Here is a 118,583-nt window from a genome sequence, read left to right on the forward strand (position 1 = left end):
GTGAAGGAGGAGGAGCTCGTTCATCAATACCGCCCTCTGCAGGAGACGAACATGCATTTCATTCTGATAAACTAAGCTTTAATCAATAATTCAACTGGAACAACCAGGGACGTGCAGAGAGTTCTTCTTCTTCTGGTGTTTTATGGCGGATTGGCAAGCCAACGTAAAATGTGCATTGCCATTATGTGGAGTGCACATAGTTTTGGAAGAATTGAAAGAAATTAACGAGGGACAAAAAATAATATAAAAATAAATACATTAGGCTATAAAATAAAAACACACACACAACAGCTAGATTCTATTCATTGTTCCCGTTTTCTTTTTCTTTTCTTTTTTTTTGACATTTAAATAATTTTGTCTTGCCTCGTTTCCTAACTATAGCCTACTTTTATGGAATTCCCATCCATCCTAATTCTTGAATTAACTGTCGTCTCTCCCTTACATATGCAGCACACTCAAAAGTAATATGCTGCACTGTTTCTCTGGATCTCCGCATTTGTCACAATTTCCTGTTTCCCTATTTTATAAATTTAATGCAGTGTGACCAATTCTTAACCTTGAAATAATGATATATTTTTTTCCTATTTCCATTTCTTTTCCTCTCATTTCCAACACACTCCTGAATCTGATAAAGATGTCTTGCTTTAGATTCATTATTCCATATCATTTGCCATTTCTTACTAATTTCGATTGATGTCAATCTCTTGATTTTCTGATTTACTTAAAGATACATTAATTTCCATTTGTGGATGATTTAATGCTTTCTTTGCCAGCTGGTCTACTTCCTCATTTACATCCACACACCCACACGTGCTGGCACCAGTATGCCAATACCACTAACTGCCTTGTTCTAAATAGACATTGTAAAACTAGAAAATAAAAACAAAAAAATATTAAATCTTGCCGAGTTTCAGATTTTCGTGCAGAGAGTTCCTCAGGGGTAAGGGCTCAATTGCTCAAATGTAAAAAAAGGCCATATATATATATATATGTTTTTTTTTTGATGAGCATTATATATATATATATATATATGCTCATCAAGGTTGCATTTATTTGATCAAAAATACAGAAAAAAAACCAGTAATAATATGAAATATTACTTCAATTTAAAATAATGTTTTTTACATATATACAGAGCCGGACAGTAACGGAGTACATTTACTTGAGTAAGTACAATTTTGAGGGATCTGTACTTTACTCGAGTATCATTTTTGGGGAGTACTCATGACTTTACTCAAGTACATTTGAGAGGCAAATATTGTACTCTTTACTCCGCTACATTTCTATCCATAACCGTGAGTGCCCGTTACTTCTTCTAAAAAAAATTAAAAAAGGAAAAAATAAAATTCGTTTTGTTGGTTCCTCAATTTGTTGGTTCCCTCTCAAACGTGATTGGATTGTGCAGGCGCCACTGATTGGGACAGCCTATCAGCAATCACCTTCAGCTTTCCGCCAAAGTCAACTCCATGTTCAGATTTGTGCTGCGTTCCAGTCCACTTTTAGACACGCACTTGCGAACTTCCCTAAGCACTTCCCCTTGGGGGAATCCCTGCCGCCATTTTGAAGTGCGTTCCACTTCGTGAAGTGGACGAGGGAAGTTTATATGGACAGACCCTCGTTCCCTCGATTTTGACCGAGGGAGCGAGTCTGCTTCAAATGTACACTTCAGGCACCTATAGCTGTGTCCCAATGTGAAGGCTGCATCCTTCGAAGGACTGAAGACTTCAAGGATGCAGCCTATGCGTCCTCGAAGGACGCACCATGTAGCCTTCATAGGATTTCCTAATTGCGCAACCAGGTGTTTCTGATCACCGCTCCTCAACGGTGCGAGAGGACAGCTGCCATCCTGATCATTCATTTGATATAGCCTAATTGAGTAAACAGCTATGGAGCCAGAATTGGCTACTGTCATTTTTATGTTTTATATTTTACTGGAGGACATGGTGAGGATGTTTCAGCCCTGGCGCTGCCAGGTCATGTATTTTCGGTTTAGCCCTGTTTGAAAATAAAACCCAATTGAATATAAAAAAAAGTCCAGTATTTCTCGCGCTCGTGATCGGCAGCTGTCACGGTTGCCAAGCGACAAGAACAATCCTCCGTAGGCTAGACCGGTCCGAGCGCTTCAGATGAGCCCTTTGATATGGGACATATCAAACTTATATGAAACTTTAATTTTCAAACTGATATGGGACTTTAATTTTCGGAACTGCATATTTCATTAAATATTCACGTACAAATGTGAAGTAACCTACTGAAGTACCTTTTTTCCCCTCACATATGATTTTACATTAAACTACACAAAAGTATATAATGTAACAACCTTGAAAATATTCAGAAGTAAAATGCATGTCATAATATAAATACAAACTATAATAAAAACCCTGACAAGGAGTTTTTTCCCCTGCAGAATACATACCTCTAGTTTTACTCTTGATACTAAAAACTTGTTATTAAAAGTACTTTTTTCAGAAATTACTCTTTTTGAAAGTCTAATTATTATTCTAATAAATTCTAATAAAAGTCTACATCATTTTTTTCTTATTTTATGTACTGTAAATGTTTGTTGATTTTGATATGTTTAACGTATGTTGTTAATAGTTGGAAAAAGTACTTTAATGTAGCCCATGGAACAAATGATTTTCATTTACCAATTTTATTTGAAAAAAAAAAAAGGTATAGAATTTGTTTCAAGTAGAAATTATGTCCAGAACAATTCATTCTCTTTTATTTACACATTTAAAGTTGCATAAATTTTTTTTACAGATTTTCTTTCCTTTTAAAAAATAATGAAAAAAGTTAAAGAATATGTAGAAAAAAAAAAATTCAATCATTTTCTCAAGAAGAGAAAACAGCCTGTCCATCCTCTCCCTGCTCTCTTCGCCTCTGCCTTGGTGCTGGTGCTGGTGCTGGCTCCTCCTCACCGTGGGCACCCACTGCTGAACTGGGCCATGAGGACAAACCAGGGCCGAGTTTCAGCAGTGGGTTTCCCACTCACACCCTCACCTGTCCCAGGACACTTGCAATCCTAAAGGCAGAGCAAATTAACCATGGCTTGTTAACAACAACAGCACAATACATTTCAGCAAAGACGTGTTTTTTTTTTCTCCTGAATTGCTCTAAAAAAGCTTAACACAGGGGTGCAATCTTAAGTGCATTGTTAACACTGCAAAATATGACACATCAAGACATGCATACAAAATACTTAAGAAATCATATTTCTATATACTCAAATTTGGTTAAAACCACATAGCTTGCATGACAGCACTACAAAAACACATAAAAGTGAAACCCCATTGCCTTATCAACGGCTTTTATTATTGTTGTGGTCTTACTTCTTTAACATATTTCTTTTAGCCTAATACACAAGTGAGATAGACTAGTGCAAATATTACAAATAGGTCGTTAAACTAATATTAGCACAAGTTTTGCCTCAAACTACCTGACAAATGAAGCCACGCAATAGTGACGAAGGAGTTAAGATGAAGTTTATAATAAACTTTAACTCGGTTTCGCTAGCCATTTAAATAAATGAAAACATATAATACTTACATTTAAATGTGAATTTGCTGCCCACCACCGATCTCTAGTCTCGACCGCCTTTAAAAATAAATAAATAAATGCTGTCGTCAACGGCGCGCAATGACTTATGGGGTAGAATAGGGTAAGATAGGCCGCTAAGTGTTCATTTATGTATCCTTCCTTTCACGGGGAAACGAAGGACGCATTTGGCGTCGCTTTTGAATCAGGGTAGCCTTCGTCGCGTCGCAATGACGCAACCGGCCTTCAAATACGGACTTCGGAGGATGCAGAACTGAATTGGGACAGCCTTCATCGAGCCGCGTGACGCAATCGGCCTTCAAATGCGACCTTCCAAGGATGCAGCCTTTGAATTGGGACGTCCTTCGTCGCGCCGCTGTGACGCAATCGGCCTTCAAATGCGGCCAATCGTCCTTCATAATATTGCCTTCGGAGGATGCAGCCTTCACTTTGGGACACAGCTTATATGTCCCAAAATGCAGTACGATTGTGACGTCACCACACATCTCATCTAATCACCACCACAACAGACAACTCTATGATATATTAATTATATATATTTTTTGTTTAAAACAACCCAAACACACATAAACATTTGGATGCTGCATTAAACAAATTCTTAAAGAAAAAAAAAATGTAAATAATAAATCAACTCCACAGCTGATTCCAAGTGATCAAGGGCTTAGGACGTTCCAGTTCAGCCCATTGCAGTTTCCGCCAGTAGTGGGCACTCGCAATGACGTACATCCGAGTGAACGAGACGGAGGGAAGTTTGCGAGTGAAGGGCATGACAGTTTTGGACTGGAACGCAGCATTGGATAAGAGACGAAACCATGGACGAAACAATGGATGAAGACGCAGCAGGTCCATCCCGGGAATGTGCCAACCCGTGGCCCCACCTCACCAGACTATTTCAATTTTCTGAACAAGTTAATGATAGTTTTCGCTTCACGTGTTTGCTGTGTTTACCAATGTAAGCACTGTGGCAGTAGTTATATTAGAAAATATTTAGAAAATATACTCTTGTACTCTTGATACTCAAGTACTTTTAAAAACAAGTACTTCAGTACTTTTACTTAAGTAGACATCTGACTGTAGTACTTTTACTTGTACTTGAGTAAAATTTAGCAAGGGGTATCTGTACTTTTACTCAAGTAATGAAGCTGTGTACTCTGTCCGCCTCTGTATCTCTGTATATATATAGGCTACCTTTGATACTTTTTCAGGATTCTGAGTTTAAAAAGTTAAAAAAGAACTGAATTTATTTAAAATAGAAATCTTTTGTATACAATATACACTACCGTTCAAAAGTTTGGGGTCAGTCATTTTCTTTCTTTCTTTCTTTTTAAAATAAATGAATACTTTTATTCAGCAGCAACAATATTATGTGAGAGCATGAAAATATACTTTTTAAAGATTACTTTATTAATGGGATTCATAAGTTAACTCAAATGTATTAAGTGCTTGAAAAGCTAAGCTATATTTTTGCAATGTATTTAAATAGGGCGATATCAGGCAAATTGGGCCACTTTTTGGTTAATCGCTTAAGTTGGGACATTAACAAAAAACCTGTGTTCATATGATTAATAAGGACTGGTTTTTTTTTATTATATATAAAATATAATTGTTCAGGCTCTACAGGGTTTGAAACATAGCTTTCCCACATTTTTTGAGCAGTGTTCAGGTAAAATGGGCCAGTTAAAATGCAAAGAGAAACTGAGACATTTCTGATAAAACACATTTAACCCTCTGATGGTCTTTATTTATGTCTACACTTGAGGTTTTTGGGGTCTCTAGAGACCCCAGACAATAACATTTAATTTTGTAACAAGATAATATTTGTTTTTTTTACAAATGTAATTTTATTCTGTTTGTTAATGTTTTTACTCAACATTTGTGCAGTTTTTGGAGTTCTAAAGAATGGCGTTCGGAACACAAGGATCAAAGTGTGCTTGATGGTCATGTACAGTCCTCCTCGATGCATAATTAGCACAGCTGGGCGAGGACACTGCCCCCAAAAAACGTTCATCCTTTTTTCCATAGCGTCCTGTGTAGCGTTCAGTTCAAGATGACATGACTTGTAAAAAGAAAAATTATTATATTATAAAAAAATATTCATTTCATTTAGCACAGATCTGTTTTTGACAGAAAAAAGGCAGCAATGCCCAGAATCTTTTTCTGCTAGTTTCCCCTATGTGTCAGGATACACCCCCCAACTCGGCCCCGTTTGGTCTCAGGGGCCAAAAAACACCCTTTTGAGTGAAAGGGTAACTTTATTTATTTATTTATTTATTTATTTAACATATTTCCTATGCAAAGTTTTATAAATGATGCCCCTGGACACTATTATTAAACAGCATTGCGACATCCAGTGAGAAGTGGTTCAATTCGACATACCTCTGTTACAAACCACAAATCACTCTATGATTTAACTAGTTTTAAATCAGATGAAACAGCCTCAACATTCCCAACACACTTGATGAGGTAAACAGCAGAAACATTGTGCCATGAACGAAGTTAGAAGACTTTAAATCCCCTAATCACCACCTTTACATTTACCATGAATTGTAGTGTAGTAATTTACTATGGTTTGGCCAGAAATGTGGAATATTTATACTGAATACTAACTTATAGTCATTTAGGCCTATATTGCAGTAGATTAATTAGGTTGGTAGAGGAATATACAATTCATTTTGTGTATAGTTTTTACCTGTGTTTAGGCATTTTGTTATACAGTGGTAGTGAGTGAGTAACCATCTATGGTTTTACCTGTGGTTATCAAGTCTCACTGTTAGAATATTTTCATTTAAGCCTATAATAATTATAAATAAAATAATTCTTACCAATAGCTATGATCTTGTATAATTCATATTTTTGTACATATAGCTGTAAATAAGTTATTTATTAAATACTCATAAATCTGCATACTGTTGGGTACCACATTTCCAAGCAAATACAATACTTTTTTTAGGTTTACTTTAGCTTATTTATTGATACTGTTATGTTTCAATAAGTAATAAATAATGTTTCAATAAATAAGCTAAACCCACCGGCCCTCCTCAACATTTCGATTTAATAATCCGGCCCTCGAATGAAGCTAATTGAATAGCCCTGACCTAGGGGCATAACATTGCTCACTTTTCATGCAATTCATTTCATATAGTATAGCTCATAAGTCAAGTCTCAACTCTTGTTTAAGACATTGTTCATATGTAAAAAAAATATGCTTAATCCAATATCTGGTAATGCTTGAAATTTCTGTTTTCTCCGATTTGAGGTACAGTGGAGAACTTTGGTTATACCAGCTATAATCCTCTAGATAGAAAGGTCATCTTGGACTTAAATTGAAGCTTATAAACTTGGGAAGTTTTTCATGTACATTTGAGGCAGTGATATATATAATAAAATGCTTGAAAATTATCACTTTTGATGACAATTTGTCAGGCGGACAGCCATTTTTTAGTCTTTTGGGGTATGTTGAGGGTGATATTTGACAGAAAAAAGGCAGCAATGCCCAGAATCTTTTTCTGCTAGTTTCCCCTATGTGTCAGGATACACCATGCAAAATTTTAGGGTTATATGGCCATTTATGTAGCTGCAGTACCTTTATATTCACAATTACATCATTCCGCCAAAAGCTTTTCCCAAAAAGGGTGTTTTTTGGCCCCTGAGACCAAACGGGGCCGAGTTGGGGGTGGTCATTATCAACTTGTGATGGCCCAAGGTATAAGATAATAGGAAATAATAGTGAAAAAAAGGTAGCAAAAACATCCTGAGGAGTGGACCTGGCTCCCGGCCTATATGGTCAGTGGTCACCACAAGAAGTCCATGTAGATTAGATTTGTTGTAATAATGCCTATTAATATTTTGTGTCTACAAAAAATACAATATAGCCAACACAGGGTTCTTAATTTATTTGTAAATGAATAATTGCCGGAACAAAAACAGCAATCAAAATGCGCCGTGACCGAAATTTACCAACTTAAGTTTTCCCGAAACATCCACAACTCAGCACACTGAATAAATCCTGCTTTGCATGTGTGTGTGGTTTTCTATGAAATAAAGATAGGCCTATAAGAAAAATATATCTATAAATTACAGAAACGTCTGTATGTCTGTTATTCGCATATCTCTCGAAGTGTTAGTCTGATGGATTTCAATCTTGACAGGTGTCTCGCTACGGGCACGAGTAAGTGGTTTGGATTAGAAATGCTAAAGATATCGTTAAATATATCGATAAAAGAAGCACTTAGAAGCTTGTGGTTTAAAAATAAACATTCTGACATTATGGGTTGTATCAGTCAAAAAAGCCCCAAGAAGGTTGTAAACATTCTGACATAAACACTCTGTCAGCTACACTGTTTACTTCGGAATATTATAGTTTGGTTCCAAAACCAAACTATAATAACTCATTTGAGTAAAAATGTAAAAATGTGTTTTCTTTACCAAGAAAGTGGCAAGATGAAAACCACTATTTTCTGTTTCAAACTTTCACATACGCATCATAAATTCAAATTGTATTTATGTTATTATACGTTGTATTCAAAAATTCAAATCCAGATTTTGATTTTCAAAGATTTATTATAAAAACGGATTATCCCCCCCCCCCCCCCCCCCAAAATGCAATAAATTCATGACACTTTTTTTTTTTTTTTTCAAAATGCAATTAATCCATTGAATTTCATATTGAAACTGTTGAAAATACACAACAAAGTAAGTTGATCCACATATGACAGCCTCTGAACTCGGATAGGCTATACAGGCATTGGACTAAAATACAGTCGGCGATCAGCTGTAAAATGGCTTGGTCTTGCTCGGTTTTCGTTGACTTTGAGTACAAGAACTGAAAGTTTTTTTAAAGATCCCCTGGGGTCAACGTGTCAGCGTTCGACAGAAGTTTGATGCTGTCGTGTGAGAACAAGCAACAGCCGGCATTTTCCCTCCTCCCGTGTGCCTCATCTTCTTAATCTCCTCACGTAAATGATTAGATTTCGATGGCGTACGTTTCTTTTTTTTTATTTCTTTTTTATATATATATATATATATATATATATATATATATATATATATATATATATATATATATTTTTAATATTTTTTGTACTTTTTTAATTAACATTTTGCCAGTAACATTTGAAACCATAGTATTATATTCCAACGAAAGTTAGCAATGAATAAGAACAAACAATCTGTTACGAGGTATTTAGAATAACAGAATACAATTATGACGTACGTTTCTTCCCTATGGCAGAAACCATCACAGCTTCATCAATGCCGTCAAATGTATTCATTTTTTTTTTTTTGTTTGTTGATCAGACACACAACATTTTTTATAAAGCAAAACAAATGTTTGAAACAGATTAAAGTGCAAAAGAACTATAAAGAACAATATGTAACACTTTACAATTAGTTAACGTAAGTTAACTATAAGCTAAGCTATTTTTTTTTTTTTTTTTTTAATGCGTTAAGTATGCTAACGTTAACTAACAATGAGCGATAGCTACATCTGATACAGCTAGGCTATTATTGTTAGCTGTATCGCTGTTTATCTTCTATTCAACGACTTCTGTGAATCTCTGAAACCGAATCTCAGCGGCTATAACGACGGAACATTTGCTTCCCAAAAAACCATAGACTGTAAAAAATAGCAAAAAACACGGAAGTCAAAACTTGCTGCACGTGATTTAAACTTTTTTTTTTTTTTTAAATGGCAAAACAATATCGGTTACTTGATTCAAATACAATATGATACAATATAGGCTGCATTTCTTTATTATTGCTGTCTTTATCATCAATGCAAAAAAAAAAAAAAAAAAAAAGAAGAAGAAAAAAAAGTTTGCTTAATATTTTTGAGGAAACTGTGATATTTTTACTGTATTTTTGATCAATTAAATGCATCATGTTGAGACTTCTTTATATAGGCTATATAAAAAAACATTAAAGGAATAGTTTACTTAAAAATATAAATTGTTACCCTCAAGTTGTTGCAAACCTGTATGAATTTATTTCTTCTGCTGAACACAAAAGATATGTTGGAGGATGTCGGTAGCAGGACCACATTGACTTCCATAGTAGGAAAAATAAAATAACGTGGAACAAGTCAATGGGGTCCATCAACTGTTTGGTTACTGACATTCTTCAAAACATCTTCTTTTGTGTTCAGCAGAAGAAATAAATCCATACAGTTTAATTGAAACAACTTGAGGGTGAGTAAATAATGACTGAATTTTTCAAATTTTGACCACCAGTGTGTATTTGAAAAGCAAAATAATGATTGTTTTACTTCTTAATGTAATGTTAGGTAAGGCTTCGAAAGAAAAGCAAAGTTTGTATTTCGCTCCAGTTCGGTTGATGGCGGTAATGCGCCAAACAGCCACTGTGGCAGATCTCAGGTCAGCCGCTGAGCCACACTTATCCCTGTGTGCACGTCATCAGTTCACGTACGCGTGTGTGTGCGGTGCGTTTAAAGAAAACGGTATGAATGTTCTCGAAACGCTGTCAAATATACGTGTGATGCTGTGCGATTATTGTATACACACAATGTTGGATTTTATTGTTCGCTTGTGTTTTGTGAAAAGTAATTATTGTGTACCTGGCATTCGGAGATTTATCCCAACTATCCACGTGTGCAGGGAAATATAATTGTATGAAATTACCTGTATTTATTTGACATTTTTATTTATTTGTTTTCTTAGGTGGGGATGGAAAGTCATTTTCACGTGGTTATTTTCTGTGCATTGATCTCTTTGCACCTAATGTTGGTCCAAGGAGCCAGACAAGACATCAAATGTGGAGGTACTTCCACCTTTTTCAACCTTTGCATGAGCACATGAATATGTTCTTATACATAGACAGTCATTGTGGGTTGATTGAAATAAAACTTGCTCTGTTACATACCTTCATAATTGCATCTTTGAAATGTTTTAAGGATTATTTCTGAAACGCATCATGCTTATCATTCCCCCCCCCAGCATGCAGGGCATTAGTTGATGAAATGGACTGGGCTATATCACAAGTAGATCCCAAGAAAATGATCCAGACTGGATCATTTAGGATTAATCCTGATGGCAGTCAGTCAGTAAGAGAGGTGACATATTTTTGTTTCATAATGACCCTGGCTCTGAGTTGTTGTTTTTTTTACACCAACTTTGAGATTTTCATCTTCATATATTTGTTTTAATGTCCTCAGGTTCCCTTATCTCGCTCTGAGGGTCATCTTCTTGAACTGATGGAAGAGGTTTGTGAGAAGATGAATGATTACGGCGAACATGTTGACCCTGTCACCAATCGAAAGACATATGCGAGACACGCGTCCCGTGACGGCACTGCCATGGACCTTTCAGATGTGGCCTTTGACTCCAGAGTCACCTCCAGTTTAAAGTTTGCTGTAAGCTCCATTCTTTCATTTATTCACGCATTCATTTTTAGGTTAAGACAAGACAAACCTTAAAGGGATAGTTCACCCAAAAATTTAAATTATACCATAATGAACTCACCCTAAAGCCATCCTAGGTGTTTATGACTTTCTTCTTTTAGCCAAACACAATATCTTGGCTCTTCCAAGCTTTAGAATGGCAGTGGTTGGTACCTTAGCCCAAACAAGTGTATCCATCCATCATAAAAGTAATCCATACGACTCTAGGGGGTTATTAAAGGCCTTCTGAAGCTAAGTGTTGCGTTTGTGTAAGAAAAATATCCATATTAATAACTTTATAAACTATAATCACTGGCTTCCAGCAACGGCCGTACACGAGTCGGGTCAGAGGTCACTCTTCCGCCGGAACTAGACTTGCGTACGTTACCGGAAGCCAGTGATTATAGTTTATTAAGTTATTAATATGGATATTTTTATTACAAAAACGCATTGCTTCATTTCAGAAGGCCTTTAATAACCGCTGGAGCCGTATGGATTACTTTTATGATGGATGAATGCGCTTTTTTGGGCTTCAAAATCTTCAAAAACTCTCATTATAAAGCTTAGAAGAGCCAGGATATTTTTTAATAGGCTATAACTCTGATTGTGTTTGGCTGAAAGAAGAAACTCATGTACTGTACATCTGGGGTGGCTTGAGGTTGAGTAAATTATGGGATAGTTCTCATTCTTGGGTGACCTATCCCTTTAAACTACAGGTGAAAACACAAATTATTTTGATATTTAGTGCGAATAGGATGCACTTTTCTGTTGACTGATGCATTTCCTTATCAGTTTTTGAAACATCTCTCATGTGTCTTCACAGTGTGAAACGATCGTTGAGCAGCATGAGGATGAACTTATTGAATTCTTTTCTCACGAGACGGACAATGTTAAAGACAAGCTCTGCAGTAAGAGGACAGGTAAGGCTGTAAATATGGAGACGTGATTCAGTATTCTTTTATTTCAAACCATTATATAAAATTCACATATCTGTCTTAAGCTATTTTATTGCAACATGGTCACATAACTTATCCCCACCCCCCACATGCATCTCTTTTACCTGTTACATCTATTTTCAAGCAAATTTAAAGGGATAGTTCACCCAAAAAATGAAAATTCTGCCAGGAATTTTTACCCTCATGTCGTTCCAAACCCACAAGACTATTGGTCATCTTTTTAATGAAATGTAAGCTATTTCTGACCGTTCACCTAAAACTATAACGTTTCAAAACGTTCATAAAGAGATCATAAAATAAATCCATATGAATCAAGTGGTTTAATCCAAGTCTTCAGAAGAGACTTGATCACTTTATGTGAAGAACAGATTTGGGGTACATTTAGATGATAACGATGTACTATAAATGGAAAGGTTTTTCCTTTTGTGTTTTTGAAAAGTTTCGCGTACAGACGACATCGTTGTCAAAACGATTCCCGTACACACGGATTCGCGAAAACCACTAAAAACGCTGTATTCTGCTGCCAGGCCAGTAGTTGGCGATGTGACTTTGAAACTATTCGTCTTTATAGTTTACACGGAGAAAAACTTGGACTTTGAAACCCGTTTTTTTAATACCTGAACTTAGATATCCTTGATGACATACAGTACATACGCTGCCGACAAATGTGACCTCCAGAGGATACAGAGATTGATCAGCGAACATCAACAAAAGCTCAACCGCACTTGCTTGATGCCTGAGGGTCATTCTCATGTTACGCAGCACGTTTGAGCTTCTGTTCATGTTCGCTGATCAATGTTAATATGTGAATAAGAGCCTAAATTAAATCTGTTCATCATATTGAGTCTCTTCAGAAGACTTGCATTAAAACTGCTCGATTCATAGGGATTTATTATATGATCTTAATGAACGTTTTGGGTGAATAGACTTTCAATGGAGGTGCAGATTTCATTCAAAATATCTTTATTTGGGTTCCAAAGACGAATGGGTTTGGAGTGAAATGAGGGTTAGTAAATAATGACAGAATTTCCATGTTTAGTTAAATTTAATAAAATGTGTACAATATTGTGTAACATATTGAAAAGGACATCTTGATCATCCCGTATCATCAATACATTTTGCATATTGCACTTATGTGATAGTTTTTTGTAACTCTTCCCACAGATCTTTGTGACCACGCTCTGAAGATACCACATGACGAGTTATGAGACGGGCAGCTTTACCAATGTGTTCACCCGATAACCTTCAGTAAACAGACTGATTCTCTTACTTGTTGAGGACACTGAACATGCTGAGATCTACATTATGTGATGTACTTGACCCTATGGGTTAACTGTTGACCTGTTCAACTGTATTAATGGCGTTACCATCAAAACTGTTCATTGTCATTTATTAAATCTGACTTTCTACAGCTAAAATGAGATCTCTTTATGAGTCTCTCCAATGGTATACTTTTATATATTTAACACTATTTGAATGCACTTAGTTTTTAGTTTAGAAGATAATTTGCAGTATATTTATTATAAGCACAGATTGAGGGCTGCTGGAGTGGTGTTTCTTTCTTCAGGTCACGAATCTGAGCAGATTACTAGTTATTAAGTCTTAAACTATTAGGCTGCCATCACTTTATATGGAGAAATATATGCAGTTTACCATCTTTTGTGTTTTTATTTGTTTTCTACCCAAATATAATTTGATTGGTAGTTTCTTCTGTATTTATCAACATTTGTTGTGTTTGTATCCAGTATCCATTCTGCTATATGGATACCACCATGTTATATTTTTTTTTATTTTTTTTATAATTCAGAAATCCATATGGTCACACGTGAATAATTAGAACAATCTTGTTTTTTTAAGCTCACAATTTATTGTTACTCTAGTATGGAGCCATGGTGTTTTAATATTTAGCAGCACAAAGCGGTCTTAATTGTCCTAAACACATTTTCCTAAAGCTTCTGGAGGTTTTAATCACAATGTGTTTTGCAACTCTGGAACTTGAGCTGAATTTTGCTACGTATTTAGGGGTGAAACTTCCAGCATTAAGATGTACGACACAAGAACGACAAAGAAATATACAACTGTACTTACTACTAAATGTGGTCCTACCTCAGGAGGGTGAAAAATTCAAAATGTGTTTTACAATATCTTTTATAGTCATTTATTGGTGAGTGTCAAAATACTAATATCAATAAATCAGATCATTGCAGGAAAAATTGTGCTTGTAAATCAAGGTTTTTTTTTTTTTTTTTTTTTAAGGACAGTGCACATTGATTAACATTTCTGTAAATGTGCCGATATCGGCAAATAGCCTTATTTCCAACTGTAGTCCTTAATCCAGATGTTAAAAGGACCATAAAACATTAACATTTACGAACATAAATACAGAAAAAACTTTACAGACAAAAAGTAAAAAAAGAAAAGATGGGAAAGACCATCTGGCAGCAGGCATCATACATCAAATATATATATATATATATATATATATATATATATATAAAATTTCTGCAGTAAAGTTAAAAAAAATTCTCTTTTTTTCTCACATTTCTGACCGTTCAAAAGCCTAGCCTTTAAACGGCGAGTAAAGATTTGTCTTTAAATTGGCATGAATTGAGGTTCTTTACAGAAAAAAGTTATAATAATTGCCATTTAGTTTAGCCATGTATCTTTTTTTAATCTTTTTCTGAAATTCAACAAAACAGAAATGGTCAAAGTATAGCCTGCAAGTTCTACAATAATCTAAAAGAAAAGTATACAGCCAGAGGTATGCGAATCATAATGTACAGTTATCCATCCACGGTAATGTTGACAAAGTAAGAATAGGCTTTCTTTGTTTAGAAATTCATTAGGTTTTATCTTGTATCTTGAAAATGTGACATCAAGCGAACACACACGAGCCTCCTGGCGTGTAATACCCCTGTTCTACCGTAGATGGCGCTGTAAACCAGCAGCTTCAGGTTACAGCGCAGTTGTTTAACTAGACGAGTGGATCCGCTCACTGGTCGCCGTTCAAAACAAACTTTATTTCATTTATACACGTATTATCAGATTCCTAATGAATAAACTCCGACCTGACTAATCTGAGGAGATGGGAATATTAAACATAGAAGAGCAGGTAAGTGTTTTTCGCTTTAGTTTTCTTCAGAAGCATGGTCAGGACAAGTTTAGTTTGTTCTGTGGCATTGTTTCAGTTGGACTTTTTAATATACTTAACTTACTCTGGTGATATAGACAGCTAGATAAAAACTGACTGTCTCTGTTAAACTAGTTATATCAATCTGTTCTCTTAATAGTGGTCTTTTACGCTGTCGAGTGAAAACCATAGACTGTAAAAAAATAGGTGAAAACCCACATGTCGTCAACAGTATGAAGCCTCTTCTCTGTATTCATAGTTATTCATAGTTCATATTCATACCTTTTTTTTTTTATAATACACAATTTTCTTAAAAATAAGTTGGATTTAAACCAATAATGATGTGCACAGATAAATCATTTATATAAATACTCCAGTATTTCATAAATTATAGGAATTGTCAAATTCATGTTGACTTTAAAAATGACAATAAACCTTACTTTGAATATGAAAAAGATGACGCTAAACCATTTGGACACTAACCCTGTATTCATAATAATTTCCTCTCCAAACTTCACTGATCCTTCTAATCCGTCTCTCTCTCTCTTTCTCTAGTCGCTCCTGGTTCAGGCAGTTTTCAGCCAGAATGCTGAAATGGTGGAATTTTTGTTGGAACAAATGGAAGAAGTGGATGAATTGGTATATGGTTTTGTCTTATGATATTTGAAGAAACATCCTGATTCTGACAAATTACGTTACTCCTTTTACATGTTTGTAAGAATGCATAATTGCACATATCTGATGACTAGAACGCTGAAATATTGAAAGTGAGTGAGCACATTTTTCTTGGTAATAAAACTATTTGTTGTTTCAGGACCAAGAGTGCCGCAGCGCCCTTCATGCTGCAGCGTATGTGGGTGGAGTTCACATCATGGAGATCCTCATCAGTTCAGGTGCTATCAGTCTGCAAATCAGCATATTAAAATGATTTCTGAAGGATCACGTGACACTGAAGACTGGAATAATAATGCTAAAAAATTCAGCTTTGATCACAGGAATAAATTAAACATTACAATATATTCACATAGAAAACTGTTCCCCTGTAAAGTCCCCCTGTAGTAAATAATTGTATCCCTTAAAACTAATCTTTGATCACCAAAATGACATATTTAAATGTTTTTTCTTAAAAAAAAAAAAAAATCTTCATGCCTTAAAATATCTTGAATGTAACTCGACACCCCCGCCTCAGTTAGTATACGCAGTTCTATGAATATGCAAATGAGCCCCGCCTCCACTCACTCACTCAGCTCAGAGATCCAGTCGTTGACGATCACACGTTGATCTGATTGGTTACAAGGTAGTTTGTGACGTCAGAAACACCAGCGGTTTCAAAGCGTGTCTTTGGTTGGTTCACTGCAGTTTTAAGGAGAAAATACTCAGCAATGGTGTTGACTTATGAATTTACACATGGTTTGTCTTAAAGCATATTAAAAACACCACACAGACATATAAACAACATTAAAAGCTGGATTTCTACCTTTGGATTTCTACCTGGACTTTAACATTGTAATAATATTTAAAAATATTACTGTAATTTGAAGGCTTGGTGAGGATAAGATACTTTTTGCCCTTTTACTATTAACTATTAAGTTAATCTTAAACTAAATAGAACATGTTGTCTTTCTGTTTTTGTCTTTGATGGCCTGTGATCTTGTGTTTTAGGTGCTAATGTTAATGCTAAAGACCAGGAGTGGTTGACTCCTCTGCATCGGGCCGCTGCCTCACAGAACGAAGTATGAGAGGACTTTAAAACATAATTTTGCTGTTCATTGTGTTTTCTTTTCTCATGTTGTGCTGTTGTGATGCAGGGCTCTGTTGTGCTTCTGCTGAGGAAGGGAGCAGAAGTGAACACACAGGACAGGTTCTGTCAGACGCCACTACATGTAGCTGCAGCCAACAGAGCCGCGAAGTGTGTGGAGGTTCTGCTTCCCCACATGAGCTGTATGAATGTAGCCGATCGGTTTGGGAGAACGGCTTTACATCACGCCGTCCACAGTGGACATGCAGAGGTATGGCAAGAGCTGACACTGAATCTCGAGGACGATTCACTGAGGATTTTTTATGAAACTCTATGGCTATGTCTACATTAATCAGGATAAGTTTAAAAGTGGTATTTTCATTTCAAAACGCTCTCCGTCCACACTTGCATTTTCCAAAAGTTTCTCGTTCACACTGAAAGTCACCATGAAATCAATTCTTTTTTTTAAATGCAGTATCGCAGTGTTTATTCTAAATTATTTATCTGTGCACATCATTATTTTTTTTTAATTCATGTGCCTCGTAATCTTGAATTAGAATAACTTCCCCTTCCTCTTGAAGCATCTCTTCTTCTCTGATGATGAGGGCGGGGCAACCTGTCACTCACGTGAGATCCACCAATAGCAAACCACAACCATCCAATCAATTCCACACGGACAAAATCAAGCCCCGCCCTACATTTGATGTTGTTACAGAAGCCTTGGATATACAATAGGGAAGAAAAGACTATTGCAACTTCCGTTTCATACCGACTTTAAACATCGAAAAACACTTAAACTAAGGAACATTTTTTACCTTAAAGGAGTCATAATGTAGAAATTTCACTTTTCCACGAGAATCAATGTATGTTATGATTGCATAATGATTGTACACTGGCCGGGAAGCCGATATTTAAAAGTGAAGCGTTTGTTTACCTCAGGGTTTGTAAAATAGGCCACGTGCACGCGCACGAAAAAACGAGATTTTGATTTCTTCCCCCTCTTGACGTCAAGACGGGGGAGGATATACCAAATATGGACACCGCAAACCTATGCCGCGGGAAGCCCGCCCCTCTCCCCCTCAGATTCAGTTTAGTCGACTCGAGAAAGATGGAGAAACCGAGTGTAGCCTACACTTGAGATGCTCTGTGGGTGACTGCCACAAACAACATGCAAATGTGTTTTATCTACCAAAAACGGACGAAACTATCAGGGAACAGTGGAGGAAATTCATTTTTAATGACGCTGTCCCAACAACTCTTTCAAGTGGCGTATCGTTAGGTGTGTGTGCTAAACATTTTACACCGGAATCATTTACAAATTTGGGGCAATATCAGGCGAACTTGGCCTCGAAGCTCCGTTTGGGAAAAGGTGCCATCCCAACCATCAGGGACTTGCCAGAAATTGAAAAGGTAAGACTGTGTTTTTATTGCTCTACTGTGGTTAACAAATAGCAGCTAACGTTAACTGCTAATGCGGCTATTGTATGTAACGTTACCTTCGAGGTAAACACGGGGAATGGACTCTACAAATGCTAGCCACATCTTTCCACTTTGTTTTACACTAGCAGCTACAGTAGTGACTGTACAGGAGTCCATGCTCAGTAGCTAAAACTGTTTAAATGCAAGTATAACATCACGTTGCATGTCTAAAGAAGAAACATATTGAATGTCTAAATAACCACAACGTGAAACAAGGCAAAAACACCACATGATAGTAAAAATCTCAAAACCACTGTAAGCTGATAAAAAAAAAAAAAAAAACTACATCTCCGTTAATGTAATCTACATTAAATAAAAGGTAAATTTATGTGGGAGAAAATAGCAACACACGTTTTTGCTCGAACTGATGTTAATGTATGTCTCAGTCAAAATGATTGTCTTTACCATTCAGAGACATCTTGATGTAGACGTGCATCCAACAACTCTACATCTTCCCTTTCCAGCTCTGGTTCAGAGTCCGGCTCAAACATGTACGGTTGAATCCCATATGTCGCGGCCGGGTCGGGTTCTGACAACTTGCGCCATGTCAGTTTGTAATGATGCTGAAGTTACCTGCGGTGTCAACCCCCCTCCTTCCTGCAACCAATCAACGCGCCCCTCATTTGCATTATTATAATGACCGTCCACGACAGCCAAAACATCGCATCAGATCTCGCGAGACAATAATGCCTTTAGAAATAAGGGTCTGAGGGGCTCTGTGTTGATTTTTTTTTCCACTTTTCTTTTTTAGAAGTGCCTGAAAGACTATAATAGAGCATTGGGTACCAAAGTTAAAACAACATTATGACTCCTTTAAAATAATGTTTCCAAAATCGTATCAGTGGTTCATCAAGTCGTAACAGGGTGAAACGCACTTCTGCATTCGCTTTGCGGCCCTATATCAGCTATAACCACACTATGCAAGTTTGCCAACCCGGGTCGCGTTAATTACAAATTTGACTTGCATAAAGCAAGCGCTACAATAGTCATTATTTAGTTTTTCTTCGTTTCTGATGTTGCAATAAATCATACTTTCATTAAATCATGCAACATACTCTACCCTGTGTGTGGACATCGTTCATTCCAAAGCCGGTGCTAGATAAACAGTGAGCGTGCGTGCAACAGTAGGCTGCGGGCGGTGAAATTATTTACGACAGCAGTAATGGACAATTCCACTTTCAACCTGTAGGGGGGGCCGCAGAGGAAAAGTTCCTTAGTGTTGCTTCAAACGTAATCGGATGATACCGGGAGACCAGACATAATACATTTCTCACTAAAGTTATTCTTTTAGTACGATCACTTTATCAGCAAAATATCTCACCACTTACTGGTGGCCAAAACTGATGTCCAGAGAGGACATTTGTGTTTAATGACCCTACGAGTTTGAGTAAAACATCAAAATATGAGGACATTTTTTTTTTTTTGTTACATATTTTAAATTTGAGGGAAGAACATAGTAGTAGCCTTTATTGTCACTTAGTCACAAGTACCAGCGAAATTAGCCATCAACCTGTCCATAGGTTGGATAACACTAAACTTGGTTGAAGTATTTATCTGACAAAATTGTTTGGCAAAAACTACAGTTACCAAAAACTGCATAGAAAAAAAACAAAAAGCTCTCAAGAAAAAACATACAGTACATTGACTATAATTGACATAATCAGTTATTACTATTTTGTTGCTTCTCTTTTGTTTTTTGCATTATTCATAATTTCTTCGTATGACAGCCTGGCCAGAAATGATTTGACGTTTCATTGCATTATTATCACAAATAAAACAACTGACACAAGCACAACTACGCAATATGCTTACAAAATCTTTAGCAAATTTTTAATAATATTTGAATAAAGGGTGACGATATCAATTTTCCTAGGCCGGACATTACTTTTGGCCACCACTGTACTGTAAAAAACACAGTACTGTGAGAAACATTTCTGTAATCTTTGCAGGAATGTATCAAAAAGATTGTAGAAAGTAACATTTAGCAACACTGAATGTTAATAAGCAGGCTCAACAATGCCAAAATAGCACAATTTGCATTATCATTTTCGAATACCACCATCCACACTACAATGCAAATCCACTTTAGAGAGCGTCTTCATAAAAAGATCAGCACAAAAACAGCGTCTCACTGTGGACAGAAGGCGTATTTCACATATATCCATATTCATGCAGATGTAGCCGTCTATATCTCTTAAAGTCCCCCTGTGGTGGAAATCAAGCTTTTAATGTTGTTTATATGTCTGTGTGGTGTTTTTAATATGCTTTAAAGGGCACCTATTATGACTCTTTTCACAAGATGTAAAATAAGTCTCTGATGTCCTCAGAGTATGTATGTGAAGTTTTAGCTCAAAATACCCAACAGATAATTTTTCACAGCATGTTTAAATTGTCATTTTTTGGGGCTCAGAAAAACACGCTGTTTTAGTGTGTATCCCTTTAAATGCGAATGAACTGCTGCTGCTGACACAGGGGGCGGAGCCTCATGAGCTCGCGCTCAGAGCCAGGACAATCTCATCTGAAAATATCAGAACAGAAACTCTCAGTTGCGGTGTTCATTTCGACTCGGAGTCGGCCAATAATGCCCACAGAGCCAGAGAATATATATGCTGTATGGAGATAGAACAGGTATAGTTTAGTTTAATTATGGTTATAACTTATTTGTCATCTGCTTTTATCCACTATTAATACAAGCCTGCTGTAGCAGACCCTGTCCGAATGATGACCTAAATATACTGATGTACTGAAATATACTGAGTTCAGTGAAGTTTATTGTACATCACACAAAAGATGAAGCGTTAGTTTTACTCCAGAGAATCACAGTAAGAGCTGAATAAACAGTATAAGAAGTGCGCATTAAAGTCTTATCCATAAACTCTCTCTCTCTCCCTTTCATTATCAACAACATACACAGCGAAGTACACACAACACTCGTTACAACTAACAGTAAACAAATATATACACACCTTTTCATTGGGTGCTTAATAAACTGGTAAACCTTATATCCATAAAATGACTCTGAGCTGTCATAAAGTGCGCACTCTCACTTTCATTTCTGCTGTGGTCAGTAACGTTAGGCCTGTCGCTCCGGAGACCGTAAGCTGGATCACGAACAGTTGTACTGATCCATCCTCGAGTAACAACGAGAGTAAATGAAGACTGCTATGTTCATTCTTACATCCAACAACAAAACACCTCGATCGCTTAGGAGAACATTCTTGTCTACAGCTGTTCAAGCGTCGAAACGATGGCAGACTCTTTGTCCAGCTCACTCACGGTGGGTCTATGCTCAAACTGTAGTGTCAATCAATAGTCGTGGGAGGGGCCTGTGCAAAGTGACGTCACATTGCCCCGAATCTGAGAACAGCTCGTTCTGAGACGGTGCTTATGATTTATGGGGATTTAAAAAAAAGCACTGGGTGGATTTTTATCATTATAGGGTGGTTGTGTACACACACTGCCAACACACATTTATGTTCAAACACCATGTAAAAGTGAATTTTGCATAATAGGTGCCCTTTAAAGGAACACGCCGACTTTTTGGGACTTGAGCTTATTCACCGTATCCCCCAGAGTTAGATAAGTCCATACATACCCTTCTCATCTCTGTGCGTGCCGTAACTCTGTCTGACGCACCCACCGCTAGCCTAGCTTAGCACAATGACTGGAGGTAAACGGCTCCAGCTAGCATACTGCTCCCTATAAATGACAAAATAATGCCAACATTTTCCTATTTACATGTTGTGATTTGTATTGTCACAGCGTGTACAAATAACAAGGTCACATGAGACACAGCCATCTTCTAACCGTATACATACTGGGAACTATATTCTCAGAAGGCGAAGCACTGCTACTTCTGCGGAGTGATTTACTCCAACTCTGAGTGAACTCTCTGCTCCTCACCACGGGGTAAGTCCAAGGAGGCTTCGATGTCGTTCCGGCATTTTGAAAAACTATAATAGCAGAGAGGGACAGAAAGCACTAGCCTACATCAACGCGTTACCACAACGCGTTTTCGTTCAGAGCCAGCGTCACGTGACTGAAACCAGCTGAAGCGGACAAGGAGATCAGTGAGAGGCACTTGTCACTGTCCCGTTAAATCTGAAAGGCAGGCCCTGCACGGTACTTCATAATGCAGGATCATACTTATGCCGAGCCACAGGAGAAGGAATCCTCGTCGCCAAAAAAGCGAAACGTGACCGGCGAAACCTCATCACCCGAAAGAAAACTTGATGAAGTGCTATTGAAAGACATGTTGTCATAGCTTCATGGTACATAACGGCTACCGTAGTTGCAACACGCATTTGAAAAAGCGAGGCGCTAGAGAGCACTATTCGTTTGAATGCAAAATACAATTTCACCGCTAGATGGGAGAAATCAAAAACATGGTTTGAAATCGGTGGTGTTTCTGACGTCACAAACTAGTACCTCGTAACCAATCAGATCAACGTGTGATCGTCAACGAGTGGATCTCTGAGCTGAGTGAGTGAGTGGAGGCGGGGCTCATTTGTATATTCATAGGAGGCAAGGGTGTACAGTTACATTCAAGCTATTTTAAGGCATGACGAATTTTTTCAAGGAAAAAACTTTTAAATATGGATTTTTGGTGATCAAAGATGAGTTTTAAGGGATACAATTATTGACTACAGGGGAACTTTAAACATTACTGATGAGGTTTGGATGTTATGTAACACTTTTCTTAAAAACTAATCAATAATGTCCTTAGACAGTGGCCATGCTTCTAAACAAAGGGGCCAACCTGAGTGCCAGAGACATAAAGGACAGGCAGCCCATCCATCTGGCAGCTCATCAAGGTATCTGGTCCTCTGAAGAAGCATGTGTATTAATATAGTGCTCAGAATAGTGTGTTATCTTACAGAGACTGATTGTATCTGCCGATCAGGGCATCTGGATGTGGTGGAGCTCTTAGTAGCGCGCAGTGCTGATGTGTCCTGCAGGGATAAGCAGGGATTTACACCTCTACATGCAGCGGCTCTTAGTGGACACACTGAAGTGGTCAAACACCTCCTGAAACATGGAGCACAGGTGAGGAATCATATCTAGACATTAGTGGGCATTTCTACATGTGACACCTACTAGTTTTGTCTGAAGGCATTTTGAACTTCTACTCGTACTTTAGAACAATTGCTATATTTTCTCTTTAAAATTACATTCATATTTTCAATGCTTTTAACTTCCATACAGTGTAGTATTTCAGATTGATTTGAAGGGAGTGGAACATGTTAGGTTATGATATTATTGGTTAATAATGTTTTCTGCCCATGTAGTTTTAAAGGGCCCCTATCATGCTTTTTGTGATGTTACCTTTCATGAGGTGTTTAATATACTGTAGCTGTTTATGGCCTGCAAAGTTTCAAATATCAAAGTGCAGATATATTGAGTTTTTATCTCCTAAAAGAAAGAAGTGAAGTCGTCAGTATTTCCAGTCTCACTTCCTGCTGAATCTGCGTAGGTTTGTAACAGATTTGCATAATGTCATTGGCTGCCATGAACAACATCTACTTTGAGCCTCAAACACTGTAGTTGTATGTGAGACTGGAAGAGTTTGGTTCGTGTTGTTCATGTGGAGAAGACGCTGTTTTCTGCTGACAAAGCAAATCCACTTTGATGAGATTGATACGGTAAAACCGACGCCATCGTTACTGTTCGTATCACTGAGTATCAAGAGCTGAGGAAGATCCGGAGCTGAAATTCAGATATGCTAATAAGTGTTTGTTTTCTGACACGGTCGACCAATCACAACAGACTGGGTCATCTGACCAATCAGAGCAGAGCAGCTCTCAGAAAGGCGGGGTTTAGAGAGACTGAATCCTTGATCGAACCGTTTGATGCTGCAGTGAATATTATGAGAAAATTAAATAGTTTTTGATCTTGGATGCATGTAAACCTGTTGTAGGAGACGCCAAAACAAAACCAGGAATCTTTAAAGAAGCATAATAGAGGCATTTTAATTGCATCACTGGAGGAAGTTGTTTCAAAATGGCAGAGAAGGTTATTCTGTTGGGGTTAAATATTATTCAAGGTGTCATATCATGAGAAATCAAAATTTAATTACAGGAATAGTTAACCAATTAAAAATAAATATTGTGTCGTTATTTACTTACTCTAATCTTGTTCCAAACCCGTAAGTCTTTTTTTCCCACTAAACTGCAAAAGAAGATATTTTAAAGAATTAAAAAACAAAAACTTACTAAAGAAGAAAGAAATCCATACAGGTTTGTAATTACATGACTGCGTGTGAGTAAGTGATTTCATTATTATCATTCTTTTTTACAGTAAGCTGCAAAAATGGTTCTGACAACATAATGTGCACTTATGAATTGTGCGCTAGATAAACTAATTAGAATAAAATTTGATTTTAGTTTTCTCTCTCATTTGGTGTGTTAGATTGATGAAGCAGATGGTTCTGGTAACAGTGCTCTCCACATGGTGTGTTATGCTGGGGAAGAGGTTATAGCAAGTCAGCTGGTTAACTGTGGTGCCAATGTTAACCATTCGAACACCCGAGGCTGCACGGCGCTTCATCTGTCTGCCGTCTCCAGCGACGGAGCCCTGTGTCTGGAGCTGCTGGTCAATAACGGGGCGGACGTTAACATCACGGTCAGGACACATGAACCCAAAAACGGCAGATGGATGTTACAGTTTTTTTTTTCTTTTTTTTCTGATCTTTCTTGTTTTGATTTCAGAATAAAGATGGGAAGAGTCCTTTGCATATGGCCGCCGCTCAGGGACACTTCACTCGTTCCCAGATACTCATTCAGAATGGTAAAGCCAAGCTCAAACCATAAACTTTAAGACTGTAAAGTCAGCATGAAGTTGCGAATCAGTCTTTTCTTCCCTAATGTGACGTACTGTATATTCGAGTGAAACGCTTCTGTAACAAGAACAAATGTAGGGCGGGGCTTGATTTTTGTCTGTGAGGAATTGATTGGATGGGTGTGGTTTGCTATTGGCTGATCTCATGTGAGTGACAGGTTGCCCCGCCCTCGTCATCAGAGAAGAAGAGATGCTGCAAGAGGGAGGGGAAGTTATTCTGATTCAAGATTACGAGGCACATTAATAAAAAAAAAAATGATGTTCACAGATAAATCATTTATCATAAATACTGCAATATTCCATAAAAAATAGGAATTTTGATTGGTGAATTTTAAGGTAAATATTGTTACATTTAAATCGTTCTGATACAGTGTTGGCTTTTTGTATATATTTTCTTCTGTCTGGAAACTCAAAACAAAGCAAATGCTGAGGAACTAATTGCACCAAAAAACACAGCATATGCTGGCTAACAAGGTTATAGTTATGTACATAATAATAGTCACAAAGAAAGCAAATTTTGTCAACACATACTCTGGTGCTTTTTGGTCCATGTCTGTTTGCTTTTAGACCATTTATATGCTAGGACAGATCAGCAGAGATGCATTTACAATTCACAGTCATTCTCTTCTTGGAAAACAGACCAGACATGTTGATCATGTGTCTTGCTTTCAGGGGAATATCAAAAAATGTGTCCAAAATGGGAATGTCCCTTGCCCTTATACCACCTGCCTGCCAAAGTTTGCGCTGCTGAAAAGCAACAGAAAAACGACCATCATGCTTTCTGGCCTGTGGTTTATTTGTGACAAACTTAACAATGGTCTTTGTAGGATGTAGAATGATCAATCTTGTAATATAATTCTTGTTTTTCTGTTGTAGGTGCTGAGGTGGAGTGTGTTGATAAATGTGGTAATACTCCTCTTCACGCTGCTGCTAAACATGGTCACGAGTTGCTCATCGGTTTACTCTTGAATAACGGTGCAGATGTGGCCAGGTGTGTCTTCACACACCATTATAAACACACAGACTACTCGAGTAGAACAGACACTTTAGAGTTCGTATCTCCCCGCCTGGGAATAACCAAACGCAGCTGGTGCGGTTGACAACTCAAAGACAGACCAAAATTTGATACATCACGGCTGGAGTATATTTAAAACGTACCATTTTACAACATTCATTATCCGAGTGTTTTTCATAAAGGGGGTGGAGGGATTACGGTACAAGTCAATATATTAAAATTGCTGGTATTTCTAATGCCTAATTGCCAACAACAGTATACGCCAACACCAGTGACTAAAATATGTCCCATGATTTCTTTAAATCAATGTCAAATCAACGTGAATTCCATTTAGCTGGCATGTATGTGTTGTGGATTCAAAAAGTTAACGGTTAGGTCAGTATTTTATTCAGTACTGTAAAATGTAAACGTTTCTATAGAATTACTTGGAATGAATTTAAAGGGGGTCATATAATGGCATTTTTGTACAAGTTATTATGATTCTTTAGGGTCTAAATGAAAAGTTTGTAATATACTTTAATTAAAAATTCTCATTAGTATTGTAAGAAAACACTAATTTTACCTGGTCAAAAACAGCTCTGTTTTCAGCACGCCGTTTAAGTGCATGTTTCTTTAAATGATAATGAGCTTTGCTCACCCCGCCCCTCTCTTCTGTGCGTACACCGTTTGTAATAATAACACAATAACCATAACGCGTTGTTCATTATAAACTTGGGATTATTAATTATATTGAGAACGTTGTACATAGAAAACATGCCGTAATGTACCCTGAGTGTAAACAGCCGCATTCATCGTGAAGCGTGCAGCAAGCGATTTGCAAAGATTAATATTAAGGTTAATAAAACGTTACACTCACTTCTTCTTGAGGTGCAGCAGGAACACGAATAGTTGGTACCGATCCTTTTTTCAGGAGCAGCTTCTTAGCAAAACCAGCTTTATACTGACTCTCCTTTATAAAGCAGTCTGGTGAGAAATGATTCGCGCAAACATGAAAGCATTGCTGTTGATCGTGGGGAATATTCCCTTCGAAAACCAAACTCAGCCACTGCGTCTTCAGCGGTTCGGATTTAGGAACATCAAAATGACTGTGTTCCTTATTACACCCAAGAACAGAACACCACAATCACTTAGCCGCCATTCTGCTCCAGCGTATCAACAATGACCACGCGGACTATGATGACAGCTCGCTCAGGGCGGGTCTGTGTTGAAACGCTGCTGTCAATCAACAATCGTGGGAGGGGCGTCCGACAGTGTGACGTCACACAGTCAGACGGCTAGATTTGAGACGGGGAAAAACATATAAGGAGATAAAAAAAAAAAAACACTGGATGGATTTTTATCATTATATGATGGTTGTGTACAGGCACTGCCAACACACATTTCAGTACAATCAACTTGTAAAAGTGCATGGACCATTTTATGACCCCTTTAAAGTAATTATTGGCTACTGTAAAGTCAAGTCACCTTTATTTCGATAGCGCTTTGCACAGTACAGATTGTTTTAAAGCAGCTTCACCGTGATCAACAATGAGAGTAAAGCAGTCATTGTACACGTCAGTGTTGATTCAGTTCCTTTGTAAAGATCATCAATGATTAAATTAGTTAAATTCGGCTATAAAGCAGCACTGCAGACAACAGTGATGTCATCGTCCAGCTCAGTTCAGTTCTCATCCAATAGTGTCAGTGCAGTCAAATCAATAATATTGTTGACTATTAAGTGTCCCCAACTAAGCTAGAGCACAAATGTGATGGTTGGAATCATGTCTTATCTTCAGGTTATCGTGAGAATATGTTTAAAAAGTATTTAAATGCTCGTCTAATAACATTTACAATAACTGTACAGGCGAGGCATTGATGGGATGACTCCATTGCACTTGGCGGTGTTTTACGGATTTTCAGACTGTTGTCGAAAGTTACTCTCCTCAGGTAAAAGTCATACGCAAACACAGTGTCTAGTAGGGGACATTTACATTATTAATTTAGCAGATGCTTGAATCCAAAATTATGTAAATGCATAATCATTATCCCATTGCTTTCATATTAAACCAGATGTATGTCAACTGTCTAGTATTGAATGTTTGTCTAACAAACAGGGTTTGACATAAACACACTGGACAGCCTGGGAAGGACATGTTTGCATATTGCTGCTTCAGGCGGGTACGCTATACGGTTACCATTTATGTGTTTTTCATAGTGTGTATGTCGTAATTTTTAATATAGTATTTTGGTATTCACCCCTTTTTCAATTTGTTCACTGACAGAAATGTTGAATGTCTTAAATTGCTGTTGAACAGTGGTGCTGATTTGAGTAAAAAGGACAACTTAGGAAGGTAAAATCTTTATTTGTAAATAATAATAATAATTCTATTATACATTCACATTGTGAATCTTGTGTACATATTAGGCGACCTTGAGTGTCCAGAAAGGCGCCAAATAAATAAAATGTAGTATTATTATTATATTCACAAGTATGCAACCACTAGTGAAAATGCTTCTGTTAATTATACCATTACAAATTATATTTTTGTAATGGCTACATGCACTAAAATTGGCATGTTCAAAACCTGTTGATTGGCATTATCCCAGCATGGTTTAAGTATATTTTAGAGTGATTATGTACTTGAATACAAACCAGGGAATATGATCTTTTTAAAATGGTCAATGTCATAAATTAGAAAGATTGCAGATTTTCTCATTTAATTATTTGCAGGTCTCCATTGCACTACACATCAGTGAATGGCTCGTATCTGTGCACAGTGGCTCTGGTGAAAGCTGGAGCTGATGTTAATGAACTGGATGTGAATGGATGCAGTCCTCTGCACTACGCAGCTGCTGCCCAAACCTTACACAGGTTTAACTCTTATAACACCCCTGACCCTTGCATTTTTTCACTTTTTGTTATGTTGCCTTGCAGTCTTATGCTAAAATGCTTAAATTTTTGTCACATTAATCTACACTCCATACTGTCACCATTATGTTTAGTTATCACTTTACAGGGTAACTCTCGCCAAAATGCAACCTAGGCTCTTTTTGTTAATCTACCCGAGGCAAACTTTCGTTTAAAAGCATAATTAAAATGGAAACGCCACTTTTAAGTTTGACCGTATTTTCGTTTTCGGTCAAATTGCCTTTTGAATGGGAGTGAATGGGGCACTTCTATGATAGCATCAAAAACTAAATTTTTAAAACACTAAGAAGGCTCGACACAACATGAAACTTTGCTGGAAGTATCACCAGGGGCTCTACTGATCAAGGTCAATATTGATTTTCACTAACGAGAAAACAACAAATTATCCATGAATTTATATGGAACTAATAAGCTCTGATCTAATTACTCTCCTCCCTGTTACGTTGCATTCGGAGATCGACTATTTTTGACTGTCAAAATGCCGGCGGACGGAAACACAGTGAGTTTTTTCAAAATCTTTCTTTTTAGTAAACTCTGTGTACACAAACAATGTTGTCAATGCTGGAGTTCATGTGTAGAGCTCCTGGTGATACTTCCAGCACAGTTTCATGTTGTGTCGAGCCGCATTAGTGTTTTAAAAATAGTCATTTCTGATGCTATCATAGTCGTGCCCCAAGCACTCCCATTCAAAAGGCACTTTAACCTAAAACGAAAATACGGTCAAACTTAAAAGTGGCGTTTCCATTCTAATTATGCTTTTAAACGAAAGTTTGCCTCGGGTAGATTAACAAAAAGAGCCTAGGTTGCATTTTGGCGAGAGTTACCCTTTAAGTTTGCATTCACCAGTTTCTATCTCCCTTTGTTCATTTTCCCGCCTCTCCTTGGTTGTCATGGTTTCTGTCATTATGAGTTCTTTTGTATCAGATGTGTATCATTAATTACCTTGTTCGAGGTCCTATTTAAGGGTATAGGACCTCGCGTAGGCGACACCATTGTCAAAACGATCCCCATTCACACGGATCCGCGAAAAGGACTACAAACGCCGTATTCTGCTGCCAAGGCCATTAGATGGTGATGAAACACTATAGATTGAACAAGTAATACACATGTGCAGGATGTCATCATTTTCAGAGATTTGTGTTTTTGTTGTTTACACGGAGACTGTTTTCAAAAGTTTGCGTTTTCAGCCACCCAAAACGCTGTTGTTGTATAAATGAACGTGTGTGAGTTTTATATATACCTATACCAATAGCAATTGATATTTATTTATTCGACTAATTTCAGAAATGACTTACCTTTGTTTTCTCCCAGTAGATTTGAGCAGAACTGTCCTGACAAAGAACCCAGCAGTGATAGTGATGAGGAGGCTCTGTGGTAAAGCACCCATTTGGATTTGAAACTAAAATGACTGACTGTAAATAAGCTTAATACTACCTGACCCTTTATGTGTTGTGTGTTTGTACAGGTGTTTGGAGTTTCTTTTGCATAGCGGCGCTGATCCAACGCTGCGTGACAGTAAAGGCTTCAGTCCAGTCCACTACGCAGCGGCCCGTGGCGACAAACACAACCTAAAATTGGTAAATCACAAATGTTAAAGGAGAACTCCGGTCAATTTTAACATTGAGCTAATTTTTTTGTAAATTTGGAGTGCTGTCAGTACAGAGAACAACGACAAAAATCGGTGTGGCCTACACCGTGTTATCCTCTTCTTAAAATTTGCACCCTGTTGACTTAAATTTTCGGTCGAAGTCCACAGTAGTCGATTGTCGAGTTCACGCGCGTGCGTGATCATAGGTAACTAAACGTTTGCGTGAACTTGGCAGTCGACTACTGTGGACTTCGACCGAAAACAGGATGCAAATACAGGTATGTGCGCTGGCTGAATTAACATCACTTTTATTCATATCTTTCACATCTACTGCAGTCAGATTCACCGTGTTCACTCTGAAGGAATCATCTAACATGGCTGGGCACTTGTAATGACACATCAAGGATGTTAAGAGGCTAAATGCAGGTTTAAAACTTGCCCCATTGAAGTCAACAGGGTGTAAATTTTTAAAAGAGGATAACAAGGTGTAGGCAACACCGATTTTTGTCGTTGTTCTCTGTACTGACAGCACTCCAAATTTACAAAAAAATGAGCTCAATGTTAAAATTGACCAGAGTTCTCCTTTAAGAAAACCAAAAGATTTGCCAACACTCATATCATGTCATATATTATGGGACATGTGAGTAGAATCTGTATTTCAGTTGGATTTAGTTTGATGTTTTTACTCCTGCTAATTCTGTCTAGTGGAAAACAACTGAATTATATTACTCGTATCAAAATATATATACTAACAACTGAATATAAACAACTGAGTTATATTCATAGTAATATAATTCAGTTGTTTATATTTGTACACATAAGCCATTGAATGGCATTGCATAAATATAACAAATAAACTAAACATGCATTTAGATAATAGATTTAAATATTCAGCGGCATTTATTTTAAATAAATATGGCGCAAACACTTTTTCAGGCTAACCGTTTCACAAAAAAATTTGCTAGGTTTGAAATGATAAAATTAGATATGGTGTTGAAATGTTGAAAGTCAACATTGTTTCTTTAAATACCAAAAATATTGAGATGCGTTGTTGTCAAACTTGAGGAGAACTGACTGGCTTGACTTGTTTGGCATTTTAAAGTTCGTTCTGAGAAAATCTCTAGCATTATTTGTTTGCTGATGTCACTTTCAGTATTTTGTTATATAATGCATTAACATTCACAAATAGTCAATTAAGCACCCAAAATACTTTTTGAGGAAATGTTGTGGTACCTTATACAGTATGTAGAATAGCGTTAAGTTAAACTTTATTTGAAGGTGTCTTTGTTACAGTATAATTATTTAAGTACTGAGTAATATTAATTAGAAAAACATATAGGGTTAGGGTTTGTTTGAGGGTTAGTTGCATGTAATTATGCATAATTTACTGTTATTATTGCATAAAGTACGTGTAGACCATTCTTTACTTTTATCTCGTATGGCACTTTGAGTGAACTAGCTTTGTATATATTTTTTTTTATTAGCTAATAGAAATGTCTTTCAAATGTGTGGAAGATCTGGAGAGTTGCATTCCTGTGAGCCCTTTACACTTGGCGGTGAGTATTCAGTCTCTAGTCTTGTCTCTTTCCTTCTCTCTCTCTCTCTCTCTCTCTCTCTCTCTCTCTCTCTCTCTCTCTCTCTCTCTCTCTCTCTCTCTCTCTCTCTCTCTCTCTCTCTCTCTCTCTCTCTCTCTCTCTCTCTCTCTCTAATGAAGTCAGTATTACAATTTGAATGTGAAATTCATATAACTGCTACAAGTGTATTTGTTTTTTAACTAGAAAAGGTAAGTTTGGCAAAACCTCATTTGAAAGTTGCCATTATTTGCAAAAATGATCCCCATTGCCTGTTAAGTTATGAATGTTGCCCTGGTCAATTTCTGTCAGGCGTATAACGGTCACACTGAAGCTCTTCAGGTGCTCTCTGAAACTCTGGTGAATGTGGACTTGCAAGATTCGAGGGGTCATACGGCTGTGTATTTGGCGGCTCTGAGAGGTCACGACCCCTGTGTGGAGCTGCTGCTGCTTCAGGGCGCCTCATACGCCATCAGGGAGAACATCCACAGGTGGACACCCCTACATGCTTCAGGTGTGTACGCATATTAACGTGAAGAATTCGTTCAATGCTTGGTTTAAGTTGATTTAGGCCTAAATAATTGCTGTGGTGGGATAGGTTCAAACGATACATTTGTACAAAAAAACATTAAGTAAGGAATAATTGATGACGGGCCGTTAAATTATTACAAAAATAATGCACACCTGAGGTGGTAATGCGGCAACGATAGAGAAACGGAGTTACACCTCGGGTGTGCATTATTTTTCTAAATAATTCAACAGGCTGGAGTCAATTATTCCGCTTATACTTTGGTTACCTCACCTCAAGACATTGTTCAGATGATGTATTTCAAGACATTTGTCAGGTTTTTGTCCTTAAAACGACCTAGTGTGTGGGACTAATTTCTTACGCATTGATAGCAGACTAATGTAGTTATTAATGCAGTGATAAGAGAGAAAGAGAAAGCGTGCGTGAATTACCTGAGTCTGTGTGTCTCTCAACTGTGTTCGGCACCAGCGTCATGTAGCTTTAAAGTTTCTCTTTAAGAAATAAAAAGATTTTATTTTCCCTCATAAAATCAACAAATATGTTGCGTTTCCCTTAACATATTTGCACACCTTAGAGCGTTCGTCAACCAATCAGATTCAAGCATTCAACAGCCCTGAAGTATAACTATATTTAATCTATTGATTTATTTTCATAGCTTCCAATGGCCAAACTGACTGCCTGCTCATGCTGTTGAAAAGAGCTGAAAAAACAGACATGATTGACGTCATGGACATACATGGACAGTAAGTGCCATTTCAACATTCATGTCAATGATATAATATGATTATACAATGCATTTACATGTTTTAAAATTCAGCAGAGAGTCTGTCAAGGCTGTTCACAAGTTCAATAGAAAATTGCCTAAATAGTTCTGTATATCAGCGGCCTCTTTCTCACTATACCCCATTTAATGCAGCCATGTTTCGGCGCAAACAAAAAGCACAGCAGTCACTAAATTCAAGCTGTGTTTCCATGCGAAGTCTGAGAAAGTCCACAACATCCAACTTGGACTGTGGCACCACCAGAAGGTCAACATTTTTACCTCAGCAGTTCATTTGCCACATATTTCTGCTGAAACAGCTCAGAGTGTTAGTGGGTTGATTCATCTTCCTCAGCCATTGCTCCTCTTCCTCTTCAAGACCACAGTTCAGTGTTATTTTCATAGACTCAGTCTTTGTATGCACTTGAAAGGCTTTTGCTGGTCTGTCTTGGGGAACTTGTCACCCACAGTGTCAAACTCTGGCGTGTTCCTCTCAATAAGAATGGGTTAGAGTTAGGTTTTGGGGTTAGGGTTGGGTTACAGTGACTGGTACAGTTAACAGTGTAACTACAAATGTTAATTAAATGCAAGTACTTTAACCCTTTATGGAACGGAGTTGCCATATGGCAACAATGAATTTCAACTCATTTCCTTGTTATTCAGAAAAAAATACAATATTTTGCACTATGGGAATTAAAAGGGCAGGCCTTAAGGTAGCCAATGATGTGCTGTTTTTAAGTCACATGACATTTGAATGTCCCTCCAAAACTATCTTTCCCACTGTCACTCTCTCACGGAAGAGAGAAAGCACCTGTTGAAGTGCTCCAGAAATGGGCTTTATGCCTAGCTGCACTACTTCCTGAACTTCAGCCAGCTCCTTTGTTTCCTGTCTGCCATTATTGGACAAAGTGATTAATCCAGGTGTGTCTGATTATTGTTGTTGTGACTACTGAGGTCAGACACACCTGGATTAATCAGTTTGTCCAATAATGGCAGACAGGAAACAAAGGAGCTGGCTGAAGTTCAGGAAGTAGTGCAGCTAGGCTTAAAGCCAGTTGCTCTATTAACCTCATTTCTAAACATCTCTTCTTAAGGGGGAGTTTTGCAGCATCTTTGATAAGTAAATTAGATATTTTTCTTCACAAATCAACTTTGTCTAATATAGTTTTACTGTAAATTGAGAAACTATCCATGCTTCCTACTACTATATAGATAGTAACATCAACAATATGATTTGTTTAGTGTTTATTGTAGTGTAGTTGTATTTATGTATAAATAACAAAATGATTTCTTCTTTTCAGGAAATTAATACAGCAATATTTTACAGAAAGGGCAATAGGAAGAGTGCAGAGTTAGCTCTTCCATGTGATGAGAGTAAGGACGAGTTAGGCAAATGATAGGGATCTATTGATTTTTGGTTTGCTTGTGTTCCAAGTATAAAAATCTATCAATTTCTAAAAGAAATATGCATTTAAATAGAAAAGTACCCCTACGTAAAAAGCTTTTTTTTAATTTGTTTAAAGCTATTTCATGTAATAAAATGCATAACATAGAGGGTTACATGTAATTACAATGCACCAGTAAGTATGTACAAAATAAGTAAATTGTGTCATACGGTTAAGTACCCAAATGAAATGAAGTGACCCAAATTACAATTACAGTGCTGTAAATACTGCATTGCACATTCAAGCTCATTCTTCTCTATGATGACAAAGTTTGATAATATGCCTGATCAGAAAGTGGTGGGAATTTAGACACATTAATATTGTCAATATATTAAAATTATATTGTTTCCCCCCATCTTTCTCTTTCTCTCTCTCTCTGTTTCCTTTTTTGCATTGTTTAAAGTATTGCTATTGTAAGCATAGTTTGGTGGTATCTGTAGGACTCCACTGATGTTGGCTACACTGGGCGGTCACGTTGACTGTGTCCACATGCTGCTTGAGAGAGGAAGTAAACCAGACACTCGAGACAGAAGAAGCCGCACTGCTTTACATCGCGCAGTAAGTTTATGTATGCATGCATGTGTTTGGTTTGTGTATCTGAATATTTCACGTTATCGGGCTGGAATTTGGAAATATCATAGTATTGATGTTGTTTTTGGGCTCTACTAGAATGTTCTTCATGCTTGAATGTTCAAAAAACCCTTATTTTTCACAAATTTGACATTGTTGCAGCTCCTCTCTTCCCAGTGTGTGTGTCACTAACGCTCTGGCATGCATTTCCCGTTTAACGACGTAACTCGCTGATTAACTACCGTAGTACATCGTTGAAGAAATCAACTAGCTAGTCATGACTGTTTCCTGAAACCGTACTCTCGCAAATTTGTTGTTCAACCACGCTGGTTAATGATGTCACACACATGGTGGAGTAATAACTTTGTTTAATGAATCTGTTTGAGATCAAATTAATGCCAGATTTATGCTATAAATTATGGACATCTGAGGAATAATTAAAAATTGTCTTGCTTGTTTTAGTTGTTTTGCTTTATTTCCAGATTCAATCATAGGCTCGTTCTTACGCACTAGAGCACGTTCGCACGTGCACTCTTTAAAAACTCTTTAAATCTCTTTGACAAACTAAAAGGCGTAAATTAAATTGTCCGTTAGAACTATGGTTTCAGGAAACACCGACTCGTTGAACTACAGTATGCTGATAACGACAGCACTTGCGACCATAGTTGGCAAACGATTCTTTTGGGAAACGCACCCCTGTTTAGTTCCTGTCTCCTTCTGAAAAGCACACTGTGCCCTGATTGGTCGGCTGGAGCAGTGTGTTGTGATTGGTCAAGCGCTTCGAGTGTGTTTGGGAAATGTCCCGCCCCTTACCGTAACCGTCAGTTTCAACACACTACTAACTAACTCAACCAGGCCACACCCCTTTATTCTGCATATTCATTATTTAAATGAGGAATATATATTGTGACGTGTTTGTTTCCGGAAGAAAACTCAAGACTACAATGAAGTTCAGAAGCTGTGACACGGATATAGAGAATAACTCCCGCTGGAGGGACTTTGGAGCAACATTACATTGTACAAAAGGATAATTGGTCCGGAGTGTTGGCAGAGCACCTGATTCTGCAAAAGGGAATCATATTTCTTGGTCTTTACACAGCCCTGCAAACCAATCATCGCAACTAACTAATCCTACGAGATACCCTTTCATTTTAGTCCTTCTGTTTCACATTTGGCAAACATGCATTACGGGTTGAAATCATCTCCGAAATTAGCTTAGCTGGACACTTGGGCTTAAATGTGGTGAAGATGCCAGCAGATCTAAGCTCTATAGTGAGGACGGTTCAACACATGCGGCCTAATTATAGGAGTCATTGGCCGTGCAAAGGCTCCCTTTACACCTGTGTTTTCTGTGATCGGATTTACTATCGAATCTCACTTGAGATTCACACAGTAGGTGACCGTGAACTGCGAACAGATCACTTATAGCCCATTCACAGGTGTTCTGGGATGGATTTAATGAAGATTCAGATTCAGCTGTGAATGAAATGAGGTTTTATTCTGCTCTCACAATGTGAAGAAGAACAGACACTGTGCTTCTGCAATTTACACAACTGCTTCAATCCACAATTATCTGATTATCAATCAAATTATTTCACTTGGAATCTTGTTTCTCACATTTCTCTTTCCACACAGAGCAACTTTTTAAACTCATGAATATATGAAAAAACACACAATCACTTTGTTCCACTAAAATGTGTTTTGCCTTTTTGCTTTTTGGACAGGATTTTGTAGGGCAGGACAAATGAGGAATTGATTGGATGGCTCTCTAACCCAGAATGCATGTGGCTACTGAGCGGACAGCTGTCACTGAGTGTTGTGTTACGTTTTGGTCCACACTTAGGGGTGAAAAAAAACCAATTCATGTCTTGGGACATATTTTATCTTCTCTATATATATGTGTGTGTGTGTGTGTGTGTGTGTGTGTGTGTGTGTGTGTGTGTGTGTGTGTGTGTGTGTGTGTGTGTGTGTGTGTAAATGTAAATTTTTCGTTATCAAATTACATCAGCATTTTGTTGACCAAATGTTCATAATGGGTGAAATGCTCAATTTAGATGGCAGCTCAGATAACTTTTGCATTCATTATGGGCACAATCTGGAGTTTCTTTTAGTGCTACACTGAAAAAAAAAAATGGTAGAAACAAATTTTACTCAGAAATGTTACAATTATTTAACAATTAAATGCTGTTTTCTTGTAAAACATACTTTTTTTTTTTTTTACTTTTTTATAGTGTAGTACAAAATGAAACTAAGAAAACCAAAAGCTCTTGAAAATGATTATGCAATGCGAGTAAAGCAAACTTAATTTCAGTGTGCTCTGTGTGTTTCAGGCAGTAGTTGGGAATGAAGAGTGTGTGTCAGCATTGCTGGTGCATGGAGCCTTCGCTCTGTGCCGGGACGTTCATGGCAGAAGCCCTTTGCATTTGGCTTCCTCTTGTGGTCATGCAGGACTATTGCGGCCCTTACTGGATGCAGCGTCACTTTCAGACCCCCTTGACTCTCTGCTAGACTACAGTGCCTACACACCCACTCACTGCGCTGCTTACCATGGTAAAATCACATCCTAGAACCTTTAATAAATGCTAGAGCAATGGAGAAACTTAGTTGAGATTTATGTTGATGAATGACAAATCTTTCATTTTCTACCTAAAATTAAAGTTGGCATAAAACGGAAAGTTGTCTTTTCTTTCCTATTGTGACGTATACGCAAGTGAAAACGCTTCTGTAACAAGATCAAATGTAGGGCGGGGCTTGATTTTGTCTGTGAGGAATTGATTGGATGGTTGTGGTTTGCTATTGGCTGATCTCATGTGAGTGACAGGTTGCCCCGCCCTCGTCATCAGAGAAGAGATGCTGCAAGTTATTTTAATCAAACATGAATTTAAAAATAACAATAATGATGTGCACGGATAAATCATTAACAATAATTACTGCAATATTCCATAAAAAACAAGAATTGTCTAATTTGATTTCATGGTGAGTTTAAAGAAACATACTGTATTTACAAGTCATGTAAAAGTTTTTTTTTTTACACACAGGGCACAATGATTGTCTTGAAGTTTTACTTGAATATAGACCATCAAGCTTCCAGGAAGGAAATGCCTTTACACCACTGCACTGTGCACTGTGAGTGAACCTCTCCTGTCTCCATCTTTAAAATGTTTCTGTACAAATACACATTTTTCATGACGAGAAAAATCATTTCCTGTTTCTTCCTCCACAGAATCACTGGTCACGATGGTGCCGCTCAACTGCTTGTTGAAACTATAGGAACAAAGATCATGAACCTCAGAGATGCCAAAGGAAGGTGTGTGTGTGTGTGTCTGTTCCACACTTAAAAATATTTAAGTATGGTTAATATAGTTAGAGAGCGAAACAGAGAAACTTGAATGGTTTACCAACCACTTCGGATGAACAAGAGGGTCTCTTTTTAAAAGCTAATGTCAAAAAGCCACCGTTTTAATTTGTTTCGGATATGACCTTTCATGTAGTGTGTAATATAGCTGTTTGTGACTGTAAGGTCTGCAAAGTTCTGCACAGAACAAAATAAAGTTTTTGTCTCCCGAAAGAAAGAAGTGAATCTGAACTGAAACGAGTCGTCAGTATTTCAAGTCTCACTTCCTGCTGAATCTGCGTAGGTTTGTAACAGATTTGCATAATGCCAGTCTATGTTCTTCATTGGCTGTCGTGAACAACGTCTACTTTGAGCCTCAAACACTGTAGTTGTATGTGAGACTGGAAGAGTTTGGTTCGTGTTGTTCATGTGGAGAAGACGCTGTTTTCTGCTGACAAAGCAAATCCACTTTGATGAGATTGATACGGTAACAGGGTGGCCGCGGGTCCTTAAAAAGTCTTAAAATGTCTTAAATAAAGTTTTCCTAATAAAAGGCCTTAAAAAGTATTAAAATGTCTTAAATTCAGATTCGATAGGTCTTAAATATTTCTGGTCACGTTACCGCTAAAATTTCTCCAGTCTGACGGACCTAATGTCCGTCAAATAACCAGTGAAGCATCGAATCGCGAGAATGATTCAGATTTTATTACATAAACAGCTATTGATAATGATAATGTAGGCTTTTTCTTGTAACGCTGTTTTGTTATTTCAAATGTAGGCGCGTTGCGCGTGGCAAGCGCGCTCATAATGTAGAAGAGTACGCTCATAATGCGCGACCACAACATTGCCCAACATCAAATGGCAAACGTAATGCAAGCGGAACGAAACTGCTCGTTATTGTGTGTTTGAAGGACCGTTTATCAGTTTGGACCAGTGCAGCGCGAGCCGATCGTGATCATGCGACACTGTTACTACACAGCGCTAATAAGAGATGCAGTAAAGAGAGCATTTTAATTCGCCACAGAACAGAACTGACTGAAGTAATAACATCGCTGCGAGATCTAGTGAGACGCATTCATATTTCTCCGTTATTAACGGATCAAACAGCGCTGACGTGGAAACCAGGAAGAAACATTGTGCCATGAATGAACTATCAGTGTCCACAGATCAGTAACATTCACCATGGATTTACTGTAGTAACACTAACTGCAACCATGGACGTTTGGTTAATAGTAGGCTATAATGCCTTCAAGTAACACGTCGGTTTTATTTTGACATTATATGAATACAATTGCTGCCCTCAAATGTTAATCTGAACTAAAATAATCCTTTGTTTATAACTACTACAATATGACATTTTATTTTTTCCAAGGAGCTGTTTTGTTTTATATGCTCCTAAGAAGAGTCAATTGTAGCTCTAGAATTGCTCAAAGTAAAAAAAAAAAAAAAAAAAAAAAAATACTTTATGATGTTAGTTTTAATATAAAAAAGCATAAAAAAATTTAATCAAGGACATTTCTCTGGCATTTATTTCTTTATGCTGTATCAAAAACATACCGAACCGAACCATGACACAAGTGTATCGTATCGAACTGAACCGTGAATTTTGTGAACCGTTACACCCCTAATATATACGCATGTAATATAATGTGTATTTCCATCACAGGTTTGGTCTTAAATTTCATTCAAAGTGGCATTAAAAAGGTCTTAAAAAGTCTTAAATTTAACTTGTTCATATCTGTAGACACCCTGGGTAAAACCGACGCCATCGTTACTGTTCGTATAGAGAGCTGAGGAAGATCCGGAGCTGAAATTCAGATATGATAATGAGCGTTTAGTTTCTGACACGATCGACCAATCACAACAGACTGGGTCATTTGACCAATCAGAGCAGAGCAGCTCTCAGAAAGGCTGGGTTTAGAGAGACTGAATCCTTGATCGAACCGTTTCAGACACTGAGAGAAAAGAGCTGATGCTGCAGTGAATATCATGAGAAAGTGTTTTTTTTTGTTTTTTTTATAATGGGGCACTTTAATATTCTCAGTGTATTTTGTCTACAGGACTCCACTACATGCATCTGCACATGCAGGAAATATGGCAGCACTGCATCTGGCATTGACCTGCGGTTCAGATGTAAACTCAGTCGATAACGCCGGACACTCTGCTTTAATGGTTGCTGCTGAAAATGGGCACACGTCTGCTGTCGGTTTGTATTGTTTTTATTGTCTAGTGCTTTCTATTAACGTGTGTAGAGTGATTGTGTGTTTCATTGATTTTAAAAGATGTTTTCTTTAGTAGTATTATTGATCTGCTCAAAACTTATTTGGTTCTAGACATCTTGCTTCATCAGTCCAGAGCGAACCTCTCACTGCTGGACATCAACAGGAACTCGGCACTTCACCTGGCTTGTAGAAGAGTAATGTACCCTAGCTCTCAAAGTGTCCTATATTACACAACACGTTTACATGCAACCAAATAATCTGTTAGTAATCGGATCGATGCCTTAATCGATCGGCTTGAGCTCGATCCGAATGAAATTTCAATCTGATTGAAAGGGGTGGTATATTCCTTTTCTAATCCGATCGAGAGAACATGTAAACACTTGATCGGATTGAAAGCCAAAACTGAAAGGACTGCGCATGTGCAATGACGTCGCACGTCAAAAAATTCTTCCGATTTGAAGTTTGTGACATATAAACGCGCACATTAACCCGATCACATGTTTAGCGTTCATGTAAACACTACATTCAGATTCATCAATCAAATTGCAAAACAAAAGTTGTGCATGTAAACACAGCCAATGATCATCACGTGTTTAACTCAACAGGGTCATGAAATGTGTGCTCTTCTCATTCTGGCTGAGATTGACGACCCCTCGCTCATCAATGCCGCAAATAGTGCACTTCAAACGTGAGCATTCCCATATTATAAGTGTATGTGTGTATTGATTGTTTGGTAATTTTCACAGTTGAAGTTTTTCTGTCTACATACCACTAGGCCTCTGCATATTGCAGCGAGAAATGGTCTTGCCACCGTGGTTGAGGTTCTGCTTACTCGAGGTGCAGCGCTTCTGGCCCTAGATGAAGATGGTGAGTTTCTCTATTGCTAAGCTAGAGCCAACAGAATTAACTTCACCAATAGTCATTAGTATTGACTTTAGATTTTGTTTGAAGAGACTGTAGTTGCTCACAAATCGCTAGTTTATATATATTTTCTGGTTCACCGTTTCTTTACATGGTGTGCCGTTTTATAGTGACAAGTGCTAAATCTTCTTTTTGTCTCGATCATGACGAGCGACTTGCCATTCTGTCGTTCTGTCAAACTTGGTTTGTATTTCCATTTGAAGTCGGGTTGCCCGTCCAACAGTGGAATCTCATTTAAATCCCAAAATCCAGCTCAACACTGCTGTTTTTTTCATGTCATGCAGCATGTTTGCTTTAAAAAAAAGTTTTCTTGATGCTTAAACTCCTCACATTGCCTGGTTAGGTACGGAAGCCCTGAACCGCAATGTAAAAAAATATATATATATATGTAAAAAAAAAAAAAAAAATGCTATCATTTCGAGATTAAAGTCGAAATGTTTCGAGATTAAAGTCGAAATGTTTCGAGATTAAAGTCGAAATGTTTCGAGATTAAAGTCGAAATGTTTCGAGATTAAAGTCGAAATGTTTCGAGAATAAAGTCGAAATGTTTCGAGAATAAAGTCTTCCGTAGAAGTTGTGTGTGTGCTTGCCGTTATTTCACATTCCCGCACAGGCATTCATGCGTGTGTGTGTGTAAACTGGATCTACACGAAATAATAACTTTTTACTTTTATCTGGGCTTTCAACAAAGGGATATTCTACAGGTCTACCAACATGACATTAGGCTATAGGACGTTATAAAATATAGGCTACTGTCAGACTGGATCAAGATATCCAGCTTTATGAATGAATGAATGAATTAATGCATGAATGAGGCATTTATATAGCGCTTTCATATGTCTACTGTAGGTTAAAAGCGCTTTACAATCATTTCAGGGAATCTTTCCTCAACCACCAGTGGTTATTATATTTGAGGAAATCACGGGATCCGGCCAAATGATTGGATACAGAATGATGCACTTAAAATGTATCCAGAACGATACAGTTCACGTGCAATGCAAGTGACCGCGGCGCGCCTCCATGATTATATTATCTGCTTCTCATTTATTAAATACAGGCAATTGGTTGATGAAAAAAATATTAAAATTAAGATACAATTTATGCAAAACGAAATTCACTTTAAACAAAGGTTTTCTACAAAACAAAACTTAATGAAGACTGGAGCGCATCTCATCATAAATGAACTGAAACTCGGTGTATGCCTCACATACATGAGAAATACATCTGAAGATAGCTTGAAATGTCTTTAAACGAAACAATTCAAAACGAAAAGAAATAGGCTACTCTCTGATTTTGTAATCCATGATGTGGGACCTGATATTAATTTAAAGGAGAACTCCGGTCAATTTTAACATTGAGCTCATTTTTTTGTACATTTGGAGTGCTGTCAGTACAGAGAACAACGACAAAATTGTCGAGTTCACGCGCATAGGTTTAGTACCTATGATCACGCGCGTGAACTCGACAATCGACTACTGTGGACTTCGACCGAAAACAGGATGTAAATACAGGTATGTGCGCTGGCTGAATAAACATCATTTTTATTCATATCTTTCACATCTACTGCAGTCAGATTCACCCTCGTTCACTCCGAAGGAATCACTCACATGACCTGTGCACTTGTAATGACACATCAAGGATGTTAAGAGGCTAAAAGCAGGTTTAAAACTTGCCCCATTGAAGTCAACAGGGTGCAAATTTTAAAAAGAGGATAACTCTGTTATCTAAACTAGGCAACACAGATTTTTGTCGTTGTTCTCTGTACTGACAGCACTCCAAATGTACAAAAAAATGAGCTTAATGTTAAAATTGACCGGAGTTCTCCTTTAAGTGAAATCCATGCTTTTTTTTCTTACAGTAAAGCACAGTCCACAAACAATCTCAAATGCAAACTCCCTATAATAAGACACATCTCTGGAGGCATGCTCCAAGCACACTCTCATCTCATCCCTTTTCCCACATTTGTAGTAATGACACTATAACCAAACCGGAAATTGTAACGCGTGCGCATGCGAAACTTTCTCGTGCGCACGCGAAAGTCCGTATTATTTTTTTTTTTTGCAAAGGTCCCCTCGGGGCTCCGTACCAAACAGTTGATGGCAAAAGTAAAATAATGGCCATTTTGAAATATGTTTTATAACGTTAGCAAAAAACACTTTATGATTCTTACATTAAATAATTTTTGACATGCTAGGATAACTTATCCTTACACAATCCTTGTGCCATCCTTACACATTAATTGTGCCATGTTTTTAGGTCATACTCCAGCATTGGCATGCGCTCCAAATAAAGATGTGGCGGACTGCTTGGCTCTCATCATTTCCACTATGAAGCCTTTTTCTGCTGGCACCAGCTGTGGCGTCAGTCTGATGAAGCACTGTGGCACTGCTGTATCCCATCAGCCCTTGTCCAACATACAACTGATTACAGAGGAACCGTAGGACTGAGTGAACACCAAACTATATACCTTTAACAAACTGCACCGCTCCTTCCTATCCAGACAGAAGGTATTGGAATGTACTGTCTATTATACAACGCTACTGTTTTAGCATCATGCAGTATATACAGTTACATATTCATTTGTAGTGCAATAAATCTTTAACAAATGCCACCATTCCATTAAATGCTGAATTCCTCCTTCATAACCAGCCATAGAAAATCACTTCTATTATTAGAGTACAATATCTGCTACTGTTTTAGCATCATATAGTATACAAGGGCATAAATGTATTCATTTGTGGTTGCATGACATTTTTTTTACAGTGCCGTCACTTTTATCTTAGCCTATTACTAAGATTTCCCAGCTTTCTTTGGACACTTTTTATGCATTTCTGAAGAGGCAACGTGTGAAAAATGAATTAGAAATAACAATAGTTATTTCTACACCCTACCTACTCCTGACATGCCCCACAAAACACCATCACGTCAAAATAAAAGTCTCTCACTCACAGATTATGTATCCTTGTCATCCTATTTTACAGGCATAAATACTTCAATTACCTAAACATTACAAACTTAAATCACACACATAGTATCACTATTGCCATTCATGTTTTAGCTGTAACACAGCAATTTTTTTTGTCAAGGTTGCACTGTGCTTTTATTTATTTATTTATTTATTTATCATCATTTATTGTTAGTAAATCGTTTAAGTTGACTTTATCATTTGATACTGTTAACTACAGTAGATTAGCACAATATGTTTTAAATTAAAACTCTAGAAAAAATAAAGTATTCTTTTTTTATTTTTATTTTTTATTTTTATTTTATTGTCTTTCTCACAATATGAAACTTACAGAATAAACAGGGCAAACACAACCGATACTTTAGGACAGTCACAAGAAGTTTTCCTTGAATGCCCCTATTGATAATACAATTGTTTTTGAACATGAAAAAATAAAAAAATAAAATAAAAGAACTAGAATAAACATTGTAGCTTAGAACCAGGGTATGGTATGTATTACTCTTACTGACAATCACTGTATAATAAAAATACTTTCCTCATCCTTCTGCATGGTACATTAAAAAAGGTGTTCATACACATTCAGCCCTTACCACAAGTCCCTAAACAAAGTCCATTCTATGTTGCCTAATATATTTAAGCCATCCTCTCCAGATATTGTTAAATTTATCGACTTCCAATCTAATGTACGCAGTTAGCTTTTCCATATTATAAATGCTTAGCATTACATCAAACCATTCTTCCACTTTAGGCACCAAATCACTTCGCCATCTTCTGGTTATTGCTTTCCTACTAGCTAACAACATAATTCGAAGCAATTTATAATCGTCCCTTCTTTTTAAATTAAGAGTCTCAACTATCCCAAGATACATAATTTCAAAGCTGGTTGGTATTTTAATTTCTATCACCTCTTCAATTATCACTTTTAATTGTGTCCAATATTTAGTTATAAGGGAGCATCCCCAAAAGATATGAAAGTGATTTGCTTTAGTTTCACCACAAGATCTCCAACATTTGGTATCTCCATATTTTCTCTGCGCAGGGGTTGCAAAAAACCTTAGTGTATTTTTCCATCCGTATTCCCTCCAAACTGAAGAATTTGTAGTTTTCCACTGATATTTATTTATTTCCCCCCAGTTCTCACCTGACACCACTATGTTTGCCTCCCTCTCCCATCTTTCTTTTACATATATTGTGTTGTCTTCCTTCATGTCTTCCAGGATCCTGTACAGCTTGGAAATAACTTTCCGTTCTATCTGTGATCTATATGCTTCCATCATTATTTTTATGACACCTGGCCATGTTGAGCTTAGTTGAACTTTTTTCATTTCTTCTCCCAAATAATGGCGTAGCTGTAAATACCTATGAAAATCTTGCTTCTGGAGGCCATAAATCTCCTTCATTTCCAGGAAACTCATTACAAAAAATAAAGTATTCTGACATACAGAAGTGTCTGATCTGAATTCTGATCGAAAAATAATTATTTGCAATATTTTATTGTTTGCATGTCATGAGAAATGACTTAAATGTCAGTATATCTTTTTTCCTCAACTTTTTCTTATCTACTCTGCTATTTTATGACAGTAGGACTGATCTGATTTGCCACTTTTAATTTAACAGCTCATCTTAGTAGATTTGTCACAAACAACTGAACAAAAGTAAATCTCCTTTTAATACTAAATATAAACTGCAAATGCATTACAATCACGCAACACAGTTGTATGTTCATCATGATGGGATTTGCACTATGTAACCAATAACCATAGGGGTCTTACAGAACAGATCGGAACTGTTTCAGAAAGGAGGTTAAGTGAAAACTCTGAGTATGTTTACCCTGAAATGAGGGAAACCCGAGAAAGCGGAGTAAGTCAAACCCGTTTTTGAAAGAGAGGTAACTTATACTCAGAGTCAGTTACCATGGTAACTTACTCTGTGAACCTAACCTGGTCAGGAGCAGGTTTTCTTATGTAAAACCCAGAGTTTTTCTTTTAGTAAATGCATCTTGAGTTAAGAATCTTTAGACATTTTGACTGGAAACAACAAGACAAAAATGCTAAGTAAGAAAAGCATTTTTCATTATTCATTGCACATTTTTCTATATAACATCGGAGAGGGCACATTAATAAGGCCGCTGTATCAGAGCGGGAAGGAAAGTGTGCCTCGCTCTCACGCTCTTTCTGAGAGTTTTTGTGTTGTTTCCTGGACACAAACGTTTTAAAAAGGTTTAAATGAGGCTAATCTGATGAATGACATTCATTTGATAACATCTTGCTGTGACTTCTGAAAGTAACCTAATAATTAGAATTTCCTTTAGGATTTCCAGCGTGGTGGGATGTATCGATGACACGCATAATCCCATCATCACACCTTCCGAAAATGAAACTGTATGGAAGGATAGTCCGAGATATATGCTGTAACCACCACAGCTGTTAAATAAACAGTAATTATTCACAATTTATCTTTATTTCCTACAAATACAAAAGCAACAGTTATTCTTTTTCCTGTTGAATTTCAATATTCTTCTAATATTCTTTTAATTCTTGTGTATCTCCTCTTCATCTGTCAGTGGTGGTGCAGGTCCTCTGCCTCCTTGCTGTTGGCCCAGTAGAAGTCAAATGTTAATTTCATTATCCTAAAATTAAAAAAAAATTGTAACAGGTTGGATTAGAGAACATTTAATTATGTGAAAAGAGCATTATACTATGTGGAAACGGCTGCTGCACATTGAAATAGACTGAGTTATATTTATTTAATATGTCAAATGTTTGTAAAGTCATGTAGCCTACAGCCATGAGCCTTTTATGGTTAAAGATTTAATTGATTATGAATTTATTGTTCATTTTTAGTTGCCGTCAATTATTATTATTATTATTATTGCCTGTGGGATACAATGAAAATGAGTATTAGTTCAGTAACTTACCTTTCTGTCAGTTTTCACCTGATAATATAACAGTGATTAAGAATTATACTTGTGTATTGACTCAGAAGTATGCAGACGTCTTTTTTGTCAAGTTCTGTTGCCATGGTGAATCATAGTTTCGGAGCTCCATTGATCATGGCTTTTCATAGTCATGGTGCACGTGTTTAACTCAGAGTGATTAAACTAACTCAATTCAGCTCTTCTGAAACCGATCTCAGGGTAAATCAACTCAGAGTTCAAGTTTTAACTCAGAGTTGGTTGAACCTCCTTATTGAAACTGGATTGGTCAAAACTGCATTGTAGCCATGAAAAAAATAAATCACAATATATTAATAGGTATGATGCAAAACACATGTTGACTATATCGCTGAGCAGCCCAGCTGATGTAACCATTTCATATAAGCAAAAAGGCTCTCAATTCTGTGCTGTATTATGAATATAAACATGGTCAATGAAGCACTTTTGACTAAATTGACCTTGTAACTTGTATCGCATAGAGGTTGAAGTTCTTATCTAGTCATCATACGATTTGAGGTTCAAACCAGGGGCATGTGGCAGAAATTATGATGATTTTTTAATTTATTTTTTAATAACATTTTTAAAATGTAAAAGTTTCCAGGTCAAAGACATTGGAAATCTATACAGTGAAATTCCTTATGATTCCCAGTGATTTTAGCCACAAGATTTCGCAGAGCAAAGGTAAATGTGAACATGCCTGTTACACAGTCTCAAAATTGAGAGCATTAATGAGTAAACCAGAACAAATTTTTCTATGTTTATAATAAAACTGTCACAAAAATGTCTCATGTACAATAATACAGTGACATACGGAGCCCCAAAGGAGACATGGTGATAAAAAAAAAAAAAAAAGATGCGAGGAAAAACAGTGTTTGCTTGCAAAACTTTTGTGAGAGATTTTGCATTAGCTTGCAAAACTTTTGTGAGAAACTCTTCATTTAAAAGATCTTAAAAATATAAATTAATACATTTAATTAGTAGGGTCATAAAAATCAAATATCCCCTCCGGACATCACTTTTGGCCAGTACTATTTATTAAATAAATAAATAAAAATCCTCTCATGCACAAGGTAGGCCGCGCCATTCATTAGTCCATCCATTTCTCCATTTTGACCCATTCAGGCTGATTTGCTGAGCGATTGTGAATATGATGGATTATCATTATCACATTAGACCCTATAAAGGCATTGCCTCTCACATTACTTTCCTCCTGTATTTCGCCTTCTCTCCTAACGGTCATGCCATGAACTAGAAACTCAATGTGAATGAAATGGGCTCAAAATAGGCTCTCAATCAGTGTTGGAAAAAGTTTTAATGGTTGCATGTTCATAATGGTTTAGGAGTTTTTACAGCTTCTTTTTATTTGGCTTTTCTGGTACAAAACCCTGTGCGACTGACATTGATTACAGTGGTAAGCTCAATATACTGCACATGAAGTTAAAATGGGTCTCATGGAGTGAAACTTCTGATTTAGGAATCCAAGCAGCTCCCAAATCAAATCGTGATCACATAGTTTTCTGTTTCTGGCTGGAATTTCTTTTTAGCTTGCTAAAAAATGTCATGTGTTTGGGAACACCTACTTTTCTAACTCATCCTAGGACGATCATCTAATTTTCATGAAAATTTTCAGGCTTGTCCAATTTTTTTTTATAATAATAATACGTTTTATTTATATAGCGCCTTTCAAGTATCCAAGGACACTTACAAGAAAATACAGAAGTACAAGCAAAGTATTGTACAGCAGTCAAACATGTAAACATACAGCATGGCAGATAATGACTTAACAAGTATTGAAATATCAGAAAGGGGGAACCAATCAGTTGCAAAACTATGTGAATAAATTAGTTTTTAAGGTCTGTAGTGATGAGACAGATCCGAGATTCTGAATGCCCAAAAGTTGACCGTTTTAACTTCAAAACAAGCAGGTTGTCTGAACTAGATCTAAGAGTATGGGCAGGAGCGTAAGGCTGAATAAAGTCTTGAAGGTGAGGGTAGATATGAAGGTGCTAAACCATGACAGGCCTTATAAAGTAAGACAAGTGGTTTGAACTGAATGCAGTAGGGAGCCAGTGTAGTTGGTGAAGGATTGGAGTGATGTGAGCAGATGTAAGGGCACGAGCAGCAGAGTTTTGTAGCATTTGCTTTAGCTGGAAGGCCACTAAATGACAATTTAATGATCTGGCCAAGAGGAAGCATCTAAATTAAAAATAGTAGTGGACCAAGTACCGAACCTTGAGGTACACCACGGGAGATCGTGAAGGAGCGAGATTTGTGTTTGTTAATGCAAATTAATTGTCTATCCGAGAGATGTGAAGTTAACCACTGAAGGAAAAATGAGTACTGAATGGCAGATCCAGGAGAACCAAGAGGCTGATGTCCAGTGTCAGATGCCAGGAGAAGGTTCATGCAGGTTATGTTTATCCAAGTGAGACTGCAATTGTGTGACAACCACCTTTTAAGTACTTAAGCAAAGAAGTTTTTGAGTAAATGAGTTGGAATTGGGTCACGTTGACAGGAAGAGGAGTTCGATTTAGTAATCAAATGTATTAGTAGTTAAGGTTGAGAGCGGGTGGACAGACTGAGAAGGAGACAAATCTGTAGGAACAGATGGGGGAAAGCTTGGTAGATATTGTCAATGTGATGATGCAGGAAAAAAGTTTCACGAGGCTCAATAGAGCCAATAATTGTAAAAGATGATGGTTTGACAAGTTTGTTCATCTCAGAGAAAAGAGTCCTGGGTTTACACTTTGCTTCATTTATAACACTGAAAGGTAGTTAGAGTGTGTGAATAAGCAATAGCAAGTCGTTCAATACCCCTACCCTTAGCTTTCATTGCTCTAAGTTCAGGGGTGAATCATGGGGAGGAATGATTTGAGGGGACGGTTGTTTTTAATGGGGCAAATTTCTCCAAGGCATTAGATATCATGTTATTTATATATTGAAATAATCTCATCTGGACAAGAGAGATTGAGAGAGAATGGCAGAGAGGAAGCAACAATACAGTAGCAGTAGAGAATTTATAATTTTAATTTATAGACGTGCAATTTTTTTAAAGTTCTGAGAAAACTGGAAAACTGGAGTTCTAGTCTTGGGCACAATAACTTGACAATTGTGCTCACTTTATCCACATTTTCCATCCGCTTGGAACCTACTTATTGGTGCTTGTTTTTGGCTCCGTTTATCAGACATATTTTAGCTAACAAAATTGCCATTTTAAAAATGACTGAATAAGATGAATGTTGAAACTGATAATCAAAAGTTGACTAACATTCAGAAGTTGGGCTAAAAACTATAATAGTTTAGTGTGTCCATTCTGAGACGGCGAAACAAGTTGAGAAACTTGTTCACTAATTGAGAAATACATAATAAAATATGTGACTTTACAAGACTGGACAATCTATAGAGTTAAACCAACATACATGAAAGCATGAAGTTCCAAAGTTTATCAATACATGTCTTCAAGATGAGACATGACAAATAGCTGCTCGCCAAAACCATTTTGCAATGATTATGTTGCTCCATTACTAAACTAAATCATCTTTTGAGTGTTCGCCGCGTCTCCTTGCCGTTGCTTACAGAAGTTCCCCCCACACCAGGACTTGGTGTCGACCGGTTCCCATTTCCACCACTCGCTCGTCCAGCCGGCTGTGGATTGGTGGAGTTTCCAGAGCTTTGAGAATTCACCCCATTTCCATTGGGAGTGTCATTACCTTCGAAGAATAAAAAAAAGTCAAGAATATTGAATGAATATATGAATACATTGCATGAATATTTGGTAACATTTTAGTTTAGGGTCCAATTCTCACTATTAACTTAGTTGCTTATTAGCATGCATATTACTAGGACATTGGCTGTTTATTAGTACTTATATATATATTCTATATCCTTTAATCCACCTAATACTTAAACTTTACAACTACCTTACTAACTGTTAAGCAGTAATTAGGAGTTTATTGAGGCAAAAGTCGTAGTTAATACTGAAAATTGGACCCAACTAGGATCCCAAAATGTGCTTGAATTCTTACAAAGGAAAAAACAAAAACAAGGTAGTGGTTCACTGCAAAAAGCACTTGCCACACTATATAATTATACCTGCATTGGCTCCAGTGCTGCTGTTCAGGTTGCTCTGGTCATTCAGTCCCTGACCGGTAACAAGAAGAAAGTCAATTACTATGACCAGTGGTTAATTATTATTATTATTTTTTTTTTTTTTTAATAGTGAATAGGTTCATTTTTTTAAAAGGCCATATGATGCTTTTTAACGTTTTCCTTTTCCTTGTAAGATGTGGGGCACAACTGACTTTTTCAATGGTGCCCCACAAATGTTTAGTTACAAACGTTCTAGTCACAAAATATGTTCTTTTGTGCGGAACAAAGAAATGTACACAGGTTTGGAACAACTTGAGGGTGAATAAATGATGACAGCATTTTTGGGCGAACTAACATCACTTTAATTCAATCTAACAGAGAACACTGAGGCCTTAAACGTCTCGATCGAAGTCCAGATATTACTTCTGCAAATGTCTGTCACAGTGTGAAATATTAGCATAATGCCCGCCCCAAAGGCATACACGATTTCAGTGAATTGAAGTGTTTGGATGCGAAAGCAAAAGCGCATTCAGAAGTTAATCAAAGGTTTAGATTTACTCATAAAGTTCCAGAGCAATACAACCCAAAGGTCTGCTTGTGCACAGTGCATTTTACACCGGACAGCTTTCTGAACCTCAAAGTTGGTTGCAAGTTCTGACTGATCGTCTTGATCATCCGCATTTTCAGAATCCAACTTGGACTCGAACTGATACGGTAAAACCGACACCATTTTTTAAAACTGTGTGTTCATAATTGCTTTAGAAGCCTTGGAAGCTGAAGCTCGCAATTATGGTATTGCACCAATGCTATGTTTTTCTATATATCCTAACAATTTGTTAACAAACATGTATTCATTACTTCAATGAGCTCATTGTTTCTGCCTTAAATGAATACATTTATTAGATAACTGTGATTTGTATATGTACATTTCTGAAATACATAACTTGGACACAGTCACCTCTGATGACAGATCACTCTAAATTGTAACGTGGACTCATGCATTTTCTGTAGAGCTGCTTGGAAGCTATATATATTGTGAGAAGCGCTATACTCCGACACTCGCTTCAGATGACCAATCACAATGCATTGGGTCAGCTGGCCAATCAGAGCACTTTTCGGAATACAATCAGTAAATTTCAGACCGACTGGGAACAGAATTGCTGCAAACATGTACAGTGTTTTTTTTAACATTAGAAGCATGTTAACCCATTCTAGTACACCCAATAAACAAAATAATGTATTTTAAAACAGCATCATATGGCAAATCCACAGAAATAAATCTAGAAGACGTACCGTTTTATTCATCTGGGACAGATATTCTGGATTTGGCTCACTAAAGTTTGGCACCTCAGAATACACCATGCAGAATCTTACAAGTTGGATACAAACACATGAATTTATTCACAATGATATATATATATATTTTTTTTTATGCAATACAATATGCAAAAATGCACATTTTATGTTAACCTTTTACCATGTCTTGGAGTATTGCAATAATACAATATCGTGAGTTCAGTATCGTGGTGTGGTATGTATCGTATCGTTACACCCCTAAAAAATATGAATGATTAAATAAAATGAAATGGTTGATGATTAAAACTTACTCTCCAATCTTCTGTAGTTCACCTCCTCTTCCAGTGTACAGTGTCAAACAGCCTTTAAAAACTGAGGCGTAACTGCAGCAAAATACAAATATAGACAGTTCTGTAGACTGTAAAACATATACGAAGAGTGATCTTTTACTGTAAAATCAAGTATTTTAAGACTGTAAAACATTTATGCTGGTATATGAAGAGAATCAAGTTCATTTGAGGTAGAACGACTGTCTTTTAAACATAGTCAGCATGTTAAAATGTGCATCACTGATATTAAACGCAGTCTCACCCTTTGGTAAGTCTGATGATGTCACCAGCCTGAATGAGTCCACCGACTTCATCCCAAACCGAGATGCTGATGCTGCCCGTCTTGTCGGCCACTTTACACGTGCGCACCTCGTGACCGTCTTTGGTCTTCGTCACTCGTCCTTGAAGAAGAGAAGATTCAGAGTTCAGATACTTTAGACTATTATTATAGCTGATAAATATGTATTATAGAAGGCCTGAACGGTGTATCGTAATAAACAACCGTTGGGGTTTAAGTGATAGAACACACTCCACCGACCCTGTCTGTTTCATGTTCTTGTTTGTGGAAATTCATGAGCATACAATATCAAAGGTCCAATAAAGAGAATGTTAATGCAACCTCATCATTTTATATGGTAAAGCCCTATTTTAATATATAAGATAAATTACCTTATTTTAATAAGCCCTATTTTATATAACATTGTATCGCAAAATTGGTGCTGCCATAATAATGGCCCATTTCAAAAATCGCCACAACCTTTATTTTCTTCTAAACAGCTCCTAGTCATAGTTATTTTTGTACAATTTCTAGCATTTCAGAAAAAATAAAGTTATTAAATATGTACCATCTGAATAACATTGTTTTTTTTCTGTTTATTACAGTATTGCATAACATACAGTATCAAAGTATCATTACTTTGGTGTCAGTTAACTTACTAAAACAAAAACACATATTTGGATTTTGGAAACAGTCAGTCAAGTGTGTCGAAACTTTTTATATGACCGTATTTTGAATATGACGATAACACAGCACTAAAGCGAGTGTTGTTGGCTCCAGTATGATCAATTGTTTGTGGTTTTCCTGAAATGTGAAAGGTTAACGCAGAGTTAAATGATTATGTTGTTTCACTGTCAGCATGTGATGTGTTGTTTGGACACCTGTTTCCAGCACGATGAAGATGACATTGAGATTCTTGAGTCCAGGTTTAATGTCCTTCACATGAGTCTCTGTGCTCATGATCAGTCTGCTTCTGCGCAAATCCTGCAAAACCTGATGCACAACATGCCAGTCCACATCTGATGCATTTTACACTCACTGTTTCATATATCACATGCAAGACAATTTTAATTAAAGATGCATGCATGCAAACAACTTTTTGGCAAACTAACTGTGATGAAGCATGCACGTGCGACACTGACAGCTGATCAACAATATTAAACAAACCAGGAAACTAATGAAAACACTTACTGGTTAGCATTGAGCTACGGTTGCACGGACTCTTTTAAAGGTAGCCTACTGTTTCTCGTCATCTGCTATGCTTTGTGTGAACAATCCGGAATAGACTCCGGAATAGGCTAGTAATATGAATTAAGACGCTGAATGTTCTGACAGCTGTCAATCATCACAGTTTCTCTGGACAGTCAACTACCGTTTACAGTGGTATTTTTTTTATTAACGTCATGACGCAATGCTTTCCGTACGTTATGACGTAGTTATCCGCACGCATTTATCCGACCTGCACAGAACAGAACATGAAAGTTGAATTATCTGGAATAGTTAAATGAAAATGGGTCAAAATTATGTGGAAATATTCAGCGTAATCCGGGACACAGCTGGTTTGTCCTTCTTGTAAATGATATGTAATGCGCATGCGTGTTAATCCACATTTTGAATTTGACGCGTTGAAGAGTGTGATTTAATCCCATACATTTCTTAACCGAAAGAATTTTCGACTTTTTAAAGGTAAGATTCATTCAAATAAATGTGTTGGATGCCTTTTAAAATAGTTGTTATATGAATTCCCACACTGTCACACAATAAAGAGACCCTTTAAATTGTTGGAAAATTCCTAATTAGAACTGTCATTAGTAACGACCGCCTCGGCGTTTATTTATTTATTTATTTAAAAGATAATTTAAGTCTTTTTTAAATTAGTTTATTAAACGAATTCTTAGTTTTTATGTGGGCTGAATTTGATATTAGATTAGCATTTGTTCAGCACTCAATTCTCACATAACTCGAACAAAATGTGTATGCTAATAAATGCATGTTTATTTGCTTGTTTTGGTCATCTACCACAGGTCAGCTGAACAGGAACTTTCAGTACAGTAGAAATACTATAGCTCATAATCACTCACTTGTGGAAATAATGATAGTTTTTCAGCACTATAATCAAACACCTTTTTGATAGCCTAAATAAACATGCACCTGGTTTCTAATTAGGGGCACATTTATTCAATTATTTCTACAGTATCTTTATAGGTATGTACATCCATAGGCCTATATTCATCATGCATTTTGACCCCTCTCTCCGTCCTCATTTCTCAGGTTAAGAGTGACGTAGTAGGACAAACAAAATGGCCACAGAATCTGATTTAGTAAATGAGATTAACCCTGTTGACTTCATTCAGCTGCTGGAGTGCTTAGAATGTAAGTGTCTTTCATAAACATTATGGGACTCATTCTCCATTTACTTTATTGACTTACAGATGACAGAATAATAATAACCCTTGTGGGGAAAAAGTATACTACAAACCATTAACATATTGATATTGATTATTTTGAGTACTGCTTTATTGCACAATGCACATTTCTTAATATTAAGTATAAAATGTGCTTTAATATCACTATTAGTAAAGATAATAAAGTACATTTAGTACCAAATTAATTGTTCCAATTTAGCAGACTTTTACGTATATCAATTTAGTATACTAAAAGAACAATTGCAGGATATTTATATTATGAATAAATATATAAATCTATTTGTAGTATACTTAGCATAAAATAAATGTTTTTCAAATTAGTTTTGGTGTATTTATTTTTCACTAGGGAAGATAAATCATGGAACAGAATATTATAAATTAAATGTCTGAGAAAAGGTTTTCATTTTTACAATTTACAAATCTTTTTGTTGTTTTGTTTTAAATTTCCTAGATAGCAGGATAAAGGCAAAAGATGCGATGAAGGATTTTCATGCCGGTGGAAAGCTGGTCCGTCACAGGTTTGGAGATGTAAGCTGAACACTTTCTACTGGCTCCTACAGTAGTTTATTTCTACATAAATGATGGAATCATCTCGGTTTCAAAAATGATATGTGAAATGTAAAGGTGACTTTTTGATGTTTTAGTTACATTTATAATAGGGCTGCACAATATTGGGGAAAAATTTGTGTTTCACATTCTTTTTGTGACAAGAAAACATCCCTACAACTTCTGAAAGTGAACAGCAGTGTTTTACTGTAGCATAAGAAGTGTTATTTTAACATCAGTGTGGTTTAGGTTTCAGCTAGGCCTACATTAGGTTTATTTAACAAAAGAAACTGAACAATCAAACGTAAAAATAAACACTGCTTAGTTCTCACTGTATGAATTAAATATATACTGATTCTTATTAAAGCTACAAAAGTTATTCAGCCAAGAGCAGTGAGTGATTTTCTCTTTGTCCTTTGTTCATGACCCCAGATATTGCAAGCTCTTGCGATATGCATATTGCGATATATATGCATTTGCGATATTTCGATATATTGTGCAGCCCTAATTTATAACTTAGAAACTGTCTTCATGGGATAGTTCAGCCAAAAATAATCACAAAAATGTAATACAAATAAAACTATGTCATCATTAAAGGGTTAGTTCACCCAAAAATGTAAATTCTGTCATTAATTACTGTCGTTCCAAACCCGTAAGACTTTCGTTCATCTTCAGAACACAAATGAAGATCTTTTTGATAAAATCGGAGAGATTTCTGTCCTTCCATTGACAGCTACGCAACTACCACTTTGACACTTCAAAAAGTTCATAAAGAGATCGTAAAACTAATCCATTATGAATTGAGCAGTTTAGTCCAAAATTTCTGAAGAGACACAATCACTTTATATGATGAACAGGTATATGATCAAAGTGTTAGGTTATGGCTTATGGGTTAGTAGAACTAACCGTTACTAAACTGAGCGTAAACTTGTGGTGTTATGGACTTAACGTAATCTACTAGAATCAATAATTTCACAGTAAGTCAGAATGAATCCAAATGTAACAATTTATTATTAGTCAGGTAAATGTATCAATTACATAATCAATTCAAAGATAATCAATACAATAACATCAAATATTCAGAGATGAAGAATAAAAGATGTGTCTGAACAACACTTATGGGCGTTATGGGCTGATCTCTGAAGACATTTCTTTATATACTCAGACCAAGACAAAACATTCCCCAATGTGAGGAATGAACTTACAATAGGAATTTGCATTGACTAGAGTTCTAGACACAGGGAGTTGTACCATTGTACCAGTCGCACTGAGACATTTTAAATGAGACCAAACATGACTGTTGATTCACTTATATTGACATAGAACATTATAATTTTTATATAATCTTTCTAAGTGAAGAGAAGAACGTGTAAAGGGAATGAAGTGGGGGGAAGAAGTATGGGGTTAGAATTGTTGCATTATTCCAAATAAATAGATTGAGATTCACAAAAAATGATCAAATTCACAAAAATTTGTATTAAGATCCACAAATAAATGTAAAGAGTCTCACAAAAATGTATAAAACTCACAAATAAATAGAATGAGATTTGCAAAAATATATATATATATTTACAAATGTGTTTTATGTCACAAACACAACTCTGCCTGGCATTTATTTGTGAACCGCTTTCTGTGCATTTGTAAATCGCTGCACACATTTGTGAATCTCTTCTTGTGCATTTGTAAATCCCCCCACGCATCTGTGGATTTTGAAACACTTCTAGCGTCGACGTGCAGAAAAATCCACAAATAAGTGGACTCCGCCCACCGTTTACTCAAGCCAATCAGATAACGGCCTTTTTTTTAATCACATTCTCTCTGCGTTTTCCCCACTGAAGCACATAGATGCAACAGGATTTTCTCTATTCCTCAAGAATTATCTTGAGGTTGATGATTTTCCAGCTGATCTCTGTCAGCGTCTCTACTGGTATTTCCAAAGATCTGAGCGGTCTGGTCCTGACACGAGTCCTCACAGCAAAGATGGTGAGCTGCTGATTCATTGTTCAGGAGTCATTTTACAGAACTTCAGTAAACGTTTCAAAACACACTTGTCTGTTGTCTTTCCAACCTGTTCGCATACAAACCATGTGAGAGATCAAACACATTGTTTGTATTTATGTGTTAAAGGAACACACCGACTTTTTGGGACTTTAGCTTATTCACCGTATCCCCCAGAGTTAGATAAGTCCATACATACCCTTCTCATCTCCGTGCGTGCCGTAACTCTGTCTGACGCACCCACCGCTAGCCTAGCTTAGCACAATGACTGGAGGTAAATGGCTCCAGCTAGCATACTGCTCCCAATAAGTGACAAAGTAACGCCAACATTTTCCTATTTACATGTTGTGATTTGTATAGTCACAGCGTGTACAGATAACAAGGTCACATGAGACACAGCCATCTTCTAACCGTAGACATACTGGGAACTATATTCTCAGAAGGCGAAGCACTGCTACTTGAGCGGAGTGATTTACTCCAACTCTGAGCGAACTCTCTGCTCCTCACCACGGGGCTTCTCAGGCGCTGCGAGCAAATCACTCCGCAGAAGTGAACACCCCGACTTTTTGAGACTTTAGCTTGTTCACCTTATCTCCCAGAGTTAGATAAGTCCATACATACCCTTTTCATCACAGTCACTCCGCCCAAGTAGCAGTGCTTCGCCTTCTGAGAATATAGTTCCCAGTATGTCTACGGTTAGAAGATGGCTGTGTCTCATGTGACCTTTTTATTTGTACACGCTGTACAAAACACAACATGTAAATAGGAAAATGTTGGCGTTATTTTGTCACTTATTGGGAGCAGTATGCTAGCTGGAGCCATTTACCTCCAGTCTTTGTGCTAAGCTAGGCTAGCGGTGGTTGCGTCAGACAGAGTTACAGCACGCACAGAGATGAGAAGGGTATGTATAGACTTATCTAACTCTGGGGGATACGGTGAATAAGCTCAAGTCCCCCAAAAAGTCGCCGTGTTCCTTTAAATGCACAAGATTTAATGAAAGTCTATAGAGGTTTAATGATAGTATTAATCTAAACTACCATATAAAATAAAGAATAGAATGTATAAAGACATTCCGCATTATGCCTGATTTAGGCCTACATTATTGCACATTTTATGAGTGAATGCAATCACTGACAGTGCTATTTTAAATAGTAAAAAGTGCAAAAACAATATTACAACATAGGAAATATTATAATTGTTAAACAATAGTTAAAAACAATAGTATTTTCCATTTAAAATGTACAATATATAATCAGTGCAAGCATCTGTCACAAACACAATTCTGTATTTTCAGCGAAGCAGAATTGCCTTGTGCATTAGAGTCCAGGACTGCGATTAATTTCAGTATTTATGGACAAAAATATTTACAGTTATTGTACTGTTACTGTCACCAACATTAAACTGCACAAGTACATAATGACTTTGTGGGTTTTCACTGCAAAACAACACACAAATGCCACAAATATCAACAGTTTTTTAAAAAGCTGCAGGAATATAGTCATTTTTGAGCTGTTAATAATCAGAAATCCTGTGAAAAATCCTGTAAAATCGTGGTGGGACTGTTAAAGGCTGTATAATAAAATGTAACTAACCACACACTAATGTATTAACTTTAACTGTTAGTATTAAAATGCACTTACTTCAGCATTACATTGATATTCAGTATTATTTGTTCTGCTCTTTCAGGTGGTGTCTCTCTTAAAGCTGTATTGTGTTACTTTTCCATATTGGAGGATGGAAATCCACGAGACAAACTAGAGTGTAAGACATTCATTGAATTTATAGTGATCTCTAGCAGATAATATCACTAATACTATGTACTAATACCATATAAAGTGCGAAATTGGTTTAATAATTGTTTTAATATTTTAAATTATGATTTAAACTTGCCATTTGTTTTTAAGTGTAATTAAAGGCAGTGTATATGCAAAGTACTTATCAATTATATGATACTTATTTGGCAGACACCTTCAAATTGTATGATAAAGATGACAATGGACTTCTTGATAGCAAGGTAACAACGGGAGTACATGAGATTTTGATATTTCCTTCATTTAATGCTACCCTCTTGTCTTGAGTGTGATGTATTTCCTGTTTTAGCGTACTTAGGATAAAATTAGCCTGTTAACATGTCCAGTGATGTCCTCTTAAAATAAATGATAATGTTTATTTAATTCTTGTTTTCTGTGTGTTTTTGTTGAATAGGAAGTTGACAAAATTGTTACACAGATGATGCAAGCTGCCGAATACCTCGGATGGGATGTGACAGAACTAAAGCCAGTGAGTTCATATATACAAATAACTCCTTCAGAAGGTATAATTGGAGAAACCACATTTGCTTTTTCCAAGTTAGTATGGAAGCTTGTTGCTGCCACAGGATAAAAAAAAACATTAAAAAGGTAACAATTCAGACTTTTTTCTTGCAACGGTGAGTTTATATCTCACAAATCTGAGAAATATTGAGATATAAAGAGATATGAACTCGCAATTCTGACTATTTCTCACAATTCCACGTTTATTACTCGCAATTCAGATTTTTTTTCTCCGAATTGTGAGGTATAAACTCACAATTGCAAGAAAAAAGTTAGATTAAAAGTCGGAAACGAGCTTCCATAAGTTAGTGACAGAAGTGGCCTGGCAAATATTTTTTCAACAGGCACAGATTTTCTGCTTTTAAAGGGCCACTGAAGTAGGGGTGTTCGATTCAGTCGACTCCGACTTCCGACTCCATTTACTTACACAAATAATACAAGATGGCAGTCGTTACACACTCAATTCGTTTCTTTTTTCCCCGACACAAAGCCTTAAAATCCCCTTACTAACACAACACACTTTTAGCGTGACTGTCCAATTTAGTGATGACTTGATGCAACGTTGCTACCTAGCTGTTGCTGATACCTAATTTTTACAGCAGGAGAAGTCACGAAAAACAGCAGAGGTCAAATATATTGACAGAATAAAATCTTTAATTCATCTTATTATATTGATCAGGTGATGGCGCTAAACGCACATTGGGGTTGGTCTGTAGTTCCTCTTCTGAGCCGCTGTTTGCACACATTAAATTGAGGATGAAAGAAAGTGAGTTTTTGTAGTACTTCTTCAAAATGAAAGTCCGTACTCGTTCAGGTCAAAGGTGAGGCTGAGTGAGGTTAGTAGCCCTACAGATAAGCCTCATCATTTCCTAGCCAGGCTTATAACCATAGATGGGTAGGTTTGCTTTTTCCAAGCCTAGAACTAATACATGGCAGTATATTTTAGGCTAATGAAAATACAAGTACATTGTTCCTTTTTTCTAGGTACTTCAAGACATGCTGAAAGCCATGGACGTGGACAGCAGTGGCACTGTAACCCTTCGAGAGTGGATACAAGGGGGCTTGAACAACATTCCTCTACTGGTTCTGCTTGGATTAAAGGTAAACAGCCTTTGTCAGAATGTATATGTAATCATTCAATGAGATCAGGAATGTCATATGGTGTGGAATTGATTACATTAGATGCTTTTAACACTATCTACAGGTAGCTGAAAAGGACGGCCAGCATGTCTGGCGACTGAAGAACTTCAACAGGCCCACATATTGCTTTGTCTGTCAGAAGATGATGTTGGGTCTGCGAAAACAGGGCTTGTCTTGCAATTGTGAGTTTATCAATGATAACCTTTTTTAATTCATGGGCAAGCTTTATACCTATTCTTGTCTCTTTAAACACACATTTAGGGCCAGATTTACTAAACAGGGCAAATTAGCGTGAGAGCGCAATCCCATAAAAACTCTGATCTACTGATGACGCACAGATGAAAGAACACAGACGTAGCCGGATCATTTCCATAATGAGCAACCCAATCTACCAAGAGCAGTGCACATTAGTGTCTGGTTTAAAACATGCTTTTTTAGACAGTAAATAATGGTCAATAGTCAATTGACGAGCGCAAACCTTAGTAAATCACCTTACATGATTAATTCAAATACTTTCCTGCTATAAATTTTGCATCTGAAAGTGAAACTCCTATAAATGCATATGCGATAAGGTCAGCCACAACAATAACCCTGTCCTCGCATTTTCAGTGCTAAATTTTCACTGCGTGTCTTTAGTAAATCCTGACAGTAGTTTTTTTAACAGCAAAAGAGGGTTTGTGTTGACGCAAGCTGTTAGTAAATCCGGCCCTTAGTATTCAGTGGATAGATGCTCGAATACCCTTGTGAAAAAGAAGTGTGCTTAACTGTATTGAATGTAGTGTATGTCAGATTTAGTATGTAGTATATTTAAAAAAACTGTACTTGCAGATAATATAATATTAATAAAATAAAAGGCCACTTAAGTGTATTGAAAGAGAATTGAACTTTTATGACACTTTAAAAAGTGCGCTTTGTAATAATGTCCAATTTTTTTAAGTACATTTTAAATCATGTTTTAATATTTTGTCGATTTTTTTAAACACTAGTGTGTTATTCAGTATTACATTTTAAATTTACATATTTTAAATGTACTATACTGCAACTTCATTAAAAATGTGTAAATAAAAAAAAACGTACATAGATGACATTCAAGTTCAATAATGACATTCATGTATATTGTAGTTAACCACAAATGCTTGTCAGTAAATTCAGCAGCACATTTTATTTTCTTAATTTCCATATCTCAAAGACAATAGAAGTCATTACGAAATCACATGTAATTATGTCCTACTTTACTAAGTTGGTCAAAAAACACTAATTTAAAATGTAAGCCAACAATTTAAACTAAACTACGTTTTTACATAATTCCAAATAACATGCAATTAAATGTCCATTACATTCAGTTCACGTTCAAGTATATTATGTCTTTAATAAGGACTCCTAAAGTGTACTTCTTTTTCATAACACTGAATATGTACAGCCTTAAACATTCAGAATTTCTTGCGTCTTTGTAAATGCCCTTTCCTGTGGGTATTTTGTAATATAATGACATTGTCAGTGTTTCCCCTCTTCTTTTATTGATTTCTAGTTTGCAAGTACACCGTCCACAGCAGCTGCGCCAACAAAAACCACACACCATGCGTCAGGACCTTTGTCAGGTCCAAAACAGAGATAGGGGTGAGAGATGATTCATTTACCTTTGATTTACCATTACATTGTGTTCTGCTTTAAGTAACATTAACTTGCTATTAATTATGTGTTAAATTGATTCACAAAAGGCATTAATGCTTGGCCTGCGAATTACTGTTTTCCCCCCTTTGCCAGTGTTCAGTTCATGACTGGATCAGTGCTGACTGTGAGTCCAACAAATGTGAGATTTGCCACAAAAAGATCAAGATACTCACAGGAAAGAGCTGTGCATGGTGTCACCGCATGGTGAGTGCTGATTTCTTTATCCACATACATTTATATTTTACATTTATTCATTTAGCTGACGCTTTTATCCAAAGCGACTTACAATTGCTATATATGTCAGAGGTCGCACGCCTCTGGAGCAACTAGGGGTTAAGTGTCTTGCTCAGGGACACATTGGTGTCTCACAGTGGATTCGAACCCCGGTCTCGCCACACCACCACATACCACATGCTGTGACAAGTCCCAGTTAGTCTAGCACAGTACAATAATTATTATTATTAATAATAATATATACAATAATACGAACATGTCACAATATTCCAATTGATACGCAGAATAAAGGGGCGGGGCCTGGTTGAGTTAGTTAGTATTGTGTTGAAACTGACGGTTATGTTAAGGGGCGGAACATTTCCCAAACACACTTGCTTGACCAATCACAACACACTGCTCCAGCCGACCAATCAGAGCACAGTGTGCTTTTCAGAAGGAGGGGCTTCTAGAGACAGGAACTAAACAGAGCGTTACTGACAGACTGGGAAGAGAGGAGCTGCAACAATGGAGAATATGGGGGAAATAGTCAACATTCAAGCATGAAAACCTGTTCTAGTAGAGCACAAAACAACATCAAGACTTTGAAAAAGGGCATAATATGATATAGTTTAGTAATAATATAATTATATAATATAATATAGTTTTATTTAGACAGATCTGTTCCTGTATATGCTAATGTTTTCTGTCTTTGCTGCTGCTGATGAACGTAGCGCCACAGTGACTGTGTTCCTCTGGGCTCGTCTCACTGTGACTGTGAGCGATTACAGCATCACATCCTTCCACCGTGGGCCATATGTGCTGTAAGCAAGAGCTAGAACTATATAAAACCATTATTTAGTGTTGTTGCTATATAAGGCACTTTGGCTAGATTTATAATAGCATTTTATATACAATAAGTATAACTTTTATTTGTCTCATTATCAATTATAGATGGATCAAGCTGACTCTATTTCGGGGAGCAGTCTGGGAGAAAACTACCTGGTAAACATAAACTCAGATGGACACTTTTTGCAGGCAAGCAGTTCTACATTTAAACCAATCTTGACTCCAAATATTGTAATTAAATGTTTTTGCGATACAGAATGTTTGATTAAATGTATGTATGTGCTTTCTCTATAACTCTACTTATATCTTTATGAAGATATTTCCTGTGAAGGACACACACCCTCTCTTGGTGTTTGTAAACCCAAAGAGTGGCGGAAAACAAGGAAAGAGGTTATATTCTGTTATTAATATTAAATATTATGCTTCTATTATGCTTTATTGGATTTTCAGATTTGCATAATGCCAGTCTATGTTCTTCATTGGCTGCCGTGAACAACGTCCACTTTGACCCTCAAACACTGTAGTTGTATGTGAGACTGGAAGAGTTTGGTTCGTGTTGTTCATGTGGAGAAGACGCTGTTTTCTGCTGACAGAGCAAATCCACTTTGATGAGATTGATACGGTAAAACCGACGCCATCGTTACTGTTCGTATCACTGAGTATCAAGAGCTGAGGAAGATCCGGAGCTGAAATTCAGATATGATAATGAGCTAATAACACGGTCGACCAATCACAGCAGACTGGGTCATCTGACCAATCAGAGCAGAGCAGCTCTCAGAAAGGCGGGGTTTAGAGAGACTGAATGCTTGATCAAACCGTTTCAGACACTGAGAGAAAAGAGCTGATGCTGCAGTGAATATTATGAGGAAATTAAAGAGTTTTTTTACCTGATGCATGTAAACATTGTAGGAGACTCTAGCATAGCATTGTAATATGACATTTTGAAGAAATATTTGTTAAAACAATTAATGCTAGCTAGTCTGGCTATCACCAGACCAAGCTCAATCTTTTAAGACTGAACATTAGTCTGGAGAGTCTGCTCTGTATTTTCTACTGCACAAGAGGCGTGATCAACAGGCATTGTTCAAATGACTCTGTACGCAATTGGATAGTCCTTCAACCAATCAGATCAATGATCCGGGTGACGTACTTTGCAGAGCGACACGAAAACAACGTGTCAACAAACGTGTTGGTTTGTAGCATAGGTGGTTTGCAGTCACGTGATTGTGATGATGCGCGAAATTCAGATGGAGGGCAGGAAGTGAAGAGCGGAATGGACGAGATGGAGGAAAGTCCGAACTGTACTACTTTAGACGCTATTACAAGCGAAAAATATAACAAAAAATGTAAACATATGTTGGACGTGATACTTACGTTATGAAGAGGAGTGATTTTTCAATTGAATTGAAAGATTTGCCTGTAACGTTACATTTGTCTTCAGTTACAGGGGTAACTTACAAACTCAAAGAAAAGAATAAACAATTACTTTAACTTTACAAAGTTCAGAAACTGGTACGTTACACAAACATCCACATAAATTGTATTAATTCACCTTTGACTAAGTGATCACTGCACACACGGGCGTTTTATGATTCGGCTCCTCCCGACCGCAGACGTAGGTTTGCAAGTCATTTTTTTCCGGCGGTTTTCGGTCAATTTCTTGCATTTTTCCCCCTTGTGAACAACAACTTTTGGTACACGATAAAACTCCTCGTGGTTTAATCGATTTGAGCAACCATAAACGACGCAAAACATCGGCATTTTGAGTTTGTTATAGTGCTTCCTAAATGTAATAAATCACTTCCTGCCCTCCATCTGCATTTCGCGCCATGGCAACGCAGTGACGTGACGTCATATGCAAACAAGCTCTTGAGCGATTTTTGCAGATTGTGCAAAAAAAACCCAGTGAAAGTGAGTGCTATTTACACCCACTCGAGCGATTTGTTTGCTAAACTAAAAGAAGCCATTGAGCATCGTCGAGAGGTTAAAAGGAATTGGATTGACGGTCGTGCGAGAGCCAATAGCGCACCAGGTGTATAAGCCAGTTTGTGATTGGTCCCCGCAGATTTGTAACCGAAGCAGGATAGAAAAATGTACAAGTTTCCAGCCTGAGCTGCAGGGCGAAATCAAATCGGTTTACCCAGTCTAACTGCTGGCTGTTTTGTCTCCTAAAATGGTTGAGACCAAAACACTTTTTTTTACACTTACCTAATAAGCACATTTAAAATGACTTGCTTGATGACATTATCTGGTTTGTTGCAGGGTGTTGAGAAAGTTTCAGTACCTCCTGAACCCACGACAGGTTTACAGTCTTGACAATGGAGGACCAAATCCAGGGTACGTTTTTATAAATAGAGCAGACTAACACACCTTTACAAAGCAGCATGAAACAAACTCATGTGTGCGTGTATTCGTTTCAGGCTCCAGCTCTTTCAAAATCTTCATAAATACAGAGTCCTGGTCTGTGGAGGAGACGGCACTGTCGGCTGGATTTTAGATGCTATTGGTGAGAAACATAAACTCATGCACAAATCCAAAGATTTGTCATAGTATGCACACAATTTTAGTTAATCATGTAGTATTTTGTTACCCATTTGTTTACCCAGTTGTTTTTATTGTAATTTATTAAGAATATAATGTCATTCTCCAGCCATTGAATTTAAGAAAACATGTGAAGACATATTGCAATCAAAATTACACTCATAAAATGAATACTCAAAAGTATTGTCATAGACCTGTTTTTTCCCCCTCCTCAGATAAAGCTGATATGGTGATTCGTCCTCCAGTTGCAGTCCTTCCTCTAGGAACTGGGAATGATCTGGCTCGATGTCTGCACTGGGGAGGAGGTGGGTCTCCATGACTACTGCATCATTCAGGGATATTTACACTTACATAGAGGGATATTTACAATTACATTCATTTACACCCACAATGTAATACCAAGGCAGTTTAATGTTACTGTGAGCAAGTTGCTCATTCATCATAGGTGCTGCAACCTTTCATGCAATTGACTTGAGTTCTTACTACTAATGATAACATTTTTACATTAAATAGTTTTAGTAAGTGCGATGTGCATACAAATATATGTAAAAAACAGTCAAACCAAACAACATAACAAGAAACACTCCACTATATACAAACTACAGACAAAGAGAGCCTCAGTCAACAGCATCCCAGCTCACAATCACGTGCTCTACGAATGTTTTGTTAACGTTCCCATTAAGTTATAAAAATGTTGTTTCTGAATGTTCTCGGATTATTTAAAACTCCCATTTATTAAAATGTTTTAAAAACACCTTTTCTTGGTTATCTGAACATTGAGGGAACATTCCATTTTATAATTTTGCAAACATTATGGAAACATTTAAAAGTAACCCATGTTCTCAGAACTTTGACTAACATTCTTGAAAGGTTCTCTCAAAGTAACATTAATAGAATGTTCGTTTAAATGTATGAGGCCGGTTGTATAAACTGCTAACTAAGGCTAGTCTTACAAGTTAGCCATCAAAAAAAACTGGTAACACTTTACTTGAAGGGGTGTGCATAAGACTGACATGACACCTTCATAATCATGACATGGCAGATGTCATAAATATGAAGGAGGTCTTATGCATGTTTATGGCAAATGTCATTAAGTGTCATTCGCTCAATTATGACATTTTTAATGCAAATATGACATTGTTTGAGATGTCTTTGTTATGACAACTTGACATAAACCAATACATCATAACCTGTCAGTGTCTTTGTCATGACAACTTGACATTACCAAGACAACATAAATTGTCATAAATATGTCATAAACATGACATAGCAGATTAATTATCAAACTTAAGAAACCACTTAGCTTTATGGGTTAACATTTCATTAAACTGTCATGTGGTTGGTTTTGACATTGGCTGTCATGAGGCCATTATAACTGTGTCATGAATGTTTTTCTTGACCTCAACTACAGTGGTACAAATTTGATTTGTCATTAAAATGTTATAATGGCTTCATGACAGCCAATGTCAAAACCAACCACATGACAGTTTAATGAAATGTTAACCCATAAAGCTAAGTGGTTTCTTAAGTTTGATAATTAATCTGCTATGTCATGTTTATGACATATTTATGACAGGTTGTGTTGTCTTAGTAATGTCAAGTTGCCATAACAAAGAAATCTCACACAATGTCATATTTGCATTAAAAATGTCATAATTGAGCGAATGACACTTAATGACAGTTGTCATAAACATGCATAAAACCTCCTTCATATTCATGACATGTGTCATGATTATGACAGTGTCATGTCAGTCTTATGCACACCCCTTCAAGTAAAGTGTTACCAAAAAACTTTTTTAAGTCAGTTACATAAAAATGTAGATTGGTTTAATTTGATTGATTGCCCCTAACTAACTGCTGGTTGGTCAGACTAGTTCTTAAGACACAGTCTTTATGTAATGGTGTAATGTTTCTGCACCTGGCTCCTGGTCTTTGAATAACGAGAGGGGGAACCTTATTCATACATTGTTTATGGAACTTTTTTTTCTGAAAAGTTCATTTTTTTACAGGGAAGGTGCTCATTGATAAACAGAAACGTCTTGTTTAGGCAGACCTAGACAACCTAGACTTAAAAGAATACCACAAGATCCAAAATGTATCACTTAAAATACAATACAATCAAGGAGAAACAAAAAACCTCAGAACATTGTTTCAGAACATTCAATAGAAACGTTCCAATAATGTTTGCAGAATGACAAAGTTGAATGTTCCCTTATCGTTCAGGTAACTATGAGAAAACTTTTTAAATAATAAAAAAAACTGATCATTTTGAACATTTAAGGAAATAATGTTTTCATAACTTAATGGGAACATTTGCGAAACGTTCTTGGAATATATTTTTGTTAGCTTAGAACAAGTATAACATTTAAATAAACAGATAAGAACAATGCCAAGAACAAATCCAAGAACAATGTATAAATAATGTTTTTTTGCTTATATTTTGAGAACATTGAGTGCAAGGGTGAAGATAAAATGCTCATACAAGCGGTCACTGAGGTTGGCACAAATGAGTTTTTGAAACGGTTCGGCTTTGAATCGTCTGCCTGAAGGTAGAAGTCTGTATTCATAATTCAAGGCATCTGTTGTTCTTTTCTGTGTTGGATTAAACAGGATATGAAGGCAGTGATCTGACAGAAATCCTTAAGCAGATTGAGGAGAGCACATTAGTGCTGATGGATCGCTGGAGTTTGCGAGTCATTCAAGCTGATGTGGCAGATGAGGGCGACCCAGTGCCCAATGACATCATCAACAACTATTTCTCTATCGGTGTGGTGAGCGCCAAGAATCTGGACTAGGGGTGTAACAATATATCGTGTCACAATATATCGTAATACAAAAATGCAACAATATGTATCGTGGATAGTGACAATCTGTATTGTGTATAGTTCACCCAAAAAGAAAAAAAATCAAGTTTTCAGTTTTAGTGTCAGTACTACATTAAACTACTATATATATATGTATATATATATATATATGTGTGTGTGTGTAATAATGCAATGGGGGGATATTTGTGGTTCCTGATAACGCCAAATTTAAATATATCTAGTCAGTGACAGAGTGCATGAATATTCATCTAAAATAATTCTGTATTTTCAGCTTCAGAATCCCTTCAGAAGGGTATTTTTATTCTGGCGTCTATTATCCTGTGCATTGGGTTTCCAGCACCAAGTCCAAGACTATTCATTTACACCCACAATGTAATACCAAATTTAGCATTTTAATCAACAGTACATTTTTTGTTAACCTTTTATCATATCTCATGGAGTATCGCAATAATATCGTATCGTGAGTTAAGTATCGCGATATATATCGAATCGTGACATGAGGGTATCATCACACCCCTAGTCTGGACTGAACGTTTTATTTTCCTCTTGACAAATGGTGCAGCTAAGAAGCTCTTAGAATGATGCATCTGTATTTCTGTAATTGGCAGATATATTGTATTTGTGTCAGTAATTTTCCAGTGTGATGTTGTTCCCTCAACAGGACGCATCTATAGCTCACCAGTTTCATGTGATGAGAGAGAAGGATCCACAGAAGTTCAACAGCAGGTCAGAATCTTGTGCTGTGTTTTTAACTAGATAATTTGTGCATTTATTACTTAGTTCAGTTCTACATTTTTCTATGTTATGCCCTGAAAGAGCCAGAAATAAGCTGTGGTATTTTCAACTCGCAACATCTGAGACTGTTTCAGCTTCCTGCAGGAACCTCAAGGAATGTCTCAGCATTGAGGTAAATGTTGTTGAAAATCCTTTAGCTAATTTAGTGTTCCGGGTCAAAAATGACCCGTCTTTTAAATTGCTTGTAAATCTGTCATTATGCCATTTTATCACCAAATACTGGATTCAATCTTTTTATAATAATAATAAAAATAATAATATGTTTATTTTTTATAGCGCCTTTCAAGAACCCAAGGTCGCTTCACAAAATAATACAAACAGTTGACAAACAAAGAGAAAAGCAATCTTCTTATTATAACAATCAGACAAGCAAAAAAGCAGATGAAGACAACCAATAACTACAAATAATTAACATGAGAAGTTACATAATCAAAGAAAACATACATTTCGATAAAGTAAGCATGTAACATAAAAAATGAAAAAGTGGAAGACATAGAAATAAAGAGGAAAACATTTATTTATTGAGCATGGCGAATAGATGAGTTTTAAGTTAGGGGTGGCACGAAGATTAGGGGGCAGCTTATTCAATAGCTTAGGGCCTACAACACTAAAAGCCCTACCACCCACAGTAGCGAGTTTATACTTGCGTACGACAAGCAAATTATTATTGCTAGATCTAAGGGTCCAGGCAGGAACATATGGTTGCACTAACTCAGCGAGATACTGAGGTGCGGGGCCATGACAGGCTTTATAAACTAAGGATAACAGTTTAAACTGGATGTGATTGACCACAGGAAGCCAGTGAAGTTGGTAAAGGATTGGAGTGATATGTGCAGATTTGTTATTATATGTAAGGGCTCGAGCAGCAGAGTTTTGCACCATTTGAAGGCGATGTATTGCTTTGGTGGGTAAGACGCTATATAAGGAGTTACAGTAGTCCAATCTGGAGGTTATAAAAGCGTGGATAACAGTTTCAGCATCTCCAAAGTTAAGAGAGGGGCGTATACGAACAATATTCCGCAAGTGGAAGAAGCTTGATTTAACAATCTGACGATGTGCGAGTCAAAACATAACGAGGAGTCGAACAAAACTCCCAGATTCCGCACAGTTTTTGAACACCATCAATATCAATAAAAGTGTCATGCTGGTGTAAACTCTGTGATTTAGAGCCAATCAACAAGATTTCAGTTTTGGCAGCATTAGCAAATGCTTTTCGCCAAAGTGACTTTACAAAAGAGGATGTGAAAAGTTGGATTTTATTACTTAAGAGTGTTTAGCTGTAAGAAGTTATCAGACATCCATGTTTTAAGTTCCTGAAGGCAAGAGATAACAGAAGCGGGTGGACAAACTGAGTTGGGTTTAACCGTGAAATAATTTTGAATATCATCAGCGTAATTATGAAAGTTGAGACCATGCCGTCTGATGATCTGCCCTTGTGGCAGCAAATAAATGAGAAATAAAAGAGGACCAAGTACAGAACCTTGAGGTACACCATGAGAAATAGTGACGGTAAGGGATCGACTTTTTGCTGTCTATCCGATAGATAAGAAGTTAACCACTGAAGAGCAGCACCAGTGATACCTATTGCAGACATTCGAGAAAGAAAGTTTAGAGTGGCACACAGTGTCAAATGCTGCACTGAGATCAACAAGAACCAGGATACTATGGGCACCAGAATCAGAAACCAGAAGGAGATCATTTAACACCTTTAAAAGTGCTGTTTCTGTGCTGTGATCCAGATTGAAGTGGTTCAAAAAGATTATTTTCCTCTAAATGTGACTGCAGGTTGTGCCACAACTACCTTCTCAAGTAACTTGGCAACGAAAGGGAGGTTTGATATTGGTCTATAATTGTTCTGAATGGTGTTGTCCAGGCCAGACTTCTTTAGAATTGGAGTGATGGCCACTACTTTCAGATCATGCGGAACGTAGACAGTGGCAAGAGATCTATTTATAATATGAGTAATAGATTGAATAAGTGAAGGCAAAAGAGTTCATAGAAGGTATGTTGGAATAGGATCAAGTGTACAGGAAGTAGAATTATATTTGATAATCAGTTTTTCAGTTTTTATCATCTTGTTTTCTTTCAATTAGCACAGTTCTGTATTTCTTTCTGGAACTGACTGATCGTAGGCCTCACTGTTCTGAGCTTATGCACCGTAGTGTTTGAGTGAAAAAAGGTTTGTTCTCAAGTTTGTTCATCTAAAAAAAACCTGAAACGCAAAAACTCAGATCAATGAGGCCTATGATCATTCAGCTCGAAAAAGAAATACAAAACTTGCTAATTGAAAGAAAACAAGTAGGTAAAAAGACTGAATCCATAATGAGAGATTTAAATGCAATTTGTTTTTATGTCTGGTCATTTTAATAAGGTTGAGAAAAAAAAGCACATAAATTATCAAACATATTTTGGGAAGTTGTTACACCATGTGTGAGCAAAGTCAGTCAGTTTTAGTCAATTGCAATAACATTAACTAGCATTTTCGGGAAAAGGAAAATCCTCTCTGGGTCAAAATGACCAGAACACAACCAGTTAAAGGACAAGTTCGGTATTTTACACTTAAAGCCTTGTTTACAGATCGTTTCTGATGAAATAGAACGGTTAAGATTAAAATTTGGACACATGCTGCTGTCCCGAGAATTTTAGGTTTATTTCGCTTTCCCCAAAACCTCTAGAATGGGTGCATAGGTGCACTCGAACATATCCTTCCTAAAACGCATTAAACTTTCGTTTACAAAGAGATGAAACTCACCGAGTGGTCAGGGGTGTTCACTGATATGCTCATACAAAAATCGCTGCAAAAGAGGCTTTCCAACAGGTGTTTTACCATTCGTTGTAAAACTGTGGATCTATTTTTCCAAACGTCTCACACCCGTAGATTCTTCCGTTGAGAGCTTGAATAATAGACACTCCAGCCCAGTTGGTGGCGATAATGCACCTTTGCCAATTGCAAGCAAACCACTGGCATTTCATTGAATACACAGAAGAAGCAGAAGAAGAAGCGGCGGAGTAATACCGTACCTCACACAGCTCTTTCAATACAAGTCAATGGAGTTGGACAAAAACTACGATAAAACCTGTTGGAAAGCATATTTTGCAGCGATTTTTGTGTGAGCATATCAGTGAACACCCCTGACCACTCGGTGAGTTTCATCTCTTTGTAAACGAAAGTTTAATGCGTTTTAGGAAGGATATGTTCGAGTGCACCTATGCACCCATTCTGTAGGTGGGGGGGAAAAGCGAAATAAACCTAAAATTCTCGGGACAGCAGCATGTGTCCAAATTTTAATCTTAACCGTTCTATTTCATCAGAAACGATCTGTAAACAGGGCTTTAAGTGTAAAATACCGAACTTGTCCTTTAATAGCAGTTCATACACTTTGATATTGGAGCTAATTGCACCTTTTAGGTTAGTAAATATTCAAACCATCAAATTATTCTGGCCTACAAGAATAGTAATTTATGAATTGTAAAAAGGTGCAACTTTAAACAAACAGTTTTCTTTTCTTTGTATAGTTGCCTCGTGCCTTATTTGTGTTCATTTTATGTATCTCGCTGTCACTGCTTCAAAATGAGTTTGATGAATCTCTGTCGCTGTAGTGTTGTGGTGTTCCTGTCGATCTGAGCAGACTCTCATTGGAGGGTGTTGCTGTCCTGAACATTCCCAGCATGCACGGCGGTTCAAACCTGTGGGGAGAAACAAAGAGTGTTGAGAAACTAAAGAAGTGGCAAGAGGTCACTGTTGATCCTGATGCTCTTGAGATGTGCTCACAGGGTAAGCAAATGTTTATTACAGTAAAAAAATCACTGTCAATTCTAAGGTTAGATGCTTACTTAAAGTAGCCCTATTATGCTATTTTAAAGATTCCTAATTTTGTTTTGGAGTCTCCTACAACATGTTTACATGCATCCAAGATCAAAAACTCTTTAATTTTCTCATAATATTCACTGCAGCATCAGCTCTTTTCTCTCAGTGTCTGAAACGGTTCGATCAAGGATTCAGTCTCTCTAAACCCCGCCTTTCTGAGAGCTGCTCTGCTCTGATTGGTCAGATGACCCAGTCTGTTGTGATTGGTCGACCGTGTCAGAAACCAAACGCTCATTATCATATCTGAATTTCAGCTCCGGATCTTCCTCAGCTCTCGATACTCAGTGATACGAACAGTAACGATGGCGTCGGTTTTACCGTATCAATCTCATCAAAGTGGATTTGCTTTGTCAGCAGAAAACAGCGTCTTCTCCACACGAACAACACGAACCAAACTCTTCCAGTCTCACATACAACTACAGTGTTTGAGGCTCAAAGTGGACGTTGTTCACGGCAGCCAATGAAGAACATAGACTGGCGCTATGCAAATCTGTTACAAACCTACGCAGATTCAGCAGGAAGTGAGACTGGAAATACTGACGACTCGTTAAAATATCTAGGTTATTTATGTTGACAGTACTGCAGGTCTGAATATTATTTCTTATCAAAATTTTTTCCGTATATTTTATACAATTTTCACAACTGTCTAACAAGACACAGAACTTACGCAACATATTTCAACATTTCAATATACAACATTCCCAAATGAAACAAAATATTCAAAAATAAAATCATCAGGAATTGATTTTGTCGAAAGTTATTTCTATAAGACTGGTTGTGAAATAAATGGACCAATGTGACTTCAGCTGAAAAGGAAAGGCGTTTCAGAGCAAGTTATTACATTTTCAAGAAAGAATAACATTTTCTTGGACATAGAAATAAACCAATGAGTTCATATTAAGATTAGGAATGTGTATTAAACATTTTGAGTTCTAGTATAATTCATGGTTGTGTTTGTCGATGATGCCCTTCTTGGCAAAATCATCAGTTTTGACATAGTCTTCCACACTAAATGCTGTTTATGCTTGTAGACATGAATGATAAACTCCTAGAGGTTGTTGGGTTGGAGAGTGTGGTGGAAATGGGTCAGATTTACACAGGCTTGAAGAGTAAAGCGCACCGTCTGGTTCAGGCTGCTCACGTCACTATCAGGTGAGGAAACCAGATCATATTTCATCAAATGTGTTTTACCATATACTGTACATTTGACCACCCATTTGAATAAGCAATTTTATTTCAATATTATTTACAACATATCTTTCCTGTAGAACGTATAAAACTCTGCCCATGCAGATTGATGGAGAGCCGTGGATGCAGCCTGCATGTACGGTAAGTGTACTCTTCGGAAGACCTACAGTATAAAAACACATTTTCATGCATTAAGGTTATTATTCTTCCTAAATAACATCAGTATTTTCTGTCTGTCTGTAGATTCACATCACACACAAAAATCAGGCTAATATGTTGATGGCTCCTTCTGCTAAAACACTGGGATGCTTCCTCAAGTAAAACGGAAGCTTGAAGATCATATCACTGAAGATAAAGATGTGAAGGAAATGTATTTTAGAGCATTATGCTATAATATTTATATAAGAATAATTTATTTTCTTGCCTTCCTTTACACTAGGCTTGTGTTCAGCTAATTATGTATTTTCTGTTAGTTAAGAATACTAAGTATGTGTAATACAGAAATAATACTAGTATCTTGCAAAATGGGATTATGATTTTAGTGATTGGTAATGCTTTACAACAAGGCTGTATTATGCAAGCAAGTATTTTTTCCATCATGCTTTTTTTGGGGCTCCAGGAACATGTTTGGGAACCACTGGTTCTAACAGCCTTCATGTATTGTTCTTTTCTAAAATGTTTGATCTTGAAACTGTGATGTCATGTTTTTAGGTGTGTTAATTACAGTATGTGTGAACATTTCCAAACTCGTGATCTCTCTATGTGATCTAAAATACATGTCTACATCAAAGTAAACATCGATGGAAACACATATTTCGGATGGATTTTAGATGTCTTGTTCACTATATATTTTTTCTTATTCATATAATTTTTTTAAGCAATGATGTACACCGAGTGAATGAGACAGAGGGAAGTTAGCAAGGGAAGGGCATAAAAAAGTTGACGACAACCCTGACCATGGCACTGCCACAGTACTTTTTTGATTTTAGACAGTCATGTTGTAATGTAGCCATTCAGTTTTGAGTCAGTTGCACAATTTCACCTCTGGATATCACGGAAATCTCAACATGAGAACATCATTGCAATTCTGTCTTGTTCTGTCCAACTCAGTTTTTTCACCCAGTCGCTTTTGGTATTTAGTCTTCAAATTCATTAAGTTATGAAGGTTCTGTTACATAATATATTTTTAAACATGCTATATTTACATTTTATTAAGGGGAAATCGGGGTTTTCACAAGTGCAGTACCATATTCTCAGTAAGTGGTCAAAAATCCATACAGTGCCTCTTGGGCATTAAGTTGTTCATTTGCCTTTATTTATTTATTTATTTATTATTTATTTTTACAATTTTTTTAATGAAACTTGGCTTGTTTTTCAAAAATAAACGATCTTTAATAAAGTGCATCTTAACATCTTAACAGCATCATTTATAGGCTACATTTTTTAGAAAATTTACTGAAAGGTAAATTTCAGTAAAGCCAGGTGACCCAGTTATAAATTAATTCACAATATGCACACATTCACTCTTTTAATCCTTTGCCTAATATGCTAAAATCGATTCCGTTAATGTTTCTTATCATTTAGCTTTCCTTTATTTCATAGAGCCGCGGAGGAAATCATTTTAGTAACGTAAAACAGAAACATTCTCTTGTGAAACATTGTCTCATTCATAGGAATCTAGCAATAAATAAATAAATAAACAGTCAAGGTAGCGAATCCGACAATGACGAAGGCTTTGCTAATGAATATTAACGTTGTCAGACACATAGGATAATTAATATTCATTAGCTAATGGTTAGCTCAAAAAAGAACGCCTATTCTTCTAATTGGTTAGCATTTTGGAGTGCGTCTCCCTTTCAGCAAATCAGTAAGGCCTGTTAGGTAGACGTCACAAAGCCTAATTAATATTAATGATGTTTGGTCACGTGACGGATCTCCCACCTGTCATTCCAGAACTCAAACACAGGCGCATCTGATGTCCACATGAATTTCTGCCAGCATGAAATGTTAAATTCTGTTTTTATTGGCTTAGTTATTATTCTGAAATGACTCGCACATTACTTTAACAGGAGATCAGTGGCATTGCGTCTGTTGAAGACGCATTTTTTTGTTAAGCTATGGGTGCTGTGCTGGGGACCCTGAGTTGGGTAAGTTGATTTGCTTTTTCTGTACGTTATAGACATATATATTCACTTTTTTTTTCTTTTCCGGTTGGTAATATAATGAATCTTAACGAATCAAAGGAATTTCATTCATGTGTAATGAAAGCAGGACAGGTCAAGAAAATCCGTTTCTTACGCTCGCGCTTAACTGGATTAGTCATATTATTGTTTCCTCTGACAGTCAGCAGCGCGCGACACTGGGTCAGTTCGGTTACGTCACGGCCGTTCCATTCACATTAAGTTATGAAAACGTTATTTCGCTGAACATTCAAAATATCCAGTTTATTAAATGTTTTAAAAACGCTTTTTCTTGGTTATACGAATGTTAAAGGAACATCCAATTGTATAATTTTGCGAAATATGGCAATGTTACTTTCAAATGTTTTCATAACATTCTGAAACATTTAAAAAACGTTACACGAACGTCCAGCTAAACTGTTACAAGAAAAATGTTCAATGAACAAATAATGTATACAAATTTTTCTCTGTGTGTGTTAAAGGCAGGGTAGGTAGGACTATATAAAAATAAAAGATCCAAATTTGTTAAAACTTTCTATATATATCAATACATAATTAAAATGTAAGTACTCTGAAAAAAAGAGTATAAAAATCAAGTGACTCTAGACCGTTTAATCTGTATTAAACACAGCTCATTATTTCGATTCGGGACGAATCAAAGGATTGGCTTAGGCGACTGTCACTCTCTCTCGCAACCATGGCAACCACCCTTTTGCCACGGGATCTGCCCACTTGCGCGCGCACGTTTGATTAGAGGAATTCGAGAGGCACGGAACCTAGGAATAGCAAAACAATGGCAGAGAAAGAGCAATCAAAATTCACATTACCGGCATGCAGTTAGTGAAGGCAAACAAGGCAAAAAAGAAGACAGTACAAGAAAAGGTAATGAACAAAAAGTCTTTGGATAAACAAAGAAATAAAACGCCTGTCAATATCATCGTGGCTTTCCAGCGACCACCCAGTCCTCAGCCTCTACTTCCTCGGACCCTAGTTGCATGCCACGGCCTCTTGCACGACCTCCTGCTTCGCCCTAAAATTATTTTTATTTTACAAAAGGACATTTTACAAACCTACGTTTTGCGCATGTGCTCCTGCACGCACTTTTCCAGTCACAACACAGCAATCAGAGGAGGACGCGCTGAAAACTGTAATGCTGTTCTCTTCCTTCATAACTCGTACTGAGAATGTTTGAGTTGCCGAGGAATTTGTGACTGTTTCAGCTGTTCAACCACATCAAATTTTCGTAATTAGTAAGTCCGTGCTTTTTCTCTTTTTGTTCTTATGTGCTGAAGGGCTGCTGTGCCTTGGTGAAACAGTGTTTGTACGTGAAGAGCTCTTTTCCAAAACGCCATAAACCTAAAAAGCTTCCTCAAAGATCCAGCAAAAGTAATGATTATGAATGTGTAAAATATTGCAATAAGACATTTTAATTGTTTATTAATTTCTGTGTCGGCTGCAAAGATGAAGTTGACGATATTTGACTCGCGATCTTCGCAGTAGGCTAGTGAACACATGCACCGGAGAAATGCACATTTAGGCTACATAGTTTTATTTTGTTTTGGATGGTTTTGTTTAGAACCAGATTTCTGTAAATATATTCCACATTTTTTAGGCCTGTGAGGCGAGGCTACGGTTCGGTTCACGATGATATAATCTCCAGTTCAAGCACCTTATGTTGTGATTGATAGCCTATATTTACTTTATGTATTTAATCCAGGAATGAAAATATTAATGAATTAATGAAAAAAATATATATTAAAATTAAGATACAATTAATACAAAACGAAATTCGTTTTAAAGAAAGGCTTTGTGCTTTCTGTTTTGAGGTCTCTGTTAAAGTTTGAAAGTCTTAGTGCAGCTTTCAGAGCGCTCGCGTCCATAATGGAGAACTGTCAAGTAATATTGTTTTTTCCTCATAAATGCAAACACGAAAAATAAAAGACAAAAACTTTTTTTAAAAGACAAACCATAAATTTAGAAAAAAAAAAAAAAAAAGATGGATTTATAGCGTTTTGGGGGAAAAATGAATGGATTTATACCGTTTTGAAAATGTTTTTTTTTTTTTTTACTTTGAATTGATCATCAACAATATTGTTGTTTGATTTAATAATCACTGTTGCAAGAAGTGCCTAGTTACGTTTTTTTTTTTTTTTTTTTTTTAAGTGGAAAAAGTAGGGGCTGCCACAGATTATGTTTAGTTAGCTCCTTTATTGTTTTTTTCTATAGCCTAGAATAATATAGGTCAAATGCAGCAAGTCAAAAGACCAACTGGACCTTCTTTGCCAGTTTGCTCACATTTCTTTGAAGGATGGAAAAAAAACGCCTGAATATCGATATCTAGATATTGGAAAAAAATATCGAGATATTCATTTTTGTCAATATCTCCCACCCCTACATGCAGAACACCATATATGTTATGAATCTTACACGAAATTCATCTTCATCACAATATAACTGATGGTAATGTAAAAAAGTGTATCAATGCAACCTGTTTTTAGCTTATATAACTAGCTCGTTAGCGAATCAAAATATATATATTTTAAATTTACCAATATCAATATGCTAGCTTGATAGTGAGTACTAAAATACATCTTATTTGTTTATATTCATAAGCAATTAGCGTTAGATTTTTTTATTACATGTGATTCTGACATGATGTCACTACATGCACTGTGCTCCTTCCTCTCTGCTTGTCTCAGGTAAATAATGCGTCTTCAGCTCAGCGGTTGGAGTCGCGCGTTCATGTGTTTTGGGGGCGTGGCTTTGGAAGGAGCCCAGAAGGGAGGGGGTGGAGTGAATGGAAATAATGAACTGTCTTTAAAACAGTCCTGAGAGGTCTACAGACACTCGATTTTTATACTTTCTTTTTCAGAGTACTTACATTTTAATTATGTATTGATATGTACATAAAGTTTAAACAAATTTGTAAAAGAAGTTTTTTAGACCATTCCTACCTACCCTGCCTTTAACGGTTTGAGAACATTATTGCTTTAAACGAACATTGTAGTAACGTTACTGAAAGAACGTTGTTCATAACTTTGTGAACGTTGCCAGAACGTTTGAAATTTCTGAGAACGTTCCCTGTTCCCTTGGCACATTTTCCTCTATTGTGTGGAACTGTTGATGGTTGTTTTGTGATGGTCGTTCAGATTGCTCTGTTACTGATACATTATAATTCTCATTGGACATTACACACGTTATTATAGACTATTACTGAATTGCAGTTAAATAATATTATTACAGACAGGTGAATTCTTTTGCATAATATTAAAGGCATGATGAATTATACATAATATTATTAAACAGGCCTCAATTCTTGAGAATATCATTAAAGATGTTTACCACACATTATGTTTTACACACAGATAGATAGTGCTGCTGTGCACATGACTTCTCAAGGTGACAGTAGTATTAAGTTGTTTACAACAGACTGAGCTCAGATCTCATCAGCTGACTGTTTCAAATCTTAGTGTCTAATTAATAAACAGTGTTAAACCTCGTGCTCAAGTCTTAATAACATTAAATTCTAAATATTAACGTCCATCAATTCCGTATCCTGTGCGCAAGTGTTGTCAAGGCAAATCAAGTTCAAGTATCTCTCTTTTTATATCTACATAGTAGGCTGCTTTGTAATCAGTTAATGACAGGTATTGATATACGTGTTGTGTACATATTTCTTCATACTGTATATCAATACTTGTCTGATTGTTCCAGTGCAAATTTGTTCGAAACTGACTAATTTTCTGTGACATATCAGAATCTTCTCATAAATAATTAAACATATACATTAACGGTTAACGTTGCCTTTGTATGCACAGTATGGCTGACTTGAATTATCTATGGCTTTTTCTTCTTCTTTTTTGCAGGTTTCTTGCCTTTGCAACTGTGCAGCATGTCTAAGGTGTCGATGCTGCCCACAGATCAAGAACTCCATTGTGACCCGAATCATGTATGCCTTCATCCTTCTGCTCGGCACCATCATTGCCTGTGTGATGTTGTCGCCTGGTGTTGAACAACAACTTAAAAGAGTAAGAATGAAGCATTAGTAGGGTTAGAAATAATCAAATAACTCAAGTAATGTACACCAAGAAACTGACATGGGCTCATTACATTAGTGAATTTATTAACCAGACACTCAACAAGATTTTTGTCTCTTATATGCTGCGATAAAAGAGGATAAACAAACAAATAATGTTTGTAGATGATTTAACAATGAAAGATGGACATTTCCCAAACATGCGCGAAGTGCTCGACCAATCACAACACACCGATACAGCCGACCAATCAGAGCACAGTGTGCTTTTCAGAAGGAGGGGCTTCATAGAGACAGGAACTAAACGGGTGCGTTTCCCAAACAACTACGTAACTCGCTACTTTACTACCATAGTACGATGCATAGCTGAAGAAATCAACTAGCTGTTTTCCGAAACCGTACTGTCGCAAATTGGTCGTTCAACCACGTTGGTTAATGATGTCACGCAGGTGGTGGAGTAATGAAACTGCTTGAGATAGAATTAACGCTAGATGTTTTGGTTTAAATTACAGACATGGCATCTGAGGACTATTTCTCATTTTTCTCAGTTATTTTGCTTTATTTGTAGATTCAATCATAGGCTCGTTTTTACGTACTAGAGCACGTTCGCACATGCGCACTCTTCAAAAACGAAGCTTTAAATATCTTGACAAACTAAAAGACGTAAATGACATTTGTATGTATTCGAAATAAAATAAATAAATTGTCCTGAATGTCAGCTTGCTTATTTTGAGTCCACATGTGTTGCAAACAAGAAACTGCTTCTAACCACAGGTCGAGAGCTGTCGTTCCAAACACACAACTTTGCGATGCTGTTTGCGAATGTTTGTTAGAAATATGTTTTCGGGAGACACAGAGTCTTTGAACTATAGGGGCTTTTGCACCGGAGGAACCTTTTCATAGTTCCTAGAACTATTGGCGGATTTTGGTGTGTTCGCACCGCAGGAACTAGGAATTTTAGTTCTAGGAACTCTTTTTGGAGGAACTAATTTAGCTCCTGCTTCAGAGGCGGGTCTAATGCCGCGTTCCAGGCAACCTGTAACCCGTGTTTTTCCAACTCGTAACTGGGAGTACATCGATCTAGTACGAGTTCACGGGTGGGAAGTCACGGGTTTGACTGCCGTTCCAGTGCACTTTCACGGGTATAAGGTTGGAAAAACACGGGTTACAGGTTGCCTGGAACGATGTACTCCCAGTTACGAGTTGGAAAAACACGGGATACAGGTTGCCTGGAACGATGTACTCCCAGTTACGAGTTGGAAAAACATGGGTTACAGGTTGCCTGGAACGCGGCATAAGCCAGCACTATAGGAACTATCCGTGACGTTAGTGTTCGCTGATTTGCCGAACGCACGCGAAACACCAGCACTCGTCATTTAAAAAAAAAGCTGTGTAAGCACACAGATTATAGCTTATATATTTACTCCAGAAACTAACTCTACGAACATGGAAAACAGTGATAGATGGGCCTCCTAAACTTTACGCTGAGGAGAAAATCCAACGCAACTTTGAGGGGACCAAGACAAACATGATTATGTATTTCTGCTCAGTAGCAACACTTGACATCAACAACACGGCAAACGCTTATACATTTTCATTACTGTCTATTTTCGATGTATGACGGGTCTGTCTAATAACGTATTAGACAAGACTGTTAGACAGATCGAAAACTAATGAACACAGAGAATGCGAGCACTGTTTGCTCAGGCTCTGACGTTCTCAGCGCTGTCAAAATAAAAGTCACAACATAGCGCGGCTTACGTCACTTCAGAGTTCCTACTGGCCCGGATATGAATGTGACCCGGAAAACATTTCTTAGGAGAACCATTCGTTCTCGGGGAACCACCCTGGTGGCTAGTTCCTAAAACTGAGTTCCTATAGAGCTATCCGTTGCAAAAGCCCCCTATGCTGATAACGACGGAACTTGCGAACATAGTTGGCTAAAGATGCTTTTGGGAAACGCACCCCAGAGCGTTACTGACAGACTGGGAAGAGAGGAGCTGCAACAATGGAGAATATGGGGAAATAATGAAAAATCAAGCATGAAAACCTATTTTAATAGAGTCCAAAAACAAAAGTCAGGACTTTGAAAGGGGCCTCTTTAAGACAAAAATACTAACTTCATCATTTCATGTCTTCATTCTTAGATCCCTGGTTTTTGTTATGGAGGAACAGGCTCCAGTATACCAGGAATTCAGGCCAATGTCCAATGTGAGATTTTTGTTGGTTATAAGGCTGTGTACCGGGTTTGCTGTGGCATGAGTTTCTTCTTTCTCACCTTCTCTCTGCTCATGATCAATGTGAAGAACAGCCGAGGTCCCAGAGCTGCAATCCACAATGGGTTAGTCCATTGAAATATGGACCCAAATTACAACTGTCATTTTCCTGATTATAAACTAGAATTTCCAATACATGTAATCCAGTTTGCAGCTTTAATACTAGTATTTTGCCACTATATATTTTAACACTTCTCTATATTTCATCAGGTTCTGGGTTTTCAAGATTGCAGTCATGATTGCCGTCACTGTTGGTGCCTTTTATATTCCAGACGAGCCTTTTACCCGATGTAAGAATGCAACTCATTTTATAAATCGGATCGAATTGGTTGTAAAATAGTCCATTTGTGCACAGCTATATTAAATATAATGAATATCTTGAATGCAATGTCTGTGTTGATATCTGACATTAAATAATAGCAGATATCACTGCAATAGGTCGTGGTAGAAGTCACCCTTGAGTCCTAGACTCTGTAAAAAACAAAACAAAGCCAATAATAATTTCAGTTGAATCTTTGCCAGTGATGAGATTACATGTTAATAATAAGGATAAAGTGTTTGTGGAAATCATTCGTTTTGATGTTTGATGCCAAAAATGAACATGCTGTCATCATTTACTCACCCTTATGTCAAAAGACAAACCATTAAAACTATATGAATAATATTATTTGGTGTATGATTTTTTTCTGTTTATTATTATTAATAAATGTAACTAATTATTGAGTATTGGCATATTTCCCTACATTTTAATGTCATTCCTAACAGCATCCCTGTGGTAAAAACAATGTAATGCATCATATCTTTTGACCTATTGATTTTTATTTTTATTGTATAGTTCAGTTGAATGTCCAAATGCTGTTTTCCAAGGCCTTCATAACTCATATTTATGCCCATCTCATTTTGGTTGTGTCTCTTTTGTTAGTGTGGTTTATTGTGGGAACCTGCGGAGCGTTTTGCTTTATTCTGATTCAACTGGTTTTGCTTATTGACTTTGCCCACTCGTGGAATGAGTCCTGGGTTGATAAAATGGAAAAAGAAAACACAAAGAGGTGGTATATAGGTGGGTAAATTTGTTACACGTGAAGATTTTCATTCTACATGGCTGAATATTTTGTCATATAATGTAAGTTTGATTAAATGTATGACCCTTGCTTTTAGCCTTGCTGTCGGTAACAGGACTGAACTATATTCTGTCCTTCACGGCTGCCGTTCTCTGCTATAACATCTACACTCGGCCCGAGGGATGCGTGCTTAACAAGTTCTTCATCACCTTCAACATGTCGATATGTGTCACAGCTTCAGCTCTGTCTGTACTGCCCAGAATTCAGGTAGTTGCTGTTAAAATTTTTACTAGTCGGTACCAGCCATATAAATGTATTCATGCCAAACAGTTTTCCCTTGTAATTACATCTATATTTCAAGTTAAAGTTTTTTTCCTGATGATTTATGTATTTTAATTGTGTGTGTGTGTGATTCTAGGATTACCAGCCCAGATCTGGTCTTCTCCAGTCATCCATTATGACTTTGTACACCATGTACCTTACCTGGTCAGCCATGACCAATGAACCAGGTTAGCAGCTTCACAAGAGTTTTTTATTCATTAAATTTTGTAGGAATTGTTAAAATATTTGGTGTCCAGGACGCCGCACACCGTGAGTTTTGCATCTAAAATGTGTGTGATATATATATATAAATAGTGCCCATAAAAGACTGTTAAGTTTGTAGAGGATTGGACCAGGAAACAGTATTCATGATGTCACGACCTTACAAGCGGATAAGCTTGAAAAAACTTATTTCAGTTGATTTTCAATGCTAGGTATTGTCAAGGTCTTGACAGTTTTTATTTGTGTCCATCCCTCACCTCCAGACCGCACATGCAACCCGAATCTGTTCAGCATCATCCAGCAGATCACGTCGTCCACAGTCGCCCCGCTGGAGATTGAGAACCAGACTGCCGTCATCATCATCGACACCGAGGAAACCGTGCCGTCGGCCCCATACCTGCGGTGGTGGGACGCTCAAAGCATCGTCGGACTGGCCATTTTTATTCTCTGCATTTTGTATTCAAGGTACATTGTTTTTTTGTTGGATTTATACAGTCATTGACAAAAATATTGGCACCCTTGGACTTTTTCCCTAATAATTAGCAATTTTCCCTAAACAATTAAGTGAAAAAAATGATAAAGTATTTGATCTCCCCTTTTATTTATTTCACTGTTGAAGGCAACTTGAAACAGAAATCTTTTTTCTTTTTTTCTCTGTTGTGTCATATATCCAAGTGAAATGGCTTCTGGAACAAGAACAAATGTAGGGCGGGGCTTGATTTTGTCTGTGTGGAATTGATTGGATGGTTGTGGTTTGCAATTGGTGGATCTCATGTGATTGACAGGTTGCCCCGCCCTCACGCCACTAAACACATCAGCAGAGAAGTCACCATGAAATCACAATTCTTATTTTTTATGGACTATAGCGGATTCATCTGTGCACATCGTTATTTTTTTTTTACTTTATCTTGAATCAGAATAACCTCCCCTCCCTTTTGCAGCAACGTCTCTTCTCTTCTCTGATGACGAGGGCGGGGCAACCTGTCACTCACATGAGATCCACCAATAGCAAACCACAACCATCCAATCAATTCCCCACGGACAAAATCAAGCCCCGCCCTACATTTGTTCTGCTGTTTGTCCAAGCTTTTGACTGGTAGTTTATTTAAACAGATTAATAAACACGCTTGAATACCTTAAAGGATTAATTAATTTCAGAATAACTTTTTCCTGATCATTTACTCACCCCCACGTCATCCAATATGCTCGCGTCTTTCTTTCTTCAGTCGAAAAGAAATGAAGGTTTTTGAGGAAACCATTCCAGGATCTTTCTCCATAATTCTCTTAATTTCTTTTCGACTGAAGAAAGAAAGACCTGAACATATTGGATGACATGGGGGTGAGTAAATGATCAGGAAATTTGAATTCTGAAGTGAACTAATCCTTTAATACTCTCTAATATCACAACATAAGCATCCAGATGGGCCTTATTAGAGTTGAAATGCTTATGTCATAAAGAGCCTAAATTGTTTTGTTTTTTTTCTTTGCAGTATACGCTCTTCCAATACCAGTCAAGTTAATAAACTGACGTTAGCAGCTAAAGACACCAGCGTCGTGGATGACAGCGGCTCAGGAAGCCCTGAGATAGAAAAGGCTTCAACACCATTACATGTGGAGGACAATGAAAGAGACACTGTTCAGTACAGCTACGCTTTCTTTCACTTCATGCTGTTCCTGGCGTCTCTTTACATCATGATGACCCTCACCAACTGGTACAGGTGTGTGTGACGGCAGTGCAACAAGATTTCCCAGTCATTACTTAAAGGGATACTCCACTTTTTTTGGAAATAGGCTCATTTTACAACTCCCCCAGAGCTAAACAGTTGAGTTTTACCGTTTTCGAATCCATTCAGCCGATCTCCGGGTCTGGCGGTACCACTTTTAGCATAGCTTAGCATAGATCATTGAATCGGACAAGACCATTAGCATCTCTCTCAAAAAAATTAACAAAGAGTTTCGATATTTTTCCTATTTAAAACTTGACTCTTCTGTAGTTACATCGTGTACTAAAACCGATGGAAAATGAAAAGTTGCGATTTTCTAGGCTGATATGGCTAGGAACTATACTCTCATTCCTGCGTAATAATCAAGAAACTTTGCTGCCGTACCATGAGTCCAGCAGGCGTAATGATATGACGCAGCGCCTGATAATAGTCCCCAGCTCGGTAGCCTATTATCAGGCGGCAGGCGCTGCGTCATATCATTACGCCTGCTGGACTCATGGTACGGTAACTACAGAAGAGTCAAGTTTTAAATAGGAAAAATATCGAAACTCTTTGTTAATTTTTTTGAGAGAGATGCTAATGGTCTTGTCCGATTCAATGATCTATGCTAAGCTATGCTAAAAGTGGTACCGCCAGACCTGGAGATCGGCTGAATGGATTCCAAAATGATAAAATTCAACTGTTTAACTCTGGGGGAGTTGTAAAATGAGCCTATTTCCAAAAAAAGTAGAGTATCCCTTTAAACACACACACACACACACACAATAGCAGGCGTTTCATATAGTTCTATTTTGTAAAACCATTATTAACCGAGTGATAATTTATTTTATTGTCACCCCAGTCCTGATGCAGAGTACAATGCCATGACGAGCAAGTGGCCAGCAGTGTGGGTGAAGATCTCCTCCAGTTGGGTCTGTCTCACGTTATACACCTGGAGTCTGATTGCTCCTATGATTCTCACCAACAGAGACTTCACATAGAGGCATTTCTACAGCAATGTCCTGCAACCTTAATGCTATTATGAAAATATTTCTGTCATGACAACTCTCTGAGTGTTACGCATGGTAATGGATCTCACAATGTTAACATGTTTGGTCTTGGCGGAGTAGATCTGCTGCTGCTGTTGTAGAGCAAGTTCAGGACTTGTACTACACACGACACACTGCTGTGAGCGAGTAAGACATGCTGCTGCTGCTGTACGATATAGTGTACATGAATGACCCGTAGCAGATCTACACAGGTGGAGCTGGGGAAGGTGGAGGGTTTCTGAAAGCGCACTGCAACTTCTACAGCAAATGTTGACCAAGTATTTGAATGTTGAGCAGCGATCTCATTGGCTGCTGATACAGCAGGAACCAATCAGCTGTGCCCTATAGAGGATGATGTGATTGCAAGAAGATTGGGTTAAAGACCCATCAGCCTGTGCCACCTAGAGTTTCATGACAGAACTTATTTTATTTTGTTTAATTTATTTGAGTTTTAATGTTTTGAAGGATTTTGTTTTTGGACCATTTTGCCTATTAACCTTAGCGTGTGGTTAGGATGTTCTCTGTGCTATGGAAGGTTGTTTCTGTACGCAATAAAAAATAAAATAGGTAATTGCGATGACATCTTTTCTCTCACAACTGCAAATTATAAAGTCAGAATTGTGGCGAAATACAGACTTTATAACTTATTAATATTTCAAATTACTTGCAATTGCGAGGGATAAAAGCCAGAATTGTGTTTTTTATATCTTGCTGACTTCTGACTTTATAATTCGCGATTGCAAGTTTAAATCTTGCAATTCTGAGAAAAAAAATCTGCATTTGTGAGATATAAAATGGTATTTCTGCCTGCGATGTAAATTCGCAATCGCGAAAATCTGAATTGTGAGATAAAAAGTCGCAATTACCTATTTATTTTTTCATCTCCGCTTATTGCTTTAGTTTTCAAAAAAACTTTTTTTATTATGGCGAATTTGTATTTTTTATTTACCATTAAGTATCTTTTATTTCTATTGGTCAGGCTAAATGGATTGCTCTTTTTATTTTTGTATCTTTTACTGCATGTTTTGTACAGAAACTGCACAATTTTCTTTGAGGATGCAAATATGTTTTGTATATGAATAAGCTTTTTTGTACAACCAGGAGAATTCTTGTATTATAAGTACAATGTATTAACATTAGTATATTTAACAGTGTATTTCCAATGATCTATTTTAAATATATATTTTTAGATTTAGAGATTAATTCAATTGAAAATTAGTGATCATGTACCATGTGTGCGTCTCATTAGCAACAAATATTTGGAGATTATGAACATTTTTGTCACGTTTTTATACCGGAGAATGCATATTATTGATTTCAACACAGTACAAAAATGTAATTCTTTATTGGTTACATTTACACACGGTTTGAGGAAAGCTGAACCTGTTGAGAAGCTGATTTACATGTTTAGCATGTAGGGTTCAAAATATTCAGCTGTCATTTTTTGGCAATTATTGCATTATATTTAACATTACTGTAAGAAAAACATGACCAATCTTTGTCCAACATTCCTTATAAACACATTTTCCAAAAATAATCAAAGGCTTTCCATGTGTAAATATAGGTCTCTTCATTTAAGGGTCTATTTATGAATCAGTCTATTATGCATCAAGAACATTCATCTTTATATTTACATGAACTTTACATTTCCTACAGCAAACTACTTACTAAGCTTGTCAAAAAAAAAAAGCTTGTGTGGCACCAAAATGTATTTTATCCGACCATAGACCTCTTCCGTCCTCTCAAGCGAACCTCGTCCAGCTTCTTGATGACCGCAGAGGACTTTTTGGATGAAGCCGAGTAACTTTTCAGAAGTCTCTCAAACAAAGTCTCTGTGTTGGGGTGAGTGCTGAGAAAAGCTTTCTCCAACACATACAGGTCAACTCCTTTATCTTCCGGCAGAGCAGAAATGTAACTCAAGCCGAAGTCGATCATAACCAGGTGAATATGTTGGTGTTCAGCTCCGGGGATCAGAAGCATGTTGGAGGTGGTGAGATCGCCGTGGATGACGTCTTCATCATGCATCTGAGCCAGGACTTCACCGATCTTGTCCACTAGAGCCTGGAGGTGCTGTGGGGTTTGTCCTGATGCAATGTGGTCTCTTACTGACACGGAGTGGACAATATCCTCCAGGAAAATGCAGTGAGTGGTGTAGTCGACAAAATACACCACAGGCGCGTTGATACCTGGGACAGAGCAAACCAACAAGTCGATCAGAGTAGATTTAATTAGTCTATCGCATCTAATTGTGTTTAACCGGTCAAATATGCAAAATCTTTATGCACATTTTTAGAATTTATTAGCATTTTGGCACTTTATTCCAGCGTTTTTATACGAATGATAAAAAAAAAAAAAAGGTGGATGGAAACATTGCTGGTGTTTCTCAGATATCGCTTACTGCACCTTTAATGAATTGAGACATTTGTATATGACTTTATTTTGGAGTGTTTTCAAAATAAAATAAAATCACATTATTAATAGCATCAAGTAATATCCATAACAGTTCTTTTCCTCATTAAAGGCTTTAACTACACAGTGCTGCTGTACCTCTGTCTTTCTGTCTGATTTTTAAATGCCTTCAAATCAAAGTAAGTTACTGTTGAGATTCACCTTGAAGCTGGTTGATTTGGTTCATGGCTTATAATGCTTTAGCCAAGACTTTATTTTATTTTATACATCAATAAAAAGAATGCAAAAATACTTCAAATATTTGAAAATAACCTTTTAATTGAATTGCATATTATATAAATGAAAAAAAATATATAATATAAAAATGCAAAATTCACATTTACTCCACAAATATTCTGCTTTACAAGTTATATAGTTGCTGGAAAAAAAATCATTTTAAACACTATATAACTTGCACTGACCTGCTCTCCTGCGAGGATCTGGTGCCCTATCTAGTGCACTCACTGACCTGCTCTCCTGCGAGGATCTGGTGCCCTATCTAGTGCACTCACTGACCTGCTCTCCTGCGAGGATCTGGTGCCCTATCTAGTGCACTCACTGACCTGCTCTCCTGCGAGGTTCTGGTGCCCTATCTAGTGCACTGACCTGCTCTCCTGCGAGGATCTGGTGCCCTATCTAGTGCACTCACTGACCTGCTCTCCTGCGAGGATCTGGTGCCCTATCTAGTGCACTCACTGACCTGCTCTCCTGCGAGGTTCTGGTGCCCTATCTAGTGCACTCACTGACCTGCTCTCCTGCGAGGATCTGGTGCCCTATCTAGTGCACTCACTGACCTGCTCTCCTGCGAGGTTCTGGTGCCCTATCTAGTGCACTGACCTGCTCTCCTGCTAAGTTCTGGTGCCCTATCTAGTGCACTCGTTGACCTGCTCTCCTGCGAGGATCTGGTGCCCTATCTAGTGCACTGACCTGCTCTCCTGCGAGGTTCTGGTGCCCTATCTAGTGCGCTCACTGACCTGCTCTCCAGCGAGGATCTGGTGCCCTATCTAGTGCACTGACCTGCTCTCCTGCGAGGATCCGGTGCCCTATCTAGTGCACTGACCTGCTCTCCTGCTAGGTTCTGGTGCCCTATCTAGTGCACTGACCTGCTCTCCTGCTAAGTTCTGGTGCCCTATCTAGTGCACTCGTTGACCTGCTCTCCTGCGAGGATCTGGTGCCCTATCTAGTGCACTGACCTGCTCTCCTGCGAGGTTCTGGTGCCCTATCTAGTGCGCTCACTGACCTGCTCTCCAGCGAGGATCTGGTGCCCTATCTAGTGCACTGACCTGCTCTCCTGCGAGGATCCGGTGCCCTATCTAGTGCACTGACCTGCTCTCCTGCTAGGTTCTGGTGCCCTATCTAGTGCGCTCACTGACCTGCTCTCCAGCGAGGATCTGGTGCCCTATCTAGTGCACTGACCTGCTCTCCTGCGAGGATCCGGTGCCCTATCTAGTGCACTGACCTGCTCTCCTGCGAGGTTCTGGTGCCCTATCTAGTGCACTGACCTGCTCTCCTGCAGCGCAGTATGGATCGCACCTCCTGCGTGGTTCTGCGGCGCGTCAGTTTCTCATCGACTTCAGGGTGGCGATATAATTTTGTGAATCTCTCTTTAATAACCACGGGTCGCCCCAAAAACGTAGCTCGATATACACGGGCTTCTGCGCCTTGTTTAATCAGCTGTGCTTCTTTTAAATACGCCGGAACACTCGCTTTTAGAGAGTTTGACTGAGCCATGTTTAAAAATAACCCATGCGCGCTCTCTCTCTCTCTCTGCTTCCGGAAATACACGCTTCTTCTTCTTCTTCTTCTTCTTCTTTTACAGGGCACACAAGCGCACACCGCCACCTACCGTTGTGACTTCACAATATTTTGCAAACATTTTGGGAGCGTCACTTTGGATATAAATATACAAATATATTTTATCATATTATGTTGCATTATATGATAGGCCTATATTATATTATACATTATATATTATACTATACTATATTATATTACATTTTACATTATAGGCCATATTATTTATTATATTATATTACATTATATATTATTAAATTATTATATATTACAGTATATTGTATATATTATTATATTACATTACATTACATTTTACATATAAAATACATATACATATAGGCTATATTATTTATTATATTATACTATATTATACTATATTATATTACAGTATATTATATTATTAATTATATTATACTATATTATATTACATTATATTTGACTATATTATTTATTTTATTATATTATACTATATTACAGTATATTATATAAATTATTATATTATATTACATTACATATTATATTAAATATTATACTATATTACATTACATTTTACATTATAGGCTATATTATATTATATATTATACTATATTATATTATATTACATGACATTTGACATTATAGGCTATATTATTTATTATATTATACTATATTATATTACAGTATATCATATAAATTATTATATTACATTATATATTAAATTATATATTATACTATATTATATTACATTACATTTTACATTATATTATATTATATTATATTATATTATATTATATTATATTATATTATATTATATTATATTATATTATATTATATATAATGAGGTGTTGGCCAACATTGATAAGTTGATAAGTGTATTGGTATGAGAGCGTGTTTCTGTCGCGAGGCTCGTTGAGTGTTTGAGGGAGAGCTCCTCCTGCCACGTAGCCTCGACTTCCTTGGATACACGGACTTCAGGGAAAGAAAGACGCTTTCAAGGAACTTTCCAAGAGCAGAAAGCAGATGAAAAACTGATGCAGATGCAACAGTAGCGTTTCCATGTTCAACAATGACAGTGTGAACCGCGTAAAATCACGGGAAAAACATCTCGCCTGAGGGATGTTACCGGGAAGAGGTGAGAGGAGGAATAGCGGGAGCTGCTTTTGTTTTGTCTAACAACTGTTGGAAGCGTCGAAGCTTTATTTTTACGCTTGTGTTATGAAAAAAAAAGGGTCTTGCAGATGTAATTTCTAACTCCATTTGACAGCGGCTTGCTTCATAAAACTTTACAGCCATACGTGGACTCTACAGGCTATGAGTTTCGGAGTTCTTTGAGAACAGGATTCCTGTCAGAAACATCAGCTGGGTTATTTATAGCTCATTAAGAGATCTCTCATCTAATTAAATCAATAGCGCCATCATGAGAGTTGTCATGGTGACAGCGTTCTGAATAAAGCCTGATTAGAACAGATCCGAGATTCTCACAGTTCTCATTTTAATATGTGTTTTTGTTTTGGAAATAGGTTCTGTTCCCGAACGAGACAGACTCGTTGCGTTTTTGATGAACCAGCATCTTTAAATTCGGATAGAAATGGGTAAGTGTCAGACCTGTTCAGTGTTTGTTCTTAGTTTTAGTACGTCATTTTAAAAGTAAAATTAAAATGTAGCATATAATTGATTATGGGTATCTCTATAGCAAACAAATATGACAGATTTCTATTATGAGTTATGTGCTTTGAAGTGTTTGAAGCCTGCTGGAAACAGTTATGAAGAGAGATGCATTAACTCCACAAAACATATTTGACAAATCATTGTTTAAGACCTTATGTTTTCTATTTCTTTTCATTTAAGATGAAAGGAGACTTTCTGACTTTTTTTCCTTTTAAACCATTTGTAAATAAATGTGGTTTTAAGTTGACGGGATAATCTCTCAGGATGATAATCTACCCACACTATATTTGGAGTTTAGACTGCATCTGGACTGGTATTGTTACCTACTGTACATTTAACACATTTATTATGGCTTTTTGTGAATTTACAGTAAAAAATGGCAGCTGTGGTTGGCAGATTTTCTACAACATTTTCAGTTTTATGCCTTGAACTTAAATTTACAGTGAAAAAACATATTTTATTAACTGATATACATGTTAATAGACCAACTTAGTACTGAAGTACTAAAATCTGTTTTGTACTTTTAATGCAATGATAGCCACCATAAAAACACAGTAATAAGAAAACCACATGTAGAATCAAAGCTCATCGCAAGTAGCTTTTCCATATGCTGAAGTATATATAGTCATGCACACAAATACAAAACACCATCATCATAACGCACGACTCTAAAGTAATGCAATAAAGATTCATTTAACAGCACAAGATGGAATAAAACAATTTGAAAGGTAATTGCGACTTTTTATCTCGCAATTGCGAGTTTATATCTTGCGAGTTAATGACTTCTTGTTCTTTTTCACTTCCAAAAACTGTAAATGTAACAGTATTTTACTGTAAAATTACATGAAATGCTGGGAAAAAAGTCAGAATTGTGAGATAAAAAGTTGCAATTACCTTTTTATGTTTTATTCTGTGGTGGAAACAAGCTTCCATACTAATTTACATAACTGATAAGAAAATATTTGAATGGAAAAAAACATCAAATGTGAAGTGTCGGGGGGTGGGATTCTGGGAATGTCAATTTACGGGTTTCATTGTAAATTATAAGATGACTTGTTCTTTTTCACTTCCAAAAACTGTAAATGTAACAGTATTTTACTGTAAAATGACATGAAATCTTGCACAGATGATCTATGATGGTGTTTCACTGTGCATATAAAAGAACTTGCACAAACCAATTTTTACTGTAGTATTCTTACAGTCTTTTACCATTTAAATTATGATAATTCTTTATTTTAAACACAACTTATTTTGAGCAGGTAGGTCAGATTCTCAGAACACCAAGAAAAGTCCTGGATTTCCCTCTTCATCCCAGCTGCAAAGTTAATTTCTGTCTTATTTCTGTGGCTTTTTTTTCTTCTCCAGGTTGTTCTGTCCTGGCGCTCACTATCATTGCATCCACTCTTGGCGGCCTAGTGTTCGGCTATGAGCTGGGAATAATATCCGGCGCTCTTCCGCAGCTCCGAGCTCACTTCTCTCTGGGATGTGTCCAGCTGGAAGCTGTGGTTAGCGCTCTTCTGATCGGATCACTCTTAGCGTCTGTGATTGGTGGATGGCTGATTGACCGTCATGGCAGGAGAACGTCCATTTTACTCAGTAATCTCCTCATTCTGGGAGGCACCATTATCCTAACTGCAAGCATGTCGTTTTCAGCATTGGTGGTCGGAAGGGCCGTCGTTGGGTTTGCAATGAGCATTTCTTCCATGAGCTGCTGCATCTTTGTCTCTGAGATGGTCGCTCCCAATCGTAGAGGGTTGATGGTGAGCCTGTATGAAGTTGGAATTACTGTTGGGATCTTGTTGGCTTATGCAATCAACTACATCTTATCTGGTGTCCATGCAGGATGGAGGTACATGTTTGGATTTGCTATTGTACCATCTCTTATGCAGTTGGTGTCCATTGGGTTTCTACCTCAGCAAAACACTGTAGGCCTCATAGCAGAAGATGATTGGGAAACACCAAATCGCCATCAAGCAGAACATGTGAACTATAGTGTCTTTGACCTATTCAAAACCAAAGACAACATGCGCAGAAGGACTGCCATCGGCCTCGGGCTGGTGCTGGGTCAACAATTCACAGGCCAGCCAAACGTCCTCTTCTACGCTTCCACCATCCTCTTCTCAGTGGGGTTTCAGAGCAATGCATCTGCAGTTCTTGCGTCGGTGGGTCTGGGTTTGGTTAAAGTCATTGCTACTCTACTGGCAATGGTTTGTTCAGACAAGGTTGGCCGAAGATCACTTCTGATTGGTGGATGCACAGTGCTGGCTGTAGGATTGATACTCACGGGGTTCTTGTGTGGACAGTCAGTGATTGACACAACAAAACAATGCACTTCATTGGAGCCACATGAAAATCTGACCTCACTAGCGGAAAATCATGAAACCGTGGGCAAAAACTCTGTGGATCAAAGCACTCCATCTACTGGAAATGAAACGCACGATGCTTATGGACATTCAAATATTTTATCGCACTCAGAGGATATGTACAAGTGGATCATTTTCATCTGCATGATGGCAGTTGTGAGCGCTTTCTCAGTGAGCTTTGGACCAAGTAAGTTGCCTTTGAGTTTACGTTTACTGTATTTGGGTCATTCCATGTCAAATCAACCAAATTTTGGAAACTTCCCCGGCTCAAATTTTTGATTTTGTTCATATTGTTTTCTGATGAAAGCCAAAATATTAAAAGTCACAGATGTAAATTTACTGAGCAATTCACTATTTTGTAGAGTTATACCAAATGTGGGTCAACTTCTGCATACAGCTGATACTTTATTCTTTTAAAGAGGAATATCTGAACAACAAATGTTGAAACTAGAAATGTACAGTACTGGTCAAAAGTTTGGAAATTATTATTATTTTTAATGTGTTTAATGTGCTCATCAAGCCTGCATTTATTTGCTCAAAATACAGAAAATTGTTAAAATTTTAAATAATGGTTTTCTATTTTAATATACTTTAAAATACAATTTATTTCTGTGATGCAAAGCGGAATTTTCATTTTCAGTAATGCTTTAATTGCATGAAACTTCATATGTGGTTCACAGTGACATGGCTTGTGCTCAGTGAAATATTTCCAAAGGAAGTCAGAGGAAGAGCCTATTCATTCATCAACTGCTTCAATGTGGGGGCCAACCTCATAGTTACCTTTTCTTTCTTGAGTATAATAGGTATGCACAACAACAAAGACCAAACATATGAAATATGAAATGCATATGTAAATTATTTTCATAATTTTCCCATGATTTTCATGTTTTCCTCAGATGAGATAGGTCTGTCTGGAATATTCTTTGTGTATGGAGTGATTGGACTGGCAGCAGTTGTATTCATCTACCTTGTACTACCAGAGACCAAAGGAAAATCTCTTCATAAAATTGACAGAGAGCTCTCTCAGACACCGTAAGAATTTTTTTAGCAATATGTGCTTGTTGTGTGTCTATAAATGAGTGATCGAATATTTTTTTATGTATATTAAATACGTTTTTTTCTGTTTGGCCAAGGTGTTGGAAGTGAGACTTTTATTTTGACGGCGCTAAGAGCGCCAATGCCTGAGCACACAGTGCTTATACCAAAGAGTGTAGAAGTACCTACTACTATACTATACTATAGGTACTTCTATACTCTTTGATTATACTCTCTGTTTAATAGTTCTGTCTTATATGTTATTAGATAGAACTGTATCAAAGAAAGTAAACGGTATACGAAAAAGTATTATAGTCTTGAAAAACTGGAATAGTGATGGACTTTGGACTTGTGTGTGATGCGATTCAGCATTATCTCATAAAATCCAATCAATGCAATACTCAAAATATGTTATTTCTTTTAGATTTTTCCACAGAGAAGAAGTCTGCAATATTTTCCAAAGAAGGCATTTCTCTCCAGGTTATCAGAGAGTTCACTTGACGAGTACATCAACGTGACTTGGGATGGAAAGTTATAAAATTCCTCTGATTACGTCAATATGGATAATATTACATGTATTGCGCAACGTTTTAATAATAATTAATAGCTTTACCATTTGTAGTAACTATTGTACTCTGGTTTATATGTTAGCAATTAGTATTAAATCTTTATGAAATAAAGATAGATTAGCCCTACATGACTCTTATTTTGATGAATTCATAGTTTGTGACAATATTGATGTTGTTGAGGATAGGGCTGAAAGTTTAAAGAACACATTAAAATGAAATATTTAAGATTTAAACACTGATTATGTGTAATGATATGAGGAACTGCACACAGGATAAAGAAAACATTTACAGAGGGACATCTACTTTTAATATTTTATGTATTTTTGTTTTGCCAATAAATCGACTTTTTGAAATTGATATTCACTTTATATATGCAGTTCAAATAAAAATCAAATGTGATACGCACTTTGAAGAGTCATTAAAATAGGGCCTAATGTACTGAGTTAATATGATGGAATTTCCCCTATTGAATTTTAAATTTTAAATATTGATTTTAAGTGTTTTACCTGTATTTTGAATTAGGCATTGCATTGTTGTAGGATTAAAGGAAATGTCCATAAACTTAACAAATAATGTCCTAGCAAAACATTTTAGTCAAAAAAAAGTTATCAAAAAATAAATCTTTCCTCTCTAATTAAATATAACATCTTTATGTCAACACAACATTTTAGTAGTATGAAACCACTTAAAGGATTAGTTAACCCCAAAATTTAAATTCTTTCATCATTTACTCACACTAAAGTTGTCCCAAACCTGTATGAGATTCTTGTTCTGCTGAACACAAAAGAAGATATTTTGAAGAATGTTGTGGGGCACCATTGACTTCCATAGTATGGAGGGATAAAAATCCATCAGAATTGTTTGGTATTTCCTTGCCACACTGTTAATTCTGGCTTAATCAAATGAAGTGAGTACAAAGACTGGATGAGCAGTGATTCTTTATTACTGGATTGTGGCATAGGGAAGTTATGCATTGCTGTATTTATACAAAAATAAAATATGCCATGGCATTGCCATTTTCCACAGTGAGAGGAGCTGAAGACACTACGTTGTGTTGAGTAAACGCGACTGATGTGACCTGATGTGAGCTACAGTAAACAGCACCAAACTACGACCACAGCTGTATAACGCCAGTATCATTTCACACTCGAGAAGATCTGAGGATCTGCTCATGAATGCTGAGAGAAATACTGCGCTACATCGCGCTTCACTGGATGCTCCATTTTTTAAGTAAAAGCTAAGCTTTTTAATGGCACGAGTCACGACAATGTACACTGAACAAAATTATAAACGCAACACTTTTGTTTTTGCCCCCATTTTTCATGAGCTGAACTCAAAGATCTAAGACTTTTTCTATGTACACAAAAGGCCTATTTCTCTCAAATTTTGTTCACAAATCTGTCTAAATCTGTGTTAGTGAGCACTTCTCCTTTGCCGAGATAATCCATCCACCTCACAGGTGTGGCATATCAAGATGCTGATTAGACAGCATGATTATTGCACAGGTGTGCCTTAGGCTGGCCACAATAAAAGGCCACTCTATCACACAGCACAATGCCACAGATGTCACAAGTTTTGAGGGAGCGTGCAACTGGCATGCTGACTGCAGGAATGTCCACCAGAGCTGTTGCCTGTGAATTGAATGTTCATTTCTCTACCATAAGCCGTCTCCAAAGGCGTTTCAGAGAATTTGCCAGTACATCCAACCGGCCTCACAACTGCAGACCGTGTGTAACCACACCAGCCCAGGACCACCACATCCAGCATCTTCACCTCCAAGATCGTCTGAGACCAGCCACCCAGACAGCTGCTGCAACGATCGGTTTGCATAACCAAAGAATTTCTGCACAAACTGTCAGAAACCATCTCAGGGAAGCTCATCTGCATGATCGTCGTCCTCATCGGGGTCTCGACCTGACTGCAGTTCGTCGTCGTAACCGACTTGAGTGGGCAAATGCTCACATTCGATGGCATCTGGCACTTTGGAGAGGTGTTCCCCTCACGGATGAGTCCCGGTTTTCACTGTACAGGGCAGATGGCAGACAGCATGTATGGTGTTGTGTGGGTGAGCGGTTTGCTTATGTCAACGTTGTGGATCGAGTGGCCCATGGTGGCGGTGGGATTATGGTATGGGCAGGCGTATGTTATGGACAATGAACACAGGTGCATTTTATTGATGGCATTTTGAATGCACAGAGATACCGTGACGAGATCCTGAGGCCCATTGTTGTGCCATTCATCCACGACCATCACCTCATGTTGCAGCATGATAATGCACAGCCCCATGTTGCAAGGATCTGTACACAGTTCCTGAAAGCTGAAAACATCCCAGTTCTTGCATGGCCAGCATACTCACCGGACATGTCACCCATTGAGCATGTTTGGGATGCTCTGGATCGGCGTATACGACAACGTGTTCCAGGTCCTGCCAATATCCAGCAACTTCGCACAGCCATTGAAGAGGAGTGGACCAACATTCCACAGGCCACAATCAACAACCTGATCAACTCTATGTGAAGGAGATGTGTTGCACTGCGTGAGGCAAATGGTGGTCACACCAGATACTGACTGGTTTTCGGACCCCCCCCAATACAGTAAAACTGCACATTTTAGAGTGGCCTTTTATTGTGGCCAGCCTAAGGCACACCTGTGCAATAATCATGCTGTCTAATCAGCATCTTGATATGCCACACCTGTGAGGTGGATGGATTATCTCGGCAAAGGAGAAGTGCTCACTAACACAGATTTAGATTTGTGAACAATATTTGAGAGAAATAGGCCTTTTGTGTACATAGAAAAAGTCTTAGCTCTTGAGTTCAGCTCATGAAAAATGGGGGGAAAAAACAAAAGTGTTGCGTTCATAATTTTGTTCAGTGTATGTAATTTCACATGGGATGTTTCTCTTTTTGAGGATAAGCTCTCAAACAGCCTGCGCACCTCTGCCTGAGCTAAATGCATTAAAGGGATAGTTCACCCAAAAATGAAAATTAGCCCATGATTTACTCACCCTCAAGTCATCCTAGGTGTAAGTGCAATTTTGTAAAGTGCATCTATCCATCATAAAAGTGCTCCACACGGCTCTGCAGGGGTTAATAAAGGCCTTCTGAAGCGGAGCGATGCTTTGTGTGAGAAAAATGAATATTTTACTTCATAAAGTTTTAAATATGAATATTTTTCTTACACAGACGCTTCGCTTCAGAAGGCCTTTATTAACCCCCGCAGAGCCTGTGGAGCACTTTTATGATGGATAGATGCACTTTTATGGACTTCAAAACAGAAACGGCCATTCACTGCCATTATAAAGCTTGGAAGAGCCAGTACATTTTTTAATATAACTCCGATTGTATTCGTCTGAAATTTTTGGGTGAACTAACCCTTTAAGGTGAACGTCTCATGATGAAGTGCATTCAGTTTCAGGTGAACTCATGCTGCTGTGAGTGGGGGGTGATGAAGAGCTCTATCTAACAGTCCCAGGATCAGTCAGGGTGTGTGTGTGTGTGTGTGTGTGTGTGTGTGTGTGTCACTGAGCGGCTCCTGTGGCTGCAGGCACTGAAGTGTTGAGGCTGCTGGGGGCCATGAGGATGGGAGAGCCGGTCAGGGGCCCGAGAGCTGTGGAGGCTGGAAGAGCAGCGATTCCTGATCAAACAGAGAAGAAAAGAGGAATCTCAAACTCTCCAGTGACACCAGCTGTACTGTGAGAATGGGGATCGTTTTGGCAATGTCAACCATGGAAAATGCAAAGGAATTTTTAGTTCATTGTTGTTGTGTAAACGTACCCTTAAAGTATGATTAAATCTGCTTATCATTTTTTATCGGAACAAAATCATTATTCTGTTGTTACTTTGATTCCTTGAATTGTGCTTAAAGGAATTTTCCAGATTTAAATCATTATAATATTATCATTTAATATTCATATTAAACATATTAGCATGGACCCTTTTCACAGACTGTGAAGATGCATTTTATCAGTCATCAGAATCATAAATCCTGCTTTTTTTAAGATTTTCATCAAAAAAAACTGTTCATTAATAACACTATCATTTATATTACCTTTGCATCAAATCAAGAAACAAGTTAACGCTGCTGTGAGGGTGTTTCTAATAGCGGCAGTGGGAGTGACAGTAAAATTAACATCTTTCTCTCCTCTGACTGCCGTTATCAATCTCTATTTTTTGTCTCTTTTTGAAAGTTGTGAAAACACTATTGTGGAGTTTTCTTTTGCTATTTGAGCAAATGGGAACACAAAAAATATATTTAATGTATCTTCTCATTCACCGCTATAGAGGTTTACCTAACTGAGACGACTTCCGAAATGTGAAGGGAATGTGATTTTAAATCATGTGTAGAGTTAATTCACCTGTTATCATCGTGGCAGTGCTCACTGAGGTGTTCGCCGTCGGCACATTCGTGGATCCTGCCATGCGACACTGGTCTTTCACAACAGGGACTAAGGCAAGGGGCAAGATGTTAGAATTAATTAAAAAAATCTATTTAAATGTTCTCTTGATAGTAATGTCCAATAGCTCAATTTTTGCACTACTGTAATAATTCAGACGCTCTCACAGAAGTAAGCGTGATCCATGGCCTCTCTCGCAGTCAGTCTGGTCTGATGGTCGTAACGCAACAACTTGTCCAGAAAGTCAAGAGCTTCAGGACTGATCAAGTGTTGGTTTTCACTGTGAACGAACCGCTCCCATCGCTTACGGGAATGTCTAACGTGAAGCAGATGTAAATCAGATTCAGTTTATTTAAAGAAGGCCATGCTAACAATGGCAGGTTATGAATGAAAGAGGCGTAACTACGGCTCACCTTCCCAGAATGTCATTAAATCGAGGATCCAGCTCAATGTTGTATTTATCAATGCAATCATAAAGATCTTCTGTTCCAAGAACTTTGGCAATTCTCACCAGCTTTGAAGAAATGGGAACATACAGGAACACTGTAATTAATTCAGTCAATTACAATTACAAAAAGAACTCCAAAAGTAACGACCAACCACTGTATTCGTTTATGTTACAGTGCTCATGTTACAGAGTATTTAGAGGTTCTTGCACTTACATATTGTTATTGCTCTGATTATATTAATTAATAACAGTTACAATATGTGCATAACAACAAAGACACTGTATCAGTATGAGATTATTCTTCTGAATATGATATTACTCAAAACTGGAATTCACAACACAACTTGTGGAAATCGGAACAGATTTTCAAACACTAGGGATCATACACTTGCCGACTTTGCAAATGGTTACAGAGAAAAACTGGGCATCATACACTAAAGGGCTTTTCACACTTGAACATGCTAACCCATGGATCATTCTAAACCCCAGGTAAACAAGTAATCCTGGGTTATCTTGCTTCATGGTTCACATTGCTCATAATTTAACCGGGGTTAATAGCCTGTCCCAATTTTGGCGAGATAGACGCATTCCTGGGTCAGCATATTTTGTTGTGGAAATCAACATCACGCCACCAGTGCTGTGATTGAGCTTAATTCAGCTGTCACTTGAACTATCCATCTATCAAGTCCCTGATGATATTCACCTGGTCATAGTTATCATGTCCATGGAAAAATGGCTCCTTTCTAAAGATCATACTGGCCAGCATACAGCCAAGACTCCACATATCAAGACTGTAGTCATACATCTGGAATGACAGAAGAGAAGTGTTTTTAGGTTTCTAAAAGCTGCCTTTGACTGCAATTTTTTTAGAGCTTTAATTAACTTTTTTTGGCCAAGCTCAGCAATCAAAGTCTAAGGAGAGTGGTTGGGTAACCATCCTCAGAAGATAAACTGTTTTAAAGGGTTGAAAGTCTTAGCAGGGCGGTGACTAATTAACACTAGGGGCCCTATTTTAACGATCTGAAACGCAAGTATCAAGCGCGAAACGCAAGTAACTTTGTGGGCGGGTCTTGGGCGCTGTTGCTATTATACCGGCGGGATAAATGACTCTTGCGCCCGACGCAAATCTAAAATGGGTTGGTCTGAAGTAGCTTCATTATTCATAGGTGTGGTTTGGGCGTAACGTGAAATAAACCAATCAGAGCGACATCTCACATTCCCTTTAAGATTGCTATTATAACGGCGGATTTGCCAGGCGCGCGACAGGAGCGGTTCACAGCCGAGGAGACCGACGTTCTCGTCAGGGCCGTAAAACACAGAGAAGTGGGGTTGGGGATGGAGAAACACACCCAAATTAGCTTCGGTTAAACAGGCGTATGATAATATGGGTAAATGTGTAAGCTAGATTTATGCTTTTATAATAAACTATCTATCTATCTATCTATTGTAATAATGTATGATTTGCAAAAATGAAAACTGCTGCTTCTGTGTAGATGAGAGAATCAAAGTGCATGCACGTTGTGCACACGCTACATTGATTATGGCCAAGCATGCGCCCTTAAAATAGCATATGAATATCATGCGCAACGTGCCACTGACTTTAGACGAGGTTTTTCCTGGTCTGTGGAGGAATTGTTTTCTAAACCTGCAAAATAGCACCAGGGAACGTTTGCGCCGGAACACGCCGCCTCTTTGCGCTGAACCGCCCCGGGAGCGCAAGTTCATTCCCTAATTTACCGACGTGCGTCTGTGGAGGGAAAAGTCCGCTGTGCGCGGGTGCAAGATAGGGCCTTAGACCTTTCTAATCAATAGATGCCCTTAATAAAGACAATTCCAAACTGTACCAGGTAGTATTGTGTCGAATATTATTACAGAATGGTGAAACTAACAACAAAATACAACATGTTTTCCTCAGTTGGACAATGTTATCCGCACATATGGTAATAAGTCTGACCTGGTAATCTATCAGTAGTTCTGGGCCTTTGAAGTAGCGAGAGGCGACTCTGATGTTGTACTCCTGTCCTGGGTGATAGAATTCAGCCAGTCCCCAGTCAATAAGACGCAACTGAAACACCACAGCATTCAATGGTCATTTGAAATCTATCTTCTATCTATTTATCTATCTATCTATCTATCTATCTATCTACTGATGATGTATATATGACTAAAGATGGATTTCTATGGAAGCTTGTTTCCGCAACGGAATAAAAAATAAATAAAACATTTTGTTTATTTCTCACAATTCAAAAAAAAAAAGACAGAATATCTTGCAATTGCGAGAAATGTCAGAATGAACTGTTATCTTGGAAAAAGGAGGTTGCAAAAAGTATTTAATAGAAGGGGGCAAATAATTGTTCCCAACGTGTTTTGGAGAAAAACATTTATTTCATAATGTGATTTTCCCCCCACTTTCAATTCTTTTATTTCAATGAAAGGTTAGATTTGTGCTAATTTTTTTAAATAAAATATCAAAAGGATTAACAATGCGGATTTATTTTTTACAGCCATCTTTGATCATATTTACCAAGGGGGCAAATAATTCTGACCAGCACTGTATATTCAACTTTTCTTTTCTAGTATTATATTGCGTCATATTGTACTTTAATTGTTTCTAATGTAACTCCAAAGATCAATGGTGTTGTCGTATCTTATCTGAATATGCATATTATAAACCAATGCTGCGTTGACATGGTTTATTTTAAAAGTCAACGTCGGTTACCTTTCTGTGCTCATGATCAATCATGATGTTGTGTGGTTTGACATCTCTGTGCATAATACCCATACTGTGACAGAAATCCAACGCCTAGACACACATAAAAACATGACATCATATAAAAACCTCCAAATCTATTTAAGGAATCAAAATTATACACAGGAAGGACCATCCAAAAACAATATAGTAGTCGATGCAAACACTTGTGGTGGTATCTCTCACCTTTAGAATCTCAAACATGTAGAAGCGAATGTCATAGTCTGTCAGTGTCTGATACAGTTGCTGATAAAAACAAGCAAAAAAGAAAAAATAATAATTACATATGGGTTGTGCTGTTGTAGATCAGTAATAAAATATTGAGATTGAGATTTACCTTAAAGTCTGTGTTGTTCACATGTTCAAAAACTAAGGCAGGTGTTCTGGACTGCAATGTGTAAACGGGTTTTATTTTCTTAAGTAACATCACAAGAAAATAAATACTCAAAAGTCGATATAGTACTATAATTTGATTGTTGGTTTTGTATTACGAATATCACACACAAGCAAGCGTTCTGAACACTGACCACAGGGTCTTTGACGATGTCGAGGAGAGAGATGATATTCGGACCTCCTCGAAGGTTCTCAAGAATCGTTATTTCACGCTTTATCTTCTTCTTCTTCACAGGCTAAAAAAAGAGATAAAATAATAAATAAAAATTGACATCAAGTATGTGTCGTCATCACATCAAAGCATTAAAAAAGAGAGAAAAGTCGGTTTATACGTGTATCCTTTTGACACCTTAGTCTGTGTGCTTTTTATATTGAGGAGCAACAATATGTTACATTAACAATATATGCTGTAATAACTGGACAGGTGCATACACCAATATGCCACATTAATATCTGAGAAAAGCGTGGCTTCAAAAGCCTTCATGTTTATTCTTGCATCATCCATTTTCGCTAACCACAGAATCAGGAGGAATTGTTCTTACCTTTAGTATCTTCACCACTACTTTCTCGTTGTTGGTGATGTTGATTGCTTCAAACACTTCACTGTACTTTCCTCTGCCTAACTTGCGGACCAGTTGAAAATCATCTTGATTGCTGCATGGGAAATATATTCAAATCCTATTTTTTTCAAGGTCATTAAATTCATTTTAACATAACTAATATATGAAAATAAAGAGTTTCTGAGATCAAAACTAAAGCCAAAAGAGCTAAAGCGAAACGGCTGCAGCAGAGCAGGTCTGAACCACGGTGAGAGCGGCAGAAGCATTTAATCAATGAACTGAGGAGGAAATACAAAACGTGTGCAGAGCCCCTGATAACGGCCCTGTTTCCGGAAGAATCTGGTGAATCTAGGGGACAATTTAACAACTCAAACACAACACGAACTTAAGAAGCCATGCAAACTGATTGTGTTTGCCACTTTAAAGATATCACTGCAATCTTGCATTTATGTACCTCAAACAAATAATAAAAAACTATTTAAAAAAGGCATACTTTTATATGCAATATGGACAAGGAGGAACATTATATTGTGCGTGTGTCTAAATGGAATTAAGGTATAAAAAAGGTATTTTATAAAAATGAAATATATACAAGTGTGTGCACCAAATGAGAGTAAAAATCTGCATTGAGTATATGAGATGGTGTCAATAGCCATAATTTGGCCTATAATATTTTTATGAATTCTAGCAATGCAATGTTGTGAGAACATGAACATGAAAAAACGTGAACGAAGCTCGGGCCAGTCAAAGTTTAAGCCTTGCCAATTGAAATATTCAAGTGCAAGAAGACGCGAAAGGGAATTTGTTCGTTCCTCACTGTGTGGGACGTTTTCTGTGCGCAAACATCCGAAGCACACACCCAGAAGTCCGCGTCTCGGACAGCACGCGAAAACTGAATTGAACTCTTGCACGTCTTCTTGCGCTTTAAAATGCCCGTATTGGCGAGTAAGTATCCTCTCAAACATAGTCAGTTATGTCTTAAGTAAACATAAACAGTTGAGAAAGAAAATGCATGTGTATCAGGATCCATGCATTAGGTCTTAAAGTGACAGCAACCTAATATAAACCTGCTGCTGTCTGTCATCAAACAACAAAAGACAAAGAAAAACCACTCACCGCTCTTGACTGAATAACTTTTGCAACTTTAATAAGTATTAATCCATGTTTCATTTATACAGTGCCGTGTTATTTTATATTTGATTGGTTTATTAAATTTCTGTACCTAAAAGTTTTGAATTTTTATTGGTATCTAAAATTTTGATGTCATAACTGCCTGTTTTTGCAAAAACAGTTTAAAAATATTCATGGCCGGTCAATTTTCTTAAGTCACGGCCATTATTTAATAATTTGTAACTATATTATTTAAGTAATACATACCCCCACTCAATAATATGAGATTCATAGTCCCAGTATTCTCTGGGCCGGTGTGTGTTCACCTCAGTGTAGACTCTGGCGCGACTCGGCACAGGTCCTGACATGACACACAGTTTGACACTGCGTTTACTATGCTGCGAATTAAAAATCAGATGGGAAAACACAAGCAGTCTTGCTGAAGGCCACAGAAGATGGAAGCACCTCTGGATGGCTGTGGGAGAAAAGTAAATAAAGTGGGAAATCTGTGACTTTGTTAGGATGATACTAGTTAAGCTAATTCACTAAATATACAGTATAAATGATAACGAATCATGATCACCATGAAGAGTTTGAAAAAACTCAAAGCAACAGTTCTCCTGTATGACTCTTTTTGTGGAACATTAAAAGTGTTTAGTTACCAACATTCTTCAATTTTATTTTATTTTCGTCTTCTGCAGAAGAAAGAAAGTCAAACAGGTTTGAATGACATGAGGGTGAGTAAATAAAGGCAAAATGTTCATTTCTGGGTGAACTATTCCTTTAACTAGTATTTGCTTTAGTGCTGAACATCTTGTTTTCATGGAAGAGTCTAAAGGATCTAAAGAACTTTACATGTGGTTTGCATCATCAAAAATCCTTTGTCAGAAAACCATGTAAATCCCCCTTTTCATAATCAATCAGTTTGCAATTAGATTTGCATTTCCTGAAGGAAATACCAGCACTTGCAAGGAAGCCAAAGAAAGGTTTTTTTTTTATAAAGAAAAGGAGACCCAGCTGACGTCATCAGCTACAAATGACTTGTTCAGTTTAATACATTAAAATGAGCTGAAGTAACATGATTATGGAACATCTTGTCACAACTTAATTTTATTGTGTTCAATCCACCTAATTTATTTAAAACTGAAGTTTACTTAATCCATTTGTGTTGGAACTACATGAGTTTTTTGTTGTTGTTGACATCAAATAACTAAGGGGGCAGTGGATCTGTAGTTCCCATCATGCTTTACAAGGGAATTAATTGTTATTTTATGTGTTTTTCAGTAAAGGGAAAGACACGTTAGTGATTAATGTTCAGTTATGTTGTAGATTTAGAAGAGTTTCTGTAAAGTTTTTGAATTTTATGGTGAACCATGGTGCTGAAGAGTGGTGGTGTTTCAAAGTCTGAATAGGAACAATTGTGTTTTGATCTACTTTGTTCAATACGAATAGTATGTTTTGCTAAAAATTATGTTTAGCGCTTGTTGCCTTACAATTTAAGTTTTAACTAGAGCAAACATTGCGTAGCATTTTAACTAGAGAAAATTTAATTATTTTTATTTTTATTTAAATATATTTACTTGAATTCACATTCTGCAAATGATTAGATGTTAAACTGGCTTGCCATAATATTATTAAGCTATTTCTAAATAAGAGAAATGGCATATGATTAAGTGGTTAAGAGATATTACGCATCAAAAACTCAATGATCATATCATGTGTTATAGCAGTGAAACAAACACATATCTGAAGCACAGTGTAATAAATGTGTGATGAGTTTTCACTGCACAATCCATGAGTAACTGCCGGCTCCCTCATCCCAGCACTACTAGTCTTCTTCACTATAGCATTACACAAACGCATTTACCTGTTCGATGATCGCAGTGCTGATGCGCTTATGTCCAGCCCGTCGTGGGGATAAATATCCTTATTTCATTGGGATATTGAGTAATTTCTGTCTCAGAGACTCAACATGGCTGTTTGAGAGCTGCTGGGCTTTGAGAGCGCACGCGCCAAACACAACAGACAAATGCAATGCTGACTGACCTAGACAGAACATACACATATTATTTTCTCAAATAACAAGCACACATGGCGCTAGCAGCACCAATGGTTCGATTCCAGGGAATACAAACTGATTAAAAAAATGTAGTCTAGATACCTTGAATAAAATTTAAACCTCTTTGGATAAAAGCATATGACACATTAATACATGTAAATCTTTAATCTCTTACGTGCACGTGCATACTGAAAAATCACCATTGCATTTATATGTCTCAAAGCCATATTGCACCCTGGTTTTTGGCACATAGCACAAGGTTTTATATGAATTTTCAGCAGTCATGATTTTTTCAGAAATCTTTTTAATATTCTGGAAAAGAAACATTTCTTCTTATTTTTAATGTTACCCTAGTGAAAAAAAAGTATACTTTATTGTATTTGAAATATATTCCCCTTTTCAATAGTACAAATATACTTAAAATCTGTTTATTTTATACAAATATACTATATGCACTTTAGTATATTTCAGAAAAAATATATACTTAAAGTGAAAATTCAGTTTATTTTTTAAAAGCGTATTTATTTGCACTTTATTAAAATATATTTTAGGTATATTTTAACTGTGTGCTGGAAATGATCATTTAACAATGCATTGAAAGTATACTTTCAAAATACATTATAGTATTCAATAGTATTTTGTACAAAGTAGAGCTAAGTTTTAGTTTAAGGCTTTTTTAACCCTCTATGGTACGGTGTTGCCTCCAGGCAACATAGTCTATTTTAGCTTTTTTTTATAAAAACATAATAAAATGTAATTGTTCAATGCTCTCTAAGGGGAGGGGAACTCAAATACTAACCAAAGAAAATGCAAAAGAGTGGTCACATGACCCACAGGGGTACATTTAGTTCCCTCTTTCAACACACGTGCACATGTCACATGGCTCCATATTTTCTCCACTGAAAAGGGCATTTTTCACTAATTTCTGTCCAAATAATCAGCCACAAAAAATCAGAGTCACCTTCATTGGTAAGTAAAGAAGTATTTTCAAAAAACTTTACATTATATATCATCAAATTTATCATAGGAAATTACATAAAACTGCTTGTTGCCTCGAGGCAACATTGTACCATAATGGAATCACATAAGGCCATGCCAGGCATACTACATATGAATACAATTATATTTTGTTTGTAAGGAAAAGAGTTTGAATTATCTAAATGTATCTGTATTTTTGCAAACTGAAAACTTGGCATGGTTCGACGGGTTATTTGGCCACTATAGTGGGTAATCGGACAAATAGTGGGTTCGTGGGAAAGGGGCGTGGCTTGGGAGTGGTAAGCGGGGGTCGATGGGGTATTTGGCCTCTATAGTGGGTAATCGGACAAATAGTGGGTTTGTGGGACAGGGGCGTGGCTTGGGACTGGTCAGGGGGGTCAGCGGGACATGTGCCTACTATAGTGGGCAATCGGACAAATGGGTTAGTGGGACAGGGGCATGGCTTGGAGCCGGTCAGGGTGAACAGGACATTTGGCCACTATAGTGGGCAATTGGACAAATAGCGGGTCCATGGGACGGGGGCATGGCTTGGGACAAGTCAGGGAGGGTCAACGGGACATTTGGCCACTACAGTGGGCAATCGGACAAATAGTGGGTTAGTGGGATGGGGGCGTGGCTTGGGACAAGTCAGGGAGGGTCAACGGGACATTTGGCCACTACAGTGGGCAATCGGACAAATAGTGGGTTAGTGGGACGGGGGCGTGGCTTGAGACCGGCGGTGGGGTCAACAGGACATTTGTCTACTATAGTGGGCAATCGGACAAATAGAGGGTTAGTGGGACTTGTAGGGGTCTCGTATTTCGGGGGGTTCCCGACGGGCCCCTGGAGGACCCCACACGGGTCATTAGGTCGGCCGGGGAGGTCTTCCAAATGTTTGATCTTGCTGTTGTTGAGTTCTGGCCTTCATATTAGGATAATGTTATAGTGATTGTAAATGTTTTACCTTGACACAGCATGTTTTGATGTTTTTTAATGTTTTGATATGATAACTTGATGATATAATGGTTTGTAGTACTTGCGTTCCACGATGGTACAATGTTGCCTGAGGGCAACAGCTGGATAATAAATGTTACTTTTTATTAAATATGAAATGTGTAATTTAATAAAAACTTGATAAATATGTTTGTTCAAGTGTTTAGTTAAATAAATTGATGTTTTCAATAAATATATAATTTTTTTTCTTCATGAAAATGTCAAATGTTTCAATTTGTCCATTGTGGTACAATGTTGCCTTGAGGCAACAAACTTATAATTAATAAATAAATAAAAAAATAATGATAATATTTATTGATATTGCTATAGTGTCAAATTTTAAGCAGGAAAAACATAACAAATATTTTTTTTCTCACTGATATCATAATGCGTACCATAGAGGGTTAAAAGCTTCGGGAGACCCGAGTTCGAGTCCGGGCTCGTGGACCTTTCCTGATCCCGTCAGGTACAGCGTTTCTCAATCACCAGTAGCCTACTTACTATGGCGCTCGTTTTGTGTCCATTCTTGTACTTTTGAGCGTCTTACTGAACTGGTGACCCACGTGACGACCTGACGTGACGTCAGCGTCTTAAAATTAGCAGTTTTTTACCATGCAAATATACAAAACCAATATTGTACACCTAAACCAACACTAAAATATTTACTGCATCCTGCTGTACTGTAGCCTACCTGAATACTTGAACTTTTACAGTTTTTCTGAATTGCTAACACCAAACTCCATTCTCTGACCCAAATGATCAATGGCCTAAACCAATTTGTCAAATATATCACTATTTCTGCAAAACCTTAAACAAATCTCCTGCACTCTTTTTTCAAAACTCTAAACACATTCTCAATTATTATAACACATCGCACAGTGATACATTTGTGTTGCAAAACACTAAACACAAAAGGCAAAATTTCTCACACAACGATTCAAAATTGTTCACACTTTTATCTAATGATGTGATCAAACCAACTGTATAGGTATCTGTAACTGTAACTGTATTGTGTCTCCTGATGAGGCTCTACGAGGTAATGTGCGATGTCCCAGTGCGCAATGCGGTCGTACGGATTCCTGGCTAAAAAAGGCATATGAGTCTGTTGCCTACATTACTCGTGCAGAAAACACAATCTGCCAGTTACTTCTTGCTGCCACCAGTACGCTGGAACCTGTAAATGCGGATCCCTCTATTTCACAATTTCTGCAAACTGCTCTGTTGGCAACAGGCCATGTGACCCGCGAGCTGGGTAGTCTTACAGCCACGCTTCTGGCAGCCCGCCGTCAAGTGTGGCTTGCCCAAGCACGGCTGCCGGAGGACTGTAAGAAAACCTTGAGAGATCTTCCATTTGTTCCTGTTGCATCTTTTTGGTCCAAATGTTACAGAACTGCTGGAAAAGAGGGTAAAGCTGTCTAAAGCCACTCGTCAACTGACACAGGTGCAGTGCAACCCTAACTTTAGGATGCCAGTGGTTCAGGTCATAGAACATATCAACCTGCTAGAACTAAGGGCAGTGTTCTTGGCTCTAAAGTACTTCATGCCGGTCCTAGCAGGCCGCCATGTTCTTGTTCGGTCCGACAATACCTCAACAGTGTTCCATCTCAACCACCAGGGTGGCACGAGATCCCTCAGGTCTCTACAGCTGACTCACGAGATCCTGACATGGTGTCAGCCACGACTTCACTGACGGCAGCCCATATTCCAGGAGCATGCAACCAGACAGCGGATGCTCTTTCCAGGGATCAGGTACATCCAGGAGAATGGAGACTTATCTCTATCTCTCTCTCTCTCTCTCTCTCTCTCTCTCTCTCTCTCTCTCTCTCTCTCTCTCTCTCTCTCTCTCTCTCTCTCTCTCTCTCTCTCTCTCTCTCTCTCTCTCTCTCTCTCTCTCTCTCTCTCTCTCTCTCTCTCTCTCTCTCTCTCTCTCTCTCTCTCTCTCTCTCTCTCTCTCTCTCTCTCTTGCTCTTGCTCTGGTTAATTCATAAGAAAAATATTACAGCACTACTTTATTTCACTTCAGAATTCTAGATCTGAGCTGTAGATAAACGGGGAAAAAAATTCTGAACTATATATCTTTTCCGTCAGACTTTTGACCAGCAAAACATTCCTGTCATGACAGCTGTTATCTTATCTATTTATCCAACCCCATTTAAAAACAGTCTGTGGGTGCCATCTTTTGGACATTTATCATATTGCATTGGTTTTCATTTCTTGTCCTCAAACAGAGCACTAATCTGTTTATTTTTAAGTTTAAGTTACACATTCTACAATGATTAAGAAAGAAAATCAAATGTGTTTTTTAATGGTAGTATTATTTTATACAGAAATAAATTATTTATAATTCAGATGAGAATAAAATACAAGGCTTAAGACATTTATTTTCCTTTAATCTGCTGGCAATTTATCATCCTCAATGTCTTGACTTCATGCACAACGAGTTTGGTGCCGATCGGATTAATTCCCTAGGAGGAGTATATCAAATTCCAGAGCATGCGTTTTCCAAACAACCCATAATAGCTGACTTCCTGTTGGGCGGAGCTAATAACATAGGAAGTTGTTCGGCCCGATGAGATCTATATGTTTACCGAGTTTCATACTAATTCATGCAAACGTGTTTGATATATGGACCAAGTTTTCGGACCCCGTTCAAGGAAAGGACCTAGACGAGGCTAGACAAATATATAGCTATAGGCTGTCAAGGGCTAGGAGGATGGTGGAGAACTCATTCAGGATCCTTGCATCCAAGTGGGAGTGGTACCAAAGGAGGATCAAGCTGCAGCCCCAAAATGTGGACAATGTTATAAAGGCCACTTGTGTCCTGCATAACTACATCATCAAAACCACTGACCCAACAAACCAACACCAAGCACCAGACTGTTTGGCAGAATTCAGTAGCAGTGGAGCTGTACAGAATCTACAGCAGTGTGGGAATCATCCATCAAAGGAAGCATTTCTGATAAAGGAGGCCTACAAGGACTATTTTATTTCTACTGGAGCAGTCCCATAGCAGCAGAATGCTTGCTTTGGAGTGGCTCAATAGGAAATTTAACTGTTGCACAATCTCTATATTTAATTCTATTCTGTTCATGATATTTATGAAGTAATTAAAAAAAATCCAATGTATTCAACACTACAAATGTTATTATTTAACTTATTGACTAGAATGACTAAAAAGGCTGCTTTCCACATTAATTGACTCATTTATTCTTTAAGCAATCACAACATTTACAGACATTTTATCTGCACATTTTTAAGTTAAGTTGTAACAGTATGTGGAAGTCTTTAAAAATGTGTACTCAAATTTACTGGCTGAAGGGGATCCACTGGCTTCATACATTGTCTCCATTTCTGCCCTATAAGGACAAGCTCATGAATCTTAAATTTTACCTTAGCTTTTGTGTGCACTGCACTGGCATCTGTCGCATGGAGGTAGCCATTGAATTAAAAATGCATCTATCTCATCCTCCTGATGCTGTTTCCTGCTACCCAAATACTCCATTATTGCAGCATCAACTGCAGATGGAGCAAAAGTGGCACTTCTTTTGGATGCGGACTTGGATTTTTTCCCTGGTTCTGTCCTCTTCTGCCATTTTGACTCTAGCTGTCTCTCATCTGCATCCTTTTCCTCCTCTGCATCATCTGCCTCATCTGGTAGATTACCGGATGTTCTATAAAAAATAATTTAGATGTGGTCTGCATTACAATTCATATGAGATTTAAAAATAGTTAGATAATAAAATAACTCCATGAGTAAAGCACAAGTAAAGTTCTGATTATTGATAATTAACTTAAAGTGTGGAATCATAAATTCCAGGATCCCTGAATATTTGTATGGCTTCTGAAAATTTGCTGGCTGTTTTTTTCTGCTTAGGTGATGGGCATCTCGGATGTTGATCCACTTCTTCTTAGCACTATTCAATTGTTGTTAACATGTACTTAAATGTTTTTGCTATTCTTGTTGCATTTACACGTCCTTTACCAGCAGATGTCCTCAGCATGCTATGTTTCGAGCGCATCTAAACCGAATCTAGCTAGTCTAGTGTAATCGATCTAATCTAGCAGTGAATTTAGCTGACGAAGTCAATAATGGAATACAAACAACGCCACTATTTGCTAGCCTGCATAATGATCTCATCGTTAATACTTCTTACCATTCCAAGGGTACGACCGATTGCTTTCCATATATCCATTTTTTTAATACCCACCCTAGCTCTCAGCACTGACCTCATCGAGATTGTTCTTTAAACAGTGAATAGACCTATTTTAATGAGCACCCAGTGTTTATTTGCCATTTGTGCAATTTGTGTATGTTGTTAAATTAATAAACACTTCTTGTTTCCCTGCATTTTTCAGGATTACTCACCTTTGGCATGACATCTGGATAGCAGTCACAAACATCTTAATTCATGTTGTTTCTTTATTTTATACTTTTTTTTTTTTTTGTATCAATGTCTTAATTGGAAACACTTTACAATAACGTTTCATTAGTTAACATTAATTTACATTAACTAATAATGAACTGCACATATACAGCATTTATTCTTTTTGTTAACATTAGTTAATGTACTGTGAACTAACAATGAACAGCTGTATTTTTAACTAACGTTAAACAAAGATTAACAAACACAGCAACAAATATATTGCTCATAGTTAGTTAATACATTAAATAATGTTAACTTATTTATTGTACCTTATTGTAAAGTGTTACCCTGATATGATTGTAAAGTGCGTTGGGTGTACAGTAGTACATATGAAAGCGCTATATAAATGACTCATTCATATATTCAACATTAATTTCCTTATGTTTTGTGCTGTATTGTCATCTCAAGGTTTTTGGTGTCACAGGACAATGTTGTAAAGCATTAATTTTACTTTGCCTAGTAAAATAGGCAAATCTGATTTTATGCTGATCAGACAAAGGTATAGGCCTACTTATCACAGAGGGCAATTAAGATCATGCAACTAAGATTACTCAGTAAACTCTATTCAAATACATCACTTAATCTCCCACGTCCTCTGTCTGCACCTCTTGTACTATAGGTTTTAAAAAATCTGACCAAAATCTGATGTCCTAACAGAGAGGTCTACTGATGACTGGATTAAATTCATTTGTTCACTTTTCACTTGATGTATTTCACAATATTTGTATATATTTGCCTTTACGTTTCTCCAAAACTGTACAGTAAAATGACTAGAAAATAAATGCAGTAATAGTCAGGGTCACTCTGAACAGGAATCAAATAAAAGAATGAGCAAACCTATAAAGGAAAGATTTTTATGAGTGTTTGAAAATGGGACATGGTGTAAGTGCTAGAAGGTAAACGTCAAATGTCAAAACTGTTCCCTTATATATGTATATAAAATGTGTGTGTGTGTGTGTGTGTGTGTGTGTGTGTGTGTGTTTTGAGTATCATATTTCATACATGAGGTATGAATGTATATTTCATAGATCAGGTTTTCATATATGCAATTCAAAGATAATTGACAGATTAAAAGCCACCAAAAGCCTGTTGTCATTTACATGAACATGAAAAATGTAAATAAATAAATAAACATGAATAAATAAAGTATAATAATGAATGTATACTTTATATATACAACAATAAAAATGCAAAAAAAAATGAATGTTTGATAATTAACATTAATATTAAATTTAATTAACATTAATAAAGTATAATAATTCATGTATAATATATATAAAAACATTAAAATTAACAAAAAAAAATGTAAAAAAAAAAAAATTGATGTATGATAATTAACATTAATATGAACGTGAATAAATTATGTAATTAATGTAAATCATATATAGGCCTAGAAACATTAAAATAATAAAAAATAAAAAAAAGTCATGTTTTTAAAAACAATTAAGAAATTGTATTATTTGTGTCCTAATAAGATGGAAAATAGCAGAAATAGAGTCTTAAAATCAATTTTGACCTCTTCCAGCACCCATACCGTAAGTGCACGATTAGACGCTCA

General features: G+C 37.2%; 8 protein-coding genes across 10 annotated transcripts; 5 read left to right on the forward strand and 3 right to left on the reverse strand.

Moving 5' to 3' along the window:
* Positions 1-9,881: 9,881 nt before the first annotated feature.
* On the forward strand, positions 9,882-13,952 carry cnpy2 (canopy FGF signaling regulator 2). The gene is made up of 6 exons (XM_084394865.1): positions 9,882-10,012; positions 10,233-10,332; positions 10,509-10,624; positions 10,727-10,924; positions 11,775-11,871; positions 13,072-13,952. Exons 2-6 carry the CDS (start codon positions 10,239-10,241, stop codon positions 13,113-13,115), a joined length of 549 nt encoding a protein of 182 aa, XP_084250991.1. The 5' UTR covers positions 9,882-10,012; positions 10,233-10,238; the 3' UTR covers positions 13,116-13,952.
* An 888-nt stretch (positions 13,953-14,840) lies between these two features.
* ankrd52b (ankyrin repeat domain 52b) lies at positions 14,841-44,903 on the forward strand. Of its 3 annotated transcripts, none has more exons than XM_084394846.1 (28): positions 14,841-15,019; positions 15,593-15,676; positions 15,852-15,930; positions 16,700-16,770; positions 16,846-17,046; positions 22,981-23,068; positions 23,158-23,300; positions 24,663-24,875; positions 24,962-25,040; positions 25,968-26,082; positions 27,950-28,032; positions 28,200-28,263; positions 28,368-28,436; positions 28,817-28,957; positions 30,329-30,388; positions 30,480-30,591; positions 32,087-32,158; positions 32,486-32,687; positions 33,358-33,445; positions 35,348-35,465; positions 37,808-38,027; positions 38,516-38,603; positions 38,701-38,784; positions 40,872-41,017; positions 41,145-41,227; positions 41,639-41,721; positions 41,809-41,900; positions 44,211-44,903. In XM_084394846.1, the coding sequence occupies exons 1-28, from the start codon at positions 14,993-14,995 to the stop codon at positions 44,393-44,395; spliced, it is 3,090 nt and encodes a 1,029-aa protein (XP_084250972.1). In that variant the 5' UTR covers positions 14,841-14,992; the 3' UTR covers positions 44,396-44,903. The 3 variants fall into 3 exon arrangements, with proteins under 3 accessions (XP_084250972.1, XP_084250971.1, XP_084250973.1); XM_084394845.1 differs by having other exon boundaries at positions 14,851-15,019; positions 30,326-30,388; XM_084394847.1 differs by having other exon boundaries at positions 14,851-15,019; positions 41,145-41,232.
* Positions 44,904-50,727: 5,824 nt separating this feature from the next.
* Positions 50,728-55,255, reverse strand: nabp2 (nucleic acid binding protein 2). Its single transcript, XM_084394864.1, has 7 exons — positions 55,037-55,255; positions 54,727-54,838; positions 53,831-53,969; positions 53,551-53,622; positions 53,237-53,312; positions 51,947-51,995; positions 50,728-51,564 (listed from the first exon to the last, which is right to left on the reverse strand). Exons 2-7 carry the CDS (start codon positions 54,803-54,805, stop codon positions 51,389-51,391), a joined length of 591 nt encoding a protein of 196 aa, XP_084250990.1. The 5' UTR covers positions 54,806-54,838; positions 55,037-55,255; the 3' UTR covers positions 50,728-51,388.
* Positions 55,256-55,310: 55 nt separating this feature from the next.
* Positions 55,311-76,954, forward strand: dgkab (diacylglycerol kinase, alpha b). The gene is made up of 24 exons (XM_084394866.1): positions 55,311-55,531; positions 56,117-56,218; positions 56,723-56,799; positions 58,656-58,800; positions 60,502-60,576; positions 60,780-60,829; positions 61,021-61,095; positions 62,112-62,228; positions 62,332-62,449; positions 63,796-63,884; positions 64,032-64,142; positions 64,883-64,972; positions 65,103-65,186; positions 65,314-65,387; positions 67,260-67,334; positions 67,418-67,503; positions 67,754-67,843; positions 70,149-70,309; positions 71,025-71,089; positions 71,180-71,270; positions 74,759-74,933; positions 76,058-76,178; positions 76,295-76,355; positions 76,458-76,954. The coding sequence occupies exons 2-24, from the start codon at positions 56,146-56,148 to the stop codon at positions 76,533-76,535; spliced, it is 2,181 nt and encodes a 726-aa protein (XP_084250992.1). The 5' UTR covers positions 55,311-55,531; positions 56,117-56,145; the 3' UTR covers positions 76,536-76,954.
* Positions 76,955-78,331: 1,377 nt separating this feature from the next.
* serinc3 (serine incorporator 3) lies at positions 78,332-89,011 on the forward strand (the record flags this gene model as incomplete). Its single annotated transcript, XM_084394857.1, has 10 exons — positions 78,332-78,361; positions 82,261-82,422; positions 84,575-84,768; positions 84,914-84,993; positions 85,626-85,763; positions 85,862-86,031; positions 86,183-86,273; positions 86,571-86,772; positions 87,798-88,025; positions 88,873-89,011. The coding sequence occupies 10 exons, from the start codon at positions 78,332-78,334 to the stop codon at positions 89,009-89,011; spliced, it is 1,434 nt and encodes a 477-aa protein (XP_084250983.1).
* A 1,374-nt stretch (positions 89,012-90,385) lies between these two features.
* On the reverse strand, positions 90,386-93,300 carry tp53rk (TP53 regulating kinase). Its single transcript, XM_084395190.1, has 2 exons — positions 93,010-93,300; positions 90,386-91,245 (listed from the first exon to the last, which is right to left on the reverse strand). Exons 1-2 carry the CDS (start codon positions 93,236-93,238, stop codon positions 90,773-90,775), a joined length of 702 nt encoding a protein of 233 aa, XP_084251316.1. The 5' UTR covers positions 93,239-93,300; the 3' UTR covers positions 90,386-90,772.
* Positions 93,301-94,160: 860 nt separating this feature from the next.
* Positions 94,161-99,319, forward strand: slc2a10 (solute carrier family 2 member 10). Its single transcript, XM_084396065.1, has 6 exons — positions 94,161-94,412; positions 94,801-94,872; positions 96,314-97,498; positions 97,992-98,114; positions 98,208-98,343; positions 98,771-99,319. Exons 2-6 carry the CDS (start codon positions 94,869-94,871, stop codon positions 98,862-98,864), a joined length of 1,542 nt encoding a protein of 513 aa, XP_084252191.1. The 5' UTR covers positions 94,161-94,412; positions 94,801-94,868; the 3' UTR covers positions 98,865-99,319.
* A 2,790-nt stretch (positions 99,320-102,109) lies between these two features.
* Positions 102,110-110,507, reverse strand: csnk2a4 (casein kinase 2, alpha 4 polypeptide). The gene is made up of 13 exons (XM_084395535.1): positions 110,439-110,507; positions 108,839-109,046; positions 107,444-107,555; positions 107,036-107,137; positions 106,846-106,896; positions 106,695-106,754; positions 106,479-106,562; positions 105,714-105,824; positions 104,463-104,564; positions 103,725-103,825; positions 103,479-103,627; positions 103,273-103,362; positions 102,110-102,551 (listed from the first exon to the last, which is right to left on the reverse strand). The coding sequence occupies exons 2-13, from the start codon at positions 108,937-108,939 to the stop codon at positions 102,436-102,438; spliced, it is 1,179 nt and encodes a 392-aa protein (XP_084251661.1). The 5' UTR covers positions 108,940-109,046; positions 110,439-110,507; the 3' UTR covers positions 102,110-102,435.
* Between the last annotated feature and the right edge of the window lie 8,076 nt (positions 110,508-118,583).

Source organism: Rutilus rutilus (genome assembly GCF_951802725.1).
Source record: "Rutilus rutilus genome assembly, chromosome: 22".
In the NCBI taxonomy this organism is placed as follows: Eukaryota; Metazoa; Chordata; class Actinopteri; order Cypriniformes; family Leuciscidae; genus Rutilus; species Rutilus rutilus.

Coding starts and splice junctions, on each gene's coding strand:
- cnpy2 (XM_084394865.1), top strand. CDS start 10,239: ATGGAAAGTCATTTTCACGTGGTTATTTTCTGTGCATTGATCTCTTTG. Junction 10,625..10,726: donor GCAGTCAGTCAGTAAGAGAG/GTGACATATTTT, acceptor TAATGTCCTCAG/GTTCCCTTATCTCGCTCTGA. Junction 10,925..11,774: donor CCTCCAGTTTAAAGTTTGCT/GTAAGCTCCATT, acceptor GTGTCTTCACAG/TGTGAAACGATCGTTGAGCA.
- ankrd52b (XM_084394845.1), top strand. CDS start 14,993: ATGGGAATATTAAACATAGAAGAGCAG. Junction 15,020..15,592: donor TATTAAACATAGAAGAGCAG/GTAAGTGTTTTT, acceptor CTCTTTCTCTAG/TCGCTCCTGGTTCAGGCAGT. Junction 15,931..16,699: donor GGAGATCCTCATCAGTTCAG/GTGCTATCAGTC, acceptor CTTGTGTTTTAG/GTGCTAATGTTAATGCTAAA.
- nabp2 (XM_084394864.1), bottom strand. CDS start 54,805: ATGAGCACAGAGACTCATGTGAAGGACATTAAACCTGGACTCAAGAAT. Junction 51,996..53,236: donor TGTCCCAGATGAATAAAACG/GTACGTCTTCTA, acceptor GTTACCGGTCAG/GGACTGAATGACCAGAGCAA. Junction 51,565..51,946: donor CAGCACTGGAGCCAATGCAG/GTATAATTATAT, acceptor TATTCTTCGAAG/GTAATGACACTCCCAATGGA.
- dgkab (XM_084394866.1), top strand. CDS start 56,146: ATGGCCACAGAATCTGATTTAGTAAATGAGATTAACCCTGTTGACTTC. Junction 58,801..60,501: donor GAGTCCTCACAGCAAAGATG/GTGAGCTGCTGA, acceptor CTGCTCTTTCAG/GTGGTGTCTCTCTTAAAGCT. Junction 60,830..61,020: donor ATGGACTTCTTGATAGCAAG/GTAACAACGGGA, acceptor TTTGTTGAATAG/GAAGTTGACAAAATTGTTAC.
- tp53rk (XM_084395190.1), bottom strand. CDS start 93,238: ATGGCTCAGTCAAACTCTCTAAAAGCGAGTGTTCCGGCGTATTTAAAA. Junction 91,246..93,009: donor ACTGCGCTGCAGGAGAGCAG/GTCAGTGCACTA, acceptor GCTCTGTCCCAG/GTATCAACGCGCCTGTGGTG.
- slc2a10 (XM_084396065.1), top strand. Junction 97,499..97,991: donor CTCAGTGAGCTTTGGACCAA/GTAAGTTGCCTT, acceptor TGTGGTTCACAG/TGACATGGCTTGTGCTCAGT. Junction 98,115..98,207: donor TTCTTTCTTGAGTATAATAG/GTATGCACAACA, acceptor TGTTTTCCTCAG/ATGAGATAGGTCTGTCTGGA.
- csnk2a4 (XM_084395535.1), bottom strand. CDS start 108,939: ATGTCAGGACCTGTGCCGAGTCGCGCCAGAGTCTACACTGAGGTGAAC. Junction 106,563..106,694: donor ACATGTTTGAGATTCTAAAG/GTGAGAGATACC, acceptor ATGTGTGTCTAG/GCGTTGGATTTCTGTCACAG. Junction 105,825..106,478: donor TTGATCATGAGCACAGAAAG/GTAACCGACGTT, acceptor GTGGTGTTTCAG/TTGCGTCTTATTGACTGGGG.